Source organism: Saccopteryx leptura, chromosome X (assembly GCF_036850995.1).
Source record: "Saccopteryx leptura isolate mSacLep1 chromosome X, mSacLep1_pri_phased_curated, whole genome shotgun sequence".
In the NCBI taxonomy this organism is placed as follows: Eukaryota; Metazoa; Chordata; class Mammalia; order Chiroptera; family Emballonuridae; genus Saccopteryx; species Saccopteryx leptura.
In genome coordinates, this window is record NC_089516.1 from 36,345,663 (window position 1) to 36,489,841 (window position 144,179).

Sequence of the window (144,179 nt, forward strand, 5' to 3'; positions counted from 1 at the left end):
CAACACTGGATTGATCCCCAAGAAAGAAAATTAACAAAGCAACAGGAGAGTTAAAGAACACACTAGATCAACTGAATTTAATATATACCTTCAGAACCTTTCACCTTAAAGCAACAGAATATGCATTCTTTTCAAGTGCTCATGGTACATTCTCTAGGATATACCACATGCTAGGACACAAAACGAGTCTCAACAAATTTAGGAAGATTGAAATCATATCAAGCATCTTCTCGGATCACAATGGCATAAAAGTAGAAATCAACTACAATAGAAAACTTGAAAACACTCAAACACTTGGAAACTAAATAGCATGTTATAAATAACGAATGGGTTAACAATGAGATAAAAAAAGAAATAAAAATTTCCTCGAAACAAATGAAAACAAACATACAACAACTCAAAATTTATGAGATATAGTAAAAGCTGTCCTGAGAGGGAAGTTCATAGCAATACAAGCATACCTTAAGAAGCTGGAAAAAGCTCAACTAAACAATTTAACCCTGCACCTAAAAGAACTAAAAAAGAACAGTAAGTAAAACCCAGAGGAAGTAGAAGGAAGGAAATATACATAGTAAAGAACAGAGTTGAAATAAATGACATAGAGGCTAAAAAACAATACAGAAGATCAATGAAACCAAGAGCTGGTTCTTTGAAAAGGTAAAATTGATGAACTTTTAACTGGACTCACCAAGAATAAAAGAGAGAGGACTCTGCCGGGGTCCAGCCCTGGGGGGAATCCAGGGGTCCCACAGGAAGAGACTGCGTCGGCACGAATCGAGTGAGAGAGCCGAATTCTTTTCTTTCTCTTTATTCTCTAGTTAGCATTTACTGCCAGGCATCTCCGCCAAATGCTGGTCTAGCTTTCTTTTTATGCACACACACTAAGTTACAATCACATGATATTCAGAATACATTGATTAATTATTGTTTTTGTATCACTATTCTTACATTTTTTAGGTAACTATAAATCAAGTGGTAAGTCATTCAAAGTACAGTTATACAATAACTTGAACAGCAATAACAATGTTGGTACAAACTTCTAAAAGGTCAGTACTGAATAACAACTCTATCTTACCTATGATGCTATTGTCTAGTCAAATTTTATTTATTACTATATTCATACTCTAGTTAAGTTCTAACTCTATTTTTCTCAGAGTGTTCCACCACCTGCAGGTCAGGTATGCAAGAAGAAAGGAAAGTTTCTTTACTCTACTACATGAAAAGGCTCAGGGAGGTAAAGTGATGAATTAAGTGAAGGCTGAAAAGTACTCTGTGTATAGTTACTGTTTCCTACCTATTCATAAGTCACAATCTATTGTTTCTAACATGATTAATAAGAAGAAGTTCTCCTACCAACTTAACCCTTTATGAGGGATATCATAGCCAGCCTCTTATGTCTATGAGCCCAGTTCAAGGGGCTTACAGGCTTTTCTGTGGAACTCACACTCTCTGTCTTATTTCCAAAGATATTACTACGAATCTACAGGGAAAGGACGGTACTATTATCCCTGTGCCATAAATGATAGCACACACCCAGAAAAGGGGGGATATAAGGCCAGATTAATTCAAAAAGGTCAAAAGGGGGAAGTATCATTGTGCCTTTCCTTTGCGGTGACTTTGTCAACCCGCAGCTGTTAGTCTTCACTGCGGTGACTTTATTAACCAGCAGCCATTGGTCTTCTTCTGCTGTGACTTTGTCAGTCAGCAGTTGTGGATCTTCTTCTGCTGTGACCTTGTTAGCCAGCACTAGTGGATTGGCTCCCGACAGGACTCAAATAAATAAATTTAAAAATGAGAAAGGAGAAGCAAAAACTGACACAGCACAAATACAAAGGACTGTAAGAAAATACTATGAAGAACTGTATGCCATATAATTAGACAACCTAGGTGAAACAGAGAAATTCCTCAAAACATAATCTTTCAAAAATCAATCTCGAAGAAACAGAAAAGAAAAACAAATTGATTACAACAGATGAGATTGAAAGAGTTATCAGAAAACTCCCAACAATCAAAAGTCCTGGGTCAGATGGCTTCACAGGTGAATTTTACCAAATATTCAAAGAACTAACTCCTATCTTTCACAAGCTATTTCAAAAAATTCAAGAGGACAGAAGACTTCCAATCACCTTTTATGAGGCAAGCATAATACTGATTCCAAATCCAGTACAAAGAAAGATAACCATAGACCAATATCCCTGATAAACTTATTTGCTGAAATTCTCAATAAAATATTAACAAACTGGATACAGCAATACATGAACAAAATCATACATCGTGAACAGGTGGGATTTATTCTAGGGCAGGGGTCTCAAACTCGCGGCCCGCGGGCTGCATGCGGCCCGCCCACCAATTTTGTGCAGCCCGCAGACTAATCAAACTTCGTGGATTAGTCTGCGGGCCAGTCTGCGGGCCGCACAAAATTGGTGGGCGGGCCGCATGTGGCCCGCGGGCCCGAGTTTGAGACCCCTGTTCTAGGGAGACAAGGCTGGTACAATATCTGCAAACCAAGCACTGTGATTCAACACATAAAAAAAATAAAGGATAAAAATCACATGATAATATCAATAGATGCTGAAAAAGCATTTGATAAAATCCAGCACCCGTTTATGATCAAAACTCTTAGCAAAGTGGGGATACAGGGATCAGACCTCAACATGATAAAGGCCATCTATGACAAACCCAAAGCCAACATCATAATCAATGGGCAAAAGGTAAAAGAAATCCCCTTAGGATCAGGAACAAGGCAGGGATGCCCCCCTTTCACTATTCTCATTCAACATAGTTCTGGAAGTCCTGGCCACAGCAATCAGACAAAAAGAAGAGATAAAAGGCATCCAAATTGGAAAAGAAGAAGTAAAACTATCATTATTTGCTGATGTACAATACTGTACATAGAAAACCTTAAAATCTCAGTCAAAAACTACTGGACCTGATAAATGAATTCAGCAAGGTGGCAGGATATAAAATCAATATCCAGAAATTAGTGGCATTTTTATACACTAACAGTGAACTGTCTGAAAGAGAATTTAAGAAAACAATCCCCTTCACTATTGAAACAAACAAACAAAAAAAGTACCTAGAAGTAAATTTAACCAGAGAGGTTAAAGACTTATACTCGGAAAATTATAAAACATTGTTAATGGAAATCAAGGAAGATACAAACAAATGGAAGCATATACCATGTTCATGGGTAGAAAGAATTAACATCATTAAAATGTCTATATTACCCAAAGCAATCTATAAATTCAATGCAGTTCTTATTAAAATACCAATGACATACTTGAAATATATAGAACAAATATTCCAAAAATTTATATGGAACCAAAAATAGAACATGAATAGCCTCAGCAATCCTGAAAAAGAATAATAAAGTGGGGAATATCACAGTTCTTGATATCACATTATACTACAAGGCCATCATACTTAAAACATCTTGGTACTGGCACAAGAACAGGCATACAGATCAATGAATAGAACAGAGAACCCAGAAATAAACCCACACCTATATGGACAATTGATATTTGACAAAGGAGGTAAGAGCATACAATGGAGTAAAGACAGTCTTTTTAACAAATGGTGTTGGGAAAATTGGACAGGTACTTGCAAAAAAATGAAACTAGATCACCAACTTAACCATTTTCAAAAGTAAACTCAAAATGGATAAAAGACTTAAATGTGAGTCCTGAAACCATAAACATCTTGGAAGAAAATATAGGCTCTTCGATATCTGTCATAGCAATATTTTTGCTGACTTATCTCCATGGGCAACTGAAATAATAAACAGAATGAACAAATGGAACTATATAAAACTAAAAGACTTTTGCACAGCAAAAGACACCATTAACAAAATAAAAAGACAAGCCACACAATGGGAGAATATATTCGCTAATACGTCTGATAAGGGGTTAATAACCAAAATTTATAAAGAACTTTTAAAACTCAACACCAGGAAGGTAAAGAATCCAATCAAAAAATGGGAAAAATAACTGAATAGACACTTCTCCAAAGAGCACATATAGATGGCCAATAGACATACAAAAAAATGTTCAACATCACTAATCATTAGAGAAATCCAAATTAAAACATCAATGAGATTCCACCTCATACCATTCAGAATGACGCTCATTAACAAAACAACACATAATAAGTGCCGCAGAGGGTGTGGAGAAAAGGGAACCCTCTTGCAGGACTGGTGGGAATGCAGAGTGGTGCAGCCACTGTAGAAAACAGTATGGAGATTCCTCAGAAAATTAAAACTGGAACTGCCCTTTGACCTAGCAATCCCACTTTTAGAAATATATCCTATGACTACCAAATCACTGATTCAAAAGAAGAAATGTACCCCCATGTTTATTGCAGCATTGTTTACAAGATTCAAGATCTGGAAACAGCCCAAGTGTCCATCAGTGGACGAGTAGATTAAAAAGCTGTGGTACATATTCACAATGAAATACTACACGGACGTGAGGAAGAAGGAAATCTTGTCTTTCGCGACAACATGGATGGACCTGGAAACTATTATGCTAAGTGAAATAAGCCAGGCAGAGAAAGAAAAATACCATATGACCTCACTCATTTGAGGAATCCAATGAACAATGTGAACTGAGCAAGGGAACAGAGGCAGAGGTGGAATCAAAGGGACCAGAGGGAAAGCAGACAGAGGGAAAGTAGAAGAAAAGATGGGATCAGAGAAGGGAAAGAGATTAATGAAATTATATATACATAACACAGCATTATAGAGAACCGGACAGCAAATCCTGGAGTGAAGGGGGGAAGGCACTGGGGGGAGAGGGTATAGGGGGAGTTTTAAGGGGGTGGGGGTGAAATATTCAGTGGGACACTTGAATCTATATAAACACAATTTAAAATTATAAATTAAAAATAAACAATAAAAATTGAAAAATACAATGAAAAATATAATAATTTAAAAATAATGACAAGAAGAAAACCAGAGAAAACAACAAGTTAAAACAAAAACATCAAAAACAAAGAAACAGCCACAAAAGAATAAGTTATATAACAATTAAATAAAATGAAATTCAAAAGGGAAAAAGTAAAAAAAGGAAAAATGAATATAACAGAAAAATATCAGTTTTGAAAGTTTACTAGTTTCTTCCAGTAGGTGTCACTATTACAAGTTTTACCTCTGTGAAATTCATAGACTGACCTCTGCTGAGATGTTACTGTCACAGTGATGTAGGCACGGCCACAGTCTCTTTGGTCGTTGGTAAGTGCTGTGAGGGCTATATGGATTTAGGGGTTTTGCAATGGCAATCTCAGGGCTCTGGGAGTTTCTTACTTCATCTCAATGGACTATGTCAGTTGTTGGCAAACTGGCTCGCAAGCCCCATGCCATGCGGCTCTTCCACAAAATACCATGTGTGGATGCTACCTCGATAAGGAATGTACCTACCTATATAGTTTAAGTTTAAAAAATTTGGCTCTGAAAAGAAATTTCAATCGTACTGTTGATATTTGGCTCTGTTGACTAAGGAGTTTGCCGACCACTGGACTAGGTGACCAGACATGGAGCACCTCTGTTCTTCATGGGAGAGAGTGGCTCTGGAGAGTCAGTTGTGGGGTCTCTCTCTTCCAGTCTCTATACTCACGAGGTGAGGGATGTGGGATTTCTGAGGCTGGGGAAGGCGGACTTTGGTTTCTCTGTCTCTGCACTGAGTATGGGCTGTGGACAGGCCGGGGAAATGAACACAGGCCATGACCCCTTGTTCTGCCACTGCTTTGGTTTAGTATCACCCCTGATACTCCTCTATCTCTTTGCTCCTCCTGGCAGAAGGAGGCCCAGTAACTCTGGGCTTTCCTTTCCATATCCCCACAGAGAAAACCCAGACGGTCCAAGCTTCCCTCCTCTCCAGAGCACCAGCAGAGAGAAAAATAGCCCAGTCACGCCTGGCTTCTCTCCAGAGCCAACCATGAGTGTGTTTTATCTTTCGCGTCCCTTTTCTTCTTTATAAAATTAAATTTAACAGGGTGACATTGGTCAACAAGAGTACATAAATTTTGGGTAAACATCTCCACATCATTTGGACTGTGGATTATGTTGTATATCCATCATGCAAAATCAAATCATCCTCCATCACCTTATATTTATCCCTCTCCTCCCCCTTCCCCCTACCTCCCTCCCCCTGGAAACCACTGCACTCTTATCTATGTTCATGAGTCTCAATTTTGTATCCCATCTATGTGTGGAATAATACAGTTTTAAACTTTTTCTGGTTTACTTATTTCACTCAGTATAATGTTATCAAAGTCCATCCATGTTGTCATAAATGATACTGTCATTGTTTCTTATGCCTGAGTAGTATTCCATTGTATATATGTACCACATCTTCTTTATGCAATCTTCTATTAAAAGGCACTTTAGGGCCCTGGCTGGTTGGCTCAGCGGTAGAACGTCGGCCTGGCGTGCGGGGGACCCGGGTTCGATTCCCGGCCAGGGCACATAGGAGAAGCGCCCATTTGCTTCTCCACCCCCCTCCTTCCTCTCTGTCTCTCTCTTCCTCTCCCGCAGCCAAGGCTCCATTGGAGCAAAGATGGCCCAGGCGCTGGGGATGGCTCCTTGGCCTCTGCCCCAGGTGCTAGAGTGACTCTGGTCGTGGCAGAGCGACGCCCCAGAGGGGCGCATGCGGGAATCTGTCTGACTGTCTCTCCCTGTTCCAGCTTCAGAAAGATACAAAAAAATTAAAAGGCACTTTAGTTGTTTTTGTGTCTTAGCCACTGTGAATAATGATGCGATGAACATGGGGGTCGCCCCCCCTTTAGTCCATTTGGTGCGATCTTTTATGCAAGCCTGTGAGCCCAGCTGAGGTTCTTTGCTGCATTATAGTTGTTTAATTTGTTGAAATTTCAAGGGGAGAGATCAGGAGTATCTGTCATGCTGGCATTACTCTGATGTCCCAGCTCAATTGATAATTTTAAATGTAATTTAGATTTGTATATGATGTAAACATAGTTTTAAAATATTTTATTGTTTCACTACTAACACAAGAGTTCATTTAAATGATTTCATGAGCACTGTTAACCTGGCATTTGGACCAAACATCTCTAAGGCACCATTTCTCTAAATCACTCTGGAGAACATTCACTCTAAGAGATGCTGTCTGCAAAGTGCATTCACTGGGTACACTTTGGAAAGTACTGTGTATACAGTAGTCATTCGCAAAGAATCATAATTTACATTAGCACATGAAAAGCTCTGAAATCTTACAGGTAAGAAACATGTTTACTTAGCATTAAGTAAATTAATTAACCTAGCATTCCCCAAACTTACCTGAACACAGAAGACTCAAATAATAATGGTAGTTAATATCAGGGACTTGCTCAGTCCATTCACAGCAATATAGTCTTTTTGTAGCATGCTAGAAGAGGCAAGGAAGACTGAATGTTTGTGTAGCACAAAATTCATATGTTGAGATCCTAACACCAGTGTGATGGTATTTGGCTGTGGGGGGGCCTTTGGAAGGTGATTAGTTTATAAGGATGGAGCCCTCATGAAGGGTTAGTTATAACAGAGGTTCCACAGAGCTCCCTCACCCCTTCTACCATGTGAGAACACAGTGAGGAAGCAGTCACCTATGAACCAGGAACCAGGAATCAGGCTCTCACCAGGCACTGAATCTGTGGTACCTTGGCCTTCCAGCTGCCAAAACTACAACAAATAAATATCTTGTATGGGGTATTTTGTTATAACAGTTCAAATGGACTAATACAGGAACCTATCAGAATTTGTTTCTGGGCTCTGGCTGGTGGCTCAGTGGATAGCGTGTTGGCCCGGCATATATATGGATGTCCTGGGTTTGATTCCTACTCAGGGCACACAGAAGAAGCAACCATCTGCTTCTTCCCCCTCCCTCTCCTCATCCCTGCAACCAATGGCTCAGTTTGTTCAGGTGTGGCCCTGAGCGCTGAGGATAGCTTGATGGTTGGTCTGAGCACATCAACCTCAGGTGCTAAAAATAGCTCGGTACTCGAGCACTGGCCCCAGACTGAAATGCCGGGTGGATCTTGGTTGGGGCACATGTGGGAGTCTGTCTCACTATCTCCCCAGCTCTTAGTTAAAAAGCAAACAAAAAAAACAACTTGTTTCTGCTTTTGCTTAGAAAGTTATCTTTTTCTTTTTCTTTTTGGTGGGGGTCAGGGAGGAAAGCAAATGGACTGTTTGACAGTCACCCCCATCCCACCCCCATCCACTACATAAAGTCACTGACAACTGTCAAACGGTTTCCTTTGCCAGACTTGTATTAACACTAGATCTCCTGCAAACAATTTTGAGTATAAGAATATAGAGTAGATAAACCATCTAAGAATTCTAATTCTGTTGCTGCCTGCTTGACTTGCAATAAAGTTCTCTCATGATGAATTAGGAGTCATTAAATATTACAAGAATCATTTTTATGCCTTTCCTACCACTCATTGAATAAGTATGACATGCTTTCTGGCTAGGCACTGTGATGGGGATGCAAAAGCAGAAAGCAATGCTTACTTGCATTTGAGAAGATACTTTGCTCTAAATTGTTGGAAATACAACAGATAAGAGGTTGGGTTAGAGAAAACTTCGAATTTAGCACATAATCTATGAAAGGTGTCACAATTGTGATGCTGGAGGGCTAAGCGTTTTTATCTACCACTTTATTTAAATTTTTGGCCACTGGTGATTGAACTCAATCTTTCCCACCCCCTCTCCCCTCCCCAGAAGTTAGGAGTGGGTGTGGTGGTAGGGACTAAAAGTTCCAACCCTCTAATTATGTCATTGGTTCCCCTGGCAACCAACCCCCATTCATGGGTTTCCTCATTAAAAGTCACCTCATTAATGTAACAAAAGACACCTTTATCACTCATCACTTAGGAACTTCCAAAGCATTTTAGGAGCTTTGTGCCTGGCAGACAAAAACCAAATATATATTGCTTGTAAATGACAATATCACAAATACCAAACCAAAACTTTTTCACTTAACGGGTTTATTTTAGCAGCTCAGTTTTATTACATTCTACATATTTGTTTAATATATTTCTATCTTTTCTGCATAGATGGCGTATTTATTAACTTTTATAGTTGGCTTTTTCATTTGCTATTGCTGCTACCTGGCCTGAAGTCAGGAGGACAAATAAAACTTGCTTGGTAGAAACATAGTGCAGCATTTAACTTCTCCGCAGAACTTTGATGTGGACTTCAGTGTCAGCTTTTCTACCTCTTCTTGTTCAAATCCTGAACAGACGGCAGATCTTCCTTTGGGATAGCGAGCACAACACTTACGAAGTTCTTGGATGACAGCTTGACACTTAGACTCCATGTAGTTGTTGGCTGTAAAACAGACAGGCAGACCCTCGTCATGATCTCATAGGACTAAGGTACAGGGTATTTTAGAACTGTGCCTCCCACTGCTTTTTACTTGACTGCTTCTACAGACCTGGAACAGGATGTATCAAAGTCCACTGAATTCTGATTTACAGACCAGTCAACAGGTTAATAAGGAAGAAAAGTATGATTTATAAAGCGGTCAAAAGGTATTTTTCTATATCATTTTAGCTTGTAATAAGCTTATGTGCCTTTTTCTAGAGCAGTGTTTTTAACTTCCCTCCTATTATTGGGGGTCACTAACTCCTTTATAATTTGGTGAATTAGAAACATACACGCCTGACCAGGCGGTGGCACAGTGGATAGAGCATCAGACTGGGACGCCGAGGACCCAGGTTCGAGACCCCAAGGTCGCCAGCTTGAGCGCAGGCTCATCTGGTTTGAGCAAAGCTCACCAGCTTGAGCCGAAGGTCGCTGGCTTGAGCAAGGGGTCACTCAGTCTGCTGTAGCCCCCCACCCTGTCAAGGTACATATGAGAAAGCAATCAATGAACAACTAAGGTGCTGCAACAAAGAATTGATGCTTCTCATCTCTCTCTCTTCCTGTCTGTCTGTCCCTATCTGTCCCTCTCTCTGATTCTGTAACAAAAAAACAAAAAAAGCCCACATGTACATACATCCCTGCATGTTATTTTGCATATAGTTTAAGGTGGCCAGTAGACATTCCCTACCAAGTCTGTGCATCAGAGGTTTGAAAATTGCAACCCTTTCTTACAGTTGTGAGCTAATAATGGTTTTTACATTTTTAAAAGGTTGTAATCTGTGTGTGTGTATGTGTATGTGTGTGTGTGTGTGTGTCTTTCGTCACAAAAAACCACCTGTCCCCAAAGCCTAAAATATTTCCTATTTGGCCCTCTATAGAAAGCATTTGCAGGCCCCTGCTATACACAGATCCTAAGTCAAGGAGGACTTGACCTAAAGGTTCTAGGTCAGCTTCAATTGATCTGACTTTCTCTATACTAAAATGGGTGCATGGTAGTTAGCCTGTGACAGGAAAGATAATACTGGCTAGAGAGTATGGTGGTGTGGCTGAGTCCAGGCTTAGAGCCAGACCAATGGAATTCAAATCCTCACTGTACCCCTAACTAGTTGTGTGACCCTTGGCAAGTTATATAAATTGTGTTGATTTCCCCATCTGTAAAATGGGGGTCATACTTAACATCTACCTTATGAATGAAATGATTAAGTGACTTAATATGCTTAAGGCCCTTTGGGCTGTGCTTGTCATCCAGGAATGCTTAATGCTAACTCTCCGTCCTTTCACCCTGCCACACTGTAGCAAGGGCTATAACTAGCTTTAATTTGGTTCTTGTTCTCCCTTAACCATGGATTGCTAATTCAAATTATTTAAGAATTTATTTGGGAGAAGAAATTAATTGTGAAAAATATTTGTTCTTTTGTTGTTGTTGTTGTTTTTTTAATTTGGAGAAAGGGAAGGGAGAAATAAAAAGGCATTATTATACATTAACACTTTAGGCTAAAAGATTATAAATAAAATATTGCTTACGTCATAAAAGAAAAAGTTTAAGAATGGAAGTTGAAAGTCAAAGAAAATATATAAACAAGGATTTTCTTTAATGCTAAGTCTTTGGGGAACTCAACATTTTCCCTTCCTACTTTTCTACATTTTCATGGGTATCGACTTCTATTACTATATTTTAATAATGGGGAAATTATTTTTAAAATGTCAGTTTTCAAATTCATATACTCTTGAAGTGTTTTCTTTTTTTTTTTTAATAAGCATGATTTTAAAAAAAATTTATTTTATTTATTCATTTTAGAGAGGAGAGAGAGAGGGAGAGAGAGACAGAGAGACAGAGGGGAGGAGCTGGAAGCATCAACTCCCATATGTGCCTTAACCAGGCAAGCCCAGGGTTTCGAACCGGCGACCTCAGCATTTCCAGGTCGATACTTTATCCACTGCGCCACCACAGGTCAGGCCTACTCTTGAAGTGTTTTCCATTGGTTCTGCCAATAATCATTCATTGATTTAAAAAAAAATGAAATCCTCTGGCACTTGGTCAAACATTGTAATGCGGGTGGCCAAGGCCAGGCAGGTCTACATTGGGTTTGAGCAGACAGTAAAGAAACTGCAGAGCCAGAAAGCGTTGGGCCATTTCCGTTGAAGCAAGAGTCTTGCAACGGTGGAAAACTGCTTCTCAGGTAAACATATTGGCTGATTTAAAACCAAGTGGACAAATCACATCAAATATACACTGCTCAGAAAAATTAAGGGATATATTATCGCTTCATATTCATTTTGAAATATCCCCTAATTTTTGTGAGCAGGATACTTTAGTTAAAATTCACTTTTGACTTTAAGAGTTAGTTGCTGCCTTTGGCAGTCTGAATTCCAATAGTATGTTCAACATTCCCTTTCTAACCTGATTGCTTTTAAAAAGTGAGTTCTCAGCCACAGTTAAGTATAACTAACCTATGTTAAAACTAGTCTTTTTCACATGCATCCCCATGTTCATTGCAGCATTATTCACATTGACCAAGACATGGAAACAACTGAAGTGTCCTTTGATAGAGGATTGTATAAAGAAGATGTGGTACATATATACAATGGAACACTACTCAGCCATAAGAAATGATGACATAGTAGCATTTATGACAACATGGATGGACCTTGAGAACATTACACTGAGTGAAATAAGTAAGTCATATAAAGCTAAGAACTATGATTTCACACATAGGTGGGATATAAAACTAAGACTCATGAACACAGATAAAAGTAAAGTGGTGCCCTGGCCGGTTGGCTCAGTGGTAGAGCGTCGGCCTGGCGTGCAGGAGTCCCGGGTTTGATTCCAGGCCAGGGCACACAGGAGAGGCGCCCATCTGCTTCTCCACCCCTCCCCCTCTCCTTCCTCTCTAGTATCTCTCTTCCCCTCCCACAGCCAAGGCTCCATTGGAGCAAAGTTGGCCCAGGTGCTGAGGATGGCTCCATGGCCTCTGCCTCAGGCGCTAGAATGGCTCTGGTTGCAACAGAGCAACGCCCCAGATGGGCGGAGCGTTGCCCCCTGGTGGGCATGCTGGGTGGATCCCGGTCGGGTGCATGCAGAAGTCTATCTGACTGCCTCCCCATTTCCAACTTCAGAAAAATACACACACACACACACACACAAAAGTAAATGGTTCGGCCTAGCGTGCGGAGGACCTGGGTTCGATTCCCGGCCAGGGCACACAGGAGAAGCGCCCATTTGCTTCTCCACCCCTCCGCCGCGCTTTCCTCTCTGTCTCTCTCTTCCCCTCCTGCAGCCAAGGCTCCATTGGAGCAAAGATGGCCCGGGCGCTGGGGATGGCTCTGTGGCCTCTGCCTCAGGCGCTAGAGTGGCTCTGGTCGCAACATGGTGACGCCCAGGATGGGCAGAGCATCGCCCCCTGGTGGGCAGAGCGTCGCCCCTGGTGGGCGTGCTGGGTGGATCCCGGTCGGGCGCATGCGGGAGTCTGTCTGACTGTCTCTCCCTGTTTCCAGCTTCAGAAAAATGAAAAAGAAAAAAAAAAAAGTAAATGGTGACCAGGGGGAGAGAGAGTTGTGGCGGAGGGGGTTGAAGGGGAGGGGAGTACAGAGCGACAAATATGCAGAGATGGAGAGTGATACAATCAACAGTTTTAATGCTATAGAGATGTTCACCTGAAACCTATGTACTCTTATTGATTAATGTCACCCTGTTAAATTTAATTTTCTAAAAACAACAACAAAAAACTAGTCTTTTTTTAAAGGACTTTGCTCAGCTTAGTAATTCTCAACTCTGTACAGTAAAATCACCTAGTTAGCTTCTTAAGATATATTTCTGGCCCTGGCCGGTTGGCTCAGCGGTAGAGCGTCAGCCTAGTGTGCGGAGGACCCGGGTTCGATTCCCGGCCAGGGCACATAGGGGAGGCGCCCATTTGCTTCTCCACCCCTCCGCCGCACTTTCCTCTCTGTCTCTCTCTTCCCCTCCCGCAGCCAAGGCTCCACTGGAGCAAGGATGGCCCGGGCGCTGGGGATGGCTCTGTGGCCTCTGCCTCAGGCGCTAGAGTGGCTCTGGTCGCAATATGGCGACGCCCAGGATGGGCAGAGCATCGGCCCCCTGGGGGGCAGAGCACCGCCCCATGGTGGGCGTGCCGGGTGGATCCCGGTCGGGCGCATGCGGGAGTCTGTCTGACTGTCTCTCCCTGTTTCCAGCTTCAGAAAAATTAAAAAAAAAAAAAAAAAAAAAAAAAGAAAAAAAAAAAAAGATATATTTCTGCCCAAACCCCACCCACACAGTCTGATTTCTTTGTTCTAGGCAAGTTTTTAAAGCTCTCCATGTGATTCTATGTATCAATACTATACACCCAGGATTGCAAACCCCAAGCTTACATCACATCACCTTTGATTTTCTGCATCTTTGATTATACAGTGAGGAGGATCTTCAGGCTAAGTTAATTACAGAAATACTATGTTTTGAGAGGAGTTAATGTAGTTTGCTGATAAAAAGAACAATTGGTCTCTTGTAGTTAGTTTGAAGATAAAGTGGAAAAATATTTTCAAAAGCAATGAACATAGTACCTTGTAAACATTTCTGTATTTCACAGGCTTGTTTCTGGCATGGATCCTTCTGCAGCATATCCAGAAAACTAAAATAAGAGAAATGATTTATTTTGTCTTTTATTTACAAAGACTTTAAAGATTCTCTAGAATGAATTTTCTTAAGAGATAAGCAGTATGCCCTTCCAATTACTGGAAGACACACTGAAAAACACTCTTCCCATTCACAGGATGAATGAACTGTATTTTATAATATCCATATCACATGACTCAGAAGATATAAGCTTTACATGGAGATAAAAACCCTTGAATCAATCAACTCATTGTAACTACTATAAACCAATGTTGGGCCAGAGGAGCCGACGCCGCAGCCTGAAGGGCCTGCCCACTGCCCAACTCTACAATTCACAAAACCACCCCTGGTAAATGATCAAACTCCTTGAGTCCTTTTCCTTATTATTTATGTATAAACTAGGGATCATACTTACCTCAAAGCATTGATGGAAGAATTAAATGTGATAAAGTATACCAAATGCATAGAATAGTGCCTAGAAGGCAGTAAGGACACGCTACATAGTAACTATTGTTCCCAAGATTTTTAAAAAGTAAAACTAAGGTTTTCTATGTATATAAACTGTTGTAACTATTTTAACTCATAAATTCTTTATCAGGCAGTAAATACTTTCCTAGAAATCAGCAATATTTGGCCCTGAGAAAGGTGCTAGTTAAGCAGCTAAAATGCTTTCTTGTAGCTCTTACAGAAAAGACATTTAAAATATCTGTAACCAGAGGATAAACTTAAGTGCCCACAATTTTGATCAGCAACTTCTAAAAATTTGAAGACACAATTTCAGAAAGAAAAAAGGCCCAGGAACCTTTGTAGCTAATTTCATTAATGCAAATAACCTCCTTTTTTTCCCCCTCAGAGCCCCCTAAATTCTCAGTAGACCCAAGTTAGGTCAGTACTGGGATGGGAAACACTGGAGCAAAACCTAGGATATTTACAGGATGGGAGAAGGAAAGGCAGGTGAATTGCTGCAGGGCAAGTAAGCGACCAATATATGTTGATGCTGCTAGGAGCTGCTCTCTTCTCTCTAAATCAGTACCAAGTCCTTGGTGATCAGAGCATCTGTTCTGTAGCAGGTGCTGACTTTTGTGGGATTCATCAGATCCCAGTTCCAGCTGATGATGTCCATTAAAGGTTCTATGGCAACTTCCAAAGGAGTCAATTTCAAGTTACATATCCTGACTAAGTGCTTTTGTTGACTCGCTTTCTGCCTGTGTAACCCTCTCTCTGCAGTTCCACTTGCGGTGTCCTTCATGACCCTTCCTAAACTTCTGTGTTCTTGAGCAGTTTTTCAACCCACTCCCTCCCCCAGGCCCACAGGTGGGTGCACTGCAGTGGTGGATGAAGTGATTGCCATATACTGAATAGAACAGAGGAGCATATCTTCCTAGAATCCCAGCACCTAGGAAAAAAAAATTGATCATTAAAATCACCATAACTGAATAGTGAAAAAGAAGAGAGACAGTGGAGAAACAAAAATACATACCAGGTTAATCATCAGGCAAAAGCTTAAGCAACAGCTCCTGTACTCCCCTGACCTGTCAGAAAAAAGAAATGTTTATAGAGTATTCTGTTATGAGGATCTCAACACAATGGAAAAGGATTAAGCAACATGTGTACCATTAAATGATGCTGGATCTGCCACAAGCGAGAGTTGTTATCCATGTAGCGCTCCTCGGGGTAGAGTTGCCACATGAGAGGTAGCTGGGAGGTAAGAAGGTGACTTGGCCTAGCTGCGTCACCTAAGGGAACCTGAACTTGTTGGATTCGTGCCCTTAAGAAACTCGTCCCCTAATGAAAAGAAATGATCAAAAATAAAACCAAAGACTTAAGGATATTGAGACTAATTAGTAACCAAGTTGTTTGAAAGCAAAATCAATAAAGAAATAAGCAAAATGTAAACAATTACCTCTTCCACGACGGCCACCCACGTGCGCTGGTATTCGTCGCGGTAGATACCCTCTTGGTGAACCCAGAGGTGATCGGGTGGAGCCCCCACATCCTCTCCTGCCATTCTGGGCTTTGAGTTCCAATTCTAGCCCTGCTTTTCTCCACCTAAGCCTGCAGCACCCGCGCACAGGACACAGGTGTGACTTTTGGGGTCTGAATGAACTCAGCAGTGAACAAGGTGACCTGGTACTAGCAACCACCAACTAGAACCAAACCTTATAAATGTCTACTTGCATAGTTTAAATAGAACCAAGGACATCTGAAGCTCCCTGCAAGACACTGAAGTGACACTCAGGCAGAGCCTCGGGTTGACTACAAAGCACTGAAAAATTCACTTAGGTAAAGAGTTCTGTGGAAATGTAGGACTAGCTTTACAGGAAGCTGGACAGTGGTCTCAAGTCTGCATTCACAAAGCAGGGTCTGACAAAATGTAGTTAGCAGCAGAATATGCACAGAAGTGTGCCTAAGGGCACACTGATTTGGGCAGGGATGCAGTATAACATAGACACATGTGTGCCATATTCCCCATGTAAAAGCAGTTTTCACTTTAAAAAGATTGTGAAGGTTGAATCATGTATATGGCTTTCTAAATTGAAATTAAAAGTTTGTTTTAAAAGCAAACGACCTATTTATCAGTTTACTTAGAAAGGTTACTTACAGTAGGTGGGCATTTCCAGAAGTGGGTTTTCATATTATGGAAAATATTTAAGGTAGCTTCATAGAATTTTTGAGCTGCAAGAGACTTTGGGGATCATGGTGATTTGGAGCTGAGTGAGAGAAAATGAAAGTTATCCACCTAGGGCCTTGTTTCATCTTAATAATGCTTCAGGGTGTCACAGGAGCCCATTTTTCCAAACAGCTGTGGGTTTAAATTCTGATTTCCCAAGTCAGAAGGCCAGAAAAGTCCCTCTGCCCTTTGAGAGGTATAAAGGAAGCCCACCTCCTGGGAAAACTTTTTTCTTAAAGCAGACTGGGCTCTAAACCCAAAAGGATTCTTTGCCCAGCCCTGGATCTCATTTCAGGTTCTCACAATATTTGACCTGAATTTTACATTTTGTATGACATGGTTTTCACTATGTTTCTACCTTTGACAGAGCACAGATACAGCACTGGGGGATCTATCCCACAAAACAAAGGCTTCCTATTCCCATTAGGTGGCCATTACACAGGAAAGGAACTGCAGCACAACTTGGGAAGTTGTTAAACACTAAAGCGAGAGTGTAAAGACCGAAAGAGATGCCCGAACACAGTATGATGCAGCCCAGGACAAAGTTAGCCAGAAATGATTACTTGAGCTAAACCAAGCCCTTTTTGTTTTTCAAGGACAACAATCTTTGTCTGTTTTTTTTTTTTCCCTAAACAGTTAGACTACCTTACTTTAAAAGGAAGTAGAAAATACTTTTATAGATTTAAGAAATGATCTGATTTTAGTAAATAATTTCTGAACATCACAGTTATTTTGCCCATTGTATCCTGACTCTGAGCCCAATAAACCCCTGTCTTATAGGACTCTCTCATTTCAGATTTCCTGTCGTATATGGCTCCCTTATCTCAATTTCACCTAAAGTCAAACCCTTTCTCCTTAACCAAATTCTCATTTCTCTCAATAGCAACACCTCCCCCCAACCCCCTGCTTTTCCTACCTCTGAACCTGCAGAAGCTTGGACTTCATGTGCTTCAGTTGCTACTGCATCTTGTCTGTGACCAATTCCAGGATGCACCACTACTACATATTTGAGATAAACTTTCTCCCAAATACCAGTCTCATTGTAGCTCCATGGCCTTGATCTTGCTTGCCGCTTGCCTTCTCAGGCCTATTTTAGTACTATTATGGCAGAGTGCAGGTGCCTCCCTTCTCTATGAAAACTTCTTGCCTCCCTGGATACTGTAGCATTTATATCTTAACTGAAGCTCATATTTTGGCCTCTAAATATAAGTGGCCTTGAATATTTGTCTATTTCACAAGTCTTGTCTCTCCCCAAATACAGGATTATGAACTCTTCAATAGCAAGAATGACACAGTACTTGGCACCACGTCTCAAATATTAGTCAAATAATATTCCTCTGAGTGGGTGGATATTTATGGTGAGTAGAAGGGAAACACAAAGGACTTATACTTGGGTATAGCTTGATTCTCTTGGTATGAGTATTATATAGCGCTATATATATTTTTCCAAAGTCATTTTTCTTTCCATTTAGCAGATACAATTGTTCTGCTTCTCCTACCCAGGGCTTTGGAAAGGAGTGATTACAAACAAAAACCCAGTAAATGCTAGTGTCAAAATAAAATATATTAAAGTCTGGATTTCAAGTACAAAAGAAATAAGTGTGGCTTTTTTTTTTTAAGAAGAAACCAAGTGTTATGGGTTTTAGGACCATCTCAACTTCAATAATAGGTCCTCGCAACAACCAACATTATTGACATTTAATTTTCTTTTTGAATAAGGAGCAAAATTTTACTGGTTGCACTGACATTAAAAAGAAATCGTTCTAGTGGAATAGAGGGCAAATTGGAGATGATGGTCTAAATGACTATGAATTACTATAAAGAGGCCTATGGATTATTACAAAAGAAAAGCATGATGTGTTGCTGTGACGCAAAGGCCAATACGCTGAGCATCAGCAGGACGAGACCGGGAACAAATCCCAGCACACGACCCTGGAGTGTATGCTACCACTCAGGGCTAAGCATGAAGGCCCAGTACAAGGCAACTGCAGTGATCAAGGGACTGAGTAGCTGTCATATGAACATGAACCAACATCCTCAGTAGAGAAACACAATGGCTGAGTGAAAGGGATTAAGATCAAAGCCCACAAAGCCCACAGGTTGTATGAGTGGGACGCTATATCTCTAAATGTGATTCTTGGAGCACTTGCCCCTTTTTCCTTGGTCAAATAAGTTTGGGAATCTTGTAGTCATAAAGCACATTCACGTAGTAAAAGGTCTGGCAAGTTATGTAGTAAAGAACCTTTATTTCATTTAACATTTCCCAAATTTATTTGACAGAGAACATTTCTCTGCACAGGACACTTACTCACAAAATTCAGGACCCCTTAAACTAGGATGAATCTTTAAAACCTCAAGGTAGACTTAGGTACAAGGTGTAATACAATACATAGAACATAAAGTTGTTCCATTCAACTCAAGGAATAGTACCAGCTGCAAATTCAAATGGATTTTCAAGAGTGTTTATATAGCTTTATCATCCATGAAGGCACTAAAAGAGATTTTCCCCATGGGAGTCACCTTGATGCCATAATCAGAGACCACACTGGCCTAGATAGACTATTTCTGAGTAAGGCATTTTGTAAATAATGTTTTAAATGGGTGATATACAATATAGAAGGCTTCCTTAGGTATTAATCTAAGTAAAACCATTATTTTTCCTTTACAGAATAAATTATTTTTTTCTTTTTAAAAAAGAAAACTTGCTTTAATTTCTAGGTGTTTTAACGGTTTTTTAAAACATTAACCAGTTGAACATACTTACTTCATTTGATGTCAATAAATAATCTCTTCCAATTATAATGGAGGAGCTTACCAAGAATGTAGGCTCTGGAGTCAGCCTGGCCTGTGTATAAGTCCTCATTTTGCCACTTACTTTGTGACCTCAGACAAGTTAACCTTGCTACACCTCAGTTTTCTGAGGTGTAACATGAGAATTAAAGAACATATTGATCATAATAGTCAGCACTTATTTAGCATTTCCTATGTGTTTTATACATATTGACACTTTTAATCTTCATAATCATCTCGTTAGATGGAAACTATTATTTCCCTCACTTAAAGATGAGGGATGTATGGCACAGAGAAGTTAGGTAACTTGCTTGAGGTCACACTGCTAAGAAGTTTCAGAGCCTGATTCTAATTGGGGCAATTTACATATACATGGTACATAAATGCTTAGTAGATCGTCTAGCACAGGGGTCCCCAAACTTTTTACACAGGGGGCCAGCTCACTGTCCCTCAGACTATTGGAGGGCCGGACTATAAAAAAAACTAAGAACAAATCCCTATGCACACTGCACATATCTTATTTTAAAGTAAAAAAAAAAAAAAAAGGAGCCTGACCAGGAGGTGGCGCAGTGGATAGAGCATTGGACTGGGATGCGGAAGGACCCAGGTTCGAGACCCCGAGGTCGCCAGCTTGAGTGCAGACTCATCTGGTTTGAGCAAAGCTCACCAGCTTGGACCCAAGGTCGCTGGCTCAAGCAAGGGGTTACTCGGTCTGCTGAAGGCCCATGGTCAAGGCACATATGAGAAAGCAATCAATGAACAACTAAGGTGTTGCAACGTGCAATGGAAAAACTAATGATTGATGCTTCTCATCTCTCTCCATTCCTGTCTGTCTGTCCCTGTCTATCCCTCTCTCTGACTCACTCTCTGTCTCTGTAAAAAATAAATAAATAAAAATTAAAAAAAAATTTAAAAAAAAGGGAACAAATACAATATTTAAAATAAAGAACAAGTAAATTTAAATCAACAAACTGACCAGTATTTCAATGGGAACTATGCTCCTCTCACTGACCACCAATGAAAGAGGTGCCCCTTCCAGAAGTGCCGCGGGGGCCAGATAAATGGCCTCAGGGGGCCGCATGCGGCCCGCGGGCCATAGTTTGGGGACCCCTGGTCTAGCACATAATATGCTTGCCATACATGTTAATAGTTTTTCTACTCCAATTAAACATTTTTGGGCTGCAAAATGCAGCCGTGAGCATTATAAAAGTTAGAGAGTGTCGTTCTAGAATATAAGATTAACATCAACAACAAAGGTGTTTTTCTTCCTGAAGGTGCCTCAAGACAATTTATAAACTCAAGTTATCCCATCACTTAACTTAGTAACAGCCATCCCTGCCCATCAGGGCTGAGCATGCTTGCCATGAACAGTAATTAAAAATAACATATGGTGCAAAACCAAACTTAAGAGAAAATTTAGATGGGTCCAATGTAATTGCACACTTGAGATTTTTCCCAAGCTTCACCATTATCAAAATTAATCACGGAAAGATGTGCCATGTGATCCTTAAGCATTAGGTAAAAAGTGGAGTTTGCTGGCATTCGTATTACAGATAGTTTTACTGGATGAGGGCCCTGTCTGTGGGGAGACTTGGGTTGGAACTGACTTGGGAGAAAAGAGCAAAGCATCAACACCTCTTCAGGTAGCACCTTGGGAATGTTCCCTTTCCAGTACTGCCATGTCTGCTTGGCTTCAAAACTACACAGGGAGTAGAAAACGAGATCAAACAAACATAAACACTGACGGGCTGTGGTGGCGGCACGGCATGTATTTTTCTCTGATTTAGAATTGTTCCCCAAATCCACGAGTAATTCCTAACCTTGGGAGTTGAAAGATCTGTATGGACTTTCAACCCATGACACGTTTGGCACACGTCAAATGAAAATTACTTTTTACCAACAATTTCACCGTGTCTGATAGCATCAAGACAGGGAGAGCTGAGGAAACTTGCATAGTGGGTAACTACTATGATACATCCGACCTTGAATAAAAACTGAAGTCCCCCATTCCTTGAAACACATACTTAAAAGCCTTTGTAGAAAGTAGCAGCAGCCAAGCTTGAGAGTGATACTTTTTTTCAGATCCAGTGTAGCACTGTTTCTGCAAGAGGTTACTCACATGAATATAATGTTTCTTGGGCTAATTAATCCGCCTCAAGATCAGCAAGGCAAAACTTCCAGGTCCCCCACCGCGGGCCAGTCAAGCCAGGATCAGGACGTGAGCCCAAGGCGAGCCGAGGGGCATCCGGGGCCGAGGTCACCCGAACCGAAGTTATGAGGCAAAGGCCGGGAACCGGAAGTGGTCCAGGGAAAGTGATATAAAACTCAGGGGTCGGAACTGGGAAACAAAACCTTAACTATCTTAGGACCGAGTTTCGAAAGAGCGTCCCACTGGCTTAAGAAGCTGACGCACGCAGCGATGCTGCCTCGGGGCTGTCCCCAGAGCGTGTAGGCCGCGTACGGCTCTCTTAAGCGGGAGGGCAAAATGGGCGCCGGCGCTCTGGAGACGCCTGTCCTGCCGCCCCGGCGCCGCTTACAGACCACGTCCGCCTGCGGCCGGAGGGCACCGCCTCCCAGCCACCCCCGTCGCCCCCACAGCCCGATCTGAAGACCCGTCCAAGTCCAGCCACCGCCCTCCGCCCTGAAGGCCACACCTGCCCTAACCCGCGCGGGCGTTTCCCAGATGCCGCTGGGCTGCCCCGCCCCTACCCCATGCTCCGCCCCCACGCTCCCGCCCCGCGCCCGCCTGGGCCGCGCTCCTCACGCCCCGCCCCCGCGGAACCCGCTCGCTGGAGCTTGGAGTTGGTCGGGCCTGAGTGGGCCCGAGGCGTTTGTGATCAGTCCGGACCAAGATGGCGGTGCAGGTGGTGCAGGCGGTGCAGGCAGCTCATCTCGAGTCGGATGCTTTCCTTGTTTGTCTCAACCACGCTCTGAGCACAGAGAAGGAGGAGGTGATGGGACTCTGTATAGGGGAGGTGAGTAGGTCAGTGAGTTAGCCTGGCTAGAGCCCTGTTAAGCAGCCCCAGTGTGTTCTTGGGGTCGGTGTGAGCAGCACCCAAGTCTGTGGAGACCACAAGCACCTCTGACTTAGATCCTTGGACACATCCTTTGGATGGTCCTGTCGCGGGGTTCCTCTGGTTGCTTGACGCTTGTTTAGCGTCACCGCCCAGCGTTCCGCATAAGCCTGGGCTTGGGGGAGGGCTTTTTTCTCTAGTAATCTCTGGCTTCTTTAAGTGGACAGTTATGACCCCTTTGATCAAAACCGCAAGTCAGGCCAGAAAGATATTATAGCATAATAGGATATCAGCATATTAAAAGCTATTGACCACTCTTAGGGCCCCTTAACTCGCCTCCAGTCTTCCCTTTGACGCATTTTAATTGCATCAGAGAACCTAAGGAAGGAGAGGGTTTCAAAGACGCGTAAATTTACAATTTACGCAGCCTTCGGTGCTGCCGAAGGGCGAAAGAGGGTGGGGAAATAGAGTTTAGTTGTTTACAATCCAAAGTAAAAATTCTCCAGTTTTTCATGCCCGTGTTCAGGACCATATGGCCTAATTTTCGTATAATCTGCATCCATGTGCATCAAATAAGCATAATGTGATCAATAATGTTTTTTCCTCTTTCTCACTCTAGTTGACTGATGACACAAGGTAAGACAATATTTGTTTACTCATATCTTTTGGTCTATATGTTATTATTAACTCAGAATTATGACAAGTGCTGCAGTATTGTGTACAGATTGTATTTTAAGTTACCACCATCATTCCTGAGCTTCATCAACGATACATTTTGAGTAACGTCCCAATCCTAAAGGTTGGTTTCCACTTTACTTCCTGGTAGGAGGATTTTTCCGTTGAGATGTGTGTGACCTTATGCGAAAAGTGTGCTTGAGAGAAAAAAAGATTGTGAGTAAACCTCTGAAAGGTTTTACAGATAGAATTTTGTTGACTGATAGATATGGTGCTATTATCTTTCCATTTTCTTGTTTGGTATATTTTATATTTTCTCTCCCCTAAAATGACAGTGAGCTACTGGTAATTTTCTTTATGGCAGATAATGTGCATATTAACAGACATTTCCCATATTGACCCCTTCCTTCATCTAAATTGGTTCTTCCATCCTCATGGCTTTCTGCTTTCCAGTAGTGCGCCCTATGATGATCTTAGAAATCCCCAGAAGCTTGGATGCTTGAGGTGGTAAAGTTTTGGGTTATATCAGTTTAAACACTGAAGCACAGCAGAATGTGTATTCTCAAGCTCACCTCTTTAATATTGAGGTTTGTGGTTTAACTTTGCCCATGAAAACTTTATGGACTCAGCCACGTATGCATGTGTCCCAGACTGCTTCTAACAGATATATGAGCACAGTTTTAGCTTCAGTTTACTTTACCTCCTCTTCTTTGGTCTCTGCTTTTATTTGCATCTTCTCTTAATTTATCCCCAATAGGAGTGACTCCAAATTTACATATACCGGAGCTGAAATGCGCACAGTTGCTGAAAAGGTACGTCTGCTAGAATTTTGATGATGGAAACCTGCATCTGGGGAGGGGTTTCTGTGCTGTGGTTGATGAACTCCTTCAGGAATTAATTCCTTTTGTACAGGGCCACATTGGTGGTTGGGTGGGGCGTTCTCCCTAGTAAAATCTATTCACTAGGAATGGGACTTAATTTAATTATTTTATTCTTTGTAGCAAATTATTACTACTTGATCAAGATAAGTAATCACTGTCAGCTTTCCTTCTTGATGACATCTGCCTGCTTTCTGGCTGGTTCATGTTCTTGTTCCCTTTATAACTCGAGTCCCGGTATCTACTTGGACAACGCTTCTTTCCTTACAGGCAAACTGTTCAAAACTTGTAATTCTTAATCTACCTTGGCTTTCTGTTTTTCACTTTGTTCTATGGCCTGGTACAGTGCTTCTCAACCTAATTGTTGTATAGGAACAGTCAATTTTTTTCCCATTATAGTGCAGACCAATAATTTGTAAAAGATGATAAAAATGAATTATGTTATCTCCTGCCAAGCAGATGGAGGTGATAAAAGCTGTAGAGCAAATACTCCATCTCCTTATTACCCTTATATACAAACTTCATCATGTTAACCACTTTGTCTCCTTTCTTCTCATATGAAGAAGTTTACTTCCTACCCAGAGCTGTGGCTTCTTCAAAACCTTGCTTATAAAATATCCTGTTTCTCTTCTGAGTCTTCAACCTTTTCCTGTCATCTTGCTCTTTTCCCTTAGGACAGTGGTCTGCAAACCATGGCTCGCAAGCCACATACGGCTCTTTGGCCCTGTGAGTGTGGCTTTTCCACAAAATACCATGTGCAGGCGCTACCTCAATAAGGAATGTACCTACCTATATAGTTTAAGTTTAAATAATTTGGCTCTCAAAAGAAATTTCAATCGTTGTACTGTTGAATATTTGGTTCTGTTGACTAATGAGTTTGCCAACCACTGCCTTAGGATATAAATGTGCTTAAATTACTCTCATGTTCAGAAAGGAAAGAAAAATAACTTTTCAATCCTCTTGGAGTCACTACTCTTACATTCTTCCTTTAATTGTCAGACCTTGTTTATCTTTTCCATTCAAACCCACCAAATTCTGGTTTCCAATTCTACCTCTCCAGCCACCTTCTCATTGCTACATCAGTGGATTATTTCTTGGTGCTTATCTTAATCTTTCCGTTCAGAATTCAAAACTCTCATGAGGTTTTCTGCTTTGTTTTTGCCATGTCTCCCTATCGCCCCCCCTTCCCTCATCCTTTTGGACTCTTCCTCCCCACCTATACATTAAATATTCTCAAAGTTTCTGCTTTTTGGCCTCCTTCTCTTCCCAGAATGTCTTCTCAGGCAACAATACCCCCCTATGGTTTTAGCTGCAACAGACATTCAGATTAGAGAGATTTGTCTTCAGATCTTTTCTCTGATACTTACTGTGTGACTTTGGGTATGTTGCTTAACATTTGCCAGCTTCACATTCTTGATCTGTAAAACAGAGATAGTGACAGTCACCAACCTCATAGAGTTGTTGGGAGAGTTGGATTTGGGTAATATATGTAAAACATTCATCTGTAAAATAGGTATAACAATAGTAGCAACCTACTGGGCTATTGGAAGAGTTTATACATGAAAAGCACGCTTACAAGTGCCTGACATATGGCAAGTAGCCAATAAATATTGACCATTTTGAATGTTTTTGTTAATATCCAATAGATGCTAGTTAGTATAAATTATTACAAGCTCTAGAACAGGGGTCTCAAACTCGCAGCCCGCGGGCCGCATGCGGCCCGCCGAACAATTTTGTGCGGCCCGCAGACTAATCCACGAAGTTCAAAATATTTTGGATAAAATTAAGTAAGCCTAGGGGCCTACTTGTATTTTTCATTTCTCTAGCATCCTAGCTAGATATTAGCTTAGTTAACAGCAGTTGTGATGCGAACTACAGTTTCTGGTCGTTTTGTGACACTGAGTAAACTGCATGTACGATTGTGCTTGTTGTACTGATTTTTTTTTGTTTTCAACTGCAGTGAGAAAAGTGTTGCGTAACAGTTGCCTTTTGTAGACCTAGTGCGGCCCGCCGAAAGGCTGTGATCTTGCTCTGCGGCCCACATGCTGAGTTGAGTTTGAGACCCCTGCTCTAGAAGGTCATACTCAACTGCCTAATGGATATCCATGTTTAGCTAGATGCAGGCATCTTAAAATAACATATTCAAAACTAAACCTTTCCTCCTCCTCAACCCTCCAACATTCCTCTGTCACATTAGTACCCAAGCCTGGCTGCACCTTGGAATCATCCAGTAATCTTTACAAAATCCTGATGCTAATTCAGTTGGTCTGGGGTAGACCTGGGCAGCAGAAGTTTGGAAATCTACCCAGGTGATTCTAATGTGCAGCCAAAATTGGGAACTGACACGCCGCCATTCAGAACCATTAATGTAAATTGCTTTCGTATTTGTTTCCAATGCTTCATTCCAACAACTGCTACCTTATTTTAAGTCCTCACTACTTTTCTCCATTACTGTCCTAGCCTCTCTACTGGTCTCCTTGCCTTGAATCTCTCTCGCCTGTAGTCCTTTCTTACTGCTTAGGATGTGATCTTTTGAGAAAAATAAGTCTGATATACCTGTGCTTAAAATCCAGTGGGTTTCCCATTACCTTAGGATGAAGTCTCATTAAGCATTCAGGGCCCATTATGATCTCATTTCTGTTTATCTTTTTACATTTCTTTACATCAGCGGTTCTCAACCTGTGGGTCGTGACCCCAGCGAGGTCACCTAAAGCCATCGGAAAATACATAATGCATATCAGGTATTTACATTCCAAATCATAAAACTGTAGCAAAATTACAGTTATGAAGTAGCCACCAAAATTATTTTTTGGTTTGGGGTCACCACAACATGAGGAACTGTATTGCTGGGTCACGGCATTAGAAAGGTTGAGAACCATTGCTTTACATGGACCCAAGTTCTAACTATGTAAATTATGTCAGTTTCCAGATATGCTATGCTGTTTCGCATCTGCTCGGTATTATTATGCATGGACTGTTTCTCTCTTCTCTGCTTGGTTAGCAACTAATCTCTGGCAGTTCAGCCCAGGTTCTACTTGCCGCCTGTAAGTAACCTTCCTGACCTGTAGGCTAGGTTAGATAGCCTCCTCTGTGGTATGCTAGTTACTTCAGCATATCTATTACAGTGCTAAAATTTTGTCAAGGAGTTGTTTACTTGTCTTCTTGGGTATGACTACTGTATTCTGTTAGCATTATGTACTTAGGCCATCATGTAATACCTCCCATATAGTATATATTTAGTAGATGCATGTTGTATGAATGAATGTACATACCCTACAATAGAAAATTAGTGTTACCTGCCCATTATCCATGGAAAGCCATGCCAGGAGGTACAGATTTTGAGGAAAGGGCCAGATGTTAAATATTTTTAGTTTTGTGAGTCAGGCAGGCTCTGTTGCAGTTACTCAACTTTGCCATTATACCATAAAAGCAGCTGCAATACTTGAATGAATGTGGCCAGATTTGGCCCAAAGGAAGCCAGACAGATGATAGTTTTCAGACCCTTGATCTGTACCAACACACAGGACAAAAGGAACTGGGTTTTAGTACCTTAATTCCAGACTAAAAAGGTATAGTGTCCAATCTAACCAAGCTGGACTATCTTATGTGACTATGACCATAAATCTTCCTCAGGCCCTTCAGTTACCTGTAGCTTTCAGGGACATCTGTCAGTCCTTTGTGGCCTCTATTTGTGCTTGTTTTATTTAGTTTTTCACTTATTCCTGGGCTGATCTCGCCATCCTATCTTGAATTTTTTTTTGCTTACTCCTTTTAGGCACTGAAACCTCTCTGACCAGAGAGAGAGAGAATATTCACTGTTGGCATCAACTCCTACTAATATACATTTCCAATCTTAATGACATAATTTATTTTCCAAGAATTTATTCCCTTATCTTGAATTCTATGTCAATTTGTTCCATCCAAATCGATATTAAATTTCATGAATTTAGTGCCCTTATCTTTTTAGTTAGTGTTGACATGGCATATCTTTATCCTTTTTTTAATTTTTAGCCTGTCTGTGTACTAATATTTAAAATGTCTCTTATTAGCAAAATATAGTTTTTTTTTTCTTTTCCAAGTGAGAGGAGGGGAGATAGAGAGACAGACTCCCACTTGTGCCCTGACCATGATAGACCTGGCGACCCACATCTGGGGCCATGCTTGCAACTGAGGTGTTTTTAGCGCCTGAAGCAGAGGCTCCATGGAACCATCCTCAGCACCCCAGGCCAGTGCACTTGAATTGATCAAGCCATGGCTACAGGAGGAGAAGAGAGAAAAAGAGAGAACGGGGTGGGCTGGAGAAGCAAATGGTCGCTTCTCCTGTGTACCCTGACTAGGAATCAAACTTGGGACTTCCATATTCCAGGCTGATGCTCTATCACAGAGCCAACTGGCCAGGTCCAACATACAGTTTTTTAATCCAGTCTGATTATTCTTCCCCCCCCCCTCCTTTATTTCGCTCCCCTAGGGGCCCTTTGTCCTTAAAAGAGTTCATTTCTAAAAGTGCTGTTATTGTTACTTTAGTTATTCTTTTATCCTGTTTCAGACTCAAATCTGGCCTGACTAGGAAGACATGGCACTCTCTTAGTATGGAGCATACTTTTAGCCATTGTGGCAAATTCATTGTTAAATTTAGCCATTGATCAATGTATGGAAACTGATCTGGGTTGCCTGGATCCTCAGTTATGATGTTCCAAACTTCCCTTACTAGCCGGGGTTAAAAGTTCTGGCTGATGACCATCCAACCCTGAAGGTGGGCCATTCTGATTCACAGCGAGTGCGAAACTTTTTCTTGGATCATTTAATACCCTATCCATGGTTGTCTCCATAAGCTTCTTGAAAGTACTTTAGGAAACTACCTAAGGGGGTCTTTTGTGTACTGGGCCCTCCTCCCATATTTAATAGCTAGGGCCACCGATTTACAAAATTGAAACTATCTGTGAGAATGCAGGAATTAGCACATTAATAAAAGCAAAAAGATAAGACAGATAATAACTAGCACCCAGAATAAAGGATGTTTGACTATAGAGGTATTAATTATTACACAAGACAAGGGGAAGAAGCCAACAGAAGAGAATAATTTCTTCAGGGGAGAAATCTAACAGAGTGCCCTAAAGCCAGAGGTCTTGGATCCAAGAAAAGATATGTAGTGGCTCTGAGGGGAAAGGGAGACACAAACCATGAAATGTCACAAGAAATTTCTCAAACGAACAAAGAATCTACAGTACAGACAATTCACCATTTAAGATTGCCCTCTAGTTTTAAGCCAGAAATTCCCAATTTTTGATATAAGAACTTAAGCCAGGCCTTAAAATCAGACACATTTAAACATTAAACAAAGACTTCACACACACAAATCATAAATTAAAAAAATTAAACGGCCCGACCAGGTGGTGGTGCAGTGGAAAGAGCATCGGACTGGTATGTGGAGGACCCAGGTTAGAGACATCAAGGTTGCCAGCTTGAGCACGGGCTCATCTGGTTTGAGCAAAAGCTCACCAGCTTGGACCCAAGGTCGCTGGCTCGAGCAAGGGGTTACTCAGTCTGCTGAAGGCCCGTGGTCAAGACACATATGAGAAAGCAATCAATGAACAACTAAGGTGTCATAACGAAAAACTGATGATTGATGCTTCTCATCTCTCTCCATTCCTGTCTGTCTGTCCTTCTCTCTGACTCTCTATCTGTCTCTGTAAAAAAAAAATTTAAATAACTTACTCCAATTAAAATTATACCAGAGATTTTTCCTGGCAAACAAAGAGACAGAACAAATCATTGAAACATTAAGCACACAGCTCAATCGACAAGGGAAGGGTTCCTCCTAGTGGCCTCTCAAGTGCTTGCAGGCTGCATCCCTGGAAGGATGGGCTTAGGCTCCAGCACCAGAGATTTCCACTTACACACAATTCACTCAGGGGTTTTTAGACAGAAACATTAAAAACAAAGACTGAGATTTAGACAAACACGAAGGTGTCCCTGGAAGTCCGGAGACAGGACTGATCAGCTCAGTATTAACTCAGTCCCTACTCAAGTCTCTTCCTGAGAGCACCCCCAAATGTGGTACCACCAAATGTCCCCACTCAGGTCTTTCTCTGAGAGTACAACCAGATGTCTCCAGAAGTTCAGGGTTAACTTAGTCCCCCTAATGGTCTTCCTAGTGCACGAACAAATGTGCAAACACAAACAGATGCCTCTTCCAGAGTACAACCAGATGCGTCCCAGATAACCCTAAGACAGGGCCCAAAACTCTTCACCAATGTCTCGATCTTGGAGAGCCCATTGCATGAGTAAGATTGCGTCCAATCCCTGTACAGCAGATCCAGACAGACAGACTAGTCCCGAACAGTGAGGCAGAAGATTGGTTTTACCTACACACCTCCAGAGTCCCGAATAGGAAAAAAGAATATCTGCCTTACCTACATATCTCTGGAGTCACAAACAGCAAAGCAAAATATTTGCCTTACCTACACATCTCCAGAGTCACAAACAGCAAAGCAAGAATTCAGAATAGACGAAAAGCTAGAATTTAGTAAAGAAAAAGAGTTACTTTACCTACTGCTTTACCTACATACTAGTCCCAAACAGAAAAGCTAGCTAGACTTCAGTAAAGCAAAAGAGTTGCGTTACCTACCTCCTTGATTTCTCTGCCGAATTGTCCAAATTGTAGAATTTGGGAACCGGGAGGCATCTGCCGAAGAACTGTCCGAACCCTACAGAAAAACAGGGAGCCCTGAAAACGTCTCAGGTGGTGCCTCTTTAGATTCCATCAGGTTTGGGCAGTCCCCAGAGAAACCAGCCAATTCAAGGTGTCTCTACCCGGTGAAGAGGAACACCAGATCCTGGACAAGCCCCCAAATGTAAAGTACCGTACCCCCAAATGTTGTAAAGTACCATACCTCACTTCCACGGGTTTATGTAGAGACACCAAGTCCAGATGAATTTTGAAGGGTTTTATTAAAAGGATATTTATTAATATGCTGGCCACATATGACAGGCACGGAGCATATCTGACCCAAATCATGCAGCCTGATTATCTTTTTAATTGGAGTATTTCATCCAATTATATTTATTGTAATTTTTGGCATATCTGGGTTATTGTTGCTATCTGCCGTCTTTTTGCTTTCTATTTGACCTACTTTGTTTAATGTTTTTGTCTTCTGTTCTTGCCTTCTTTTGGATTCCTCAGCTATGTTTTATTACTCCATTTTGACCCTCTATTAATTAGTTATAACACATTTTTATTTTCTTTTTAATGCTTATCCTACATATAATAATATGTATTCTTGACTTGGTAGTCTAATACAAATGGCTATTTTTACCATTTCCCTGATCATACTACCACCTAAGAATACTTTAATTACATTTACACCCTCCTAACTTTTGGGTTATTGTTGTCATGCATTTTAATTCTGTGGATATTTTATACCCCATATGACATTGTTATTACTGTTTTGTACAATTAGTATTCATTTGTATTTATATACATATTTTACCTTTTACAGTGTTCTTCATTTCTTTCTTCATATGTGAGATTTTCCTTCTGCCTGAATAACTCTCTTTACTATTTCTGTGCTGATTACAAATTATATCAATTTTTAAGATTTTTTAATGTCTTTTATTGATTTTAGAGAGAGGGAGAGAGACAGGAACATCTGTTCCTTTATGTGCTCTGATTGGGGATTGAGCTGGCAACCTCTGTGCTTTGAGATGGTGCTCTAGCCAACTCAGCTATTTGTTGTTGTTTTTTTTTTTTTGTATTTTTCTGAAGCTGGAAACGGGGAGAGACAGTCAGACAGACTCCCACATGCGCCCGACCGGGATCCACCCGGTATGCCCACCAGGGGGCGACGCTCTGCCCCTCCGGGGGGCGGGTCGCTCTGTTGTGACCAGAGCCACTCTAGCACCTGGGGCAGAGGCCAAGGAGCCATCCCCAGCGCCCGGGCCATCTTTGCTCCAATGGAGCTTCGCTGTGGGAGGGGAAGAGAGAGACAGAGAGGAAGGAGAGGGGGAGGGGTGGAGAAGCAGATGGGCGCTTCTCCTGTGTGCCCTGGCCGGGAATCGAACCCGGGACTTCTACACGCCAGGCCGACGCTCTACCACTGAGCCAACTGGCCAGGGCCCAACTCAGCTATTTGGCCAGAGCTTGAATTCTATCAGTTTTTTTTTTGCATCTGAAAATGTCTTTATTTTGCCTTAATTTCCAAAAGTTGTATCTTTAAATATAGAATTATCAGTTGGCAGATCTTTTCTATTTGCACTCTAACTTATAATAACCCCATTCCCTTTAGGCTTTGATTGTTTCTGCTGAAAAGTCAGCTCTTTTTTAAAAAATTAAATTTATTAAGGTGACATTGATTAATATAATTATATAGGTTTCGAGTGCAAGTCTATGATACATCATTTATATATTGCATGTGTGCCCACCACCCACAGTCAAGTCTCTTTTCATCGTCATAGTTTTGACCCCCTTTAACTTTCTATACCCATGTTCCCCTCTAGTAACCACCGTACTATTGACTATGTCTGAGTTTTTGTTTGTTTCTGTTGTTTGTTTGTTGCTTTCAGTTTTATGTCCTACATATGAGTGAAATCATATGGTTCTTGACTTTTTCTGACTTTCTTCACTTAACATGATATTCTCAAGGTCCATCCATGTTGTTGCAAATGGCAGTGTTTCATCTTTTCTTTTTCTTTTTTTGTTTACAGAGACAGAGTCAGAGAGAGGGATAGACAGGGACAGACAGACAGGAATGGAGAGATGAGAATCATCAATCATTAGTTTTTCATTGCACATTGCGACATCTTAGTTGTTCATTGATTGCTTTCTCATATGTGCCTTGACTGCAGGTCTTAAGCAGACCGAGTAACCCCTTGCTCGAGCCAGCGACCTTGGGTCCAAGCTGGTGAGCTTTGCTCAAACCAGATGAGCCCACGCTCAAGCTGGTGACCTTGGGGTCTCGAACCTGGGTCCTCGGCATCCCAGTCTGATGCTCTATCCACTGCGCCACCACCTGGTCAGGCCTATTTTGTGTTTTCTTATGGCTGAGTAGTATTCCATTGTATATATGTGTCACACCTTTTTATCCAATAATCTATTGAGGGATACATCAGTTGTTTTCATGTCTTGACCATCATGAGTAGTAATGTTGTAATTAACATAGGGGTATGTATATCTTTGCAAATAAATATTTTCAAGTTTTTTGAGTACATACCCAGAAGAGGGATTGCTGGGTCCTGTGGTGGCTCTATTCTTAGTTTGTTGAGGAACCTCTGTATTGTTTTTCATAGTAGCTGTACCCATTTCCATTCTTTCCATTCCCACCAGCAGTGACTGAGGGTTCCTTTTTCTCCACAACCTGTTCAGACCTTCTTATCACTTGTCTTGTTGATAATAGCCTTTCTAACAGCTATGAGGTGGTACAGTGAAGAAAAGAAAGTGTCTTCCATAAATGGTGCTTGGAGTATTGGAAAGCCACATGCAGAAGAATGAAATTAGACTACAGTTTGTTCCCATGCACAAAAATTAACCAAAATAAATCGAAGACCTAAATATAAGGCCTGAAATAATAAATTACATAGACAAAACATAGGTACTAAACTTACGGGCCTTGTTCCTAGAGAGGATTTTATGAATTTGACCCCAAAGGCAAGGAAAGTAAAAGGAAAAATAAATGAATGGGGCTGTATCAAACTCAAAAGCTTCTGCACAGCAAAAGAAACCACCAACACAACAAAAAGGCAGCCAACTGAATGGGAAAAGATATTTGCAAATCACAGCTCCAACAAGGGGTTAATATCCAGAATACAAAGAAGTTATACAAAGTAACACACACACACACACACACACACACACACACACACACACACAAAACAATCCAATTAAAAATTTGGCAGAGAACCAAGAAGACATACACATGACACACAGTTATATGAAAAGGTGCTCAACTTCACCAGCTATTAGGGAAATATAAATCAAAACTATAATGAAAAGTAAGCTCTTTATCTTGCTGCTCCTTGGTCAAGTGTCTTTTTGTCTCTGCTTTTGATTTTCTATATTATGTACTCTGTGCCTGCCTGACACTGGACAGTCACGGGGGTAAAAACATAACTAAAATGCATTCACTATCCATAGAATGTTACATTCTAGTAAAGGAGGAAATCATGTCAACAAATAGAACACAACATAATATAAGCTCTAGCAAAGATGTGTATTTGTATTATTTCAAACATCATATGGTAGGAATGATTGATTCTTTATAGGATGAGCATTTAAAGGCTCATTAAAAGGAATTTATAGGCTATGAAAGAAAGAGTTCATCAGGTAGAAAAAAGCATGAAAGGGGTCCACATTTCTGGCTCAGCTACATTTGTATAATGGCTGCTGTACTGCACTGTGTATGTAGCTTACTCCAAAAGTATCCTCTTAGATTTTTTTTTTGTATTTTTCTGAAGCTGGAAACGGGGAGAGACAGTCAGACAGACTCCTGCATGTGCCCGACCGGGATCCGCCCGACCGGGATCCACCCGGCACGCCCACCAGGGGCTACGCTCTGCTCACCAGGGGGCGATGCTCTGCCCCTCCGGGGCGTCGCTCTGTTGCGACCAGAGCCACTCTAGTGCCTGGGGCAGAGGCCAAGGAGCCATCCCCAGCGCCCGGGCCATCTTTGCTCCAATGGAGTCTTGGCTGCGGGAGGGAAAGAGAGAGAGAGGAAGGAGAGGGGGAGGGATGGAGAAGCAGATGGGCGCTTCTCCTGTGTGCCCTGGCCGGGAATCGAACCCGAGACCTCTGCACGCCAGGTCGACGCTGTACCACTGAGCCAACCGGCCAGGGCCTCCTCTTAGATTTTACCCATGTCCCTGCAACCTCTGTCAGTGCTACACCCATCTTTTCCCCTGAACTTTTTTAGCATTTATTTGTCTTGATTTTGACTCCTCTGTCTTGTTCCCTGGCTCCTTTTGTTGTATCCTATTCCAAAATTTGGGTAACCTTCGTGATTTAGGCCTGGCCCTCTGTGCCCTCTCTCCACACTGTTTGTTCCTTATTTTATTTACATCCTCTCATCCCAGCTGAGCACATCTGAAAACAAGCTTATCTTCCTTCCTGATCCTTGCTAAACTTAGATCTGCCTCCCATGTTTCACCATTTCAACCTTTAAACTTTAGAGTCATCCTTGACAATTTCCTGACCTCTATCACCAATGATGCATAAGCTACCAAATCTTGTGGATTTTTCCTTCTTTTTTTTTTTCAGGGACAGTGAGAGAGTCAGAGAGAGGGATAGACAGGAACGGAGAGAGATGAGAAGCATCAATCATCAGTTTTTCGATGCGAGACCTTAGTTGTTCATTGATTGCTTTCTCATATGTGCCTTGACTGTGGGCCTTCAGCAGACCAAGTAACCCCTTGCTCGAGCCAGCGACCTTGGGTCCGAGCTGGTGAGCTTTGCTCAAACCAGATGAGCCACGCTTAAGCAGGTGACCTCAGGGTCTCGAACCTGGGTCCTCCGCATCCCAGTCGGACGCTCTATCCACTGCGCCACCGCCTGGTAAGGTGGATTTTTCCTTCTTAATGAATCTCGAATCTGTTTCTTCCATCTCTGCCATCCAGTTATTCCAGTACTTTATCATAGCCTCCTGTCCAGGCTATCTGAAATAATTTCCTTCCATCCAGTTCATCCTGCAGATCATGGCTTGGCATTTGAGGTCCTGCACATTTTTACTTTCATATCTTTCTTCCTTAGCCTTACTGTCTGCCATTCTATCTTAAGTTTTCTGTCACATCCATTTGGCATCTAAACACACACACACACACACACACACACACACACAGCAGTTAGGAAATACATACAGCTGTCTGCCTTTCCTTTTTTTTTTTTTTTGTATTTTTTTTTTTTTGTATTTTTCTGAAGCTGGAAACAGGGAGAGACAGTCAGACAGACTCCCGCATACGCCCGACCAGGATCCACCCGGCACGCCCACCAGGGGCAACGCTCTGCCCACCAGGAGGCGATGCTCTGCCCCTCCAGAGCATCACTCTGCTGCGACCAGAGTCACTCTAGCGCCTGGGGCAGAGGCCAAGGAGCCATCCCCAGCGCCCGGGCCATCTTTGCTCCAATGGAGCCTTGGCTGCGGGAGGGGAAGAGAGAGACAGAGAGGAAGGAGGGGGGGTGGAGAAGCAAATGGGCGCTTCTCCTATGTGCCCTGGCCAGGAATCGAACCCGGGTCCCCCACACACCAGGCCGATGCTCTACCGCTGAGCCAACTGGCCAGGGCCTTGTCTGCCTTTTCTATGAAGATTTTTTTTTCTAATCTAAGTGACTCCTCTGAGCTTCTGTAGCATTAGTTTACTACATTATTTTAGTGTAGTTTCATGTATGCTATTTGCTGCTCAACCAGATTGTTCACATTTTGAACACTTGACTTTTCAGTCCTCTGATTTGTATTCTTTTGTATGACAGTGTCTTGTACATAGCTGTGAATCAAATGACCATCAGTAGTCATTCAAAAAGTCCTTCCTTGATCTAAATATTAGCTTTAATATTTTTGTCTTGAAATGTGTATATTGAGTTTGAATGTCTTTTTTTTTTTTTTTTTTTCATTTTTCTGAAGCTGGAAACAGGGAGAGATAGTCAGACAGACTCCCGCATGCGCCCGACCGGGATCCACCCGGCACGCCCACCATGGGGCGACGCTCTGCCCACCAGGGGGCGATGCTCTGCCCATCCTGGGCGTCGCCATATTGCGACCAGAGCCACTCTAGCGCCTGAGGCAGAGGCCACAGAGCCATCCCCAGCGCCCGGGCCATCTTTGCTCCAATGGAGCCTTGGCTGCGGGAGGGGAAGAGAGAGACAGAGAGGAAAGCGCGGCGGAGGGGTGGAGAAGCAAATGGGCGCTTCTCCTGTGTGCCCTGGCCGGGAATCGAACCCGGGTCCTCCGCACGCTAGGCCGACGCTCTACCACTGAGCCAACCGGCCAGGGCCGAGTTTGAATGTCTTTTAATTGAAACATTCCACTATTCATGAGAAAAATGTTCGTTTTCTAAAATGGTATCTTTAACCTGATAACATAACACAGTGCAATTTTATAATTGCAGGGGGAGATATTGGAGAGAAACCGAAGTAAACATTTCTGTTAATTTTCCTTTAGATGGACACCGTCCGAATTGTTCACATTCATTCTGTCATCATCTTGCGGCGTTCTGATAAGAGGAAGGATCGAGTGGAAATTTCTCCAGAGCAGCTATCTGCGGCCTCGACAGAGGCAGAGATATCCTTATTGGTTGATAAGAAGCTTTTCCGTGCTCTGGGGTTTCTAGGCCAGGCTCCTCTCTTTGCTACCTTAGCCTGCTTTAGGAGATTTCACAGGTTTTCTTCCTGGCCTCTTTTCCCAGTTTTCATATTTACCCTTTAGATCCAACTGCTTGGTTAATATCAGAATTTTTGTCTACTTCTCCTTTTGAGTGGCTTTTATCGGAAGAATTAAAAATTCTAACATTCTTGCTCTTAAATGCGAAAAGATGCCAAGGTCAAGTCCCGTAACAACGAACTCTGTGGAGAGTCCCTTCCTCCCCCTCCCCCCTTCAGTCCCCTCTGCCCCCTTCCCTAATTTTCCTAGTATCATTTAATTCCTAAGCTTCTTACTATCTTGGTCTCTATTGTTTGGAAAGATTCTTTTCGAGGCTGCCTCTCAAAGAAAATGCAAGAACTGAATGCAATATCCCATGTACAACCAAAGAGTGACCAAATGGGACATTTGCTTCCTATGATCTGGACTTCATAGCTCAGCTATATAGCAACTTAAATTTGCATCAATAGTTTTAGTAAGTTATCCATCCTTTGGATTATGGTAAATCTTGTAGTCAATTCAAAAGTAACATTTAAAAATATATGCATAGTGTAAATTTAAAAAGGAACAAAAGAGTACACAAAATAAGTAGTTTCCTCCAACCTCGGTACCGCAGTTTCCCCACGGTCCCTCCCTGGACATAAGTGGGGTTATCAGGTTTTCATGTATTCTCATAGATGAATTCTATGAATACAGAAACATGAATAGTTTCTTTTTTTAGAATTATTTAACATACACTGCATGTCACAGATGTGTGCATGTGTCTGTAGGACCAATTCCTAGAGTGAAATTGCGGGCCACATGTCCTTGTAGCTCCACTGTTGTCTCAGTGTGCCTGTTAGCAGTGTGCGTGAGTGCCGGTTTCCCCACAAGTGTACAAACGTGTGCAATCAGACTTCTGTGGGGGGTTTTGTGTTACTAGGCCCTGGTAGATCAAAGTTTTTGATTGTTGCCAACCTGTAATTATATCTCTTTTTTGCAGTTGTAAGTAGCATTCTTTAACTTTGAGTAAATTTGATCAACTTTTAATTTTTTAGAGTCCTTTGTATTTTTTCCTAAATTATCAGGTTATTTCCTTTGTCCATTTTTCTACTTATTTTGAAATCTTTTTCTTAATTTATAGGTACTCTATATGTTAAGGAAATAGCCCTTTGTGATAAGGATAATGGTTTTTCTCAGCTTATTCATTGTATATGTGTTTTTGTCCAAACTGTTTTTGCAGTTTTATATAATCAGATGTAGCAATCTGTTTTTATGATGTGTACCTTTTTTTAAAAATTCTTTATTTTAAAATAATTATAAATTCATTGGAAGTTGCAGAGATAGTATAGAAAGGTCCTGTGCCCTTCACCCAAGTTTCCTCTGAAGGTGGCATTTTACATAATGTACAGTACACTATGGGAAACGGGAGGTCGACAATGATCAATGTGTTTCATTCTGTGCCATTCTGTCACATGTATAGATATGTGTAACCACTATAGCAGTCAAGATGTAGAACTGTTTTATCACCAGAAAGATCTGCCTCATGCTTCTCCTGTAGTCACACATACCCCAACCCCTGGAAGCCACTATGTCAGGGGTCGGGAACCTATGGCTCATGAGCCAGATGTGGCTCTTTTGATGGCTGCATCTGGCTCACAGACAAATCTTTAATAAAAAAAATAATGTTAAAAATATAAAACATTCTCATGTATTATAATCCATTCATTTCCTACCGCTCATGTTCATGGTTGTGGGTGGCTGGAGCCAATCACAGCTGTCCTCCGGGACACCACCAAATTTTTATTGGATAATGCGTAATGTACATGGGTCGTTGTATGGCCCTCACGGAATTACATTTGAAAATATGTGGCATTCATGGCTCTCAGCCAAAAAGTTTCCCGACCCCTGCACTATGTTGTCATTTCAAGAATGTTTGATAAATGGAATCATGTGGTATGTGACCTTTTCACATTGGCTTTTTTCCCTTTGCCTTTCCTACACCTACCGTTAGTCCTACCATTGGCACCAATTATCTGTTCTCCACCTCCTTAGTAAGGATTGCATTTTCTTATTTCTCTGAATGCCTGGTAATTTTTGGTTATAGGCCACACATGATTTTTCCTTGGGTGCTGAATATCTTTGTACTTATTCATAGACATAATTATTATTATTATTATTATTTTTACAGGGACAGAGAGTCAGAGAGAGGGATAGACAGGGACAGACAGGAACGGAGAGATGAGAAGCATCAATCATCAGTTTTTTGTTGCACATTGCGACACCTTAGTTTGTTCATTGATTGCTTTCTCATATGTGCCTCGACCGTGGGCCTTCAGCAGACCAAGTAATCCCTTGCTCGAGCCAGTGACCTTGAGTGCAAGCTGGTGAGCTTTTCCTCAAACTAGATGAGCCCACGCTCAGGTTGGCAACCTCGGGGTCTTGAACCTGGGTCGTCTGCATCCCAGTCTGACGCCCTATCCACTATGCCACCACCTGGTCAGGCATAGACATAATTCTTGAAATTTGTTGTGCAGGCTGTTAGGTTACCCAGAATAGTTAGATCCTAGAGTCTGGCTCTGAAGATCTGCTGCGTGGGCCCTTTCAATATAGGAGTCATTTTTTCCCCACACTACTGAGGCAAAACCCTTCTGAGTGCTTTACCCAATGCCTCCCGACTTGTGAGGTTTATCATTCTGGCCAGTGGGGACAGCTACTAGTTCTTGTTCTTCTTGAGTGCTGAGAATCATAAGCTTTTAACCTTTTGGGTGCTTCTTCCCCCGGCTTCACTTAGTTTCCTCACATGCTTGTGCTGGTCAGTGTTCTGTAGAATACCCTCTGTGGATATGCATGGTATTTTCCTTCTGCTGCTCTCTCATCTCCCGTCCTCGACTTTGCCAACTCTAGCTACTGGACAGTCCCATCTCTCTCCTAAACCCAGGGCACAGCTGAGTGCCGCTTCAATTCCCCTTCCTGCCCTGTGGCCTAGAAGTTCTCTCAAGGACTCACCTTGTTTTCTTCCCATTTACTGGCCTTCCTTTTTCACTTAAACCAGTTTGTTTGCTTGTCTCAGGCAGGAGGATAAGTTCAGTCCTTGTTTTTCTGTTTTAGCCAGAAGTAGAAAGTCCATTAATTAGTGTGCAAAGAAACAAATGAAAATAAACTTTGCTAAAATAAAATTCCCAGAAAATAATTGTATAAAATATGTTTATTATTGTGATTATATATTATAACTTCAAATTAAAACTAATCTAGTCCCAAAATGGGAAAAGGATGGCTGGGCACATTGTTCTATGTTAATATACTGATATGGCAATGAATGTCTGTTAAGCACTTACTCAATGCAAGGCATGATACTGAACACCTTGCTTGGATTACCTCGTTTACCCTTCGCTGCTGTATGAGCTGGACTTCCCCCCAGTCTGCAGCTGAAGAAATGTGTTTAGAGCAGTTAAGTAATTTCTCTTGGCATTTGAAAATAAAAATTTACCTAAAAAGTATTATTTCTCATACCTAATTGTATAGAAGGGGTTATTGTGCCTGACCAGGTGGTAGTGCAGTGGACAGAATGTCAGCCTGGGACACAGAGGACTCAAATTTGAAACCCCAACGTTGCCGGCTTTAGTACTGGGTCACTGGCTTGAGCATGGGATCATAGAGATGAACTGATGGTCACTGGCTTGAGCCAAAAGGTTTCTGGCTTAAGCAAGAGGTCACTGTCTTGGCTTGAGCCCCCCTTCCCACCTGTCAAGGGCACATATGAGAGCAATCAATGAACAACTAAGGTGCTGCAACTACAAGTTGATGCTTCTCATCTCTCTCCCTTCCTCTCTCTCTCTTAAAAAAAGAAAAAAAAAAGAAAGGATTGTTGTGTTTTAATATAATTTGCAAGGAAGTGAGCAGCATTTTATACTTTAGCAGCAGCATCCTTAGTAACCAGTAACAGACGGGACTTCTTATCTCTGAGTTGAATTCTTATCTAAGTTAGTCTCAGAATTATGGGAAAATTTTATTTCTAGAACAAAGGAGGAAAATGTTCATTTGGGGGCTATTTCTAGACAGATTGGGAGGACTTAACTGCGTTCATTTGTTCTCTGAGACCACCATAGTTGCTACTGTAGACATTGGCAGCCTGCCAATGAAATCAAATAAAATTTTAAAACCTTGTGTTTCTCTTTCAAAAATGAGAGTAGGATGGAGCTAGAGAGAGGATAGAAGAGTACTCATATTAATGATGTGACTTCTAAAGATTTAGGAAAGTTTTTCAGATAACACAGTGATAAGTATGTGAGTGAGTAATCAAACATTAACTAAATTGGATTAAGAGGGTGTAACTATATATAACAATAGAAATCAAATAGATTCCATTTGAAAAAAGAAACATCTTTGGTTTTAAATGTGAAGTCTGAGAAATTCTGGGCATCAACTTTGTTTCATTCTTTTATTGATACTGAGTTATAAACAGTTTAAAACCTCAGGATACTTTCTGAACCCTTATTAGTATCACAGATTTTGTTCCCACAAGAATACCTTGACAGACACACAGGCTGGCTGAACTAACAGGTCGTCCCATGAGAGTTGTGGGCTGGTATCATTCCCATCCTCATATCACTGTTTGGCCTTCACATGTTGGTAAGTATTATGGGGTTGCAATGTTTATTGTTTTTAGAAATGAATATAATTTGCCTTTCCCATTACACAGGCTATGGTTGTTTTAAACCAAAATTTAACTATCCTTAAACAGAAGTCCTTATTTTTATTGTGCTGTGTTTTAAAAATAATGATGTATGTCATATTGGTTGTTTTTAATAGAGATAAGAATTTCAGCACTTCATTTTGACTATTTAGGAAATAAAGATTAACCAGAGCCTAAAAATTGGCTGATATATATATAAAAAAAAAAACCCTGAAAATTGAAAATTGATGGTTGTTGAATACCACTATCCAGTAATCTCCCATAGATGTGAAAGGTAAACTTTACAAAACTGGTATTTATGGTCTCTATTTAACACATACTCTATCCTATCTGTTGGAGCTCTCTACCGACCTACTTACCCCACTAATCAGTATAATGTTACAAAATTATTTTCTCTCTTTTTATATTTGCCCCTTTTCCTGAATCGTGGTCAGTTTTGTTTCTACCTGACTCTCCTGAAGTAGGATAACTTTAGTTGGGCAAAGTGAAATAACATTCTTGAGCATTTAATTGTGTGCTATTGGCTTATGAATGTTTTCTTCTCTAATCCTAATGGTAACCTGTGAGTTAGAAATCTTACCCCTATTGCACTGAGGATTAAATAGAAACTCACAGGGTTAACTAAGTGGCAGAGCTAAGGTTTGATCCCAGGTCTGTCTCCCGAGTTTCTGCTTTTTCTGTTGTGACATTATGTTTCTAGTCATAGGGGCTTGAGTTCATTACAAACTCTGTCTTCATCTATGCTGTGGTATGAATGCCAGAAAATCCACAGCAGTGCAATCTCAGACTTTAGCAATAGATGAGTGGTTCCGTATCTACTGTAGTAGTTCTCGGTATGGATAGGGATACTTCTCCAAATCACCTGGGAGCTGTTGTAAAATGTACTGCCCTCAATTCTTCTTTTCCAACCTGGATGTACTATAACAACCTCTGGGAGTGGGTCCTAGGTGGTGTGTGAAGCTCCTCAAGAAATTCCAGTGCATAGCCCTAGTTAAATACTAATTTATAACAATAGACATAATAGACTTGCTCTGTTTCTCACTGACAGCAACTTATACTTGACCCGCTGGAACATGATAGTGGCTGCCTAAGATATCCTATAGCAGGGGTCAGGAACCTATGGCTTGCAAGCCAGATGTGGCTTTTTTGATGGCTGCATCTGGCTCGCAGACAAATATTTAATAAAAAAATAATAACGTTAAAAATATAAAACATTCTCATGTATTACAATCCATTCATTTCCTACTGCTCATGTTCATGGTTGCGGGTGGCTGGAGCCAATCACAGCTGTCTTCCGGGACACCAAATTTTTATTGGATAATGCGTAAGGTACACGGGTTGCTATGAGGTCAGGAAGTAAACTTCCTTCCTTTTAATAAAGTAGTCAGCTAGCTAATTGCAGAAACCCTTTTGACGAGGAAGATGGCTAAAAGAAAAAAAGATGAGGAGTATCATACTTTTCAGTAGGAATGGACAGAGGAATTCGCCTTTGTGGAGAGAGAGGTTCTGCAGTGTGTCTAATACGCAATGATAAAATTGCATCGATGAAACAAATATAAAGCGGCACTTTGACACATGCCATACTACATTTGCATTGAAATATCTAGCAGGGGACAGCAGGAAGAAAGCATGTCAAGAGCAGAGTGTAGAGTGCAAGCTAGTCAGCAGCAACTCCGTGTTTGGATACCACAAGTTGACTGGAATTCAACTAGCTTTGTTGGTGCTTTAGCAATTGTGAGAAGTGGAAAGCTATTCACAGATGGGGAGTATGCCAAAACATTCATGCCTGATGTTGCCTCTGAACTTTTTGACGACTTTTGTATAAAGACAGGATAATCAAATGAATAAAAGACATGCTTCTGTCGGCAAGAACTGTTCACAATCATACTATCATGATGGCAAATCAAATTGAGGCAACACAAGTGCAGGACATAAATGCAGCACCATTCTTTTCTCTCGCTTTGGATAAGTCAACAGACATAAGCCATTTATCACAGTTCAGCGTGATTGCAAGGTATGCTGTCAGTGACACACTATGTGAGGAAAGTTTTGCTGTTTTGCCTATGAAAGAGACAACAAGAGGGGAGGATTTATTCAAGTCTTTCACTGAGTTCGCTAAAGAAAAAAATCTACCAATGGATAAACTTATTTCGGTGTGTACTGATGGTGCTTCGTGCGTGGTGGGGAAAAAACAGGATTTGTAGCACTTCTTCGTGAACATGAAAAGAGACCCATCCTAAGTTTTCACAGCATCCTACATTAGGAGGCGCTTTGTGCTCAGATGTGTGGTGAGCAGCTTGGTGAGGTGATGTCGCCGGTCATTCGGGTGGTCAACTTTATTGTTGCCTGAGCTTTAAATGATCGCCAGTTTAAAACACCGCTGGATAAAGTTGGCAATAATTATCCTGGTCTGCTTCTGCATAGCAATGTGCATTGGTTGTCAAGATAGAAGGTGCTCAGCTGTTTTGTGGCTTGTCTGAGCGAAATCGGGACTTTTCTTGAAATGGAAAACATCGAATATCCTGAGTTAGCTAACACTGAGTGGCTCCTGAAGTTCTACTATCTCATGGACATGACTGAACATCTGAACCAGCTCAATGTGAAAATGCAAGGCGTTGGAAAAACAATCTTATCCCTTCAACAAGCAGTGTTTGCTTTTGAAAACAAGCTGGAACTCTTCATCACCGACAATGAAACAGGTCATTTACTGCACTTTGAAAAACTGGGAGAGTTTAAAGATGCATGCACAGCAAGTGACCCTACTCAACATCTTGATCTCCAGCAGCTAGCGAGCTTCACCTCTAATCTCCTGCAGTCATTCAAAGCATGCTTTGGAGAATTTTGTGAGTGCACTCGTCTTTTTAAGTTCATCACCCATCCACACGAGTGTGCAGTGGACTGCGCCGACTGGAGTTACATCTCTAGTGTCTCCGTCAGAGATCTTGAGCTACAAGCTGCTGACCTGAAGGCCTCAGACATGTGGGTGAATAAGTTCAAGTCACTGAATGAAGATTTGGAAAGACTTGCGCGACAGTAAGCAGAGTTGGAGAGCAAACACAAGTGGGGAGAAATGAAAAAACTTCAACCCGTGGACCAGCTGATTGTCAAAACTTGGAACATGCTTCCCGTCACATACCACACACTGCAGCGTGTGAGTATTGCTGTACTGACAATGTTTGGTTATACGTATGCATGTGAGCAGTCTTTCTCACATCTAAAGAACGTTAAGACCAACCTACGATCACATTTAATGGATGGAAGTCTCAACGCCTGCATGAAGCTTAACCTCACCACGTATCAACCAGACTACAAAGCTATCAGCAAAACCATGCAGCACCAGAAGTTGCATTAATGATAAGAAGAACTTTTATTCATCATTGGTTAGCAACAGCATAACAACATTATTAAAAATAATTCAGAGATTTATTGTACTTTAAAAGTGTTGGTCTTACATAAAATGCACACATTTACTTATATTTAGTGTTAAACATACTGTATGGCTCTCACAGAATTACATTTTAAAATATGTGGCGTTCGGCCCTAGCCGGTTGGCTCAGCAGTAGAGCGTCGGCCTGGTGTGCGGGGGACCCGGGTTCGATTCCCGGCCAGGGCACATAGGAGAAGCGACCATTTGCTTCTCCACCCCCCCCTTCCTCTCTGTCTCTCTCTTCCCCTCCCGCAGCCGAGGCTCCATTGGAGCAAAGATGGCCCGAGTGCTGGGGATGGCTCCTTGGCCTCTGCCCCAGGCACTAGAGTGGCTCTGGTCGCGGCAGAGCAACGCCCTGGAGGGGCAGAGCATCGCCCCCTGGTGGGCAGAGCGTCGCCCCCTGGTGCCCTGGTGGGCGTGCCGGGTGGATCCCGGTCGGGCGCATGCGGGAGTCTGTCTGACTGTCTCTCCCCGTTTCCAGCTTCAGAAAAATACAAAAAAAATAATAATAATAAGTGGCGTTCATGGCTCTGTCAGCCTAAAAGGTTCCTGACCCCTGTCCTATAGTAACAAAAAATGTATTATCAAAATAGTCTTTTCAGTGAAAAGGAAAAAGTTTGAAATTAGAACTTGCAATAAAAAGACCAGAGGTGTTTTTAACTTATTTTGACATAATTTGAGAGTTAAAGTTGTTGAAATAGTACAAAAAAATTCCTGAATTCTCTTTCCCTAGATTTGCCAAAATGTTAACATTTTGCAACATTTGCTGTGTCATTCTTTTTTTCTACTATATACATGTGTGTGTATGTATGTATGTATGTATGTCTGAGTACAATGTTTTCTCTGAAGTATCAATATTTCAAAGTGAATTGTAGACACTATTCTCCTATACTCCTAAATATTCTTTGGTGTGAACTTCCTAAACAGAGATACTCTTTTATATAACTATAGTGCCTTTATCAAAATTGAGAAATTAACATCGATATACTATTTAAATTTCTGACCTTATTTAAATTACAAACATTATTCAAATTCTTCATCAGCTTACTAGTGTCCCAATAAAGGTTGTTTTTATAGCAGTAAATGTATACCTGTAAAACCTTACTATCATTGAATAAATTCATTGATTGTACATTACTTTTACTCAGTCATAGCAGCTGTTGTTTTTCTGCCACCATCAGCACTAAAATCAGATTGGTCTCAAATTTCTTCTAAGATGGTGCCATCAGCCAGAAGGAAATAAGTATCAATCACTAATGAATGTGCAGTATATATTTCTGAATAATTATTGTCACTGTGGGAATGATATAAAATGGGAAAGATATAAAATTCTGTGGTAAGAAAAGAATCTTTCTTCCTGAGGGCTTAGGGGAAAAATATTTTCAGTCTCTGCAGCTGAATAATTCAGAGAATGATTGACTTTTCCTCTTAGGGACAGATGATCCAAACCATTAAACAGGAAACTGGGGAAGCATTTGCAATGCAGAAATAAGAACAGTTATGAAAGCAAGGATTCTGCAGAATGTAAATGAAAAAAAAAATCAACTCTAAATTTTGAAATGATTCAGGGGCCAAATAAAAATATTTCAACACAATAGCCTTGGAGACTGAAATACTGAAATCTTTTAGTACATGTGCTGCAGAAGTGAGCACTGAGATCCTACCTGGAACATTGAGATCCTACCTGGAAACGATTCTTAACTGGGTGAAGAGAAGGAACAAAGAACAGAAGCTGTAATAAAGCCTATGCTCAAAGACATTTCTTTTTTTTAGATTTTTTTCATTTATTCATTTTAGAGAGGGAGGAGAGAGAGAGAGAGAGAGAGAGAGAAGAGGGTAGGAGAAGAAAGCATCAACTCCTATATGTGCCTTGACCCCAGGCAAGCCCAAGGTTTTGAACCGGCGCCCTCAGCATTCTAGGTCCATGTTTTATCCACTGTGCCAGCACAGGCCAGGCCAAAGACACTTCTAAGAGGTTTTGTTTTTTAAACTGCTAGTAGAAAGTTCAGAGTTATACTATGAGGGTTGGGAACACCAGTTTTGGATTCTGTTAGAAAATAAGACTGTTAGAATTTCATTTGAGCCACTTATTACGTAGTTGAAAAGAACTTTTAACCTCTCTGTGCCAGACTTTCCTCTATGACAGAAATGGAGAACATAATATCAGTCTCAGAGTTGTTAGGAGCAGTATATGAAATCATATATATGACATTTTGTTCCATGCTTATTGCAATACTAAAGATAGATACCAAAATATTTACTTATAAAACTCTTGACCACACACAAACACACACAGTATGATTAAGTACCTGAAGTTGAAGGGCAGACAGCTTTTGAAGGATTAACAAGAATATGTCAGGTCTCTCGGCTAAGATTTCAAAATATTTCTGGTAATAAAACTATAAGTAAAACTAAAGAAGAAAATTAATCTCCCAACTACGATGGTGTTCACAATGGGTAGACTGTTGTGAATTTCCAGAGCCCACAAGACTTTGCAGATAGAAAGATATAACTCATTGTTAATGTTCAGGGTTTCATGAAGAGGAGCCGCAAAGGAATGAGGCAGCAATGATACTGCAACTGGAAGACCCCAATCTCTCCAGGATTGAGGTGCCTTAGAGAAATCAGTTATTCAATATATTAAGCAGAAATATGACATCATGCGTGAGAAACTAACAAACAAAATACAGTGTACAATTTTATTATTTAGTATTGCAAAACTGATTAGATTGCTCTTGCCCTTTCTCAGTTTTATATCCCATCTATGTGTGAAATCATACAGTTCTTAGCTTTTTCTTTTTTATGTATTTCACTCAGTATGATGTTCTCAAGGTCTGTCCATGTTGTTGTAAATATCACTATATCACCATTTTTTATGGCTGAGTAGTATTCCTTCTTTATCCAGTCCTCTATCAAAGGATACTTTGATTGTTTCCATGTCTTGGCCACTGTAAATAATGCTGCGATGAACATAGAGGTGCATTTCTTTACGTACCAATGTTTTTGAATTTTGGGGATAGATACTCAGTATAGGGATTGTTGGGTCATATGGTAGTTCTATTCTTAATTTTTTGAGGAACCACCATACTTTCCTCCATAACGGTTGTACTAATTTGCATTCCCACCAACAGTGAATGAAGGTTCCTTTTTCTCCACAGCCTCTCCAACAGTTGTTATTACCTGTCTTGTTGATAATAGCCAATCTAACAGGTGTGACATGGTATCTCCCTGTACTTTTTTTTTTTTTTTTTTTGTATTTTTCTGAAGCTGGAAACGGAGAGAGACAGTCAGACAGACTCCTGCATGCACCCGACCGGGTTCCACCCAGCACGCCCACCAGGGGCGACGCTCTGCCCACCAGGGGGCGATGCTCTGCCCCTCCGGGGCATCGCTCTGCCGCGACCAGAGCCACTCTAGCGCCTGGGGCAGAGGCCAAGGAGCCATCCCCAGCGCCTGGGCCATCTTTGCTCCCATGGAGCCTTGGCTGCTGGACGGGAAGACAGAGACAGAGCGGAAGGAGGGGGGGTGGAGAAGTAAATGGGCGCTTCTCCTATGTGCCCTGGCTGGGAATCGAACCCGGGTCCCCCGCACGCCAGGCCGACGCTCTACCGCTGAGCCAACCGGCCAGGGCCTCTCCCTGTACTTTTGATTTGCATTTCTCGAATAGCTAGTGAAGATGATCATCTTATCATATACCTGTTGACCATTTGTATGTCCTCTTGGGAGAAGAGTCTGTTCAGGTCCTCTCCCCATTTTTTAATTGGATTGTTTGCTTGTATTAAGCTGAGCTTTGTGAGTTCTTTATGTATTTTAGATATTAACGACTTACCAGTACTGTTGTTTGCAAATATCATTTCCCATTTAGTTGGCTGCTTATTTGTTTTGCTAGCAGTTTCTATTACTGTGCAGAAGCCTTTTTGTGTGATATAGTCCTATTCATTTATTTTTGCCTTTACTGTACTTCCCTTGACTTTGAGGTCAAATTCATAAATTGTTCTGTACAGCCAAGATCCATGAGTTTAGTACCTATTTTTTCTTCTACATAACTTATTGTTTCAGGTCTTATATTTAGATCTTTGGTCAATTTTGAATTAATTTTTGTGCAGCGGGACAGACTGTAGTCAAGTTTCATTCTTTTGCATGTGGCTTTTTTATTTTCCCAGCACCATTTATTGAAGAGACTTTCTTTTCTTTACTGTATATTTTTGACTCCTTTGTTAAAGATGATTTGTCCATATATATGTGGTTTTATTTCTGGGCTGTTGATTCAGTTTCATTGGTCTGTTTGCCTGTTTTTCTGCCAGTACCATGCTGTTTTAATTATTGTGGCTCTATAGTATAATTTGAAGTCAGGTAGTGTGACACCTCCGGCTTCATTCTTTTCCCTCAGGATTGCTTTGGTTATTTGGGGTTTTTTATGGTTTCATATAAATCTGGTAATTTTTTGTTCTATTTCTTTAAAAATGACATTGGAATTTTGATGGGTATTGCATTGAATTTGTATATTGCTTTGGATAATATGGCCATTTTAACTATGTTGATTCTTCCAATCTATGAACATGGAATATTTATCCATTTCATTATGTCTTTTTCAATTTCTTTCAATAATGTTTTGTAGTTTTCAGTATATACAATAGGTCCTTCACATCCTTTGTTAAGTTTATTTCTAGGTATTTTATTTTTATGTTGTTGCAATTGCAAAAGTAATTGTTTTTTGAGTTTATTATTCTAAGTTTCATCATTGGCATATAGAAAAAGCAATAGACTTTTGTATATTGATTCTGTATCCTGCAACTTTACTGTATTGGTTTGTTGTTTCTAATGTTTTTTTTTGGTTGAGTCTTTGTGTTTTCTGTATACAGGATCATGCCATCTGCAAAATGTGATAACTTTACTTCTTCTTTCCCAATATGGATGACTTTTATTTCTTTCTCTTGCCTGATTGCTCTGGCTAAAACTTCTAGAACTATGTTGAATAAGAGTAGAGAAAGTAGGCAACCTTATCTTGTACTTCATTTTAGAGGAAAATCCTTTATCTTTTCATCATTTATTATGATATTAGCTGATGGTTTGTTATATATGGCCTCTTTTATGTTGAGGTACATTTCTTCCATTCCAATTTTCAGTGTTTTAAACATAAAGGGAAGTTGTATCTTATCAAATGCCTTTTCTGCATCTGTTGATAAGATTGTATGATTTTGTTCTTTGTTTTGTTGATATGGTGTTTATGTTAATTGATTTCCATATATTGAACCATCCTTATGCTCCTGGAATGTATCCCACTTGAATGTGATGTATTATTTTTTAAGTGTGTTGTTATGTTGATTTGCTAGCATTTTGCTTAGGACTTTTACATCTATATTCATTAGATATATTGGTCTGTAGTTTTCTCTTTTTGTGTTGTTCTTGCCAGGTTTTGGTTTGAAGGTTATGGTGGCCTCATAAAATTTGTTAGGGAGTATTGCTTCTTCTTCTGTTTTTTGGAAGACTTTGAGAAGGTAGGTACCAAATCTTCTTTGAATCTTTGGTAAATTCATTAGTGTAGTCATCTGGTCCTGGACTTTTGTTTTTTGGGAGGGTTTGATAGTTGTTTTTATTTCCTCCCTGCTTATAGTTTTCTTTAGATTTTCCACTTGAAGAACTTCATGATTTGGTCTAGGAAGATTGTACAGTTCTAGAAATTTATCCATTTTCTCAGGTTGTTGAATTTGGTGGCTTATAATCTTTTGTAATATTCTACTATGATCCTTTGTATATATATATGATGTCTGTGGTAATTTCTTGTCTTTCATTTTGGATTTTGTTTATATGAGTCCTTTTTATTCCTTGTTGAGTATAGCCAAGGGTTTGTAATGTTATTAATCTTTTCAAAGAACCAGCTCTTTGTTCTATTATTTTTTTCTATACTTTTTTGTATTCTATTTACTTTTAGTTCTTCTCTTAAGTTTTACGATTTTCTTTCTTCTGCTAATTTTAGGTTTCCTTTATTCTTTTTTCTTTTGTTCTTTCAGATGTGATGTTAGATTGTTTACTTGGGCTCTGTGTTGTTTACTGATACAAGCCTGTAATGATATAAACTTCCCTCTTATTACTGCTTTCACTGCAACCCAGAAATTTTCATAAGTTGTATTGTCTTTTTCCTTTGTTTGTATATATCTTTTGATCTCTGCTTTTATTTCTTCTTTGACCCAGTCATATTTTAGTATTATGTTGTTTAATTTCCACATTTTTATGGGCTTCTTTACTTCCTTTTTACAGTTGAATTCTAATTTCAAAGCCTCCTTATCAGAAAATATGCTTGGTATAATTTCTATCTTCCTGAATTTGTTGATGTTAGTTTTGTGGCCCAACATATGGTCTATTTCTAAGAATGTTCCATGCACCCTGGAGAAAAATATATAATCTGACGTTTTGGAATGAAATGTCCTGTAAGTCTATTTATTATGTCCATTTTGTCCAGAATGTTGTTTAAGGCTGATATTTCTTTTTGATTTTCTGTTTGGATGATCCATCAAAGCCATCAGTGGTATGTTGAAATCTTCAAGTATAATTGTGTTTTTGTCTGCTTCTATATTTAGATCAGTTAGTAGATATCTTATATAGTTTAGTTCTCCCTGGTTCAGTTCACAGCAAAAGAAAATAACAACAAAACAGACAGACAGTTAAATGGGAGACGATATTTGCAAACAACAGCTGAAATAAGGGGTTGATATCCAAAATATATAAAGAACTCACAGAGCTCAGCAACAAACAAACAAACAACCCAATAAAAAAATGGACAGACACTTCTCCCAAGAAGAAATACAAATGGCCAACAGTTATATGAAAAGATGCTCATCTTTACTAGCTCTTAAAGAAATACAAATCAAAACAATGAGATACCACCTGACACCTGTTAGATTAGCTATTATCAACAAGACAGGTAATAACAAGTGTTGGAGAGGCAGTGGAGATAAAGGAACCTTCATTCACTGTTGGTGGGAATGCAAATCAGCACAACAATTATGGGAGAAAGTGTGATGGTTCCTCAAAAATTAAGAATATAACTACCACATGACCCAGCAATCCCTCTACTAGGTATCTACCCCCAAAATTCAAAAACATTGGTATGTAAAGACACATGCACCCCCATGTTCATCAAAGCATTATTCACAGTGGCCAAGACATGGAAACAACTAAAGTGTCCCTTGATAGAGGATTGGATAAAGAAGAAGTGGTACATATATACAATGGAATACTACTCAGCCATAAGAAATGATGACATAATTATATTTATGACAACCTGGACGAACCTTGAGAACATTATACTGAGTGAAATAAATAAATCAGAAAAAGCTAAGGACTGTATGATTCCACACATAGGTAGGATACAAAATTGATACTCATGTACATAGATAAGAGTCCAGTGCTTACTAGTGGGAAGAGGTTGTGAGGAGAGGGAATGGGGTTAGGAGAAAGGTGTAAAGAGGAAAGAATATAAGTTGACTGAGGATGATTGACTTTGGGTGATGAATATACAACATAATCAACTGTCCAAATGATATGGAGATGTTTGCCCAAAATCTGTGTACTCTTGTTGAACAATGTCACTCTGTTAAATTTAATTTTGTAAATAAAAAAAAAAGAAGTGCTATGTCTTCTTGGTACAGTGTCCCTTTTATCATTATGAAATGTCCATCTTTGTTTGTGGTTACTTTTGTTGTCTTGAAGTCAGCATTGTCAGATATGAGCAGGGGTCGGGAACCTTTTTGGCTGAGAGAGCCATGAACGCCACATATTTTAAAATGTAATTCCATGAGAGCCATACAATGACCCATGTACATTATGCATTATCCAATAAAAATTTGGTGTTGTCCCAGAGGACAGCTGTGATTGGCTCCAGCCACCCGCAACCATGAACATGACCGGTAGGAAATGAATGGATTGTAATACATGAGAAAATTTTATATTTTTAACGTTATTTTTTTTTATTAAAGATTTGTCTGCAAGCCAGATGCAGCCATCAAAAGAGCCACATCTGGCTCGCAAGCCATAGGTTCCCAACTCCTGGATATGAGTATGTGTATGGCTACACCTTCTTTTTGTTTGTTTTGTTAGTATTTCCTTGGAGAATTGTTTTCCAACCTTTCACTTTGAGTCTACTTTTGTCCTTGCAGCTTAGACTTGTTTTTTGAAGGAAGCATATGGTTGGGTTTTGCTTTTTGATCCAGTCTGCTACTCTTTACATCTTTATTGATGAGTTCAGTCCTTTTACATTTAGGGTAACTATTGACATTTGAGAATTTTATATAGCCATTTTATGTTTTGTTTTCTAGTAGCTCTGTGTTTTGTTTGGTTCTTCTCTTTTTTGTTTTATTCAGTTGTTTTTGTTTGGTGGTATTTCATAGTATTTTCCCTGTTCTTTTTTTCTTTTTTTTTTCTTTTTAGCTGTGTGCTTCAGTAGTGGGTTTTTAGTGGGTAGTTACCATTAGGTTAAGAAATAAATGTTTGGCCTGACCTGTGGTGGCGCAGTGGATAAAGTGTCGACCTGGAATGCTGAGGTTGCAGTTCAAAACCCTGGGCTTGCCTGGTCAAGGCACATATGGGAGTTGATGCTTCCTGCTCCTCCCCCCTTCTCTCTCTCTCTCTCTCTCTCTCTCTCTCTCTCTTTCTCTTCTCTAAAATGAATAAATAAAAATAATTTTAAAAAAAGAAATAAATGTTTGTATGTACAAGAGTCCTTTGTTTTATGAGTGATTCTGCACTCCATCCTCCTTTGCTACTGCAGATCCTTATCTTCTCCTCTTTTATGTTATTGTTGTCACAGCTTATCCTTGTTTTTATTGTGTCCTTGCTGGAGCTTTTACTTATAGTTTTGATTTGTTTTTTCCTTTGTGTCTGCTCAAATAACCCCCTTGAGTATTTTCTGCAGTGGAGGTTTTCTGTTGATAAATCCCTCAGCTTCTGTATGTCTGCAAAACTTTTTATTTCTCTTTAATATTTGAAGGATAACTTAGATGGATATAGTTTTCTTGGCTGGTAATTCCTCTATTTCAATACTTTGAATGTTTGGGTCCACTTTCTTCTGGCTTGTAGAGTTTCTGCTGAGAGGTCCAATGATGACCTAATGGGCTTTCCTTTATATGCTATGTTTTTCTTTTCTCTAGGCGCCTTGAGGATTCTTTCTTTCTCGTTGACTTGACAATTTTATTATGATGTGCTTTGGAGGAAGTCTCTTTGGGTTGAAGTAACTGGCATTCTGTTTGCTTCTTGGATTTTAGGGTCTAACTTTTCCATAGGCTTGGGAAATTCTCACCAATTATTTGTTTGAATAGGCTCTCCATTTCCTTCTCCTTCTCTTTTTCTTCTGATGTGCATATTATTCTTATGTTACTTTTTCTGATGAAGTCAGACAATTCTTATAGAGCTCTCTCAGTTTTTTTTATATTTGTAAGTGTTTCTCTTCTTCTCTTTGTAGCACCCCTAATTGACTGTCTTCGGTGTCAGTGATTCTCTCCTGTATCTGTTTGTTATGTTAGCAAAACTTGCTACCTCATTTTTCAATATATGTATTGAGTTCTTCATCTCTCTTTTTAGTTTGTTTGTTTTTTTGACACAGAGTTGGAGAGAGGGATAGATAGGGACATATAGACAGGAAGGGAGAGTTGAGAAGCATCAGTTCTTTGTTGTGGCACCTTAGGTGTTCTTTCTCATATGTGCCTTGACTAGGGGGCTACAGCAGAATGAGTGACCCCTTTCTCAAGCCAGGAACCTTTAGCTCAACCCAGCAACCTTGGGCTTCAAGCCAGTGACCTTTGGGTTCAAGCTAGTGAACATGGGGTCACGTCTGTGATCCCACACTCAATCCAGCGACCCTGCGCTCAAGCTGTAGAGCCTATGCTCAAGCTTGATGAGTCCATGCTGAAGCCCGTGACCTCAGCTTTTTGAACCTGGGTCCTGCACATCCTGGTCCGATGCTCTATCTATTGCACTACCACCTGGCCAGGCTTTTTATTTTCAATCTCCTTGATGAGATATTCATTTTTTTCATTAATTTGTTTTCTGAGATCATTCAGTTACCTATTGGTGTTTTCCTGCATCTCACTGTGTCTTTTCATAACTTCAATTTTGAATTCTGTATAATTGATCTCCAAGGTCTCCATGTGGTTGAGATTTATTTCTGGAGATATTTCATTTTCTTTCTGAACGACATCTCTCTCTTGTATAGCCATGGTATTTGATTTTTTTGTCCTTGATGGAATTGGAATGTGGTATTATTAAGAACTCTAACAGAAGACAACTGAATGAATGAAACTTAAAAATTAAAAGAAAACACGAGAAATATAAAAAATTTAAAAATAATGACAAGATAAAAGAAAAACCATGGAAAACAAAGAGTAAAAATCAAAAAGAAAAAATATAAAATGAACAGAATACACACAATAAATAAGAATTAAAATAAAGAATTTCAAATGAAATTCAAAAGAGTAAAAAAATGAAAAAAGAAAAAAACAGGGGAAAAAATTTTCAGTTTAAAAAGTTAGTTTTTTTCTGGTAGGTGTCACTGTTTTTCAAGTTTTAGCTCTGTGAAATTCCTGCGCTGTCCACTGAGATGTTGCTGTTGCAGTGATGTAGGCAGGGCTGCAATCCTATTGGTGGGTGGGGTATGTTGAGAGGTTTTTATGGCTTTATTGCTTTATGGCTTTAGCAATGGTTATCTCAGGCCTCTGGGTGCTTCTCCCCTCGTCTCAGCAGACCAAGGGACCAGACATGGAGCACCTCCGTTCTGCATGGGACGGAGTGGCTTTGGAGCCTTAGCTGTCGGTTCTATCACTGCCAGTCTCCATACCTGTAAGGTGATGGTGGCAGGATCTGGGGGGTATGAGGAGCTACACTTTGGTTTTCTCTGTCTTTGCACCAAGTGCAGGCTGCTGCTCGACTGTGAGAACCCTGGCCATGACTCCTGTTATGCTACTGCTTTGGTTTAGTATCTCTGCCTTTGCCCCTCATTCACACCACTCCTACCAGCAGAAGGAGGCCTAGTCACTTCAGGCTTCCCTCTCCATATCCCCACAGAGAGAAAAAAGGTAGTCACTCTGGGCTTCTCTCTGAAGCCGATCGTGAGTGTTTTTTATCTTCCACCCCCCTTTTCAACCCTTCCCACCTTTAGTCGATTGGGTTGCAGATCTTCGAGGCATACCTGCAACCCAGCTTGGTTCCTTCCCTTCATTATAGCTGTTCAATTTGTTAAAATTTCAAAGGGAGACATCTTGAGTATCCCTCATGCTGCCATTACTATAATAAATTTAAACAGAATATACACTTATAAAAGGCTCAGGATTAAGAAATAAACACAATAGTATATCTTTAAAGACAAGCTCAAACCTAAGGACTTGGACAAAAAATAACAGGCTAGGCTAAAATATATGGAGAAAATAAGTTATGTCATTGGCAAAAGGGTGAAAGAAGAAAGGTCATTCTGTAATAAAAGGCAGAGTAAATAATGAAACTAACGATGTCAAATTATAGTCTCCATCATAGCAATAAAATATACAAAAGACAAAGTTTTCCATGTAAGGAATAGGAAGGAAAATATTCATTTCTTCAATAATAGAAAGTGAGTGTTTTGGCTTTGAGTTAGGGTTTTCAAAGGCAAGGGTGATATAGGTCAAGCACACACACTTAAGAATTTAAATCTTAATTTTTAAAGAAAATCTTGCAGGAAAATGGTAAGAATAGCATAAAGAACCAGATTCAACAACTGTTAACCTTTTACCAAATTTGCTTCATCATTTTTCTCTGTAGCCCCCCCAATACACACGCTATTTGAAAGTAATTTATTTCTCAGAAACAAAGATGTTCATGTCCATAACCACAGGGCAGTTATTAAAATCAGGATATGTGATACTAATATCCTTTTATATAACCTACCAAATTTATTCAAATGTTACCATTTATCTCAAATTTGTTCTTTATAACAGTTTTTCCTTTCCAGTCCAGGATGCAGTCTCAGATCATGCGTGACATTTAGTATCCTGCCAGTTTATTCTCCATCTGGACTTTTTTCTTATTCTCAAAGCTCTGAACTCCCCACTTCCTCTTTCCCTTTCAGCACTCTTCCTACTTTGACAGAGGAAACAGGAATAATTACAAAAGTATTTTCTTCATTTCTCTTTACTCACCTACTTATTGCTGTGCCCATATTCTTCTTTTCCCTCTTGCTATAGTAGAGAATGTATCCTTTCTCTTAGCTAACACCCATCCATCCACTCCTGCATTCAGTTTTTGCCTCCCATTTTCTCAAGAACCTTAAACTCTTCATTGTGCTTCTCTCTCCTAAGTCTATATGCCTTTCTGCTGTACTGGATTCTACCCATCATTTGTTTATTCCTTCAACAGATCAGCTTGAGTGTCTACTATGTGTCTGGACCTCTTCAAGGTGCTAGGGAAAAAGCAGTGAAGGAGAGAAATAAGGTCTCTACCTTCATGCAACTTTTTTTTTTTGTATTTTTCTGAAGCTGGAAATGGGGAGAGACAGTCAGACAGACTCCCGCATGTGCCCAACCGGGATCCACCCGGCACGCCCACCAGGGGCGACGCTCTGCCCACCATGGGGCGATGCTCTGCCTCTCCGGGGCGTCTCTCTGCCACGACTAGAGCCACTCCAGTGCCTGGGGCAGAGGCCAAGGAGCCATCCCCAGCGCCCGGGCCATCCTTGCTCCAATGGAGCCTTGGCTGCGGGAGGGGAAGAGAGAGACAGAGAGGAAGGAGGGGGTGGAGGTAGAGAAGCAAATGGGCGCTTCTCCTATGTGCCCTGGCCGGGAATCGAACCCGGGTCCCCCACACGCCAGGCCAATGCTCTACCGCTGAGCCAACCGGCCAGGGCCTCATGCAGCTTTCAAACATGCTCATACCTCACATGTTGAAGAAAACATAACAATAAATGTTTCCCAGTTCCACTTCCCCTTCAGGATAATATTGTCTTTCCCTTCACCTTCATAGCCAAACTCTAGACTTTCTCACCATCCACCCACACTTCTCACCCCACTCTAGCCTGGGTTCTAGCCCATCACTCTTTTTGAAGTGGATCTTGCTAAAAATGATCTGTGGCATCCATATTGAAAATCTAATGAACATTTTAAGTTTCCATCTTATGTAGCATTTGACATTACAACTATCTACTTCTTGAAACACTTTCCAAGTAATTATAAAGAATGTGTGACTCTTATGAAAAGAAACTAAGCTGAGGCTCAGAGTTGAAGTATGTTGTCCAAAAGCAGACAGCTAAGTAAGTGGCAGAATCAGTATCTGAACTGAGGTTTTTGTGAATTAGTGGACTAGGCATTTTATAGCATCTTGCTTTGATCTAAGATAGAAGTGATGGTGGCTTTGTTGGATCATGGTAGTGGTTGAAGAGGAAATGCTACTTATGAAAACAGGAAATAGAGGAAGCATTGGCTAGGTGATAGGGAAAGTGTTGAGTTATATCATGTGCACACAACTAACTTATTTAAATTTACCTATATGTGGTTTGCAAAAGAAAAAGGGAAGTGATTCAAACAGTGCAGACTATTTTGTTAATTCATGAGACTTGGTACTATTTTAAAGTTACTCTTATATTCATTCTGTTGTCATTGTAAGTGCATATTAAAAGGAAAAATGTGCCTGTAGCTATCTATGTTCCTAATTTTAAGACCTTCTCAGTTCTTTCATACGGAATGAGGTAATTGGTACTGCTGTAAGCCCTGATACAGTGAGTTAGTTTATTACCCAAGTTGGTGGGTCAAATCAGCCTCCCATGACAAATAAAGGTTGCAACTTTAATTAAGCAGTTTTCTACAACCAGTCATTTTAACAAATTACTTTTTTTCCAAACAGGCATTTTGTTCTAAAGGTTAACAAGTCGATACTCATTAGAATCATTATAAATAATTTTTTGATATTAAGGGTATAATACATTTGTAATGGCTTTCTTAGCAAACAGATTATATGGAAACTCTTAGGATAAGGTATAGAATAAGTGAGGACTAAACTAAAATTGTGCTGTAATATAATGGCTACCTCAGGGCTTGCATTTTTAAAGCACTTATGTATATTGCCTCCCATTCTTTTAAAATTCTTTATTATTAACTGTGGCCTGTGGTTTCTGTTTTAGGAAAAATTTTAAGCCATAGTAAATGAAAAAAATAATTGTGTTTGTACTATTCTACTTTCACACCAGGAAATGGGAGGTGTGATTCTGTTGTCTCTTTAGACTCTTTAATTGATCTGCACTTCTCATAAATGTGAATATTTCCTCTCAGAATGTGCCTCTAGTGTTTACAAACAAGTGTTTTTATACAATGTGACCCCTAAGTGTACGTAGACTACTTTACATGGTATTCAACTGAGGAAATAATAATGTGTTCTAATGCTGAGAGACTGCACAGCACATTTGCAGAACATTTTCTTGGATGGCACTAATTTAGACTAAACTACATCTTATATATTTGTTGGAATCCATGGGAGTCTGAAAGACCAGAGTAACAGGCTTTATTGAAAGGAAGAAAGGAACCCTGCTGGGCACTTCTCCCGGGGAGAAGAGCACTGGTTACAGACTAGGGGCGAGTTATATAGTGTTTGGGAGAGCCTGAGGGGATACTGAGTCAAAAGTCCTGGTATGTCCAGAATGCTCCTCCTTGGGGGGCTTCGAGCATGTGGGTGTTGAATCAAAAGTCCTGGTATGTCCGGAGCCCCTCCTCGGTACAGCTTGTCAGCTTTTTGGAATTCCTCTGTCTCAGGGCGATAATCCAGTAAGGGTGAGGTCTGACAGATAAGTGGAACATCAAGAGGGCAGTTTGGAACACACATATCTATCAATATTTTGCATTTAGAAGGTCATTTAGAAGTAATTAAGTTATCTCAAGAAAATAATGTAAAGTAGGGTAAGGGGCATAGGAAGTGCCTATGGAATGGAGGTGAAGTTTGCATTTTAAATAATATGATTAGGTCTCACAGGAAGGTGACAGTTGAGCAAATAGGAAAGAAGTGAGGGAATTGGCCATGCAAATACCTGGGGGAAGAGTATTTCGGGCAGGGCAGATAGGAATAGCAAGTGCAAAGGCCCCGAGGAGAAATGCACCTGGGGTGTATGAAGAAAAGCAAGGAGCTTTTCTTTAAACATTTTTCTAATGACAACAAGTTTGGTTTCATATGTGCAATTTTAACATTAAAAGTACATAATATTTTTTATTTATTTAAAAACCTATCTCAACCCTTCTCTCTTGTGCAGAGAGAAGGAGAAGGGGAATAGGTGAATAAGGCTGGTGAGGTACAAACCTTTGATTCTAGGAAACTCGGGTAAGTCAGTGGCTTTGGGAGCCCTGAATGGAAAGGGAAGTGTTTTCCCACTGTGTGTATTTCTTGCACGCCAGGTGCAAGCTAGGATTAAAGCTAATGGCCCACCAGTTCTCAGCTTCGCTGTTTCATTACCATCTGTCTGAGTCAAATGCAAACCTGCATGGGCCAGGCGGCTGTGATGGTGGCCGTGGCTACTGGCTTTACAGTAATAAAAAATGTACTCAAGTCCTTTTTGGTTGAACACCTGGATGGATGGAGTCGCTGCTACTTGAGATGGGGAAACATTGAGAGGTATTAGATTTTGTGGGGGAAATCGAGTGTTTGGTTTTGGACATGTTGCGTTTCAAGTGCCTGTTAAGCAGCTGATACTCACATAGATTGGCTTTGTCCATGAGCTATCTGTGATCAGTGTGACAAGGAGCTTAATACCGAACACAAATCACTGTGTCATTTTTTATCCCTCAAGACTTTATCATTCTTTTTATTCTGTTCTTATTGTCTTTAGCTTTGCAAAACCTTTTTATTTTGATATAGTTCCATTTGTTTATCCTGTCTTTTTTATTTCACTTGCCCGTGGAGATAAATTCGGCAAATATATTGCTGCGAGAGTTGTCGGAGAGCTTACTGCCTATGTTTTCTTCCAAGATGCTTATGGTTTCACAGCTTACATTTAAGTCTTTTATCCATTTTGAGTTTATTTTTGTGAATGGTGTAAGTTGGTGGTCTAGTTTCATTTTTTTGCAGGTAGATGTCCAATTTTCCCAACACCATTTATTAAAGAGGCTGTCTTTACTCCATTGTAGGCTCTTATCTCCTTTGTCAAGTATCAGTTGTCCATAAAGCTGTGTGTTTATTTCTGGGTTCTCTGTTCTGTTCCATTGATCTAAATGCCTGTTCTTATGCCAGTACCAGGCTGTTTTGAGTACAGTGGCCTTGTAGTATAACTTGATATTGGGAAGTGTGATACCTCCCGCTTTATTCTTTCTTTTCAAGATTGCTGAGGCTATTCGTGTTCTCTTTTGGTTCCATATAAATTTTTGGAATATGTGTTCTATATCTTTGAAGTATGTCATTGGTATTTTAATTGGTATTGCATTGAATTTATAAATTGCTTTGTGTAATATAGACTTTTTTTTTTTTGTATTTTTCTGAAGTTGGAAATGGGAAGGCAGTCAGACAGACTCCCGCATGCGCCTGACCAGGATCCACCCGGCACGCCCATCAGGGGGCGATGCTCTGCCCATCTGGGGCGTCGCTCAGTTGCAACCAGAGCCATTCTAGCGCCTGAGGCAGAGGCCACAGAGCCATCCTCAGCGCCTGGGCCAACTTTGCTCTAATGGAGCCTTGGCTGCAGGAGGGGAAGAGAGAGACAGAGAGGAAGGAGAGGGGGAGAGGTGTAGAAGCAGATGGGCACTTCTCCTGTGTGCCCTGGCTGGGAATTAAACCCGGGACTCCTGCATGCCAGGCCAACGCTCTACCACTGAGCAAACCAGCCAGAGCCAATATAGACATTTTAATGATGTTTATTCTTCCTAACCATGAGCACAGTATATGCTTCCACTTGTTTGTATCTTCCTTGATTTCTTTTATCAATGTTTTATAATTTTCCAAGTACAAGTCTTTAATCTCCTTGGTAAAATTTTACTCCTAGGTACTTTATTTTTTTGGTTGCAGTAGTGAAGGGGATTGTTTCCTTAATTTCTCTTTCAGACAGTTCAATGTTGGCGTACAAAAATGCCTCTGATTTCTGAGTATTAATTTTATATCCTGCCACCTTGCTGAATTCATTTATCAGGTCCAGTAGTTTTTTGAGTGAGGCTTTAGGGTTTTCTATATACAGTATCATATCATCTGCAAATAATTATAGTTTTACTTCTTCTTTTCCAATTTGGATGCCTTTTATTTCTTCTTGTCTGATTGCTATGGCTAGGACTTCCAGGACTATGTTGAATAAGAATGGTGAAAGGGGGCACCTCTGCCTTGTTCCTGTTCTTAAGGGGATTGCTTTTAAATTCTGCGCATTGAGTATTATGTTTGCTGTGGGTTTGTCATAGATGGCCTTTATCATGTTGAGGTATGTTCCCTGTATTCCCACTTTGCTGAGAGTTTTGATTATGAATGGGTGCTGGATTTCATCAAATACTTTTTCTGCATCTATTGAAACTACACAATGGGAGAACATATTCGACAATACGTCTGATAAGGGGTTAATAACCAAAATTTATAAAGAACTTGTAAATCTCAACACCAGGAAGACAAAGAATACAATAAAAAAAATGGGCAAAAGAAATGAATAGACACTTCTCCAAAGAGGACATACAGATGGCCAATAGGCATATGAAAAAATGCTCAACATCACTAATCATTAGAGAAATGCAGATTGAAACAACAATGAGATATCACTTCACACCAGTCAGAATGGCGCTCATCAACAAAACAACACAGAATAAGTGCTGGCGAGGATGTGGAGAAAAGAGAACCCTCCTGCACTGCTGGTGGGAATGCAGACTGGTGCAGCCACTGTGGAAAACAGTATGGAGATTCCTCAAAAAATTAAAAATCAAACTGCCTTTTGACCTAGCTATCTGACTTTTAGAAATATACCCTAAGAACACCATAGCGCTGTTCCAAAAGGAGAAATGCACCCCCCATGTTTATGGCAGCATTGTTCACAATAGCGAAGATCTTGAAACAGCCCAATGTCCGTCAGTGGACGAGTGGATTAAAAAGTTTTGGTACATATATACTATGGAATACTACTCAGCCATAAGAAATGATGACATCGGATCATTTACAACAACATGGATGGACCTTGATAACATTATACGGAGTGAAATAAGTAAATCAGAAAAAACTAAGAACTACAGTGTGTCTGTAAAGTTATGGTGCACTTTTGACCAGTCACAGGAAAGCAACAAAAGACGATAGAAATGTGAAATCTGCACCAAATAAAAGGAAAACCCTCCCAGTTTCTGTAGGATGATACGGCCGCATGTGTACATGCGCAGATGATGACGTAACACCGTGTATACAGCGGAGCAGCCCAGGGTCATGCCAGTCGAGATGTGGACGGTACAGAGGAAAGTTCAGTGTGTTCTGTGGCTCGCTAAATTCGAATCCGTAACCAAAGTGCAACGTGAATATTGGTGCGTTTATAACGAAGCGCCACCACATAAGAATAACATTACTCGGTGGGATAAGCAATTGAAGGAAACTGGCAGTTTGGTGGAGAAACCCCGTTCTGGTAGGCCATCAGTCAGTGACGAGTCTAGAGGCTATACGGGATAGCTACCTAAGGAGCCCTAAAAAAGCTGTGCATGAGCCCACATCGAACTGCACTGAATAGGTATGAAACCAGGAGAGTTTTCCTTTTATTTGGTGCAGATTTCACATTTCTATTGTCTTTTGTTGCTTTCCTGTGACCGGTCAAAAGTGCACCATGACTTTACAGACACACTGTATATGATTCCATACATAGATGGGACATAAAAATGAGACTCAGAGACATGGACAAGAATGTGATGGTAACGGGGTGTGGGAGAGAGGTGGAGCACAAAGAAAACCAGATAGAAGGTGATGGAAGGCCCTGGCCGGTTGGCTCAGTGGTAGAGCGTTGGCCTGGCATGCAGGGGTCCCAGGTTCGATTCCCGGCCAGGGCACACAGGAGAAGCGCCCATCTGCTTTTCCACCCCTCCCCCTCTCCTTCCTCTGTGTCTCTCTCTTCCCCTCCCGCAGCAGAGGCTCCATTGGAGCAAGGATGGCCCGGGCGCTGGGGATGGCTCCTTGGCCTCTGCCCCAGGCACTAGAGTGGCTCTGGTCGCGGCAGAGCGATGCCCTGGAGGGGCAGAGCATCGCCTCCTGGTGGGCGTGCCAGGTGGATCCCAGTCGGGCGCATGCGGGAGTCTGTCTGACTGTCTCTCCCCGTTTCCAGCTTTAGAAAGATTAAAAAAAAAAAAAAAAGAAAGTGATGGAAGACAATTTCACTTTGGGTGAGGGGTATGCAACATAATCAGATGTCAAAATAATCTGGAGATGTTTTCTCTGAACATATGTTCCCTGATTTATCAATGTCACCCTATTAAAATTAATTAAAAACAAAGACTTTATCAGTGAAAGAAGTAATGCATTAATTTGCATTCCAGCTCAAGCTCTTCTCTCCTTGTGAACAGGTCACAGATAGTTCATGAACCTGCTACTCTGAGTGGAACTAAATTCAGACAATCAAGTCAAAGTGTCAGACAATCGGATATACAATTCTGGAGTTTGGGGTAGAGTTTATTGGGTATGACTTGGGAGTGGCTAGTGTAGAGGTGAGGTATGAAGCCATGGAACGAGATGCAATCCTCCAGGGAATGAGTGTAGCTAGAGAAGCGAAAAGGACTGAAGACCTAGCCCTTGGTATGCCAGTATTTCAGGAAGGAAAGGTGGAAGGATCTAGCTAAAGAGACCAGAAGAGATCAGCCAGGAAGTTAAGAGGACAAATGGGAAGAGTGGGAGTGTGAGGTCAAGTGAAGACAGTTTCAAGGAGGGAGCAATCAGGTCAATTTCGGACTAAGAATAGATCATCGGTGATCTTGCCAAAAGCAGTTTGGGTGGGATGGTATGGACACTAAATCCTTTTCTGACTCAGATAACAATTGTTCAGCAATGGTTGTGGATGCAATGGAATGGAAAGAATGCTTATGAAGTCCTTTGATGTGCTAGGCATTGTGCTAAAAAATATTGCAATTTTTAAAATATTCAAAAAACTCTGTGATGGTAGGGATGATGTTTATCTTTATTTAACTGATGAGGAAATAGTTTCAGAGGTATTAAAAAGTTTACCAAGGTCATATAGCAGTATGGAGACTGTTTGTACTATATGATTTATTTTCAGCAACAGTTTCAGCCAGTATTTCCTTCATATTCATTGCTGGGTACTGTTTGGTCTCACTTTAATTAGGAAGACATTGGAGAGAGAAGTCGCAATTCAGATCGAAAAGTGTAAGTGCAAAGGATGTTTAAGAATATACTGCCAAACAAAATGTGCTCAAGCCACTGTAGCAAACCATGCACTGCAGTGCTTGTTATAATACCAGATCTTTTGTATCCTTCATATAAACCGTGGTCTGAAGACTTCAGATTTTTAAATGTTGCCTCTGTTCAGTCTTTGGTAATCTTTTAACTAATCCTTTCAAATGATGTTATTTGGTACCTGTTTATGATTTCCTTTTAAAAAAATTGCATAAGCATATAGTGAGATTTTATTTCTACTCCTTGGAATGTTGAATTTAATTCTATTGCAATCACTTCTTTATTTTTATTTACAGATGTTCGCACACAAGCCATGTACCAGATGATGGATCAAGGCTTTGTAGGACTTATTTTTTCCTGTTTCATAGAAGATAAAAACACAAAGGTATTGTGTGTGTGCATGCATACATATGTATGTATGTGTGTGTATGTTTATATACACACACATGCACACAGAATAAAGAAAAATATTTTTACAATTTTAATAGGGTGGCTAGGGAAGGTTTTCCGTGAGAAAGTTCATTGAATCAGGACCTGAAGAAAGTGAGGGAGCAAGTCTTGTGGATATCTTGGGGGAAGAGCATTCCAGGCGAGGAAATAGCCAGTACAAAGACCCTGAAGTGAGTGTGTCATGTTCAGGGGGCATCAAGGCAGTCCGTGTGACTGAGCAGAGTGAGGAACACCATGACCATATATTCCGGTTTGTCTCTGCCATTCCCAGTTTTACCCCATTATCCCTGTCTCCTATTCAGTTAATTTACTGCTTGGAAGTGTCCTGGTTTGGACAATAACTCGTTTGGTCATCCTACAGTGAGGTCTGAAAGATAACTGGGCCAGATTCTGTAAGGCCTTGACTTTGTGCGTTGAGGAACCATTAGAGCAGCTATTTTCAACCTTTTTCCATCTCATGGTATGCATAAACTAGTTACTGTGGCACACTAGAAATACATTTTTGCTGATCTGACAAAAAAATAGGAATAATTTTGATTCATTCACACCAGATGGCTATTGTTTTGTTGGCTGTTGTCATTTCTTCATTTGACAATCTAAGAGGAAAGAGGTTAGTGCCTCTGACTAGATAGTCAGATATTATTGCATGTTTTAATGGCTGCTGTACAGGGTAATTTTATGTTTTGATGGGATCCTTCTGGTTACTGTGTTGAGAATAGACTGCACAGGGGTTGGGGGTGGGACATGAGGAGGGAAAGGGTTTGGAATCCATGGCATCCACGAAATCAGTTATGAAAATATTGCAGTAATCTAGCAAGAGATGATGGAGGTTTGGCCACAGTCGTAGGAGTGGAGGTAATGAGAAGTGGCCAGATTTTGCATATATTTTGATGGCTAATAATGGTAACTAGTGCTACGACTTATCACTTATTGTATGACACATACCTGTTAGGTGTTTTACATATATATGATCTAACCCTGTCAACAAGCTTATAAAGGTTATTATTGTCCGTATTTTATGTATGAGCAAACAAGCTCAGAGATGTTAAACAGCTCTACCAATGGCTAGTCTTGCCATTCTCTATTTAGAGTGCTTCTGTTGGAATTCTATGTTCATGTCAAGAGATTTTGTTATTGTGTCAGTTCAAACATGAAGAAAATTACTGTACTCTTTAACATTGTAGGTATGAATTTTGCCAAAAATATCAAGTATATCCTATTGCTTAGAATATTAGCTATATTCTCAGAATCTATGTTAACAATGAATATTCTTCATAAAATCACTTTTCCACAAACATTGAAGTTCAGTATTTTGAACTTGATTACTTCATTTGAAATACTTTTGGTTTTATAATCATAAATTTATTTGTTGTCATTATAAGTAGTTATTGAATAAGTGTGTCAGCTTCCAACAAAGTAGTTTGATTACTCTGCTTTCTGTTTCTTGGTTCCCATGTTTGTGAACAGTTCTCTGCTGTCACAATGAGCCGATGTTTGATTGTGGCCATTTCATGTTGAGTTAGTTATATGATACTTCTTATAGAAACTGATTTATGGCATATTCTATCTTTGTAATTTTTATTAATCTTCCACTTTCATAGTGGCCTTTGAGTTTTAGGTTAGAGACTACTAAATTGCTATACTTTTAAAAAATTTTTAATTATTGATTTGAGAGAGAGATAGAGAGAGACAGACATTGATTTGCTGTTCCACTTATTTATATATTCACTGGTTGATTCTTAATATGTGCCCTTACCAGAGATTGAACCCACAACGCTGGTGTGTTGGGATGATGCCAGCTTGCTAGCGCCTAAATTGCTATATCTTTTTTGAAAATTGATCCTTCTCTGTGTGATCTACCTTTTTTTCTTCCTTCCTTCCTTTCTCCCTCTCTCCCTCCCTCCCTTTATCTATCTATCTATCTATCATATTTATTTATTTATTTTCTTTTTAGACTGGCCGGGTACTCTACACTTGCTTTCAATCCATTCAGGCCCAAAAGAGCTCGGAGTAAGTATGACAGATATATATGTATGTATCTGTAGTCCAGAAACTGGATTATTTTGTTTCATTTCATTTTTCTCACTGGTAAGACACTAAGAATTCTATAGTCTACTTATATATACTTGTTCTACGTATACTCACTAACATCTCTGGGAGGAGTTAGAATCTCTTTAGCATTTCAGATATTGGAGACCTAGAAAACTAGGATATATAAGCAGTCTTTTAATTGCAATTATATCACCACAGTCCTTGTCCTGCATTTCTTTTCTTTCAATTATTCTAATCTAAACTGAGTTGCACTGCTACTTTTTCTGGTGAATTGTGAAACAAAGACTGAGTGTGCAGAGTACTATAGATTCATATAGACTTGTCTTTGCTGTGCCATAAACTTGATTTTAGAATTATGTTATCTCATTCAAATGTTTGCATAGGTTAGTTTCCTCATTTAAATGCAATTTAACCTAAGTTAGAAAATGCTAATTTAATATCTACTATATGCCAGGCATCCTGGTAGGCACAGAGGATGCAAAGATGAAAGCCAAGTTCATTATCTAATTGGGAAATAGAAGCAAAGACTGTCTTAAATTTTTTCTTGTAATAATTGTTAATTTACTATTATAGCATTGTAGCATTAATTGGGAAGAAATAGAAGCAAAGACTGTCTTAATTTTTTTTCTTGTAATAATTGTTAATTTACTATTGTAGCATTATTTGAAATAGTAAATTGGAAAAAAAACAGATATCTGTAAGCAGAGACTGATTAAATATATTAATAGTATGATACATCCAAATAACATGGATTAATATGTAGCCATTAAAAATATATGAGGAAGCTCAGTAGTAATTCAGAAATATCTCCAAGATACATTTCTTTTTTTTTTTTTTTTTTTTTTTTTTTTTTTTGTATTTTTCCAAAGCTGGAAACGAGGAGAGACAGTCAGACAGACTCCTGCATGCGCCCGACCTGGATCCACCCGGCACGCCCACCAGGGGGCGACGCTCTGCCCCTCCGGGCATCGCTCTGCTGCGACCAGAGCCACTCCAGCGCCTGGGGCAGAGGCCAAGGAGCCATCCCCAGCGCCCGGGCCATCTTTACTCCAATGGAGCCTCGGCTGCAGGAGGGGAAGAGAGAGACAGAGAGGAAGGAGAGGGGGAGGGGTGGAGAAGCAGATGGGCGCTTCTCCTGTGTGCCTTGGCCGGGAATTGAACCCGGGACTTCTGCATGCCAGGCCGACGCTCTACCACTGAGCCAACCGGCCAGGGCCAAGATACATTTCTTAAATAAAAAAGATGAGTTACAAGGATATTATATATAGCATGCTACCATTCATGTAAGAATATGAAAGGGAAATATATATAGGAACATACCAGCATACTTGCTTATAAATACACAGACTGTATAGAAGGAAACATATCAGTGACTGCAGCAGAAAAGTGGGAATGAGGAAGTAGGGAGTGTGGAGACTTCATTATATCCTTTATATAGCTTTGGAGCGTCGAATCATACAAAAGTGTTGCTTCGTCAAGAAACTTTAATTTCTAAAATTTTCATCAAGGTAATAGATGCATATGCATAAAAGTACCAAATGATATGAAAGAACTTACAATAAACAGTTTCAGTCCTCAGAAAGAACCACTTATTTCTTCGAATTTTGTGTTTAGGAGTACTCTGCATACTCATTCTTTGTTTTACAATTTTTAATTGATGCTTACTTTGATATCTCTAAATAATATACCTTTGATCATCTTTCTTGATTTACTAATTTTAGATATTATCTATTCTTCTTATGTTATCTTGCTCTTACAAATGAAGCTTTAGTTAACTTACACTGTCCCATCTTTCTTTTCTCCAGGGTACTCTTATTACTACTTTTTTTTTTCTTATTACTACTTTTCATTGTTTTGTTGATTACTTTCATAATATTTAAAGTTTGCCCTTGTATTTTTTCTATCAACAACAGATAGTTGACAATATCTTTTGACTCCCTACTGTTACTTGTAGTTTTACCATAAACTTTTATATTTTCACAGTTACAAGTATTTTTGTTATGTGTTGTAACAGTAATTGCATTTTCTGTGCTTTGTCTACTAGTTGATTCTAAGAGTAGAAAATAAAGTGTTTATATTATGATTACGTAACTTCCATATATAACCAAGCAGTATAAAGTGGTATACTACAATTCTACTTCATTTCTTGTATAGCTCTTTGCTTTTTCATAAGGTTTTGGAATGGCCTTTCTCCCTTTATTTTTCTGCCTTTATCTCCTTTCTGAGCTCCAAATTATTAGGAGTAACATAAAGTTCTTTGGATTCCTTGCTTTTCCTAGGATTGCTCCCTGAAACCCGCCATCTACCTACCCTAATCTGGTTTTAGCTAATATCCTGGGACTTTGCTTCATTCTAGTCCTGGGTTAGATCCGTTGTTATCTGGGAATCATGTGACCTTTCTTGGTTCATTCTATCATTTTGCTGTTAAAGACCATCTAGTAACTTCATAAGAAAGATGTGCATTCACATTAAACCTTCTAAGTCCATGCTTTTCTGAAAAAATGTTGTTATTCTTTATTAATAACCTTAATGAATAAAGAATTTTAAATTGGTATTTTCACCCTCAAAACTTTAAAGGCGCCCTGGCCGGTTGACTCAGTGGTAGAGCGTCAGCCTGGCGTGCAGGAGTCCCAGGTTTGATTCCCAGCCAGGGCACACAGGAGAAGCGCCCATCTGCTTCTCCACCCCTCCCCCTCTCCTTCCTCTCTGTCTCTCTCTTCCCCTCCCACAGCCAAGGCTCCATTGGAGCAAAGTTGGCCCAGGCCGCTGAGGATGGATGGCTCCATGGCCTCTGCCTCAGGTGCTAGAATGGCTCTGGTCGCAACAGAGCAACGCCCCAGATGGGCAGAGCACCGCCCCCTGGTGGGCATGCCGGGTGGATCCAGGTTGGGCACATGCGGGAGTCTGTCTGACTGCCTCCCTGCTTCCAACTTCAGAAAAATAAAAAAAACAAAAAAAACAAAAAAACAAACTTTAAAGGCATTGATAATTTCATTGTTTTTAAACATCCAGTGTTACTAAAGAAGTCTTTGACCAGTTTAATTCTTGTTCTTTTGTAGGCTTCCTTTGTTTGAAAGCTTTTAGGAACTTCTCTATTCTTGAGTTTGTGAAATTTTCTATGATATAACTAGAGTGTGGTTATTCTATAATTCAAGTTGCTGGATTCTTTCAGTCAGACAGCACTTGTCCTTCAGCTCTGAGAAATTTTCTGCTATTGTTATTTATTTATTTATTTATGTATCCCGAGATAAAATAATCCATAACCTAATCAGTACCTGGGAAGCCAAAATTTTATTTATAATTCAGTCCAGTCCCATAATTTAAAGTTTCATTAAGCTTAAATCAGTCCTTGGGGAGTAATTTCTTACCCTTTCAGTTACTTCCCTGTCTCCCCGTGTTTGACTCTAAGATGGCATCTGAAGTGTTGGGGAGATGATATAAACAAACTTCTGCTATAGGAAAAGAAGGTTTCCTGGTCTAGTACTGGTTTTTGGAGTCAGGGCAGAAGTTCTTATTCATGGGCAGTGCTCCCCTTCACTAAGCCAATAAACTTCTCCTCTCTCATGCACTTGAAGCCCCAACATAAAAAGGTAACAGCTTTCTTTCCTATGATTCTCTCCCTTCTCCCCATAGGTTAGTAGGACAGATGTGTCATATCCTTTCTCTATTCTTTGTTAATTCCTCCCCATTTTCCCTTTTCTCTTTCTAGTGCTATTAGTCAGATATTAAAGATCCTAGATTGACCAGATTGACCCTTTTCACTAATTTTCTTTTTTCTATCTAAAAGATTTTTTTATTGATTGATTTTTTTACAGAGGTGGGGGTGGGTGGGAAGCATTAACTTGAAGTTGTTGCTTGTATGTGTCTTGCAAGCCTGGGGTTTCAAACCGGCAACTTCAGCATGCCAGATCAACACTTTATCTACTGCGCCACCAAGGGAAGGCTCACTCCTATTTTCTGTCTCTCTTGTCTGTCTCTTGCTTTTTGTTTTGTTTTGTTCTATTTTCTCAAGTATGTTCTTGATTTTATCTTCTAACCTATTAATTGAAGTTTTTATTCTAGCAATTTTATATTTTTAAGTTCCCAGAGATTTTCTCCTTGTTTATTGGTTATTCCCATTTCACAGTATCCTATACTAGATTTACTGATATGATGTTGATATGTTAAATTTTCTTGTTTTTTTCACTTATTTGTTTCATCAGTGGTCATGTTTTTAGGTTTATTTTCTTTTTATCTTCATCCTTTTTAAGAACAGGGCAACAAAAAGATGAGTGATAACTCATTTTTGTGATCTTGGCTTCAGTGAAAGCTTCATTTTAGGGTGATTGGGTTGAGAGCCTGCCATTTTTCTAAGGAATCACTAAATGTAAGATTTCAGGTATCTGGCTATGAGTTACTAATCTTAAAAATTGTTTCTTCCCGGACAGTTTATTCTATTTGTTAAGAGAACTCTTGCTGCTGCTGTTTCTGCTAATGATGATAATAATTTTTGACTTAAGAATGGAAGCCAGGTTACTAAACATTCTGTGCACACAGAGGCTTAATCATGAAAGAGTATGAAAGAGTAGTAACTGCTATTCCAAGTTTTTGGCAGGAAGACCAAAAAGGGTAGTCTCCAGGAAATCACATAAAGGGAGGAATGTGATAAAGCAACTTCATAAAATTGTTTATCAATTTCTAGGCTCACTTTTGAGCCATGTATGTATAGATCTGATCCTAATTAGCATAACTGAGAACTAAATAATTGGCAGACCACCACATAGGTCCCATACTGACCACTGGGTAGTACACATGCAGGAAAGATCTGAAGAGCACTAAAAAAGCTCTGAAATTTGAGTGGACATTGGAAACACAGCCCACTGTGGAAATTTCAACCCGAACTTAGCTAGACAGATTGTTTACTAAAACAAAAATTATCCATGGAATACAAATAAGACCCAGTATCTCTTAACATAATAATCAAATAACCAGGGTGCAATTCAGAATTATTTTGCATATAAAGAACCACAAGAGTTTCAATTTGCATGGGAAAAGATAATCAACAGATAACCAACACTGAGATGACAGTGATGGAGGAATTATCTGATAAAGACTTTAAAGCAACTACCGTATTTCCCCATGTATAAGACGCTCCTATGTATAAGACACTCCTTAATATGGGAGCCCGAATTTGAAAAAAAAAATGCATTACATAAAGTTACTGAACTCAAGTTTTATTCATCATAAAATTCACACAACTCCTTATCACTGTCAAAACTCATCCATTAGCTTGTCCTCATTTGGGTCTGATGACGAATCACTGTCTTCAACAATGAGCACAAAAACAAACATGAAAAAGCAGGAAATCTAAGTAAAAAATATACAACCACTGTATAAGACGCACCCAGTTTTTAGATCCCCAAATTTTTTGAAAAAATGTGCGTCTTATACATGGGGAAATACAGTATTATAAAAATATTCAAAAAAACTAATCACAAATACTCTTGCAACAAATGTTTAATTAAAAGTCTGAGCAAAGAAATGCAAAGCATAATGAACCAAGTGCAAACTTTAGAACTGAGCAATACAATCACTGAAATACAAGACTCACTGAATAGATTTGATAACTAAAAGGAGACGACAGAAGAGTCAGTAAACTTTGATGATAGATCAGTAGAAATTTCCCACTATGAATGAGAAAGAGGAAAATATTGAGTAAAAAAGTGAATAGAGTGACATAAAAATGGCACAGTAGGAAATTTCAAAAGTCTTCTACAAAGCAGCGAATCATCTGTAAACACTGTCGGAATCAACTTTATTGGAACTCTAGAAACTAATCAGAACTTTTTTTTTGAAACTAATCAGATCTTTATAGCCACTAGGTAAGTGCTTAATCAAGAAAAAAAAAACACATCAGTATTTCAGCATCTGAGGAAGTCTCAATCAAGTCACTATATGGCCACTAAGCTAACAGGACAGAGACCTCAGAGGCCACACATAGCAAAGAATATGGACTATAAAAAATTAGTTCAGGAAAGTCATTAAACACACAAACAAAATTAGATAAAATGAGCAGCAGCAACAAACTCTGGGGAGAGAGTAGAATCTGATTTCCAGAGGAACCACATTACAATGTTCCAAATATTCTGCTTTCAACAACAAAAAAATAGACATTCAAAGAAAAAAATTACGGGCTTTAAACAGGAAATAGAAATTCATAAAAAGATTCCCATCGGAGGCCTAGACATTGGACTTATTAGACAAAGGCTTTCAATCAACTATTTAAAATATCTCAAAAAGCTAAAGGAAACATTGTACAAAGAACTAAAGAAAACCACGAGAATGGTAGAGAATATTTGGTAGGGGCTATCAATAAAGAGAGAAATTATAAAAATCAACCAAATAGGAATTCTGGAAGTGAGAAGTATAATTGAAATGAAAAACTCACTAGAGAGATTCAAGAGTAGATCTGAGAAGACAAAAGAAAGAATCATTATACTTTCAGGTAGGTCAGTTGAGATTACCCAGTCTGAGCAGAAAGAAAAAAGAAAAACAACAACAATGAATAGAGACCTGTGGGACACTTGTAAACAATATCAATATGCTCATAATTTGAGTCCTAGTAGAAGATGAGAAAGAAAGGGCAGAAAATATATGTGAAGAAATAATGGTCAAGAACTCCCCAAATTTGATGAAAAGCATTAACCTACACATCCAAGAATCTCAAAGAACTCTAAGCAGGATAAAGTCAATGAGATCCATATTGAGATATACAGTCAAAATGTCAGAAGCCAAAGACAAAGAGAATCTTGAGAGCAATGAGAGAGAAGTAAATTATTACATACCAGGGATTCTCAATAAGATTGAGAGGCAATTTCTCTTCAGAAACTGGGAAGGCAGAAAGGCAATGTAATGACCTATTCTAAATGCTGATTAAAAAAAAAATAAAACCAGCCTGACCAGGCGGTGGCACAGTGGATAGAGCATCGGACTGGGATCCAGAAGACCCAGGTTCGAGACCCCGAGGTCGCCAGCTTGAGTGCAGGCTCATCTGGTTTGAGCAAAAGCTCACCAGCTTGAACCCATGGTCGCTGGCAAGGGGTTACTCGGTCTGCTGAAAGGCCCACGGTCAAGGCACATATGAGAAAGCAATCAATGAACAACTAAAGTGTCGCAACAAAAAACTAATGATTGATGCTTCTCATCTCTCTGTTCCTGTCTGTCTGTCCCTAACTATCCCTCTCTCTGACTCTCTCTCTGTCTCTGAAATAAATAAACAAAAAATAATAATAAAATAAAACCAGGCAAGAATTCTTTTTCTGGCAAAATACCCTTTTAAGAATGAAAGAGAAATTGAATATATTTCCCAGGTTAAAAAATCTGAGAGCATTTTGTCACTAGTAGATCTGCCCAACAAGAAATGCTAAAGATAGTCCTTCAGGCTGAAATTAAAAGGCACTAGACAGTAACTTGAATCCACACAAAGGAATAAAGAATACTGGCAAAATAATTACATAGTTAAATATGAAAATCAGTATTAATGTATTTCCAATTTTGTAATTCTTCTTTTTTCTACTCTGTGATTTAAAAGACAACTACATAAAGCAATCAGTCTAAGTTGATAAGATACATTGGATAAAGATGTAATTTGTAATAATATAAAAGGATGAGAATGGAGCTATATAGAAGCAATGTGTATATGACTGGAACTAAGTTGGTATTGATTTGCACTAGACTGTTATAAATTAAAATGTTAATTGTAATTTCCAGGGTCACCATTAAGAAAATAAATATATAGTAAAAAAAATTTGAGAAGGGAATCAAAATGGTACAGTAGAAAAATGTCTTTCTAATGGAGGAATTGAGGAACAAAAGAAGTTATGATATACAGAAAACAGCAAAATGGCAGAAGTCTTTTTCAAAAATCAGTAATTATGTTATATGTAAGTATAAGTGAATTCTCCAATTGAAAGGCAGAGATTGGCAAAATGGATAAAAGAAAAAAAACTTGATACAAAAGACTAGATACTAAGGTAAAAGTAGGTTGAAAGTCAAAGATTGGAAAAAGATATTCTATGCAAATAATAAAGAGTGAAGTGACTCTACTGTTATCAGACAAGATAGACTTTAAGACAAAAATTGTTATGAGATAAAGGATATAATGATAAAAGTGTCAATCAGATAAGAAGATACAATAATTATAAACATATGCACCTAACAAAAGAGCCTCAAAATATATCATGCACAATTTGACAGAATTGAAGGGAGAAGTAGATGGTTCAACATTAGTAGTGGGAGACTTCAACACACCACATTTAGTAAAGGAGAGAACAGCTACAAAATAAATAAAAGGAAATACAAGAATTAAACAATAGTATAAGCCAATTACACGTAATACTCCACTCAACACCTGAATACACATTCTTTTCAAGTTCACATGGAACAAACTCCATGCTAGTTTGCAAAGCAAGCCCCATAAATGTCAAAAGATTGAAATCATAGAGAACATCTTTTATAAAAACATGGAATAACATCTGAAATCATTTACAGTGGAAATATGGAAAATTCACAAATATGTGGAAATTAAGGACCACACTTAACCAATAGAAGAAAGAAGAAATCACCAAATTCATTTTTTGAGGCTCAGAGTACCTGATACCAAAGACAGACAAATTTATCACAAAAGAAGACAAGAAAATTACAAAATAGTATTTCTTATGAATACAGTTGCCAAAATCCTCAACAAAACACCAGTAAACTGAATCTAACAGCATATTAGGATTATTACCACGACCACGTGGGATTTATCCCATGCATACAAATGAGATTCAACATAAAAAAATTTAATTGATGTAATATCCAACACTAATAGAATGAGGGAAAATAATCATCTCAGTCAATGCACAAAAAGCATTTGACAAGTTCCAACACTCTTTCATGATAAAAGTCAGAAAACTAGGAATCTAGGGAACATTCTTCAACATTTATGGGTATTTATGAAAACCCACAGCTAACATTTTACTTAATAGTGAAAGCCTGAAAGCTGTCTCCTTAACCCTTTGAGTAGCATGAACGTTCATGTACGTCCTCATGCCTCCTAACCATCCAGAGTACAAGCATACATGTGTAAGGCAGCATTAAAAAAAGGCAAATGTATGTTCTATCAATTGGTTATCAAACATGATTTTAAGTTAATAAAACTGGAACTGGAACTAATTTCATTTTTTGTCTTGTGAGAGAGACAGAGTCAGAGAGAGGGACAGATAGGGACAGACAGGAAGGGAGATGAGAAACATCAATTCTTCATTGCGGTTCCTTAGTTGTTCATTGATTGCTTTCTCATATGTGCCTTGACTGGGGGGGCTACAGCAGACCAAGTGACCCCTTGCTCAAGCCAGCGACCTTGGGCAAAAGCTGATGAGCCTTGCTCAAACCAGATGAGCTCGCACTCAAGCTGGTGACCTCAGGGTCTCGAACCTGGGTCCTCCACATCCCAGTCCGATGCTGTATCCACTGCACCACCACCTGGTCAGGCAATTTCATTTTTTGAGAAAAAAACCCCACTCACTCCTGGGGGTCAGCGAGCATGAAAACAACTCACTACTTACTCAAAGGGTTAAGATCAGGAGCAAGATAAGGATGCCCACTTTCACCACTTCTACACAACATTGTAATGGCAGTTCTAGCCAAACAAGTAAGGCATAAAAAGAAATAAAAGGCCTCACTGGATTTCTTTCCATTTTCTCTATTTTTGTGTCTGTATAAGTTAAGTTTTCCTATGTAGATTTTGAACATTTCTTATTTAGATTTATTTCTATTTTCTTTTTTTTTAATCCAAAATCACTTTATTTTTAAAAATTCTACAGAAATGGGAGAGGAAAGCAAGCTCAATGTCAAACCATTTATATGACCCAGTGCAGTGACTGAATCAATTGACTGTTTACAGTGGTCATATCTTTATGACATAATTTCTCTAAAACCTATCTCATGTACATTTGAAACTAAATCACATAAATGAGTGTCACAGAAAAGTAAACTAGCTTGTTAGAGCTAGCAGAATTCTCACCTTTGTCATCTTGAATTTCTGTGACTTTCGGAGCAATGAAAATAGTTTAAGGGACCTAAAGATTCCTTTGAGGTTCCACATCTAGCAATTTTAATTGCATGCAAAAACTCTACTATGCAGTTATACCCCTTCATTTTATGTTGCTGATGTCACTACATACCGTATTCCTATTAACATAGGTTTGTAGTTTTAAAATGTTTTTGTCATTAAAATTCGACACAAGAATTAAAAGTAAAATTGTGAATTAAAATTGCATTCATATTGTCTTGCAGGTATGAGAGAATTGAAATCCCCATCCATATTGTACCTCATGTAACCATTGGGAAAGTGTGCCTTGAATCAGCAGTTGAACTGCCCAAGATCCTGTGCCAAGAGGAGCAGGATGCATATAGGAGGATCCACAGGTACCCTTCACTCCTCTTCTTCACTTCTAGGGCCCGGGCCCGACTGTCCTCTTCTGTGCTTTCATCTGAGTAGCTCCCCTCTTGGACCCCCTTTTCCTTTTTCCTCTTTGTGAGAATGCTTTCGAGCAGTCTCTAGTCGTGTTTCTCACATTGTATGATAGCAATCTCGTTAACATTTGGTTATCTCCTCGTGCACTTTGGATCCTCCAAGGGAAAACACACTTTCTTTGGTTGTAAAATATATCATAAACTACAATGTGTTAGTAGCCCCGACGCCAAGCACTGTGTCTTACCCAATAAATGTGTACTGTGTGAAAGCTTCAGTGAGAGAGAGTAATTTCAAAATTATCTCTTTGAATTATATCCAAGTTCTGAATAAAGTCACATCTCAAAAATCACTATAAAATTAACAATAACAGAAATTTAAATTACACATATTCATCTAATCCATCTGACAGGTCTGGTATAATATGTGTAATTTAAATTTCTGTTATTGTTAATTTTTTAATGATTTTTGACTGCTGCTTTGTTACTAACGTAAACTATTTTCTCCCTCTAGTCTTACACATCTGGACTCAGTAACCAAGATCCATAATGGCTCAGGTAAGATTTTTTTTTTCTTGACTATAGGCAGTGATCTCCAAAATACTCAACTGACAGAAGCAAATTTAGTTTAAATGATTGAAGTAATGGGTACGAGTTATCCTCAAGTTTTCTTTCCCAAAAGCTTTGCCATTCATTAATCCTATTCTCAGCTTTTTCTATTGCATGCCTTGGGCCCTTGAATAATATAAATGCTACCCAGAGTAAGACTAGAGGAAAGACAGGAATAAGTTTTACGATAGATCTCCTCAGTGGTGTGCTGGTACATGTTTAATAACCAGTTCTCAGGGAGGGCGGAGGGCTCTGATTTAGTGTGCTTGCCAGTTTCCATGGTATAATACCCCTCCATGGCTGATTTCAAACAACTAATATGGCCTCTGTCAAACCATAAACTTCCTGAAATTTCAATGATTGGCTCTCATGAGCTAGTCTAAGTTGATTCTAGCACACCACTATCATACTGTGGTGGGAGTTGAAAGAGATGGCTAGACAGACAGACAGATGATTGGGAGGGCATGAGGGAGGAAATTGTAATCATGCCAATAAATATAAAAGGACTTCCTATACAAGGCCAAGGAATAGCAAGCTCAACACAATATATGAAATGACATTTCCCCAACATACACAGCTCCCCACCACACTTCCTCTCTAACGCTGACTCCCAGGCCATTCTTTGCAGTCTTCCCCAGTGGCTGACAAAGTTACCAGTGAAGAAGAAGGGGAGGCTTTCAAGTGTTACAGGTAATTACTTTGAGAGGAAATAAAAAGAGAGATGGTTTAGTGTATATGTCCCATCCTTTATATCTGGAGGTAAAACATGACAAAGAGTTAAAAGTTGGTAATATATAAAATGTAGCCATACTCTAAAGCAGTGGTCCCCAACCCCCCGGCCGTGGACCGGTACTGGTCTGTAGAGAAAGAATAAATAACTTACATTATTTCCATTTTATTTATATTTAAGTCTGAACGATGTTTTATTTTTAAAAAATGACCAGATTCCCTCTGTTACATCTGTCTAAGACTCACTCTTGATGCTTGTCTCAGTCACGTGATACATTTATTCGTCCCACCCTAAAGGCTGGTTCGTGAAAATATTTTCTGACATTAAACCGGTCCGTGGCCCAAAAAAGGTTGGGAACCACTGCTCTAAAGTGACAGAAATTTAAGTCAGAGGTAGACAAATCAGTAGAACTAAAGAGTTCTATATATACACACATATATATATATATTTAAGCAAGATATTGCTTCAAATCAATTTTAAAAGGATAAATTACTCACTATATAGTATTGAGAGAGTTCATTTGTTTGCTAGTTTATTCATTCAAGAAATAGGAATAAACTAGGCACTATTCTAGGCACTGGGGTACAGTGCTGAACAAAAGAGACAATTTTAACCTTCATGGACTTATATTCTGTTTCCATTAGGGGGAATATTAGATCCCTACCTAACATCCTACACAAAAATAAATTCCAGCTATATTTAAACTTTTACTACTAAATTGGTAAAACCACTTTGGGAAAGAGGTTAGCAATTACAATTACCAAATGCCCCACCAATTGCTGTCATAGGCATATACCCCAGAGAGTTGCAAACGTGTTCAAACAAAAACATGTATAGGAATGTTCACAGCAGCAGCATTATTCGCAATAGCCAAAGAGTGGCAACGCCCAAATGTCTGTCAGTGGGTGAATGGACAAAGTGAAATCCGTCCATACAGCGGAGCACTTCTCAGTGACAAAAAGTGCCAACTACTGATAACACGAGCAGCGTGGATGAATCACAAGGTCAGTATGCCAAGTGAAAGAAGCACCACAGAAAATGCTACATATTCTGTAGTTCCATTTATATAAACTTCAAGAATAAGCAAAACTAGCCTGACCTGTGGTGGCGCAGTGGATAAAGCGTCAACCTGGAAACACTGAGGTTGCCGGTTCAAAACCCTGGCTTGCCTGGTCAAGGCACATATGGGAGTTGATGCTTCCTGCTCATCCCCCTTCTCTCTCTCTCTCTCTCTTTCTCTCTCTCTCTCTCTCTATCTCCCCCCCTCCTCTTTAAAATGAATAAAAAAAATTAAAAAGAATAAGCAAAACTAAACTAACCTATGGTGTCAGCAAGCACATTAGTAGCTGCTGGGGCCATAAGTGAAGGGGCATTAACCACAAAGGGAACTTCAGAAGGCCTCCGGGCTGATGGAAATGGCCTATGCCTTGACTAGGGGTGGTTATTAGGTATGTGCATTTGTCAAAACTCATTGAACTGTACACTTAAAATGAGGTTATTTTATTGTCTGTAAATTATACCTTTGTAAAACTCATTTAAAAAGGAAAAAAATATAGGAGGAAAATATAAAAGGATATTTTTTAAACTTTAGATAGGTAATAGCCTAACTATAATCTGAAACTCTGAACTCAAAAAAATAAAAAAAAAGACTGACTAAAAATTCAGAGGAGAGAGGGGTGAGGGAACTGGATGAAAGGTGAAAGGATTAACCAAAAAACTAGATACACATAACACATATACACAGACAACAGTGTGGTGATAGCCAGAAGGAAAGGGGTGGGGGTCGGGGGAGGGGGGGCAGGGGCTAGAAACCGGAAAGGAAAAAGGTTTTGTTTGGGGTGACAGGCATACGATGCAGTGTACAGATCAGATAGTTTTGTTGAGTTGTACACTTGAAACCTGTATGGGTTTGTGAACCGATGTTACCCCAATATATTCGATGTAAAAGAAGACTTTTCTAGACCCCTATAGAAAAATGAAATTGTTCCTAATAATCTATAATAGAAGTATGGATTAAGATAAAATTATCAGTCTTTCCCCTTTTCTTTTGGCAAACATTAAACAGATAATTTAATGAGGATGTGGGAAAGTGAATGCTCCTATCTATAGTACTTGTCCCTGGAAGTATACTTTTGTACAATCTGGAATATAAAGCATAATCAATTTTTTTTTAATAAATAAATTTTTATTTTAATGGGGTGACATCAATAAATCAGGGTACATACATTCAAAGAAAGGTTATCTTGTCATTTAGTTCTGTTGCATACCCATCACCCGAAGAGAGATTGTCCTCTGCCACCCTCCATCCAGTTCTCTCTGTACCCCTCCCCCTCCCCCTCTCCCTCTCCCTCCTTCCCTTCCCCCATCCCCTGTAACCACCACACTCCTGTCCAAAAGCATAATCAATTTTAAATATACATGGACTTGAATATAGCAATTCCACTTCCAGAAATTTGTCCATCAAAATTTCTAGGACAAGTGTATAAAAATAAGTTTAAAAGGGGTGTTAATTTCAGTGTTTATAATAGCAGAAGAAAACAGAAGCCATTGAAATGTCCATCATTAGAGGATTTATTAAATTGGTACATCCATTCTGATGAATATTTTATAGTCCCAAGAAGGAAAGCTAGATCTTTATTGACACAGAAAGATATCTATAGCATATTGTTATGTGGGGGAAAAGTAACATCCAAAATCATATTTTTCATTCTAAAGCAGGGGGTCTCAAACTCGCAGCCCGCGGGCCACATGCGGCCCGCCGAACAATTTTGTGCAGCCCGCAGACTAATCCACGAAGTTCAAAATATTTTGGATAAAATTAAGTAAGCCTAGGGGCCTACTTGTATTTTTCATTTCTCTAGCATCTTGCTCTGCGGCCCACATGCTGAGTTGAGTTTGAGACCCCTGTTCTAAAGTATACATACACACACACCATATACACTCATGCATATATATATATATATATACACACACACACACACACACACACACACACACACACATTTATCTCGGGACATATAAGTCATATACTATGCAACAGAAAATATTTCCATTAGGTGGAGTTTGTTTTAAAAAGTGCCATTGAATCCTGGTGTATCTATGAAGATAACATTCATAGTAAGGTGTGAAAGATGATAACTCTTACTCTTCATCTCTAGGTTTTCCTTATTTCCAAGTGAGCTGCATTAGTGTATTTATTTCTTCAGTGTACATATTTGAGAAGCAATTTTCCTGCTGGACTTGTGGAAAACTAAGTTGCAGAAGGCAGAGTTCTAGCTCTCCAGGAAGTTCTGGTCATTTACACTGCAGGAAGGGCTGAGGGCTAGGGAAAGGAACTTTTCTGTAGCTCTTAGTCTTTTTGCCTAAGGGAGTAAAGAGCTGGTCAGTTTCTGCTCTCTGCTTAGCTAGGCCTCCCTCTGGCCTATGGATCCAGGGATGTTCAGGAATGCCTCAGGATAAATAACTTTGTTCTGTCTTTCCTCTGGCTGGCCATACAAAATTGTCTGCCAGTCCTATTTATTGTACTTTTTCTACTGCCTCCTTCAAACCCTTCTGTGCTCCAGTTGGAGGGGTGCTGGTGGTGGAGCGTTTTCTCATCTGTATTTTTCCTATTGAAGTGTTTACCAAGAACCTGTGCAGTCAGATGTCAGCAGTCAGCGGGCCTCTCCTACAGTGGTTGGAGGACAGACTGGAGCAAAACCAACAGCATTTGCAGGAGCTTCAACAAGAAAAGGAAGAGCTTATGAAAGAACTTTCCTCTCTAGAATAAAGTGGAAGACGAAATGGGGTAAAAAATCTGTTTTCTTCAATGGTCTGAAAACTCACACACCTCAGGTGTAGGTAGACAGTGGAGTATCTCTTTTTATATCCCAATGGATGAGTTTTATGCATGGAATAAACCAAGACACCTTCCTAAAAGTTTCATTGGGCTTAATGAGCCCTCTACCTATACCTGGACTGCAAAGAGCATTGCAAGATAATTTAAGACAAATATGAAAGTTTATTTTTAAGGCTATGGAAGGTGCATTGGCAATGATAACCTGTTATAAAATGTCTGGGGAGTATGTTTTAAATATCTATTTTCCCATTGTTTAACTTGGAAATATTTATTTTTATTTTTAGATACACTCCCTAGAATAAACTGAAGGAAGATTATTTAATGTTTCATTTTTGTAGCTATGATATTTATGTTGGACAAGAAAATAAGCTCACAAGGAGTATATCTTCCTTCTTGATCTCTGAAACATGTATTCTGAGATACCTATCAAAGTTAAATCTATGTGGGTGCCTAGACCAGTGGTCGGCAAACTCATTAGTCAACAGAGCCAAATATCAACAGCACAACGATTGAAATTTGAAAGCCAAATTTTTTAAACTTAAACTATATAGGTAGGTACATTGTTATTAACTTAATTAAGGTACTCCTAAGCTGGCCTTTGCTAAACACTCAAGGGGCCAAAGAGCCACATGTGGCACGCAAGCCACAATTTGCCGACCACTGGTCTAGACCAAATAGATGAGTTCTAGCATATTTGACTCTGGAGTAAAATTGTATCAAGCAGATCCTGTTTACCTAGGAATTTGTATTATATATATATTTTTTTTCCAGAAATATTTAGGATTCAAGATATAACAAAATAATACTTTAAAAAAGGTCTGTTGTATTATTCTTACCATGTGTAACCACAAATGGTAAGTGTGTCTCCAGAACAGAGTCAAGCCCACTGCATACTGGAAATTAAAATGGGAATTGGGGAAGTAGAGTCCAGAATCACCAGAATCACTTCGAGGTCAAACTTCATCTCTGGGAGTGAAACTCAGAAGTTTTCATGAAATCCCCAGCTGATTCTGAGGCACACTAAAGTTTGAAAACCACTATGCTAGGGCTTATGCAGTATAAATGCTGTATTTTCCCTCATTTCTCACAGCTATAGTTCTTCTCTATTTTTTTTCCCTGTAGGTAAATGAAAACATCCAGGTATAAAATTAATTAAACTAAATTGATTTTGAAGAAAAAGTTGGAGGACTCACATTACCTGACTTCCAGACGTATCTATACTATACAGGAGGAATAACCAAGATGGTATGGTATATGCCCAAGTGATTTTTAACAAAGGTACAAAAGCAATTCAGCGGAAGAAGGAGATTCTTTTCAACAAATGATGCTGGAGTAATTGGACACCCAGAGGCAAAAAATGAACTTTGGCATAAAATGCCCACCTTGTACAAAAATTAACTCACAGTGAATCATAAACTTAGATGTAAGATGTAAAACTAAAAATTTTAGAAATAAAATCATAGAAAAATCTTCAGGATGTTGGGATAGGCAGCAAGTTCTCAGCCTTCATCCCCAAGCACATTCCTAAAAGGAAAAGTTGATATATTGGACTTCATCAAACTGAAAAACTTTTGCTCTGCAAAAAATTTAAAAGGGAAATTGAGAGAGTTATTTTCCAACCATATATCTGATCAATCTAAAATATATAACAGTAAAGAAACAATCCAATTAGAAAATGAGCAAAAGGCATGAATAGACATTTTTCATTAAAGAGGGTCTATAGATAGCAAGTAAGCACATGAAAAGATGTTGAACTTCATTAGTCATCAGAGGATGCAAATTAAAATCACAATGACTTATTACTTACATATTCATCAAAATGGCTAAAGAAAAAAAAATATTGAAAATACCAGATGCTTTTGAGCATACAAACTAGATCTCTCGTGCGTGGCTGATAGGGATGTAAAATGAACTTTTAATGAAATTAAACATGCATGTATCCTGTGACCCAGCAGTTGAACTGCTGGACCTTTATCACAGAGAAACGAAAACCTACGTTGGCAAGAAAATTTAAACACGAATGTTTTTAGCATCTTTATTTGTAATAGCTCAAAACTGAAAGCAACCCATACGTCCTGCAATTGAGTAGTTAAACCAACCGTCTATACTATGAAATGATACTCTGTAATGAAAAGGAATAGACTGTTGATACACACACACACAATTTTTACGGACCTCAAGGGTATCATAATAAATGGGAAAAAAAGTCTCAAATGGTCATATTTTGTATGATTAATTTATATAACTCTCTTGAAATGACAACATTATAGAAATGAAGAACAGATTAATGGTTGCCAGAAATAGGTACTGAGGGGTATAGGTAATGTGTGACTATTGAGAGATAACACAAGGAATTCCTTTGTGCTGATGCAACAGTGCTATTATCTTGATTATGGTGTTAACTGAATTTATATCTGTGCTAAAACTACATAAACCTATATATACCCACAAATGAATGCATGTAAAAATCTGAATAAGTTCTACAATCTATTAAGGAGTATTGTACTATTGTATCATGTGAAACAGAATAAGGTCTGCAGTCTAGTAGATCTGTTGTACCATTTTTAATATGTTGGTTTTGAAATAGTACTATACTTATGTAAGATCTTATTACTGGGAAAAACTGGGTGAGGGGTACATGGGACTCACTGTACTGTTTGCAACTTCCTGTAAGTCTACAATTATTGCAAAATAAAAAATTGTAAGTATTAAATAAGGTTCTAGGAGTTGTGGTACTTATTTTATGAAAAAGTGATAAAGGAAAATCTAAGTGGAAAAAAATGATTTAAATACTTTTGCAGACCAAACTTAAGCGCATATCCCTTTCCTTTTCTGGGTTTCATGTTCCTTTTTAAAAATAAAGTTAGAGTAGATGACTACCAGGATTCCTTTTAGCTAAGTGTTCAGTCTTTAAGTGTTAAGCATCACAAGGAAGAGTGATGTGAGCAAGATGTATCATTACTTCCCACCTGCACCAATCTGTCTTACATAATATATTGCATTCAGCTCAAAACCCTGTATTTCCTTCTGGTCAGCATATTCTGTTTTCAATAACAGCCAAAACTCTGACAGAAACAATATACACTTTTTAAAATTCCTTTGTTTTCTCATCTCCTATTCATTCAACTCATTGTATTCTGACCTTTAACACATCACTCCATTCAGACCACTCCTGCCAGAGTCACCAATGAGCTCCACATAATGAAAGTCAATAGATACCTATCCTTTCATATTGAATCTTTCACGATTGACACAATTGGATACTGCTCTTTGAAATCATTTCTCTTGGCTTCTGCCTATTCTACTCTTCTGGTGTTTCTCTTTGGCTATTCTCAAATTCATTCATAGGCTTCTCTATCTTTGCTTACTTATATGCAGTTGACAGACAAATCTGTGTCTCCATCTAGACCAGGAGTCGGGAACTTTTTTGGCTGAGAGAGTTATAAATGCCACATGTTTTAAAATGTAATTCTGTGAGAGCCATAAAACGACCTGTGAATGTTATGCATTATCCAATAAAAATTTGGTGTCCCAGAGGACAACTGTGATTGGCTCCAGCCACCCACAACCATGAACATGAGTGGTAGGAAATGAATGGATTGTAATACATGAGAATGTTTTATATTTTTAACATTTTTTTAATTAAAAATTTGTCTGCAAGCCAGATGCAGCCATCAAAAGAGCCACATCTGGCTCATGAGCCATAGGTTCCCGACCCCTGATCTAGACCTTTATCTGAACTCTAGACCTACATTTCCATCTGCCTACTATATATTTCCACTCACCTGTCTTAATGACACATCAGCCAGCAATCGGTTATGATAAAAAATTAGTGAATTGAGAAAATAAGTGAATATATTGATGAAAGGGAGAGCTAGGTTTCTCAGTGTCAGAGAAATGATTTACAAACATGAAAAGGGGGAAAGGTAAAATCAACCTCATGGTATTGGACTGAAATTGGAAGTATTAATATGAACTTTTTTCCAAAGGAAAAATAATCATGGACTCAATCCAAGATGGCAGCAGGGTAGGTGGAAGTAACATTCACCTCCTTCCAAGACCAAACCAGAATTACAACTAAAATATAGAACAATCAACCTGAATAAACAACTGAAGACTAGATGAACAGAAACTTACAACTAAATCGAACAACTAAAGATTTACAGAAGAAACTGCATCAAGACTGGTAGGAAGGGAGGAGATGCAAAAAGGGGCTGGCACTGCGTCCACATGCAGCATCTGAGAATCCAGAATAATATCCAAAGATACACCCTGAAGAGTATGGGATCTTAACTCCATGCTGGACTCCCCAGCCCATAGCACCAGGGCCAGGAAAAGGAGCCTACATAACATCTGGCTATAAAAATCAGAAGGGATTCCATCCACCAGGAAGAGATGGGAGTCTGCTAGCAACCCAGGTGCCCTTTTAAATGGCCAGCAGACAACCTTGTTCATAGTAACATACCCTAGGCTCCAATAGAGGGAGGGAAGCTTGGGAGTGGGCTAGAGTCCTATGAGGAGAGACTGGGTTGTGTGGCTTTAGGAAGAGAACTGAAGGGATGTCAGACAGTCACTGTACTGAGTTCCTCACCCACACTATGCAGATGCCATCTTTCTTGGGTCACACACTCTCATCCATATGTCATCAGCCTGGGGTAATGCACTATCCCCACACTCCCAACTCCTTGCCCTGCTAAGGATCTAGCTGCCTAAGCCTGTGGTGTAGAGGTCCAGGTGGACTCAAGGTGTCAGAAACTAAGCGGTGTGACTCTGGGGCAGGGGCCATCCCCCTCCATGTGAGGCTGACCTGCACTGCCCCTTCCATGGAAATTCCACTAGCCCCCCCCATTCCTGGGGCACCTAACCTATTGAGCTTAGGCTCTCAAAGAGGTCTGGGCAGGATCCAAGAGAGAGTTGTGTGGCTCTCAGGAAAGGGCCATTTTCCCCCGCATACCTGACTGGTGCCACTGTCCTTCTGCATAGCTTTCCCTTCACATGGCTCAATCTTGGCCTGTTAGGGACTGGTGAACTCTGTTGGCCTCACCCTGCTGATTCCCTGAGACTCCGCCCCACCAAAAAGGTCCGTAGGCACCTAGTGGTTGGCAAATGGCCTTCATGTATGTACCCTGGGACTTTTGCTGAGTAACCTCAGAACCAGCACTGGCACCAAATTTGAATGTTTCAATCTGGTGAACACCACTTGCCCCTCCCTGGTGACTCATGAGAACCTACATCATGCAACTTACATACCACCAGAGGCCCTTTCATTGACTGAACCTAACAGGCAGATGGCAGACAGATACAAGTGGAAGTGATTCTTTGGGTGCCTTGGGCATTTTGCTGACTTGTCTCTGGGCTCAGTGCTGGTGGAAGCCAGCCAGGATGCTCAACTTCACCCTTCCTATGCACACCCAGGCTCAGCTGAAGCAGCCACAAACTGTATAGCTTTGTGTTTACAAACAGGTAGCCTAGGGCCAGTTACAGGCAGTGTCTGACATTGACCTGCACTAGAATCCCCCACAAGAAGCCTCAGAACCAAGACACCAGATGGTGGGCTTCAAAAAACATCAGAGGACCCAATTAACTCCAAAAGTGGCACATCCAAAAAGAAATCTCAGCAGGCACCAGACTTTGCTGGGACAAATTCTGCTTCAATGTAGTTAGCATCTGCAGAGCAGGTTATACACTGTGTTTGGGGTCAATCCTCAGATGGGCCAACAGCAATCAAAACTCAACTAAAACAGAAGGAATCACATAACTCACACAAGGGACATTCCTGAAACACCTTGCTTGGGTGATCAGGAAGACTGAAATATTGAGTCCTGCAGGACACCAACCACATAAAACCATCATAAACAACTGGATGACATAGTCATTTATGACATATCTAACTAATACACAAACAAAAAAAAGGTAGCCAAATATGGGGAGACAGAGAAACAGACTCCAAATAAAAGAACAGGAGAACTGCCTAGGGAGAGAACTAAATGAAATGTAGGAATGCAATCTACCAGATACAGAGTTCAAAAACAATGGTTATAAGAATGCTTAAGGAACTTAGGGGAAGAATAAATGAACTCAGTGAGAACTTAAATGAAGAAATCATAGGCATGGAAAAGGACATAGAAACCATAAAAAAAAGAGCCAGTCAGAAATGAAGACAATGATATCTGAAAGGAAGAATACCGTAGAAGGAATCAACAGCAGGTTTGATGAAGCAGAGGATTAGATCAGTGATTTGGAACAGAATGTAGCAGAAGACACCTTTCACAGCAGGAAAAGTAAAAAGAATTTTTAAAAATGAGGATAGTTTGGATATTTCAAACAACGTGAAGAGTCATCACAACATCCACATCACAGAGGAAAGAGCAAGGGAGAGCGGGGGATAGAGAACCTATTTGAGGAAATAATGACTGGTAACTTCCCTAATCCTGTGAAGGAAAAAGACACACAAGTCCAGGAAGACAGAGAGTCCCAAACAAGATGACCACAAAGAGGTCCACACCAAGACACACCATAGTTAAAATGGCAAAGAGTAAAAAGGCAAAGAGAAAATCATAAAAGCAGGAAGAGGAAGTTATTTACCTACAGGGGGGCTCCCTTAAGACTGTCAGCTGATTTCTCCAAAGAAACATTTCAGGCCAGAAGGGATTGGCATGAAAGATTTAAAGTAATTAAAAGCAAGGACCTACAACCAAGACTATCATTTAAAATTGAAGGAAACAAAGAGCTTCCCAGACAAAAAAATGCTCAAGGGGTTTATTATCACCAAACCAGCATTACAAGAAATGTTAAACTAGCTTTTTAAAAGAAGAAATAAAAAAGAGGAAGATTATTATAAAGAAAAAATGGCAGTAAATATGTACTTATCAATACTCACTTTAAATATAAGTGGCTTAAATGTTCCAATCAAAATAGTATAGCTGAAATACAGTGTGTCCGTAAAGTCATGGTGCACTTTTGACCGGTCACAGGAAAGCAACAAAAGACTATAGAAATGTGAAATCTGCACCAAATAAAAGGAAAACCCTCCCAGTTTCTGTAGGATGATGTGGCAGCGTGTGCACATGCGCAGATGATGACGTAACACTCTGTATACAGCAGAGCAGCCCAAGGCCATGCCAGTCGAGATGTGGATGGTACAGAGGAAAGTTCAGTGTGTTCTGTGGCTCGCTAAATTCGAATCTGTGACCAAAGTGCAATGTGAATATCGGCGCGTTTATAACGAAGCGCCACCACATAGGAATAACATTACTCGGTGGGATAAGCAGTTGAAGGAAACCAGCAATTTGGTGGAGAAACCCCGTTCTGGTAGGCCATCAGTCAGTGACGAGTCTGTAGAGGCTATACGGGATAGCTACCTAAGGAGCCAAAAAAATCTGTGTGTGAGCCCACATCGAACTGCACTGAATAGGTATGAAACTGGGAGAGTTTTCCTTTTATTTGGTGCAGATTTCACATTTCTGTCGTCTTTTATTGCTTTCCTGTGACTGGTCAAAAGTGCACCATGACTTTACAGACACACTGTAGATAAAAAAACAAGACTCATACATAATCTGTCTACAAGAGACCCATCTCAGAAGGAAAGACACACACAAACAAAAAGTAAATGGATGAAAGATATTGAATGCAAATGGAAGTAAAGTAAAATCTGGAGTAGCAATACTTAGACAAAATAGAGTTTAAAACAAATGGTGTAATAAGAGACAAAGAAAGACACTACATAATCATAAAGTGAGCAAACAGGATATAACCTTTATAAACATTTACACACCCAATATGGGAGCTCCTACATATGTAAATCAAATCTTGATGGACATAAAGGAAAAAATCAACAGCAATACAGTAATAGTAGGGGATTTTAACACACTATTGACATCAGTGGGTAGATTTCCAGATAGACAATCAACAAGGAAACAGTGGCCTTAAATAGCACATTAGATCAGCTGAATTTAATTGATAACTTCAGAGCATTTCATCCCAAAGCAGCAGAATATACATTCTTTTCAAATACACATGGCACGAGGCTCCATTGGAGCAAAGATGGCCTGGGCACTGGGGATGGCTCCTTTGCCTCTGCCCCAGGCACTGGAGTGGCTCTGGTCACGACAGAGTGACGCCCCGGAGGGGCAGAGCGTCGCCCCTGGTGGGCGTGCTGGGTGGATCCCAGTTGGGCGCATGCGGGAGTCTGACTGTCTCTCCCCGTTTCCAGCTTCAGAAAAATACAAAAAAAAAAAAATACACATGGCACATTTTCTAGGATAGACCACATGCTAAGACACAAAAATAAGTCTCAATAAATAAATAAGTAAGTCTCAGTAAATTTAAGAAGATTGAAATCATATCAAGCCCCTTCTCAAAGCACAAAGTTCTGAAACTAGAAATCAATTACTAAGAGTAATGGTGGTATGAGATATACTCCTAATCTCTCCTCTTGAAATTTCAATAAATTGAACAACTATAATGCAGCAATGGAATCTCAGCTGGGCTCACAGGCATTCCTGAAAGATTCACACACTGAATGGACTAAGGGTAGGATGGAGTGAAAAGGGGGATGGAAGATAAAACACATTCATGATGGGCTTTAGAGAGGAGAGGAGACAAACTTGGAGTGACCGGGTCTTCTTTTTTCTCTTCTGGACTACAGGGAGGAGGGAAGCTCAGGATGTTTGGATTTTGTCTCAGGGATACAGACAGGGAAACTCGGAGTGACTGGGTCTCCTTCTGCCAGGAGGAGTAGTGAGATAGAGGGTCAGAGGGGAAAAAAAAACAGAACAGCCAGAGTGCAGGGTCATGGCCACAGTTCAGTGGTATGCCGCAGCCTGCACTTGACAGAAACAGTAAGAAAATTAAAGTGCAGCACCCAGCCTCCCAGATTCTGCCTCCCTCACCTTGCGGTATGAAGAGTGGCAGAGATAAATGCCACAGCTAACTCTCCAGTGCCACTCTCTCCCCTGAAAAACAGAAGTGCTCCATGTCTGGTCCCTGGGTCTGTTGAGATGTGGGGAGGAGTGCCAAAGGCCTGAGATCACCATTGTTAAAGCTGAAAAGCTGGAGCCATAAAGCTCTCACAACATGCTCTACCCACCAACCTGCTACCTACATCACTGTGAAAGCAACATCTCACTGGAGAACACCAGGAACTCCACAGAGTTAAAACTTGTAATACAGCGACACCTACTGGAAGAAACTTCTCAGAACAGAAATTTGTTTTTCCTTCCCCCTTTTCTCTTATTTTCTTTTCTCTTATTATTTGTTTTTTCTTTCTCCCTTTAAATTTCATTTTCTTTATTTTTTTATATTTTTATATTCTTATTTTTGTTTTTTATTTTTTGAGTTTGTTTTTTATCCTTTTTCTGTGGTATTTCTTTATGTAATAATTTTTTAAAAATTAAAATTTTAATTGTATTATTTTAATTTTACTTTTTTATTTTTAGTAGGGTTTTTTTTTTGTTATGGTTCTTAACAATATCACTCTCAAATATTATGGACAAGGCCCACCGGGGGTGAGGATGATGGAGACGCAGAGACCCGACTCCAGGGACCAGGTTCAGTGACGCAGATCCGCTTTATTCAGGAAGTAAGCAAGCTTATAAAGATGGGTTCAGCCAATGGGATGTTACAGCATGTCCCTCACAGCCAATGGCCAAAAAGGTCAGGGAGCTGCCTGGTTGGAGCTGAGTCATTTCCATATAGTGGGCGAGCTCCCTTCCTGGGTGTTCCCAGGAGGGTTTTGGGAGCTGGAGTATTCTCACAGCATTGTGCCAGCCACAGCTGCTAGGTAAATGCTCTGCGCTCTATCTACAAAATGTCATCAAGGAACAAGCAATTGAATACCATGGCTATGCAAGATAGAGATGTAGTTCAGAGAGAAAATAAATGTCTCCAGAAAACAATCTCAATCACATGGAAACCCTGGAGTTAAATGATAAAGAATTCAAAGTTCAAATTCTGAAAATATTCAACAAGAGGCAAGAAGACACCAATAGTCAACTTAATGATTTTAGAAAACAAATCAATGAACAAAACAAATACCTCACCAAGGAGATTGAAACTTTAAAAACAGAGATAAAGAACTCAATACATGAGTTGAAGACTGAAGTAGCAAGTTTAGCTAATAGAACAAGCCAGATAGAGGAAAGAATCAGTAACCTCAAAAACAGGAAAATATAGGTGCTACAAAGAGAAGAGAGAGACTCATGAGTTAAAAAAAAAAATCTGAGAGAGCTCTAAAGCAATGGTTTTACTCCATCAGAAAGAACAATATAAGAATAATGGTTATATAAGCAGAAGAAGAAGAGAGGGAGAAGGGAATGGAGAGCCATTCATACATTTATGTATGTTCAACATACATAAATAGATCAACATAATACACCATTTCAACAAAACAAAGAAAAACAAATAATTGATGAGAATATCCCAAGCCTATGGAAAGAATTTGAGCCTCGGATCCAAGAAGCAAATAGAATGCCAAATTACCTCAACCCAAACAGACCTACTCTAAGGCACATCGTAATAAAATTATCAAATATTAATGACAGCCTGATCAGGCAGTGGCAAAATGGGTAGAGCATTGAACTGGGATGCAGAGGACCCAGGTTCAAAACCCTGAGGTCACTGCCTTTAGTGCAGGCTCATCCGACTTGAGCATGGGCTTACCAGGTTGAGTGCAGGATTGCTGGCTTGAGTGTGGGATCATAGACATAACCCCATGGTTGCTGGCTTGAGCCCAAAGGTCACTGACTTGTAACCCCCTAATTTGCTGGCTTGAGCCCAAGGCTGCTGTCTTGAGCAAGGGGCCACTCACTCTGCTGTAGCACCATGGTCAAGGCACATATAAGAAAGCAATCAGGGGCCCTGGCCGGTTGGCTCAGTGGTAGAGCGTCGGCCTGGCGTGCAGAAGTCCCGGGTTCGATTCCCGGCCAGGGCACACAGGAGAAGCGCCCATCTGCTTCTCCACCCCTCCCCCTCTCCTTCCTCTCTGTCTCTCTCTTCCCCTCCTGCAGCCAAGGCTCCATTGGAGCAAAGATGGCTCTGGCGCTGGGGATGGCTCCTTGGCCTCTGCCCCAGGCGCTAGAGTGGCCCTGGTTGCAACAGAGTGACGCCCCGGAGGGGCAGAGCATCGCCCCCTGGTGGGCAGAGCATTGCCCCCTGGTGGGCGTGCCGGGTGGATCCCAGTCGGGCGCATGCGGAGTCTAACTGTCTCTTCCCGTTTCTAGCTTCAGAAAAATACAGAAAAAAATCTAAAATGAAAGAGGAGAAATGACCACAGACATCATAGATATACAAATGAACATAATAGAATATTATGAAAGACTATCTGCCACCAAATTCAACAAACCAGAGGAAAGGGATACATTCTTAGAACTATACTGAGTCACAAAGTAGATAACATAAATAGACATATAAGCAGGGAGGAAATACAAACAACTATCAAAAACTTCCCCAAAAACAAAAGTAAAAAACAGGATGTTGGCCCTGGCTGGTTGGCTCAGCGGTAGAGCGTTAGCCTGGCGTGCGGGGGACCCGGGTTCGATTTCTGGCCAGGGCACATAGGAGAAGCGCCCATTTGCTTCTCCACCACCCCCTCCTTCCTCTCTGTCTCTCTCTTCCCCTCCCGCAGCCGAGGCTCCATTGGAGCAAAGATGGCCCGGGCGCTGGGGATGGCTCCTTGGCCTCTGCCCCAGGCGCTAGAGTGGCTCTGGTCGCGGCAGAGCGACATCCCGGAGGGGCAGAGTATCGCCCCCTGGTGGGCAGAGCGTCGCCCCCTGGTGGGCGTGCCGGGTGGATCCCGGTCGGGCGCATGCGGGACTCTGTCTGACTGTCTCTCCCCGTTTCCAGCTTCAGAAAAATACAAAAAAAACCCAAACAAAAACAAAAAAACAGGATGTCTACACTAGTGAATTCTATCAAACATTCAAAGAAGTATTGGTATCTATCCTTCTCACATTCTTCTAAAAATTAGAAGAAGAAATAATAGTCCCCAAAACATTTTATAAGGCCAACATAATCCTCATACCAAAAGCTGGCAAGGACAACACAAAAAAGAAACCTATAGACCAATATCTCTAACGAATACAGATGCAAAAATCCTAAACAAAATACTGACAAATGGAATCAACACATTAAAAAATATTATCTTATGATCAAGTAAGATTCATTCCAGGAACAAAAAGGTGGTTCACCATACATAAACAGATCAACATAATACACCATATCAACAAAACAAAGAAAAAATCATGTAATCTTATCAATAAATGCAGAGAAGGCATTCAATAAGGTACAACATCCTTTTTTGTTTGAAATACTCAGTAAAATCCAAATAGAAGGAAAGTACTTCAACATATTAAAGGCCATATATGACAAACCACCAACTAATATCATGCTAAATGATGAAAAGATGAGGGTTTTTCCTATAAAATTGGGACAAAGACAAAGCTTCTCACTCTCTCTACTCTTATCCAACATCATTCTGAAAGTGTTAACCAGAGTGATCAGGCAAGAGAAAGAAATAAAAGGCATCCATATAGGGAAAGAAGAAGTAAAAGTATCACTTTTTGCAGATGACATGATCCTGTATATAGAAACCCCAAAAAACTCTACCAAAAAAAAATATTAGAAACAATAAGCTAATACAGCAAAGTCGCAGGATACAAAATCAATATACAAAAGTATAGTGTTTTTCTATATGCCAAAGATGAAACTTCGGATAATGAACTAAAAAAAAAAATTCCATTTACAATTGCAACAAAAAAATAAAATAAAAATAAAATACCTAGGAATAAAGTTAACAAAGTATGTGAAGGACCTATATATTGAAAACTGCAAAATATTTTTGAAAGAAATTGAAAAAGACACAACAAAAGGGAAAAAATATTCCATGTTCATGTATTGGTAGAATCAACATAGTTAAAATGGCCATATTACCCTAAGAAATATACAAATTTAATGTAATCCTCACCAAAACTCCAATGTCATTTTTTAAAGGAAGAGAACAAAAACATAACTAGGTTTGTATGAAACCATGAGAAACCTCGAATAATCAAAGCAATCCTGAGGGGAAAAAATGAAGCTGAGGTATCATACTACCTGACTTCAAATTATACTATAGAGCCTCAATAGCATGGTATTGGAAAAAACAAACCAGAAATACAGACTAATAGAACAGAATCAAGAGCCCTGAAATAAAACCACATGTATATGGAAAAATCATTTTCGACAAAGGAGCCAAAAACACACAATGGAGAAAAGAAAGCCTCTTCAAAAAATGGTGCTAGGAAAATTAGAAAGCCACTTGCAAGAGAACGAAACTTGACTATAGTTTGTGCCCCAGTACAAGGGTTAATTCAAAATGGATGAAAGACCTAAATATAAGGTCTGAAACAATAAATTACATAGAAGAAAACATAGATACTAAGCACATGGAACTTGGCCATAGAGAATAATTTATGAATTTGAACCCAAGGCAAGGGATGTAAAAGCAAAAATAAATAAATTGAACTATATCAAACTAAAAAGCTTCTGCACAGCAATTGAAACTGACAACAAAACAAATAGGTAGCCAACTAAATGGGAGATGATATTTACAAACAATAGCTCTGATAAGGGGTTAATATACAAAATATATAAAGAACTCAACAAACACGTAAACAACTCAATTAAAAAATGAGGAAATAACCTGGACAAACACTTTTCCCAAGAGTCCTTACAAATAGTCAACGGATATATCAAAAGATGCTCATCTTCATTAGCTATTTAAGAAATGCAAATCAAAAGTACAATGAGATATCACTTTACACCTGTTAGATTGGCTATTATCAACAAGACAGGTAAATAGAAAGTGTTTGAGAGACCGTGGAGAAAAGGGAACCCTCATTCACTGCTGGTGGTAATGGAAATTAGTACAACCATTATGGAAGAAAGCATGGTGGTTCCTCAAAAAATTAAAAATAGAATTACCATGTGACCAGCAATCCCTCTACTGGGTATCTACCCCCAAAATGCAAAAACATTTGTACCTAAAAATACATACACCCCCATGTTCATTGCAGCATTATTCACAGTGGCTAAGACATGGAAACGACCAAAGTGTCCCTTGATAGAGTATTGGATAAAGAAGTTGTGGTACATATATACAATGAAATACTACTCTGCCATAAAAAATGATGTCATAGTGACCTTTACAACAACATGGATGTACCTTGAGAACATTATACTGAGTGAAATAAGTTAATCAGAATAAGCAAAAAATTGTGTGATTTGATACAAGTGGTGGGATATAAGACTGAGACTCATGGACATAGATAAAAGGCAAGTGGTTACCAGGGGAAGAGGGATGTGGGACAGGGGAAGGGGGAGGGGATGAGGTAAAGGATGTAAAGAGGGACAAATATAAATTGATGGAAAATATTTTGACTTTGGGTGATGGGTATAACACATAATCAACTTTTCAAATGCTATAGAAATGTTTACCTGAATCCTAAGTACTCTCATTTATCAGTGTCACCATGTTAAAGCTGATTTTCTAAGTAAACTTGATATAAAAAGGAAATCAATTACTAGAAAAAAGCTGAAACACACACCAACACATGGAGGCTAAATGACAAGTTACTAAATAATAAATGAGTTAATAATGATAATCAAGGTAAAATCAAAAGATATGTTGAGACAAATGAAAATGAAAACATAACACCTTAAAATCTATCAGATACAGTGAAAGAATCCTATGAGGGAAATTTCTTGCATTTCAGGCCTACCTCAATAAACAAGAAGAATCTCAAGTAAACAATCTAAAGTTACACTTAAGAGTACTAGAAAAAGAACAACAAAGCCCAATGTGAGTTAAAGAAGAAGTAGTAAACATCAGAGCAGAAATAAAGTAGTGTCTAAAAAATACAAAAGATCAATGAAAATAAGAAACAAGGTTGATAAATCTTTAACTGGACTCATCAAGAACAAAGAAGAGAGTTGCCTGACTGGTAGTGGCACAGTGGATAGAACGACCTGGCACAGTCGACCTGGAATGCTGAGATCCCCAGTTTGAAACCCTGAGGTTGCCAACTTGAGTGTGGGATCATTGCCATGATCCCAAGGTCATTGGCTTGAGCCCATAGGTCACTGGGTTGAGTAAAAGGTCACAGGCTCAGCTTTAGCCCCCTGGTCAAGGTATGTATGAGGAACAATAAATGAACAACTAAAGTGAAGCAACTATGAGTTGATGGCTTCACGGGTAATTTTTACCAAACATTCAAAGAAGAACAATCATCTAAACCAGGGGTCCCCAAACTTTTTACACAGGGGGCCAGTTCACTGCCCCTTAGACCGTCGGAGGGCCAGACTATAAAACAAACTATGAACAAATCCCTGTGCACATTGCACATATCTTATTTTAAAGTAAAAAATAATAAAACAAAACGGGAACAAATACAATATTTAAAATAAACAACAAGTAAATTTAAATCAACAAACTGACTAGTATTTCTTTTTTTTTTTTCTTTTTTTTTTCTGAAGCTGGAAACGGGGAGAGACAGTCAGACAGACTCCCGCATGCGCCCAACCGGGATCCACCCGGCATGCCCACCAGGGGGTGACGCTCTGCCCACCAGGGGGTGATGCTCTGCCCCTCCGGGGCGTCGCTCTGCTGTGACCAGAGCCACTGTAGCGCCTGGGGCAGAGGCCAAGGAGCCATCCCCAGCACCCAGGCCATCTTTGCTCCAATGGAGCCTTGGCTACGGGAGGGGAAGAGAGAGACAGAGAGGAAGGAGTGGGGGTGGAGAAGCAAGTGGGCAAGAGAGAGACAGAGAGGAAGGACAGGGGGCTGGAGAAGTAATTGGGCGCTTCTCCTATGTGCCCTGGCCGGGAATCGAACCCGGGTCCCCCGCACGCCAGGCCAATGCTCTACCACTGAGCCAACCAGCCAGGGCTTGACTAGTATTTCAATGGGAACTATGCTCCTCTCACTGACCACCAATGAAAGAGGTGCCCCTTCCGGAAGTGCGGTGGGGGCCAGATAAATGGACTCAGGGGGCCGCATGTGGCCCGCGGGCCGTAGTTTGGGGACCCCTGATCTAAACTTGTCAAACTATTCCAAAAAATTCAAGAGAAGGGAAGACTCCCAAGCTCAATTCACGAGGCTAGAATTATCCTAATTGCAAAACCTGATAAAGACAGTACAAAGGAGGAAAATGATAGGCCAACATCCTTGATGAATATAGATGCAAAAATCCTCAACAAAATATGAGCAAACTGAATCTTTCAATACATTAAAAAGATCATACGACATGATTAAGTGCAATTCATTCCTGGGATGCAAGGTTGATACCATATCCTTAAATCAATTAACATGATACACCACATAAACAAAATGAAGAATAAAAATCCTATGATCAGATCACATCAATAGCTTCAGAAAAGGCATTTACCAAAATCCAGAACCCATTATGATTAAAATGCTCTTCAAAGTGGGAATAGAGGGAAGATATCTCAAGATAATAAAGGCCGTATATGACAAACCCACAGCTAATATCATACTCCATGGGGAAAACGAAAAGCATTTCCCTGAAGACCAGGAACAAGACAGAGATGTCCACGTTTACCACTCTTATTCAACACAGTACTTTGTAAGGACCAAGAGAAGATCAGAAAATAAGCAGGGCACTAATGGAACAGGGAACTTAAGGGTTACAGGTAGGTCCTGCTCCTGTTCTGTTAGGAGTAACATGCCCAAGGTCGTTCAAGAAGCAGAGACAGATAGGGACTCTGGGAAGCTGAGAGAGAAGAAAAAAAAAAAAAAAAAAGAAAAAGAGACAAACATTTGCATTCTATTGGTTAAAAGACCCTTATCAGAAGTTTAGGTTTGGAATTCGCCAATGAGCTAGACCCCAACCCCTGTTGCTATGCTATGTGCAGCCCCCTTAGCAAATAGGTTACCGCCACATCTGCTTCTGTATTAGACTTCCTTGCTTAGCTTATAAAAATATTTAGCTGTGAGCGCTAGGTGCGATTCCCATCTGTAGCTCCTTGTGAGCACGGTGTCTCTGGACGCCTTGGGAATTTGCCCCTGCGCAGGTAAAACTGGCCAATAAAGTTACATCTATACTCCTGAAAGTCTCCGACGTTTGTTCTTGTACCCAGTGGATGCTACATACTTGAAGTCCTAGCCACAGAATTCAGAGAGGAAGAAGAAATAAAAGGCATCCAAATTGGAAAAGAAGAAGTAAAACTCTCATTATTTGCAGATGACATGATACTGTATATAGAGAACCTTAAAGATTCCACCAAAAATCCTACCAGAACTGATAAATAAATTCAGAAAAGTAGGATACAAAATAAATATCTAGAAATCAGTTGCAATTTTATACACCAATAATGAACCATTGAAAAGGAAAACTAAGAGAACAACCCCAATTAAAATTGTTTGAAAAAGAGTAAAATACCTAAGAATACATTTAAACAAGGATGTAAAAAACTTGTACCCAAAATATTATAAGATACTGAAGAAAGAAACAGAAGAAGATACAAATAAATGGAAGCATATACAGTGTTCATGTATAGAAAGAATTAACATCATTAAAATGTCCATACTACCCGAAGCAATCTGTAAATTCAACATAGTTTCTATCAAAATACCAGTGATATATTTCACAGAGCTAGAACAAAAATTAAAAATTTTATATGGAACCACAAAAGACGCCAAATAGCCACAACTGTGTGAAAGAAGACAATTGGAGGAATTATGCTACCTGATATCAAACTATACTATAAGACCATAGAAATCAACACAGCATGGCACCAGCATAAAAACAGACATATAAATCAATGGAACAAACAGAGAGCCCAAAAATAAACACATGCATATATGGTCAATTAATATTTGACAAAGGATGGAAAAACATGCAATGGGGAAAGGCAGTCTATTCAATAAATGGTATTGGGAAAATTAAACAGATACATGTGAAGAAATGAAACTAGACTACCTTCTTATTCCATATACAAGAATACAATAAACTTAAAATTGATTAACAACTTAAATATAAGACTCAAAACCATAACATTCTTAAAAGAAAACATAGGCAATAAAATAACTGACATTTCTCTTAACAATATTCTTTATGATAGATCTCCTTGGGCAATAGATACAAAAGAAAAAATAAACAAATGGGACTGCATCAAACTGAAAAGTTTTTGCACAGCAAAGGAAACCATCAACAAAGTGAAAAGACAAACTACTGAATGGGAGAACATATTCACCAATATTACATCTGATAAGGGTTAACATCCAAATTTATGAAGAACTCATACAATTCAACACCAAAAACCAAGCAATCCAATTAAAATATGGGTAAAAGGTCCTGAATATACACTTCTGCAAAGAGGACCTACAGTTGGTCAATAGATATGAAAAAGTGATCAATGTCACTATTCATCAGAGAAAGGCAAATTAAAACTGCAATGAGATATCACCTCACACTTGTTGGAATGGCTATCATTAATCAATAAATCAATAAGTGACAAGTGTTGGTGAAGATGTGAAGAAAATGGAACCTTCCTGCACTGTTAGCGGGAATGCATATTGGTGCAGCCACAGTGTAAAACATTATGGAGTTTCCTCAAAAATTTAAAAAGAGAACTGCCTTATTATGCAACAATTCCACCACTCCTGGTTATATATCCGAAGAAACCTAAAACACTAATTTGAGAGAATATATGCACCCCTATGTTCATTCCAGCATCATATATAATTGCCAAGTTATGGCAGCAATCCAAGTGCACATGAATAAATAAGTGGATAAAAATGTGGTGGTACATACATACAATAAAATATTACTTGGCCCTATATAGAATAAAATCTTACCATTTGTGACAATGTGGATAGACCTACAGGATATTATGCTTAGTGAAATAAGCCAGAGAAAGACAAATGACATATGATTTCACTTATATGTGGAATTTAAAGAACAAAATAATTGAAGAAAAAAAATTGAAACAGACTCATAAGCAGAGGGTGGACTGGTGGTTGCCAGAGGGGATGGGGTAGTGGAATGAGAGAAAGAGGCAAAGGAATTAAGAAGTACAAAGTGGTAGTTACAGATAGGCATGGGGATTTCAAGTACAGCATATGAAATATGGTCAATAATATTGCGATAACTATACATGGTGGCAATTGCGTACTGGAAATATCAAGGGGAAAACTATGTAAAGTGTATGACTGTGTAACCACTAAAATGTGGTCGCCTGAAACCAATACAAAATTATATTGGAAGTAACTGTAATTGAAAAATAAAATAATAAAATGGATCATATATTTTTTTCCAGAACACATATATTTGATGGTTAAACCAGGGTAGGTGTAACTTTGAAGGTAAACTGAACACTTCAATACTTATAGATAAAAAATTTAGCCTTCCAACAAATGTACAACATAAAGAATTGAAAGGTCATCCTTATATTTAGAATTTGCAATTTTGCATGTATGCTGGCAAAGTATATAAAACTAAAATATTTTCAAGAAAATTTCACTCAACATTTACCTTGACAGAGCATATTTTATGCCATAAATTAACTCAAAAACTTTTAATATATTGAAATCATAAGAAATATGTTCTTTGGCAACAAAAGCAGTACTTAGCTCTTAATTCCTATATTATTAAGAGAAGAATCTTAAGTAAGTTAGGTAACCTACTTTAAGAAACCTAAAAATAGCCTGGCCAGGCAGTGACGCAGTGGGTAGAGCATAGGCGGCCTGGGATGCTGAGGACCGAGGTTTGAAACCCTGAGGTTGCCGGTTTGGTACTGGCTCATCTGGCTTCAGCACATGCTCACCAGCTTGAGTGGAGGGTCACCAACTTGAGCATGGGATCATAGACATGACCCCCTGGTTGCTGGCTCGAGCCTAGAGGTCACTGGCTTGAAGTCCAAGGTCGCTGGCTTGGTTGGAGACCCCCCCCCCCCCATCAAGGCACATATGAGAAAGCAATCAATGAACAACTAAGGTACCACAAGGAAGAATTGATTCTTTTTATCTCTTTCCCTTCCTGTGTGTCTGTCTCTCTCGCTCACTCACTCGCTTAAACAAACAAAAACAAACCTGAAAATAAAGAGTAAAATAAAGTGAAAGCAAGTAGAAGTCAGGGAATAATAAAGGGTGGAAATCAATGGAATATTAAACAGACTATAGAGAAAAATCAATGAAATCTAAAGGTGATTCTTTGAGAAGATCAATAAATTGATAATTCTCTAACCAGACCTTTTAAGATATAAAAGAGAAACGATCTATACATTACCAATATCAGGAATGACAGAAGTAACATCACTACAGATTCCATGGCCGTTAAAAAGATAATAAAGGAATACTTTTTTTTTTCTGAAGCGAGAAGCAGGGAGGCAGAGAGACAGACTCCCGCATGCGCCTAACCAGGATCCACCCAGCATGCCCACCAGGGGGCGATGCTCTGCCCATCTGAGGCTTCGCTTTCTCTCAACCAGAGCCACTCTAGCGCCTGAGGTGGAGGCCATGAGGCCGTCCTCAATGCTTGAGCCAACTTTGCTCCAGTGGAGCCTTGGCTGCAGGAGGGGAAGAGAGAGATAGAGAGGAGGTGAGGGGGAAGGGTGGAGAAGCAGATGGGCGCTTCTCCTGTGTGCCCTGGCCGGGAATCAAACCTAGAATTTCCACACGCCTGGCCAACGCTCTAACACTGACAGAACCCGCCAGGGACAAAAGATAATAAAGGAATACTATTAAACAACTGTATGAACTTCTGTATCTGGTGCTTAATGAAGGGTAGTAGGATATCATCTCAGACACGATACAGCCCATAAAGGGTGATCAAAGCCTCCCTAATAATGGCACTGTAAAGATTCTCAAATCACCATCATAAGATCGCTTAACTTCCCAAGATCTGAATATATGCAGATCTTTCATCTGGAGCCCCTAAAATATCCCCCTTCCTCATACTATTCATTCAGTGATTGTTTATTTTGTTTTGAGTGTCTACTACACAAAGTGTGTACCTTTACCTCTCAGGAAATGCCCCGCCCTAAGCCTAATACTGACTTTGGAACTTGTTTTCAGACACACAGCCACCTTTCTCAGCTTTCTTATAGAACCCTAGCACTTCACAACTTAAAATCTCACCTCAGGCCCTGGCCGGTTGGCTCAGCGGTAGAGCGTCGGCCTGGCGTGCAGAAGTCCCGGGTTCGATTTCCGGCCAGGGCACACAGGAGAAGCGCCCATCTGCTTCTCCACCCCTCCCCCTCTCCTTCCTCTCTGTCTCTCTCTTCCCCTCCCGCAGCCAAGGCTCCATTGGAGCAAAGATGGCCCTGGCGCTGGGGATGGCTCTGTGGCCTCTGCCTCAGGCGCTCGAGTGGCTCTGGTCGCAACATGGCGACGCCCAGGATGGGCAGAGCATCGCCCCCTGGTGGGCAGAGCGTCGCCCCTGGTGGGCGTGCAGGGTGGATCCCGGTCGGGCGCATGCGGGCGTCTGTCTGACTGTCTCTCCCTGTTTCCAGCTTCAGAAAAAAAAAAATCTCACCTCATAATGTTGCATTTCTGTATCAGGCTCCTCGAAAAGGTCATCTGCTGATAGCTACCTACAGAACAAAGCCTTTCTTTCGTCACCTCCGGCGCCTTCTCGGTCTCTAGGGGGCGCTGGTCTGTTGCGTAGTCCTCTGATACCAAGGCGGAAGAGTCAGACTCCGCAGCCATCCATCTCCGTGGTTGGCGGTCTGCGGACGCCCACATGGGGTTATCGGCGTCCAAGGCTGCCCTCAGGGCGACCACGGATGAGCTCATGGAACCAGAGCCAAAACACCTAGCTGGTGAGTAGGAGGAGGTCTGGAGCAAGTGGCTCACAGGGCTAGTGTACTCTAGGGGCCTCTAATGGCAGCACCCTACTCGCCTTCCCCAACCTTCCTCTCTCTGCTCCTGGCTGCTGTAGGACCTGAGAGATTGGATCCTCACTTCTAGTTATCTTTGATTGAACTTGGAGGAGACTTACTGGACTTTTTAACTCCAAATTGTTATTTAAATAACTTAGGACCCAAAAGGTGTTAGAATTACAACCCAGGCTTCTGAGAATGATCTCAAGTACAAAGCCAACCTAAGCCCCTTATAAAGCATGATATTCGGTGAATCTTCTGAAATGAAGGAAAAGAAGTTAAAGTCTATTAAACAAATCTTCCCAACGGTATTTTTTTTTCCCTGAAGTTGGAAGCGGGGAAGCAGCGAGACAGACTCCTGCATGCGCAACCGAGATCCACCCGGCAAACCCACCAGGGGGCGATGCTCTGCCCATCCGGGGCATTAATCCGTTGCCGCCAGAGCCATTATAGCGCCTGAGGCGCAGGCCATGGAGCCGTCCTCAGCATCCTCAGCATCGGGGCCAGCTTTGCTCCAATGGAGCCTTGGCCGTGGGAGAGGAAGAGAGAGAGAGAGAGAAAGAGAGAGAGAAAGGAGAGGGGGAAGGGTGGAGAAGCAGAGGGGCACTTCTCCCGTGTGCCCTGGCCGGGAATGGAACCGCAGACATCCACATGCCGGGCAGGCGCTCTACCACTGACCTAACCGGCGAGGGCCCCCATCGGTATTCTTTTTTTTTTTTTTTTTGTATTTTTCTGAAGCTGGAAACGGGGAGAGACAGTCAGACAGACTCCCGCATGCGCCCGACCGGGATCCACCCGACACGCCCACCAGGGGGCAATGCTCTGCCCACCAGGGGGCGATGCTCTGCCCCTCCGGGGCGTCGCTCTGTTGCGACCAGAGTCACTCTAGCGCCTGGGGCAGAGGCCAAGGAGCCATCCCCAGCGCCCAAGCCATCTTTGCTCCAATAGAGCCTTGGCTGCGGGAGGGGAAGAGAGAGACAGAGAGGAAGGAGAGGGGGAGGGGTGGAGAAGCAAATGGGCGCTTCTCCTGTGTGCCCTGGCCGGGATTCGATCCTGGGACTTCTGCACACCAGGCCGACGCTCTACCACTGAACCAACCGGCCAGGGCCTCCATTGGTATTCTTAACCTCAGGTCCATGAATAGGCTTTATAGTGTCCATGGCAACATTTTTTTGTGTTCCTGTGTATGTTTTCAGGGGAAAAAGTTTTGATTCTTAAAGTTAGCTTTTGCTCAAAGACAGAATAGACTCTCAAGATCTCCTACTCCCTATTGTTTGAGTTTATTGTGAGCAAGGTCTTTATAAATAAAATGTCCTGTTGACAAGATGCGTATAGATCCTACTGCTGTTGAAACATTCATAGCCTACTCGTTTTTCTGATCACCTCTTATTTTGGTATTCTGCTTTAAAACTCCATGGACATAGCCCTGGCCGGTTGGCTCAGTGGTAGAGCGTCGGCCTGGCATGCAGGAGTCCCAGGTTCGATTCCCGGCCAAGGCACACAGGAGAAGTGCCCATCTGCTTCTCCACCCCTCCCCCTCTCCTTCCTCTCTGTCTCTCTCTTCCCTTCCCACAACCAAGGCTTCATTGCAGCAAAGTTGGCCTGGGCGCTGAGGATGGCTCTTTGGCCTCTGCCTCAGGCACTAGAATGGCTCTAGCTGCAACAGAGCAAAGCCCAGATGGGCAGAGCATCGCCCCCTGGTGGGCATGCCAGGGACAGTGCAATCCCCAGATGGGCAGAGCATCGCCCCCTGGTGGGCATGCCGGGTGGATCCCGGTCGGGCACATGCGGGAGTCTGTCTGACTGCCTCCCTGTTTCCAGCTTCAGAAAAATAAAAAAATAAAAATAAAAATAAAACTCCATGGACATATTATATATTTGCCTTTTTAAATTTTATCTTCTAATCATCGTGACAGTAATGCATGTATTAGAGCAACTAACAGTTCACTAAGTTAAGCAACTTAATTTCATACATATAGTTTGCTGAGTGTTATTCTGGGCAGGTTCCATGCTAGATTCTGGCACAATATACATTATCTAGCCCTGGATGGTGTAATGTCATATGTGCCAGAATTGGTTTTTCAAGACCTAAAGGAGGAACAATAGTCATCTATGTCAGTGTTTTTCAAACACGGGTCCATGGACCAGTGCCAGTTGGCCAGAAATTGTCTGCCTGTCTGCAAAAGATGTTGTATAAAAATTATAGAATCTATAATTATTGGGTTTATAATGATTGTTCTGTAGTCTTCATAAACATCAGGGTGGTTAACTCTTTCACTGACCAGCACAAAATTTCTTGCAGACCAGTCCAGGGACTAGTGGCTCAAAAACACTGATCTATGTGAAAGATGCATGCAACCAAAGGGGGACTATTGAGTCAGCACCATGATTTTCTGTTTTCTTCAAACACTTGTTGAATAAATGAATCTGGGTATGCAGTTAGGCTCAGCCTATTGCTCCAATCCACTGGCATATTTGTTAAGCACTGTCCTCAATACCTATCCTAGTGCTATGCATATGACGATACTGATTAATGAATAAGTTCTAGGGATGAAGTTTTACAATGATAATTTATAGTTTTGAAAGCAAAAAAGATTTTGAACTGATAAACCTCATGGAATTGCTGCATATTCTTGAATGGCAAATGAAACAATGAAAGGTAGATTTTGAGGAGCTGTATGAAATAAATGATGATTATAATCCTGAGGCAGGGAATTGGAAAGCTTTTGCAATAAACCAAATACAAATCTATGGGGAAGTGGACTCAAGAAAAAAATAGTAAGGGGTTAAAGAATGCAAACTAAATGGTCAGATACAGAGTGATACTACAAAGAAAACTCCTGACTGAACTTTAATGGGATAACATTTTCTTGAGAGAGGCAGCATGACATAATGATTAATATCTTGGTGTCCAGGGTCAAACAAATCTGATTTCAAATACAAGCCCTGCCACTTAACTGTATGCCCTTGGGTATGTTAATTGCCTTCTTGAATCCTATTCACTTAACAAGTATTTACTATAATTTGTTAGGTACCAACTACTGTGTTGAGTCTTGAGGAGACAATAGTGACCAAAATGGACACAGTCCTTATCCTCATCAAGTATACAGAACAATAGGGTAGAGAGACATTAAATATCATGTAGCATATGTTATTACAAATTGTAATACTTGTAATGAAGAAAATGTTTTGTATTATTCCTGTTGTCATTTATCTGAGATTTGATTGCATCTGTATTTAAATTAAAGTTACCAGTTTTGGTTTTGAAAATTATTTTTCAATCTGCATTTTAATGTTTGTCACTATTTCTAATTTAGATCTAATACATTACATAAATGAAACAAATATGAGTGTTAAACATCTGGCTGACATTCTTTCTAAGAAAACTGGGAGCAACAGCTGGGTAGTGGTGTTCAAAGCCCTGGTCACTGTGCATCACCTTATGGTGCATGGAAATGAGGTGAGCATGGTATATATAAATATGGTAGTCATTTCCAACTGCAAGATGTTCTTGATTTAGCAAAGGCTTACCACCTTTTACCTTCAATTGTAACAAGTAAGGGAAGTGAATAGCAGTGAGTATTAAAAAACTGATTTTTTTTTCATTTTTGCATAGGAATATATCTTTGTAATCAGTATTTGAGGTATATCAGTGGTCCCCAACCCCCGGACCATGGACCGGTACTGGTCCGTGAGCCATTTGGTACTGGTCCGCAGAGAAAGAATAAATAACTACATTATTTCCGTTTTATTTATATTTAAGTCTGAATGATGTTTTATTTTTTAAAAAAATGACCAGATTCCCTCTGTTACATCCGTCTAAGACTCACTCTTGACGCTTGTCTCGGTCACGTGATACATTTATCCGTCCCACCCTAAAGACCGATCCGTGAAAATATTTTCTGACATTAAACCGGTCCGTGGCCCAAAAAAGGTTGGGGACCACTGAGGTATACCATTTTAGCCACTGGATACTAAAGTGGACAATAGTTTGGCTGTTTATCTCAATTCTTTAGCTGATTTAGACCAAAAAGAGAAAGCCCTTAAAAATTTATTGCTACATTACTGCTTTACTTTACCAAGAGAAACTGGATACCTGAATGCATTACATCATCACTTGTCCACCTCACCTCACACTCTGTATTTTATAGAACAACTGAAATGTTCTATAACATTAAATTACACTGGTACTTTGAGACACGAACAGACCAACATAAGAATTTTTTAAGATACGAGCTGCAACTCGGTCCCTATTTTTGTTCGAGATCTGAGCGAAATTCTGAGATAGGAGTCGTGATTCGGGAAGCTGCTGCTTGTTGGTGCTTTGGCGCACGGGTCCAGTATCGGCAGTTTGATATACGAGTTGACTGACTTACGAGCTCAGTTACAGAACGAATTAAATTCGTATCTCAAGGTACCACTGTACTTATTATTTTCTACTTCAAATTGACATTTTATCTCAGTAAGCCTTGCATTTAAAAAATTAGGATTTTGTAGATGATTATAAAACATCAGTAATTACATGGTATCATATTAGTAAAAATAGAGCATTTATATAAATGGAACACAGTGGAGAACTCAGAAGTAAAATTATACTTATATGGGAACTTTGTGGCACAAAAGACATTGGAGAAAGTATGGAATTTAAAATAAAGCCTTTTGGTACAAGCAACATCCCTATGGAAAAAATAAGGGGTATCTTGGGGGGTGAATACACAATATGGAGTACAGAGATGTATTGTAGAATTGGGCACCTGAAACTTGTATAATTATGTTAACTAGTGTTACCCTAATAATATCAATTAAGAAAACAGAATGAGATCTTTATCTTACCCTATATAAAAAAATAAATTCCACATGATTGAAATATCAGTAAATGCAAAAACCTAAATTTTAAAATTGAAGAAAATGTAGGCAAATATGCTTATGACATTTTAGTAGGGAAGATATTATAAAGTTGGAATAAGAGTTTGCAAATTACAAATAATCATATTCAGAATACATTATCAATAAGAAAAGGACAGTACAATGGAATAATAAACAAAAGAAATGAACAGAGAATTTATAGAAAAGAAAACCAGAATGGCTGAGAACATGCACAGATAAGAAAAAATTTAAATGTACAGCAACATCAAGAATAGTGAAGACCTTGAGGAAGTGGTAATTGACGTATCGTTGGATGACATGCAATTATTAGTTGCTGCAGGTTATTGCTGTCAAAGGAGAGCATTGAAACATGTTTAGTAAAACTGAAAATGCCCTGTCCAGTGACCCAAAAAATCCACTATTCATAGCATATTTATAATATTTAGAAAGTAGAAATCACCTAAATTTCCATCAGTAGAGAACAGATAACTGAAATGAGATGTGTTTATACAATGAAATACTACATTGTATTAAATGGGATGTATACCAACAAGGTAGATCTCAGAAAACCATGCTAATTAGAGGAAGCAAATTGTAAAATGATAAGAGTAAAATATCATTTATATAAATTTTTAAAATACACTTAATATTTTTCCATGGAACAAATATATATGAAGCCATAAAGAAAATAGACTAAAAATAGCACATTAAAATTATGAAACAGGTACCTTCCAGATAGAATAAACTAGAAGTTAGGGGTGGGGCTAAGAGCATTTTTAACTTTATCTGTAATACTTTAATCCTCCTATTTTTTTTTTAAGAAAAAGAATTGACCTAAAGCAGATATATCAAAAAGTTAGATGTCATTTCTTGGTAGTGAGGTGGGGTACACAGATGTATAAAACTTTATTTTTCTATAAATTAAATTATTAAATAATTTACTATTAATTAAAATAATTCTGTAATTAATTAAATGTTATAAAAATAAGAAAAGGGAATGACTAGATAGAAAACCTTGGGGGGAAAGAATATGTACAAACATGAGTTTTAATGTTTAACCCTTTTTTAATTTGGGAAGTGTATAAACACAGGACAACACTGCAGGTCCTCATGTTGTGTAGCCCAAGATACAATGGTGCTCATCTTAATCAATGCTTGTGAAGTATACAGAAGTTGTAAGATAGAATTATGTTAGGCCTGACCAGGCGGTGGCGCAGTGGATAGAGCATCGGATTGGGATGTGGAGGACCCAGGTTCGAGACCCCAAGGTCACCAGCTTGAGCGCAGGCTCATCTGGTTTGAGCAAAAGTTCACCAGCTTGGACCCAAGGTCGCTGGCTTGAGCAAGGGGTTACTCGGTCTGCTGTAGACCCGCGGTCAAGGTACATATGAGAGAGCAATCAATGAACAACTAAGGTGTTGCAACGAAAAACTGATGATTGATGCTTCTCATCTTCTCCGTTCCTGTCTGTCTGTCCCTATCTATCCCTCTCTCTGACTCACTCTCTGTCTCTGTAAAAAAAAAAAAAAAAAAAAAAAAAAAGAATTATGTTAGTAATTCATTGCCTGACCTTTGGTAGCGTAGTGGATAAAGCGTAGATCTGGAACACTGAAGTCACTGGTTCGAAACCTTGGTCTTGCCTGTTCAAGGCACATGTGGGAGTTGATGCTTCCTGCTCCTCCTCTCTTTTGTCTTTTCTCTCTCTCTCTCTCTCTCTCTCTCTCTCTCTCTCTCTTTCTCTCTCCTCTCTAAAATTAATAAATAAATAAAGAATTTATTCACAATGATAAAATCATTAAAGAACTCTATTTGTGGACAGAAACTAATTTTTTGATTTGGCACATTTATTTGACAGCGTTTTATCCGACATCTTGCATCTAGAAGCTCTTTATTTACTTTACACAACTTCCTGGACAACAGTGTCACAGAAGGTAAGATGATTTTTTTTTCTTTTTTCTTTTGCATTCCTCTGAAGCTGGAAACGGGGAGAGACAGCCAGACAGACTCCCGCATGCGCCCGACCGGGATCCACCCGGCACGCCCACCAGGGGCGACGCTCCGCCCACCAGGGGGCGACGCTCTGCTCCTCCAGGGGCGTTGCTCTGTTTCGACCAGAGCCACTCTAGCGCCTGAGGCAGAGGCCAAGGAGCCATCCCCAGCGCCCGGGCCATCCCTGCTCCAATGGAGCCTTGGCTGCGGGAGGGGAAGAGAGAGACAGAGAGGAAGGAGGGGGAGGTGGAGAAGCAAATGGGCGCCCCTCCCACGTGCCCTGGCCGGAATTGAACCCGGGTCCCCCGCACGCCAGGCCGACGCTCCACTGCTGAAACAACCGGCCAGGGTCGGTAAGATGATTTTTGATGGAAATATTTCTATGCGGCAAGTAGCAGAGGCGGATTAAGGTCAGTTGAAGCCATCGCTGCAGAAGAAAATATTGAGCCTCTTAAACTTGGTGTCATTAGAAAAATGTGTAAAGTTGGGGTTTTGCGGGCCCCTTCAGAAGTCAGGGCCCAGGGCATGCATCCGGTGCTCCTGCCGTTAAATCTGCCTCTGGCAAGGAGGGAAAAGTTCTGAAAACTGGGTTTGGTTTTAAAAAAAAATGGTTCCAAATTATAAAGAGTGTGATGTGTTGTACATTTTTTGATGGTAGATAATATCTTTTTTAAAAAATTTATTCACTTTTGAGAGAGGAGAGAGAGAGAGAGAGAGAAAGAAAGAGAGAGAGAGAGAAGGGGGGAGGAGCAGGAAGCATAAACTCTGATAGGTGCTTTGACCAGGCAAGCCCAGGGTTTTGAACTGGCAACCTTGGTGTTTCAGATCAATGCTTTATCCACTGGGCCACCACAGGTCAGGCTGGTAGATAATTTCTAAATTTATTGATAATACATTTGAATGCTTATTAAGAATAATAGAATATGCTATGTGCTAATGATAGAGGAACTTGAACTCTCCAGCTGTTTATTCATTAAGGCCTTCCTTGTTCAGCTTATCAAAAAGCGTGACACGATCTTATGTCCCTTCTCTGCCTGAGTTTTTTTCTTTCCACTTCTCATCGACTAACCATCTCTGTGTTTTTCTTTTCTTTTGCTCATTTATCAGTCCTCCATCGGAATGTAAGGTCCATGAGGGCAGGGATTTTTGTCTGTTTTGTTCACTGCTGAAATTCCAGCATCTTGAACAGTGCCTGGCTCAGTAGGCACTCAACAATTGTTGAATGAATAAATTAAATAAGTGAATCAAGGTATGTTCGGAAATTGAGTAGTGAGGAGTTTAGTTTCCATTATGGCCTTTTTTTCCTCCATTTTGTCTAGAGAGCAAGGCCATTTGCTGCATGGACAGAGGGTGGAAGAAGAATACAATGAGATAGGAAGTTTTAGGAAAATGTTATGAATTTATAATTTTTTTGTGGAAATGTGAAAGAAATTGATTAAGTTTAATTATATCCTCTGTTCAGGAATGTCACCATCAAAACCACATCATCAGGTGATATCAAGGCTTTGAAGAAGTAAAAAATAATCTTTAACAGAAAGTTTGAGGAATGTTGGGCTAGATCAGGGGTCGGGAACCTATGGCTCATGAGCCAGACATTGCTCTTTTGATGGCTGCATCTGGCTCACAGACAAATCTTTAATAAAAAAAATAATAACGTTAAAAATATAAAACATTCTCATGTATTACAATCCATTCATTTCCTACCGCTCATGTTCATGGTTGTGGGTGGCTGGAGCCAATCACAGCTGTCCTCCGGGACAACACCAAATTTTTATTGCATAATGCTTAATGTACACAGGTCGTTGTATGGCTCTCACAGAATTACATTTTAAAATACGTGGCGTTCTTGGCTCTCTCAGCCAAAAAGTTTCCCAACTCCTGGGCTAGATGATTAATAAAAGGCCATTCTAGTTTTGGCTTTCAAAAATATGGATGAATTTGGAATGATAAGTCTTTGCACTTACTGAAATGTATTACAAATGGTAAATATTGGTTATATTAGAAATAATTAAAATATTTCATTTTTAGGCTGTACTATGTCAATCTTCATCAGACGATATAGCAAGTACCTGAATGAAAAGTCACTCGCATATAGATACATTGCATCTGACATCACCAAAGCCAAGAGAGGGTCAGTAACATTAGTTTGTAAGCAAGAAATACTGAAATATATATGTGCTGTGATATGTAGTTTATCAAAACACAGTTGTATGAGGATGCTGATGTCATAATGCTTCTCAAAGTCTTAATTTTTTATGGTAATGAATTTCTCTGATCTTTTATAGGATACGTGGTGTGATGAGAACTATGAATACTAGAGAGCTGCTAGATACACTTCTAGTTATTCAAACTCAGTTTGACGCTCTTCTTAATTTTAATGTAAGAGCTTTATAGAACCTTTTTTAAAAGTATTGGTAAATGGCATTGTTTAACTATAGGTGGGGGAAGAAATTTTTTTGAACTCTTTTGGTTATTGATTACTCTTTTACTTATTTTCCAGGCAAATCCTGGCGAACTAACCAATGGTATAATACATGCTGCTTTCATGCTGCTTTTTAAGGATTCACTTCACCTCTTTGCAGCCTATAATGAGGGAATGCTTAATCTGCTAAGTAAGCTAAAGTATAAACATTGCATACTAAAAAAACTAGTAAAAATAATTTATTTGTAAAAATCTTTTATGTCTATATTTAGACTCATTTTTGTTTTAGATTCAAAGTAGAAGATACTTGCAGTTAAATAATGAGACATTATATTGCTTTTTTGGTTAAAATTTGCTTAATTAGCCACAGAAATTTTCAGTTTTTATATAAATGCTAACTGATATTTTTGGGAAATTTATCAGGGAATCACCATGGGTTACCATACTTAATCATTGCTCATTAAGGCACACTCCACCAATGTAAAAAATACAATTATGTCTTTACTAAGAAAATATAAACTATAACATAAGTAATTGTTATTGATTTTCTATAAGCATATATTTCTTAAGCTTTTTAGAAATTGTCTGTCATTGTTTTGACCTAGAGAATGATTCATTTCATAAGAATGGTTCTCCAGACTTCATTGATGAGAATTTGATATTTTTCTTATACTGAAAAAGTACCTAGTACATTTGTAGAGTTATAAAAGAGTAGGAAATCAGCTCCTTACCTCAGAGAGCTTCTGAGTTTTCAAAAAGATTACAGACTACAAGTTGTAGAAATTGAAACTAAACTATGCAAACAATCTCTGTATGCTATTAAATTCTAGGTATATTTCCAGCACCAGTGTTTGACATACAGTACTTACCCATAAAAATCTATGAAATATATAAATTGAGCAGTGTTGTTGCTTTTTATTTTTTTGTTGTTGCTGCTTTTTAAAACAGAAAATAACTGTATTAAAACTATAATTATTTTAAATACATTAAATTCATTTCCAGAATTAACTTAAAATAGAATAATCAGAATGGAATGAAACTTGAAAATTGCTATTATTGGCTCCTTCATGGTTATTTTTTTGTTTGTTTTTAGACAGGTTTTTTGATATGAGGAAGAACCAGTGCAAGGAAATTTTGGATATTTACATCGAGTTTCTTGGAAGAACAAAAAAACTGGCACAGTTCCTAAAAGTTGCAGAGGTATACAACTCCAAGACTTTTATGTTTTCTGTATTTGTTTAGTATCCAGTATAACTATCCCCCCACCACTATCACCACTAAAAAGACACACGAAATTGGTAGTAGTTTTAACTATTTTGTAAATAGTAAAACTAAAATTAAGTACCTCAATTGTACTATTCAATGCACTTGTACACAAAAGCAGTCTTACAAGTATCTCTGCAGCCATGAGAATAACTGATCACAAGCTTACTCCTCTCAGCAGAAACAACTCCAACACTGGGCCAGAATATAGATGATGTAAATCTTTTCAGGCAGAACAGGGTGGTGATAAATGAGAAAAGGAAACCCATGAAGTGAGTCCCACATCTGCCCTGATACTCATAGGAACCCAAGACAAATACAAAGAGAAGCCCACCTGGGCAAGCAATAGTAGAATCTCTGAAAACCAAAAAGAAAAAAAAAGACATTTTACCCATAGGAGAACAATATGAATAATACTGACTCTGACTACTTGAAAAATTAGAACACATTTGTACAACATCCAGACAGCAAAGACTTAATATCTTACAATTTTATCCTTGGGACAAGTATAAGTTTGTGCTTAAGTGTACAAGGCATACTTTAGTCTGCTGTTTCTCTTGATCTAGATAAATACCAGCCTAGCAAGGCATTCATGCTCTTTGGATATTCTCGCTTTTGTGGCTACATTAATCTCACAGTTACTTTTCTTTGTTGTCATGCTCTGCTCTAATGTGTACTCCCCACCACCTTTATGTGAATTCAGAAAATTGGAATTGACCAGAAGAGCATTCCATATGTTACTCAGGTCAGTGTATTTCTCCTATGTATTTAAATGATTTTTCTATCTTTATGTTTGTGTGATTATTTTATTAATTGTAATCTGAGACCTCATCCTTTGCCATATACCTATATGTATATTTTCATTTCTCCATGAAGTAACGTATACATACATACAATACATACCAGTGATTTTCAACACGTTTCATCTCATGTAACACATAAACTAATTACTATAATTCGCAACACACCAAAAAAATTTTTTTTGCCACTCTGGTATAATTTTGGTTTATTCACACCAGAAGCTATTGTGTTGGCTGTTGTATTTTTTTTTCATTTGACAATCTAAGGTAAAAGAGGTCAGTGCCTTTGATTAAATAGTCAAGTATTACATGTTTTAAAAATTCTTATAGCACACCAGTTGAAAATCACTGGTATATACACATAATCTTATGTCTTCTCAAAAGGTGTGTGAGCTGGCTGTTGGTCTTAGAAAGAGGCTGTTCCCAGCTGAGTGCTAAATGGTGACTCATAGTATAACAATTAGACCATGCTTTTTAAGTGGAAATAGCATAGTATGTATAACAATAAACTTAGGTTTGAGGATGCCTTGTTTACGTTTCATGTGTGTAATCTCAAACAACTCATTTTCATTCTCTGTGTCTCATTTCTGCAATTGCAAAATGGGTGTAATACCACCTGTTCCTTAGAAGCTGGTCAGCAGGAATTCCTCATGGTAGTGAGTGAGGTAGAGGTGGCAATACAGCACGTGTGGATAAAACGAGGGTTCTGGCTACCTGCTCATGAAGCTTGCTTGTGCCTCCTGGACCTGTCTGTGCTCCATCCCAACTCTCCCATAAGGCTGGACCAGCCAGAACCTGCTACAGAGACCTTTACTGCTCTGGCCCCTAAACAGTGTGGCAGGATTTTAGATTACCTGGGCTGTAGACCAAAGCAGTCTTCCCTGGTGTGGAAACTTCTTGTCTCCAGAACCCAAAGAGGCTTACCAGGTGTTGTGTTTCCTTTTAAGTGGTGGAAGATGCACGATGTAATACTTCATATTCTATTTTGGATGCGATTTCCTGATATATCCCTGGTCACTGAAACCTTAAAAATTTTAGTGGTGTAGAAGGCTCCTGAATCTTTTTTACTCTACCCTCTGGAGCACATGTAGCTTTTCAGGCTCTTTACTGTTCTGACTTTGTCTTGCTCATCTGATTATATTAGCATGATGTCATGGGTACTAGTGGATCATTATGATTTTTTGAGGGGTAACTATATGGTCTAAGACTTCTTCTGACCATATTATGACAGAGGATTGAGAAGAGTTAACACAGCGTGGGTCAAAACTATAAATATATACTGTTGTCCATTTCATAAGCCTACTTAAATCTTTCTCATCCACACTTTTTGAGAGAGAGAGAGAAGGGGAGAAAGCGGCAACAACTTGTTGTTCCACTTAGTTGTGCCATTGATTGCTTTTCATATATGCCATGACCAGGACTTGAAGAGACCTTAGGGTTGAACCAACACCCTTGGGATCAAGCTGGCAACCCCAGAATCAAACCTGTGATTCTGGGATCGAACCAGTGACCCTGGGATCAAATTGATGACCTCGGCACTCTGGGAGAATACTTTATCCACTGCACCACTATCCAGGAACTCATCTACATTTTTTATACCAACCTAAAGCAGAACATTTACCAAACTGATAGGTACTTACCATGCACTTGCGACTATGTTAACTCATCTCTACCAAAGAATCTGTAGTGGCTGGCACCATGGCTGCAGTTGAGTTACTACTTAATTGATTATGCTGTGGTTTGTCATTCTCTAGGGCCCAAGTACTTTGGGGGCCATATTGGCAAATTACATGGAGATATGATGGGGATATTATCCCTGCACCTTTTTTTTTAAGTTTTTTTTTTTGTACTTTTCTGAAGCTGGAAACGGGGAGAGACAGTCAGACAGACTCCCGCATGCGCCCGACCGGGATCCACCCGGCACACCCACCAGGGGCGACGCTCTGCCCGCCAGGGGGCGATGCTCTGCCCCTCCGGGGCATCGCTCCGCCGTGACCAGAGCCACTCCAGCACCTGGGGCAGAGGCCAAGGAGCCATCCCCAGCGCCCGGGCCATCCCTGCGCCAATGGAGCCCTGGCTGCAGGAGGGGAAGAGAGAGACAGAGAGGAAGGAGGGGGTGGAGGTGGGGAAGCAAATGGGCGCTTCTCCTGTGTGCCCTGGCCGGGAATCGAACCCGGGTCCCCCACACGCCAGGCCGACGCTCTACCACTGAGCCAACCGGCCAGGGCCCCTGCACCTTTTTTTATCTTTAAGATTGGCACTAAGTTCTGCCATCATCCTAGGAGGTGATCTTTTTTTTTTTATTTACTATTATGCCTGGAGGGCAGATGGAGGCTATTTCAGAGGCATGTCCCTAGCTGGGCTATGCTGTGACTTAACTGTAGTTAAAGTCCTAGAGGCGAGGAGGGGGATGGGAACAGATCCTGATGATGCATGTAACTTGTGGGGTATCATCTCCAACAAGGAAGGAGGAAGAGGACACTTCTTTAGGCTCAGAGGTCTCTAGGGAATCTGGAGACTCAGATTTTTGTGGCTGTCCCTGCAGCTTTTCCCATCCCACAATTCAGTGCCTTTACTCTTTTTCCAACCAGGTTCCTGGACCTAGTGTGGCAGACCTGCAATAGTGGGAACTGGAGGAATGTTGACTATTCAGACAGTACCTGGCTCAGGTGGTAGTCATGTATATGGGAGGAAGCCTTTGAACAGAGAGAGAGAGTAAAGATGTAGGGAGAGAGAGAGGTACTAGATTGATGTCCTCTAGGGAATGACAGGATATTGGATCCAGAATACAGTAGAAACAGTGGATTCAAATAAGAAGATAGAGGAGGCAAGGAAGAGAAGATGATTGCAGATGCAAATAAATGTTAGGTTTAGTTGCAGAGGAGGGAGTTTATGTCTGATGTCTTCTCATAAACATACATACTTCTCAGGTACATACAACGCAAACATTCCTCAAGTACAGATGACAGATTTGTGCGTAGACATTGAGCACCATAGAGTGGTCCACAATGAGAACCACTAGCAGGTGAAATAGTGCATGGCTTCCTGAATGAGAAGTCAGATAACCAGACATATAGACAATGAGAATATCTGGGTTAGTAGAGGATAAGATGGGATTTCATTGCCCTAAGGTACTGTAACCAGTGAATTTCAATCAACATTCATTCAAATGCACATTCTTGACCCCTACCAGGAGGAAGCTGCTGTAATGAATGAAACACAGTTCCCAGCCCTTGAGTTCCTGAAAAACAAAGAATGAAGACTACATTTGGGATATCTCCCAAAATGTAGTTCTCTCATTTTTCTCCACATTGAGCTCAGTTCCTTAGGCAGGTGGAAAGGGGTTCCTTGCTGAGAACCACAGCTCAGCCATTGTAGGGACACAAGTGAGCATTAACTGACCTGGCCTCAGCCTCCTTCAGTGGTCAGTGCCTGTAGCTGGAGCTCTAGGGGAGCATTTGACTGGAGGAGCCCCAGGATGGAGGTTCATGTTGCTCATTGGGCCACCCTCTCTCCTCCTTACCCTAGCTCTGGTCTGATTAAAAAATAAAATAGATGGCTTTGGGAAAGGCTGCAGAAAACAGATGAGGGTCTTTGTTGGTAAACTTTCATGCAGACCCTGATTCCTTCATTCATAAATCAACTCTTTTTACTGGAAGAGCTTTCTTATAAGTACTCTCGCCTCTGGCCCTCAGCCAGAGCAGAAAGCCATTTGTCATGGCCTTGGGTTGGCAGAGCTGCTCCTGCTATGTGCTTTGTTAGGTGCTCTGGAAACCCTGGAATGGAGTGAAATGCAGGGCTCTGTGGAAGGGGAGGGAGCCTGGAGAGGTGAGAATTAAGTCAGCCTCACCTTTGCCCTACTCATTTGGTCTTTTTGAGTGCCACGGACCAGCGACCAGCGCAGCTAGTAATTCTGGGTCCTGAGGGAGAACGGTGAGGAATTAAGAATATAGACTAACTGAGAAAAGAGGATGGGATCCAGAGGCCTCTTCAATGCTGATGGCAATATCCGAAAGAGATATAGACCCCAGTTTGCTTTATTATATAGCTATATGCAAATAAGGAAGTCTTTGATACAAAGTCACACATCTGAGGCAAAAACAAGAACTCTCTTAAGGCAGAAACAGGAATCCCCCCACCATGCATAAGTGAAATCAACCAACATCTGAACAAAGGGTGAGAGAAAGGGCATGTAAATTGCTTCCAGCAACTTAAGCAAGCAAGTGAAGCGGGGGTATGAGATGAGTGCATATACTCAGCTTCATAGCCAATATGGAGGTGTGTAGGGGGAGAACTTAGCCTTTTGCTAAGCCTAGAACTTACAAAGGTTTTTTGCCACTTGCAGTCTACCACATTTGAGAGAGGTCTACTCAAAACAATGTATAGATTCAAGGAGCATTCTCAGCCAATTTGCTACTAGATCCTTGAAAGGGTTTGTTAAGGTCTTCCTCTGTGACTGTATATTGCTGGCCAGTTTCTCCTTGTGTTTCCAGCAGTCTATGTGAATGGATACTAACTGTTAAGTGCAGGTTGCCCATTTTAAGGCTCACTGAACCCCTTCTGTTTTCCTTTTTTTTTTTTTTTTTTTTTTTTTTTGTATTTTTCTGAAGCTGGAAATGGGGAAAGACAGTCAGACAGACTCTCGCATGCGCCCGACCGGGATCCACCCGGCACGCCCACCAGGGGCGAAGCTCTGCCCACCTCTGTTGCGACCAGAGCCACTCTAGCGCCTGGGGCAGAGGCCAAGGAGCCATCCCCAGCGCCTGGGCCATCTTTGCTCCAATGGAGGCTTGGCTGCAGGAGGGGAAGAGAGAGACAGAGAGGAAGGAGGGGAGGGGGGTGGAGAAGCAAATGGGCGCTTCTCCTATGTGCCCTGGCCGGGAATCGAACCCAGGTCCCCCGCACACCAGGCCGACGCTCTACCGCTGAGCCAACCGGCCAGGGCCCCCTTCTGTTTTCTTAAGAAGCAATCTCTCTGGTTTCCTCAGCTAATCTCTTTTGCCTTGTTTTCAACATCGACATCATCTGGGGCTTACAGAACCTCTTTCTGTGAGCAGCTGCCTCTCCACCCCTCTCCTTTTGACCATTCCATGCAGTTCTTGTTTGGGTGTGACTCCTGGAAGCTCATGTAGCAGGGTGTGCTCTGTCTGCAATCTGATATATTTTTATTTTGCACTAGAATAATTCAAGCATACACATTTCATCAAACTCTAGGGACACAAATTCGGAGACCTACTTGGGTTTCACTATAATGTGTACCTGGATGCATTTTCCCACCTTCACCACAGCGTTTCACGGTTTGGGAGGGTGGAGGGTAACTGTGTGCCTCACGAAAGTGGCCTTATGGCTTCATAGGTACCCTTTCATTGTAAAACACCTTGGTGCATTTTAGTTTTCAGTAATTCTAAGCAGTGTTCTGCTAATTACATCTGTTGGCCTTGGATGGCAGCATTTCTGCAAATGTATAGCTATCATATGTCTAATGTATAGCAGACATATCAGTGAGTTGTCTGAAAGTATATCAGATGAGAAAGAATGTTTTCAACTAGTATTGTTCAAATATTGAAATCTTTTATTTATTTTTGTTAGTTATTTTGTTATATATTTATTGAATGACTGATTGAATGAACCAGAAATACTCTGTCCATTGGCCAAACATGTGTGCTTGCCCTGGTAACACTGGCAGTCAGTCCCCTGATCATTTTGGGGGAGCCCTCTACTCCCTCTTGCCTATTTTAAATGTTTGAACCTTTGAAGTTCACCCTAGGCCTTAGACTTTATGGTTTCCCCACCAGAAAGGTGCCTGTGGGCTTCAATCAGGGACAAATTTTTTAATTCTCTTGTGTTCAGGGTGCCCACATTGTTAAGATGCATCCCTGAAAAGGTCTTCTCCTGGTCTCCACCTTTTAGCCCAACAGGAGAATCCCTCTGAGTGGATTTTTGTTTAGCTGTCTTATTCTGGAAGCTCCTCTACACCAAGTGGTATCCAGGCTCCTTCGACTGTTTTCAGGCGCATGTGTTTACTTCCATTCTTAATACTTTTTCTGCCATTATAATCATTAATAGCACTCCCCTTTTTCTCTTAGAATTATCTCTTAGCCTTGTCCACAGCTCTGTAAACAATTCCTTCAGTAAACCCTCACCCAACTGACATTTCATTGCCCATCTATGTCAATCTTTGCCACAAAACCATCATCCTAAACTTAAACTTCCATCCTCTGTCACTTTCCAGACTGCCTCTATATATTTTTCCCCTTCTGTTTATTTTACATAATGCAACCATGATGCTAATCTGACAGCTTATGAAACACAGATCTGATCATTTCACCCTTCACTTAAAAACCCTTGAGTGGCCACCCAGTATTCATAAGATAAAGTCCAAACTCCCCAACACTGCCTTTAATTTAAGATCCTGCATTGTCTAATCCAGGGGTAGTCAACCTTTTTATACCTACCGCCCTCTTTTGTATCTGTTAGTAGTAAAATTTTCTAACTGCCCACTGGTTCCACAGTAATAGTGATTTATAAAGTAGGGAAGTAACTTTACTTTATGAAATTTATAAAGCAGAGTGACAGCAAGTTAAAGCAAATAATAATAATTACTTACCAAGTACTTTATGTCGGATTTTTGCTAAGTTTGGCAGAATAAAACAACCTACTATAGTTAAATCTATCTTTTTTTTTTTCTGAAGCTGGAAACGGGGGCGAGACAGTCAGACAGACTCCCTCATGCACCCGACCGGGATCCACCCAGCACGCCCACCTGGGGCGATGCTCTGCCCACCAGGGGGCGATGCTCTGCCCCTCGGGGCGTTGCTCTGTCGTGACCAGAGCCACTCCAGTGCCTGGGCAGAGGCCAAGGAGCCATCCCCAGCGCCTGGGCCATCTTTACTCCAATGGAGCCTTGGCTGCGGGAGGGGAAGAGAGAAACAGAGAGGAAGGAGGGGGAGGGGGTGGAGAAGCAAATGGGCGCTTCTCCTATGTGCCCTGGCCGGGAATCGAACCCAGGTCCCCCGCACACCAGGCCGACGCTCTACCACTGAGCCAACCGGCCAGGGCCAAATCTATCTATTTATTTATACTTTGGTTGCTCCACTACGGCCCACCATGAAAGCTGGAATGCCCATTAGTGGGCAGTAGGGACCAGGTTGACTACCACTGGTGTAATCCCTTCCTACTCTCCAGCTTCATCTCACTCACTTTCCCCTTTGCTCTCTCTGCTCTAGCAACGCAGTTCATCATTATTCTTGGTCTGTGCCATATGCACTTCCTAGGGCCTTTGTTCATGTTGTTCTCCTGCTTGCAGCACTAATTACTCTCCTGCTATCCTCCTTATCTGTTATATGTCCTTCATATATCACCTAACTGCTACTTTCTTCAGGAGGACTTGCTTCCCTAACTTTTATGACTTGGTTTTATTCCCCTACTTAAACAATGAGTATCATATACTTCTCTTTCATAGTACTTTCTACAACTTTGATTTTACATTTATTCATGTGATTATTTGCTATCTCTCTACTCTCAGCCCTGTAGACTGGAGCTTCTAAGGTCATGAAGTTTATTTTTTCATGTAGCTGTATCCCTTGTGCCTTGGGTACTGTTTATCTATAATATTTTTCCTAATGAGTGAGTGATTGGCTCAGGAGAGAGATGATAAGATAAAAAGAACTCTGATCGATAATGGACCTTAGGTATGAAGCCCACTTTTTCTGTTTTTAATGGGAAGAATAAAAATATGCATCCATATTCAGTCAACAAATATTAGGTACTTACTTTGTGTCAAACACTTAGGATTCATTGGTGAACAAAACAAAACCCTGTCTTTGTGGAGGTTTATATTCTGTTGCCAGGAGACAGACAGTAAACATACAAAGAAAGAAACCTATAATTTCAGTAAATATAAATGTTATGAAGAAAAATAAAATACAGTAAGAGTTAAGAAATTGTTGGTAGGTATTGTTTTAGTCAGAGAGATCACTGTTTAGGAGGTGATGTTGTAAAGTACTGTACCTTACTTCTGTGGGTTTACTTAGAGACACCAAGTTCAAATGAATTTTTGAGGAGTTTTATTGATTAAGCCAGCTGCATATGACTAACACAGGGTATAGTTGACCCAAATCGTGCAGTCTAGAATATAACTCTGAGGCTGGTCATATACTCTTGACCACATACAGGTTGGGGGGAGCATGACACAATCATTAACAAGCTTATAACATTTGTCTAGAGCAGTGGTAGTCAACCTGGTCCCTATTGCCCACTAGTGGGCATTCCAGATTTCATGGTGGGTAGTAGCAGAGCAACCAAAGTATAAATAAAAAGATAGATTTAACTATAGTAAGTTATTTTATAAAGATTTATTGTGCCAAACTTAGCGAAAATCCGACATAAAGTACTTGGTAAGTAATTATTATTATATGCTTTAACTTGCTGTAACTCTGCTTTATAAATTTCATAAAGTAAAGTTACTTCCCTACTTTATAAATCACCATTACTGTGGAACCGGTAGGCGGTTAGAAAATTTTACTACTAACAGAGATACAAAAGTGGGCAGTAGGTATAAAAAGGTTGACTACCCCTGGTCTAGAGCATCTATAAAAGACATTAAAACTTTCAAGATAACATAATGGTGATGTCGTTTTACATATCAAAGACATTCACAAATCTTTTAGTGTCTATCTCCCCTCCTTTGCCTAGAGGTATATGTTACTCTCAGGATTCCAGGAAGGGGGGGAGAGTTAAAATCAGTGTAGGGTATGTAAATTTTGTCTCATATGGAAAGGAAGTTCTTTTTTTTTTTTTTTTCCTGAAGCTGGAAACGGGGAGGCAGTCAGACTCCCGCATGCGCCCGACCGGGATCCACCCGGCACACCCACCAGGGGGCGATGCTCTGCCCATCCGGGGCGTCGCTCTTTCGTGACCAGAGCCACTCTAGTGCCTGGGGCAGAGGCCAAGGAGCCATCCCAGCACCTGGGCCATCTTTTGCTCCAATGGAGCCTCAACTGCGGGAGGGGAAGAGAGAGACCTAGAGGAAGGAGAGGGGGAGGGGTGGAAAAGCAGATGGGCGCCTCTCTTGTGTGCCCTGGCCAGGAATCGAACCTGGGACTTTCGCACGCCAGGCCGATGCTCTACCACTGAGCCAACTGGCCAGGGCCAGAAGTTTTTCATATAACCTTTATCCTTTCAGAGAACTATAGTTACACTAAATGACCCAGTTGTCCTTGTAAATCAGGAAATTCCTATATCCTTCTCCCTCCATTTTCTAAAGAAAAGACAGGGCAAGAAGCCTGACTTTTTCTCCTAAAATACTAATACTAATTTTTGCAATTCTTTGGTACCTTACCACAGTGACATTTCAGCAGAGACTAGAGACCATGATTGATTTTGCTGATATGAGTAAGATCTTCTCTTTTTTCCCCTTTTTTCTCTAGCTCTTAGTTTCTTTATTTTCCCTTCTTCCTCTCCTCTTTAATGTTTTACTTAGATTTATTTTATGATCTGGTGACTCATGATGAAATCAGAAATAATAACTGACTTCATGCACAATGTCTTCTCCAAAAGGGATAGCTATTTTAGCAGTTCTTTGATCATTTTACCCCCTTCTTTTCCAAGTTGCAAGGAGGGGAGATAGATAGATGATAGATAGATAGATAGGTAGATAGATAGATAGATAGATAGATAGATAGATAGATAGATAGATAGATGATAGATAGATAGATGATAGATAGATAGATAGGTAGATAGATAGACTCTTGCATGTGCCCCTACTTGGATCCACCCAGAAATTTCGCCTTGTCTGAGGCCTGTGCCCTACCCATCTGGGCTCATGCTTGCAGCCAATCTATTTTTAGCACCTGAGGTGGAGGCTTCACAGAGCCATCCTCAGCACCCAGGCCAATGAGCTCAAACCAATCCAGCCATAGCTGGGGGAAGGGAAGATAGAAAAAGAGAAGGGAGAGGGGAAGGGGTGGAGAAGCAGATGGTTACTTCTGCTGTGTGCCCTGACTTGGAATGGAACCTGGGACATCCACATGCTGGGCTAATGCTCTATCACTGAGCAAACCAGGCAAGGCCTCTTGGATCATTTTAAGAATCTTTTTTTTTTTTTTGCTGTTATTTTAAAACAATTGCATAAAAGCAGTTTGAAAGTCTGATTTGGTACCAAGATGTCACTTTTAATAATGAATTTACTAGTAGCAATTATTTAGCTTTAATGAATTTGCTATACAAATGTCTTTATTTTTATTCAAAACTTTTTTATGATGGCCTGACCAGTGATAGCACAATAAATAGAGCATCTACCTGGGATGTTGAGGTCCCAGGTTTGAAACTTTGAGCATGGGGTTGCCAGCTTGAGTTTGTGACCATAGACATGACCCCATGGTTGCTGCCTTGAACCCAAAGGTGGCTGGCTAGAAGCCCAAGGTCACTGGCTTGAGAACATGGTTGCTGGCTTCAACAAGCTAAAGACAACAGAAAACAAATAAAAAACTTTTTTGTATGTTATAGGAGAGCATGAATTTACTAAAACTATAAGAAAATAACACTTTCATAATAACTTTTTAGGCACCCTACAGTTTACTTGAAGCACTAAAACAGCATTTAGATTCTTTAGAAAAGAAAATTGATGTTTTACCTCCTTACAGGTAAGTTAATAAATGTCTGAGTACAAGTTACTTTTTTTTCCCTCTAATTTTCCTCATTTTAACAACATGAGAATGCTTAAATGAATTATGGGCTTTGAATAATATGAAGGAATACTATGTAGTGATTTTAAATGATAACATAGAATAGAGTTTTTCAGCATTTTGTAGGATTCCATACTCTTCGCAAGGGTGATTGCTTCTCAAAGGAACATCTTTTGTTACACTGAATTAGTCTCAAAGTCAGAGGTTGGGACTGGAATAACTTTCTCTTTTGAAGAATTTTATTTCCTTTCTTAGGGGCTCCCCTAGTGAGAATAACTATTGTAGATGATTACTTAATGGCAGAAAAAACTGTTTATTCACAAAATAGTATGCATAATAATATATGTGTGTATACATGTACACACACATGTACTCCTCTATATATGCATATACATGCAAATTGAATAATATAAATTTTAAGGTATATCACTTGGAAATGTTCCAATTAGTTATTTCTGAGTGGAAAATTATGGTTGATTTCATTTTATTGTCCAATTTTCTGTAAAAGTCATATATTATTCATTTACTCTACTTTAGGTTATGTTGATCATAATTGACTTATATATTATCACCTTCAATTAGAGAACAAGTCTGTAGACTATTTCTAATTTTATTTTCATTCCAGATAAATGTTTAGGTAGTATATAGTTGGATGAATGGAATAATTTATAGATAGATAGATAGATAGATGCATGAATTAAAGAAATGAAGATTCAGTTGGGTAATACATATATGATTCTCAAGTGTGCGTCATCTTTCTTGTGATCTCTTAAGTCTCCAGCATTCATTGATTGCCTCCATCTCAAATAGTTCATTTGTGAAATTTTCATCAATCCAACCTCAGGTTTTAGGTAATATTATGTTATACGAATATGTCATATGATATGAATATATGAATATCAGTAATAATTGAGGACAGGATTAAATCTAATTATTCTACTGTGTAATTACCTACTATGTCTATTGCCTCTTCCTGAAGCAATCTTTTACCTAGTAATTTAACTTGTAGGAATTTATGTAATATATATATATTCACAGTTGTGAAATGATGCACGAACAAAGATATCCACTGCAACATTATAATAGCAAAGTGACTATCAATAAGGGGCTTGTTTTTATGTGCTGAAATGGAATGATATCCAAGATGTATTGTTAAATGGAAAATGAGAAAGATGTGAAGCCAAGTGTAGTATGCTACCATCTTTGTTTAAAAAAGCAAAGAATATATATGTTTATATAATTTCTGTGTACAAGAAATGAATTAAATATCCTTCCTTCAAGAAGAACTTGGTGGCTCATGGAAAGAGATAGGTAGGAGAGTCTTCACTGTATACCATTTTGTAATTTTTGAACTTTGTACATGCAAATAATTACTAATTAAAAGATAAATTTTGCAAAGAAACACATACATACATCTAGTGCATGCCTTGTAATGCTTAATATGATTTTAATTTCCTAAGGTTAGTTTGCTTGATACTTTAGTAGAGTATGCTAGATACAGCTCATACCAGCTTACAAGAGCCCAATGCTAAATTTTCAGGAATTTTGCAAGATGCTTGATGTCACACTAATAACTTGAAATTGGCCATGATGGAAGTATTTACACCACAGAAATGGACAAACACTACAAAACGAAGTCTTTTGTTTTTTCTGATAAGCTGATTGTTATATATGTACTGGCACATGACTGCTCATAATCAGCCATATTCTGTTTTTTAAGGGGTGATTGTGTTTCAGTGATGTTACTTTATCCTCTAGATATAAATTCATGTAATAATGAGATATGTTATCATAAGGTTTATATATATATATGTATTTGAATTAAAGTTCTTAATTTAATTCAAAGACTTAAATTGTATTTATTTTAAATGCTGTTCTTTTTTTTTGTGCATATATTCTCTATGGATACACCAGCAATTTTAATGGGTGAGTTTAACCAAGACGATGAACTAAGTGCATTTTAGTAAAACCGTATGTATAACAAAAACTGTACATTTTCTTCATTTCCAAAAGAAGGACAACTTTCTGAGTCCCTGTGGTTTGGGAATTATCAGTGCTTACAACAGATATTGTAAGATGATTAAACATAGCGGTTGACAATCTGTGGATTCAGTCTGTTGTGCATGTGAATCTCAAGTAGAGTATAGGGGGTGTAGGGGAACTACTACCATGGTATAATAAAGGCACATGGTTCTGATCACCAAGAGACACAAACTGACTACTGGTGATCTCCACACATGCTACCCTGAGCACTTGGCCCAGGTTGTTTAACCCTCACTGCTTGAACCAATTCTGTTGAAAATTCTGTGGCCAGCTGAAATAAGTTTTTCTCTTACCTCACTATGATTCATAAATATTGGACATAGAACTAGAGTGCTTGAGTTCAAATTTCACCCTACCATTTATGAACTTTGTGACTTTGGGCAGATCACTTAACTTCTCTGTACCTCAGCTTTCTTCATCTCAGAAGGTGGCTATCAGGATAAATGAGACAATACATGTAGAATGCTTAGAACAGGGCCTGCCCCATGTGTTACTTAGAAGTGCATTTTAAAATTACATGCATAAAGGGTCTCCTAATTATCTATTTTGTTATTAAATTCTAGCTTACTTGCAGTATGTCAGAGAATATTTTCTGCATAATTTCAGTCCTTTGAAATTTGTTAATACATGGCCCAACATATAATCATTCTTTTTGGTAGAAGTTTCATTAGCTCTTGAAAACTGTATCCTGCCATTGCTGGGTACAGTGTCAGGTCGAGTTGTTAATTGTGTTGCTCAAATCCTCTATGTCTTAATTGATTATTTTGTCTTCCTGTTTTTACAATTATTAAAAACAGTGTGTTAATATTTCCCCTATTTCCTTTTCAATTACTTTAAGAACTTTAAGTAGTTAGGTAATACAAATCATGTTTTTGTACCCACCATATCGCTAAAATGGCTCTTATCAAAGTCACCGATGATCTCCATGTTGTAAAATCCAGTGGTAATTTCTCAATCTTCATCTTACTGAGATGCCTCAATAGCCTTGGACATATTTAATCACTCACTCTTTTTGATAAACTTTCTTCAGTTTGCCTCTTGGTTTTCTTCTTACCAAACTCTTGGCTCCTTTTTTTTTCTTATGTGAGAGAGACAGAGAGAAACAGAGAGAGGGAAAGATAGGGACAGACAGACAGCAAGAGAGAGAGATGAGAAGCATCAATCCTTTGTTGCAGCACCTTAGTTGTTCATTGATTGCTTTCTCGTATGTGCCTTGAGCGGGGGGGGGGGGGGATACAGCAGAGCAAGTGACCCCTTGCTCAAGCTCGCGACCTTGGGCTCAAGCTGGTGAGCCTTGCTCAAACCAGATGAGCCCGCACTCAAACTGGTGACATGAGGGTTTCGAACCTCGGTCTTCTGAGTCCCAGTCTGACGCTTATCCACTGTGCCACCAGCTAGTCAGGCTTGGCTCCTTTTTTTTTTTTTTTAACACTTTTTCACTGCTTTATCTTTATTTTTTTTATCTAAATTTACTCATTTCATAGATAACCTCATCCAGGCTCATTGCCTAAATATCATTTACATGATGAAAATTCCAAAATTAGTATCCAGTGACATTTGGGCTCAAGCCAGTGACCATGGATGGTCATGTTTATGATCCTACACTCAAGCCAGCGACCCCAGCTCAAGCTGGTGAGCCTGCACTCAAGCTAGAGACCTCGGGCTTTCAAACCTGGGTCTTCTGCATCCCAGTCCAATGCTCTATCCACTGTGCCACTGCCTGCTCAGGCTTGATTTCAGGCTTTTTGTACAACTTTTTTTTCTAATTCATTTTAGTTTCTTATTTCTGTCCTACATGTTTGGCATTGTTTTTAAATTTAAATTTTTTTTAGCATAGTTAATGTTGTTTGTAGTCACCAATTTTTATTTTTATAGCTTTGATGCATTTCATAAATTTTATGTAATGTAATGTAGGTAATGGAAACTGTGAAGTCATTCAGTCTACGAATCTCCCCACCAATTCGCTCAACTCATGTTTTTGTTAGTGTCTATTTGAAAACTGTAAAAAGTACAGGAAGTAGAGAGGATAACAAACATCTGTGCTTCGACATCCTGAATTACTAAATGTTAACTTATCATAACTTTCCAGGTCATTTGAAAATGAAATTTTACAAATGAAATCAAATTCTCCTTGGCAGAGTCCTAGTTCCCGTCACTATCCACCTCTCCAGACAATGACTATAATGAATTTTACATACTTTTACTATGGAAAAATATGTAGCACAATTCTACATGATTTTACAAAGTTGATTATAATCAGTATCATTCTGTACTTATGTTTTTGAGATCTAGTTTAATATATATTAATTATAATAGCTCAGTGGCATTCTACCTATGAATATAATACATTTAGTAGTATAGTTTATCCCTTTATTGGAAAATTTCTCAAAACAGTCTGTACAGTTTCTAATGAATTCCTCATGTGGAAGAAGCACCTGTCATATTCTCAGGAAAGTTGGGGGAACAGCTCTAACCTCAACAACAGACAACTGAGTCACTGTCACCCCTGAGTCTTTAAGCCCCCTGCTTTCTTGCCAAAACTGCTTACTTCTCAGAAGGGCCCAATAGCTATAGGATGGGCAAGAAAAATTCCCAAGGGTGAGGCAGATGCTTTCTCCAGGTTGATGCCACATGAAAGGGAGTGCTCCACCCAAGAAAGATGTCTACTGCAGTATTGGAGAATGATTCAGTGCAGGGATTCTGGTGGCTGTCCCCACCATGTCCTTCCTTAAGGCTGTCATTTTTGAACTCTCCTCACACGACTCTAGTCCCCTCAGCCCTTTCTTTTCTGGAGCCTAAGGTGAGTGATTATAAATGAGATATTCTGCGTTGGCCCTTTAAAAGATTGTCTGCATCTCTGAGAAGTCTTGTCTCTTTCTGCCAGACAGAAACCTTGCTTATTTTCACCCCCAGATGCTATTTGGGAACCTCTTCTAAGCTATGATGCTCTATGCTGAGGTGCCTGGCCTGGATCTTAGGACCTACAGCTCTCAGGGATAACCTCCAATGCAGCTTTGATATTTCTTGGGATCCTCAGCCACTGCTTGATCCTGGGCACAGAGGTAGACCTTTTCGTGTCCCTTTGCTTCCTACCAGCCTCAATATGGCTTCTTCTGTGAATCCTTGGTTATAGACTACTCTTCATTTAGTCCTAAGTTGGTTTTTCAGGATGATTATTCTTATATTTAGTTATAATTGCACTTTGGTCCTGTGAGGAAGCGAATGGAACATCTGTTCACCTACTCTGTTGCCATCTTCTCCTTCTGTTTCATTTTTATACACCAATAATGATCTCTCAGAAAGAGAAACTAAAAAACCATAACATTCACAATTATTTCAAAAAGAATTAGATACCTAGGAATAAATTTAATCAACAAGGTAAAAGATCTGTAATTGGAAAAGTATAAGACACTGAAGAAAGAAAGTAAAGAAGATACAAATAAGTAGAAGCATATACCATATGTATGAATATGAAGAATTAACATCATTAAAATATCCATATTACCCAAAGCAATCTATAGATTCAATGCAGTTTCTATCAAGATACCAATTATGTACTTCACGGAACTAGAACACATATTCCAAAAATTTATATGAAACCACTGAAGACCCCAAATATCCACAGAAGTCTTGAGAAAGAAGAACAAAATTGGAGGAATCATGCTACCTAATGTCAAACTTTACTACACAACCATATTAACCAAAAAAACATGGCACTGGCATAAAAATAGACACAGAGATCAATGGGACAGAATAAAGAACCCAGAAATCAACTTACGCTTATTGGCCAATTAACACTTGACAAAGAAAGCAAGAACTTACAATGGGGTAAAGACAATTTAGTCAATAAATGGTGTTCTGAAAATTGATCAGATACATGGAAAAAAAGAAAAAGAAACTAGAGCACCTTCTTACACCATAGGCAAGAATAAACTCAAAATAGATTAAAGACTTAATTTTTTTTTTTTTTTTTTTTTTTTACAGAGACAGAGAGTCAGAGAGAGGGATAGGTAAGACAAACAGACTGGAATGGAGAGGGATGAGAAGCATCAATCATTGGTTTTTTGTTGCAATACCTTAGTTGTTCATCAATTGCTTTCTCATATGTGGCTTGACTGTGGGGCTTCAGCAGACCAAGTTACCCCTTGCTCAAGCCAGCAACCTTGGGTCCAAGCTGGTGAGCTTTGCTCAAACCAGATGAGCCTGAGCTCAAGCTGGTGACCTCGGGGTCTTGAACCTGGGTCCTCCACATCCCAGCCCGACGCTCTATCTACTGTGCCACCACATGGTCAGGCTAAAGACTTAAATATTAAAAAATCCTAGAAGAAAACATTGGTAGGAAAATTTTGGATATTTCTCATATTTTTTATGATATATCTTCTCAGACAAGAAAACCAAAATAAAGAGTAAACAATTGGTAGTATTTCAAACTAAAATATTTTTGCACAGTAAAGTAAACCATCAACAAAATAAAAAGACAACCCGATGAATGGGAGAACATATTTACCAACACATCTGATAAGGGTTTAATATACAAAACCTACAGAATTTATAACACTCACCTCCCCCCAAAACAAACAATTCCATTTAAAAATGGGCAAAGTATGTGAATAGATACTTTCTTTTCTTTTTTTTTTTTTTTTTGTATTTTTCTGAAGTTGGAAATGGGGAGGCAGTCAGACAGACTCCCGCATGTGCCTGACCAGGATCCACCTGGCATGCCCACCAGGGGGCGATGCTCTGCCCATCTGGGGTGTTGCTCTGCTGCAACCAGGGCCATTCTAGCGCCTGAGGCAGAGGCCATGGAGCCATCCTCAGTGCCTGGGCCAACTTTGCTCCAATGGAGCCTTGGCTGCGGGAGGAGAAGAGAGAGACAGAGAGGAAGGAAAGGGGGAGGGGTGGAGAAGCAGATGGGCGCTTCTCCTGTGTGCCCTGGCCGGGAATTGAACCCGGGACTTCTGCACACCAGGTTGACGCTCTACCACTGAGCAAACTGGCCAGGGCCGTGAATAGATACTTTTCTAAACAGTACATACAGGTGGCCAATTAACAATGTGAAAAGATGCTCAATGTCACTAATCATCAGAGAATTGCAAATTAAAGGCACAATGAGATATCATCTCATATCTGTTACCGAAAAAGCTGGGCTTTGAGTTGCCCTTTGCTGTAGAGCCAATCTCAGAGATGAAGACCAAAGAATATGAGTGTCTTTAATTAAATTGCTGGCAACCTGAGAAAGCAGGGGGCTATGCTGCATCTAAAGCAGGGGTCCCCAAACTTTTTACACAGGGGGCCAGTTCACTGTCCCTCAGACCGTTGGAGGGCCGGACTATAAAAAAACCTATGAACAAATTTCTACGCACACTGCACATATCTTATTTTAAAGTAAAAAAACAAAACAGGAACAAATCCAATATTTAAAATAAAGAACAAGTAAATTTAAATCAACAAACTGACCAGTATTTCAATGAGAACTATGCTCCTCTCACTGACCACCAATGAAAAAGGTGCCCCTTCTGGAAGTGCGGCGGGGCCAGATAAATGGCCTCAGGGGGCCGCATGTGGCCCACGGGCCGTAGTTTGGGGACCTCTGATCTAAAGCCTTCCTTAATACTTTCACGGTTCTGACTCTTTTTATAAGGTTCAGGGGATGTTAGTAATGGTACAAAGGGCAAAGCCCATGCAGTTAGTTATGTAGACTAGGGGGTAGCAAGGTGCTCAGTTCGTGAGATAATGGACCATCTGTCTTCGCATTCATCCTGGACAGAGAGGTTCTCAATCTTTAAGCTCTTCCTGTACTTTCCAGTGCTGGACTTCATCCAGATTCTTGCTTCCAAGGATACTTCCCAGGCCCTTTAGCAAAGATAAACTTCTTGCCACCTTTCATAGGGGAAGGCCAGGAAGCCATTAAGAGAAAATAACTAGCAAATTAACTATTTTGTCTTTTACATAATTTCCTATTTATTACATCTAAAGTCCTGACCTGTGGTGGCACAGTGGATAAAGCATCGACCTGGAATGCTGAGGTTGCCAGTTCGAAACCCTGCACTTGCTTGGTTAATGCACATATGGGAGTTGATGTTTCCTGCTCCCCCCCCCCCCAGTTTTCTCTCTCTCTCTCTGTCTCTTTCTCTCTTCTCTAAAATGAATAAATAAAAAAAGTAAAAAACAACTAAAAACTACTGTGAATGAAGCCAAATTTCTAACTCTTGAGTTTTCCTATCACTGGCAGAATGACTATCATCAATCAACCAACCAACAAGTGTTGGCAAGGTTGTGGAGGAAAGGGAACCCTCATTCACTTTTGGTGGGAATGAAGATTGGTACAGCCACTGTGGAAAGCAGTCTAGAGTTCCCCCCAAAATTAAAAATAAAACTGCCTTTTGACCCAGTGATCCCACTTCTTGGAATTCATCCTAAGGATCCCAAAACACTAATTTAAAAAGAGTATATGCACCCCTATGTTCATTGCATCATTATTTACGATATCTAGTATCTGAAAACAACCCAATTGTCCATCAGTAGATGAGTGGATAAAAAAGCAGTGGCACATTTATGCAATGGAATACTACACAGTCATAAAAAAGAAAATCTTACCTTTTTCCACAGCATGAATGAACCTGGAGATCATTATGCTAAGTGAAATAAACCAGTCAGAGAAAAACAGGTACCATGTGATTTCACTTATTTGTCAAATCTAATGAACAAAATGAGCTAATAAGCAAAACAGAGACACATGCATAGAGAGCAGGCTGACAGGTGTCATGTGGGGGCACTGGGTGGGGAAGGTGGAGAGATTGAGCAAAAAAGGACAAAAATCTAAAAAAAACTCATGGACACAAAGAACAGTGTGGTGATTACGGAAGAGGGAGGTACAGGAAGATATAATGGGGATAACTGGTGATGGATGAAGACTTGACTTGCCAGAGGTATGGGTGGATGTGGGGTTAGCACACAGTATAGTGTGCAGAGGTGTGTCATGGAGTTGGATACCTGAGTCCTGTATAATTGTGTTGATCAGTGTCACCCCAATAAATTCAATTTAAAAAGCACACAACATCAAAACAATTCTAAAAAATGGCACAGAATAATGATTCTCAAAGTGCTTTGTGTGCCACATCAAGTACAAATTATTGACAACTGCACATTAGCTTAAAAAGGTTCGAAGAAGTACTGCTGGAAAAAAAAGACATTAGTGAATTGGGGGATGTCTGGGACAGCCAGATAATAAGAACTGCATGTGGAGATAACAGAAAAAAATTAATATAAATAATGAGAGGATTTTTTTGTGTGTGGCAGAGACAGAAAGAGTAAGAGAGAGGGACAGATAGGGACAGTCAGGAAGGGAGAGAGATGGGAAACATCAATTATTCGTTGCGGCTCCTTAGTTGTTCATTGATTGATTTCTCATATGTACCTTGACCAAGTGACCCCTTGCTCGAGCCAGCGACCTTGGGTCCAAGCTGGTGAGCTTTGCTCAAACCAGATAAGCCCACGTTCAAGCTGACGACCTCTGGGTCTCGAACCTGTGTCCTCCACATCCCAGTTCCACACTCTATCCACTACACCACTGCCTGCTCAGGCCAATGAAAGGATTTTTAAAAAAAGAAGCTGCAAAAATAATAAAGAAAATCATTAGTCATTGTGTATGGATAAAGGGTCTTGCTTGTGATGAATCATACCATTATTACTTGTGTGACTTTAATCTCATTAAATCAGAATCCCCACATATGGCATCATTTCACAAGTTAAAATTTTAATAAAAGATTTGTTTCCGCCTGACCAGGTGGTGGCGCAGTGGATAGAGCATCCAACTGGGATGCTGAGGACCCAGGTTCAAGACCCCGAGGTCGCCAGCTTGAGCGCAGGCTCATCTGGTTTGAGCAAAAGCTCACCAGCTTGGACCCAAGGTCGTTGGCTTGAGCAAGGGGTCACTCGGTCTACTGAAGGCCCACCGTCAAGGCACATGTGAGAAAGCAATCAATGAACAATTAAGATGTCACAATGCGCAACGAAAAACTAACGATTGATGCCTCTCATCTCTCCGTTCCTGTCTGTCTGTCCCTGTCTATCCCTCTCTCTGACTCTCTCTCTGCCTCTGTAAAAAAAAAAAAAAAAAAAAAAAGATTTGTTTTCTTCCTAGACACATACAAAATCAGGTGGAATTAGTCTTCAATGTTATTCAAATTTTTCAAGATTGTTTTAGGTATTCAGGTTCTCTTTGACTTCCATGAAAATATTACAATCAGCTGATCAATTTCTATGGGGAAAAGGTCTCTAGAAAGCTGATTGGTGCTTTGAATCTACAGTTAAATTTGGAGAAAATAGACATGGATGTCTTAACAATGTCAGCACTTCCAAATCATGAACAAAATTTTTCTCCATTGATTTGGAGTTTTTTATGGTTACTAGCATGTTTCATTATATAACTACTGATAAAGACTGACTAGAACTTTAAGGGAACACCATCCGTCAGAATGTTCTATGGGAAGAGCTAGGGCTTATGGAAGGAGTTCTCAAACTATGTAATTGTGAGAACCCTACAGGAAGAACTCTATGTTTATAATAAAGCTTTATGGTTCTAACTTCTATTCTCTGGACTCCCTTTTTCCTTCTATAAATACCCCTTGTCAACTGACAGTTCTTGGCACTAATTCAACACCAATAGGAATACCCAATTTTTGATGCAGTAAGAAACTTTATTCAGTGCAAATAGCTCGATTGTGATATAGCATGGATGGGGCCATGGGACAGCTTAATAATGTTACAGCTCAGTTCAGAAGCAGCATGGCTGTGAAACAGCAAAGCTGTGAGGCAGCCCTGGGGTGAGTTGGTTCTGGGGAAAGGTGGTCCTGGGGAAAGGTCAATTTCCTGCTCCACCTGCTCCTGTCTGGTCCAATCAGCTGTGATCTGGTCTGCTAAACTCTGTTCCTGTTCAGGTCTGCTCCACTCTTCTGCAAGACATCTTGTGTGTTTCAGCTCCAGCCAAAGGACACAATCTTCACTGGAAAGGAAAAGTACCGTCCCTGAACCAGAAGGGAACTGCCTTATGTAGATTGAAGTCCCTGCCCCTGGGCCCTGATTGGTCCATCCGCATGCAAATGAAGAATCCAAATTTTTGTAATTTGATTACTTCAAAAGATACTGTCCTCATTGGTCAGAATGGAGCCACTCTGGTTGGTCAGTAAAGATATTAATGGGATATAGCTGCACAGCTCTGATTAGACAGAGAAAGACTCAGTCATATTGCTTGAAATAGGATTACAGGAACTCATTTATATATATAAGGGCTGGCTCAGATGGCAGAAATACAGTGTAGGAGGCAGGTAGCTTGATGCAGGCTTCTCCTTGAGGTGCTGTTTGCATTAGAGGCTTTTGTGTAGAAATGGCTGCTTGGCTCTGTGTGTTTTGTTTTGTTTTTTTGTTTGTTTTTAATTTGAGCCCTGTTAGCCACCAGGAGCCCTTTTTAGTAATGTGGACGAAAAAGAGCTACATGCTGAACCTGATAAGCTCAGGGGAAGCCTGCACGGTTCCCTTGCAAACTCGGAGACCTAAGGTGACCACACAGGGTGATCTGAAATTAAAACTTTCTAACTAAAAGAAATTCATGGTGGGTAGTTGTTGGTCAAATAAGTTTGTAACTATGATATATATGTTTGCTCACTTATAGTTTGCATTGGGTGTGGAGGACAGACTAAGCAGGCAGGGTTGTTATAGGCTAAGGCTTAGTTTTAAGACTAAGCCTTTCCCACCCTTTTAATACTCAGATCTTTTCAAAACTAAGCTTTTCCCCGCATCCTTGACTGTTGCATGATCGGGGGTGGTTCACTCTCATGAGGAATCCCATTATGCCTCAGATAAGTGACTTTGTATCAGAGACTTCCTTGTTTGTATATTGGATTAAAGGTTTTGATTTCTACACTATAAAATGGGGCAAAGGAGCCCATGCTGCAGGAGAGCAGAGAAAGGTCACGTGGAGGAGAGGAGAGGCAGCCAAGATGGTGGAGTGCTGAAGGAGAAGCCAGTTAGTGCAGAGTTTGTGCAGAGAGAAGGAGATGGGAATCAGAGGTGAATAAGGCTGGTGAGGTAGAACTCTTGATTCTAGGAAACTCGGATAAGTCAGTGGCTTTGGGATCCCTGATTGGAAAGGGAAGTGCTTTCCCACTGTGTGTATTTCTTGCCTGCCGGGTGCAAGCTAGGATTAAAGCTAACAGCCCACCAGTTCTTGGCTCCATTGTTTCATTACCATCTGTCCAAATCAAATGCGAACCTGCATGGGCCAGGCGGCTGTGATGGTGGCCGTGACTACTGGCCTTACAGATGAGAAGCATCAATTCTTCATTGCATCTCCTTAGTTGTTCATTGACTGCTTTCTCATATGTGCCTTGACTGGGGGGGCTACAGCAGAGCGAGTGACCCCTTGCTCAAGCTAGTGACCTTGAGCTCAAGCTGGTGACCTTCGGCTTCAAGCTAGTGGCATTTGGGCTCAAGCCAGTGACCATGGGGTCATGTTTATGATCCTACACTCAAGCCAGCGGCCCCTTGCTCAAGCTGGTGAGCCTCCGCTCAAGCTGGATGAGCCTGCACTCAAGCCGGTGACCTCAGGGTTTCGAACCTGAGTCCTCCATGTCCAAGTTTGATGCTTTATCCACTGAGCCACCACCAGGTCAGGCTCAATCCATTGAGACTTTGCTTCCCAGCAATTGTTGACAGTTTGGCTCAAATAAACTCATAAAATTTTTTATGTTGACAATAGGTATCTTCTTTCTCAAGGTCCTCACTCTCCATCTTAGCATGCATGCCAGAGTATGTACATGGCTTGTCTTGTGATGTTCACATGCAACCCTTCCTTTCCCCAAATAAATCCTTTTTGATGACAAAACAACTAGTCGATAGTAATTTTGAGCTGACACTACTGCATGGCCAGGAGCCACCATTGTGGCCATTCACATACAGGTTCTTATTTGATTCGGACAGACAGTAATGAAACAATGGAGCCAAGGACTGATGGGCCATTACCTTTAATCCTAGCTTGTACCCAGACGGCAAGAAATACACACAGTGGGAAAACACTTCCCTTTCCATTCAGGGTTCCCAAAACAACTGAGTTATCCAAGTTTCCTAGAATCAAAGATTTGTACCTCACCAGCCTTATTCACCTCTGTTCCCCATCTCCTTCTCTCTGCACAAACTGGCTTCTCCTTCAGCACTCAGCCATTTTGGCTGCTTCTCCTTTCCTCCATGTGGCCTTTCTCTGTTCTCCTCCAGCATGGGCTCCTCTTCCCCATTTTTTTTTTTTTGTATTTTTCTGAAGCTGGAAACGGGGAGAGACAGTCAGACAAACTTCCTCATGCGCCCGACCAGGATCCACCCGGCACGCCCACCAGGGGGCGACGCTCTGCCCACCAGGGGGCGACGCTCTGCCCACCAGGGGCGATGCTCTGCCCACCAGGGGGCGATGCTCTGCCCCTCCGGGGCGTTGCTCTGCTGTGACCAGAGCCACTCCAGCGCCTGGGGCAGAGGCCAAGGAGCTATCCCCAGCGCCCGGGCCATCTTTGCTCCAATGGAGCCTTGGCTGCGGGAGGGGAAGAGAGAGACAGAGAGGAAGGAGGGGGGGTGGAGAAGCAAATGGGCGCTTCTCCTATGTGCCCTGGCCAGGAATCAAACCCGGGTCCCCGGCACACCAGGCCGACGCTCTACCGCTGAGCCAACCGGCCAGGGCCATCTTCCCCATTTTTTTTTTTTTTTTGTATTTTTCTGAAGCTAGAAACGGGGAGACAGTCAGACAGACTCCTGCATGCGCGCGACCGGGATCCACCCGGCATGCCCACCAGGGGGCGACGCTCTGCCCACCAGGGGGTGATGCTCTGCCCCTCCGGGGCATCGCTCTGCCGCAACCAGAGCCACTCCAGTGCCTGGAGCAGAGGCCAAGGAGCCATCCCCAGCGCCCGGGCCATCTTTGCTCCAGTGGAGCCTTGGCTGTGGGAAGGGAAGAGAGAGACAGAGAGGAAGGAGAGGGGGAGAGGTGGAGAAGCAGATGGGCGCTTCTCCTGTGTGCCCTGGCCGGGAATCGAACCCGGGACCTCTGCACGCCAGGCCGACGCTCTACCACTGAGCCAACCGGCCAGGGCTCTCTTCCCCATTTTGTAGTGTAGAAATCAAAACCTTTAATCCAATGTACAAACAAGGAAGTTTCTGATATGAAGTCACTTATCTGAGGCATAATGGGATTCCTCATGAGAGTGCACCACCCCTTATCATGCAACAATCAAGGGTATGGGGAAAAGCTTAGTTTTAAAACTAAGCCTTAGGCTATAATGACTTTGCCAGCTTACAGCCTGTCTCCCACACCCAAATCGAGCAAATATATATGTTATATTTAAAAACTTATTTGACCAACATTCCACCTCTTTGCTCACTCCACAATCTAAAGCACAGGTATTCCTGCACAAGGAAATTAGACACATAACACAAATTACAACAACATGACAAATCATACAGTTTCAACAATTACAAAGGTATATTTCACCAGTCTCTGAGCACTTTGCCAAAAGCACAAAATGTCCTTGGCCTTCTTTCTAGCCATGGGAAAAGCTTCCCGGGGCAGGGGAAGGACCTCCAGCAAAGCTGCCCCCACCCCCATCACAGTATTTCACATTGTCCAAAATCCGTAAGTTCATCCAACAAAGGAGCCAGTGCCCACTCCAGTCACAGTCCAGGAATCAGTCCACGCACGTGGGGCCTCAGCCATCCCCCTCATTCCTGCCATCCTGGCAGGTCTTACACTGTTCCAAAGAGGAGCACGTGGCAATGGCAGTCAGCATTTTCATCTCTGCTCTGGAGAGCATGATGGTGTACACTCCTATGTCCCAAAATCGCAGACCTACCAGGGGCATAGAAGGTACTCCTTGCTGCTGTGCTCTCACCTTCTGGAAAATGTGGATCACAACTCCAGCCCGGTTCTCCTCATCCTCCAAAGAGGAACTGAAAACACCAGCTCCCTCTGCTGGACTTGAGCCCTGGGCCTCCACTACCTTCTCCACTACCTTCTGCTCCACTGGCCTTGCAGTCCTGGCCCTGGCCTCAGCCCCGGCCTCCTGCCACTGCTGGCTCTCTACAACGTCCAGGGCAATCTCCAACTCACAAACCTGTGATTCCTTCTCCAGTGGCTGTTCCATTTCCAAGCAAATCTCAAGAACCTGGTTGGCCTCCTCCGGTGCTTGCTCCAGCTCCAGGGTCAGCATCTCTTTCTCCCACATTTGCTTCAGCTCCTTCCACTGCTCAGTTTGCAGGTCCTCTTCCACAGAGTTCTCTGTTTCCTCACTCATGGCTGTAAAACTCAGCTAGCCTATGGCCCCCAAAAGGACAGCCATTGGGAACCATAACAGCAGCCAGTCCTCTACTCCACTACTCAAAGGTGGTGGTGGCTCCATACCAATCTGTATCGAATCCTGCCACAGACTATGCCAAATGTATGCCCAGTAGCCACGGCCACCATCACAGCAGCCTGGCCCATGCAGGTTTGCATTTGATTTGGACAGACGGTAATGAAACAATGGAGCCAAGAACTGGCTCATCTTTGTCCTAGCTTGCACCCAGCAGGTAAGAAATACACACAGTGGGAAAACACTTCCCTTTTCATTCAGGGCTCCCAAAGCAACTGACTTATTCTAGTTTCCTAGAATCAAAGTTTTCTACCTCAACAGCCTTATTCACCTCTGTTCCCCATCTCCTTCTCTCTGCACAAACTCTGCACAAACTGGCTTCTCCTTCAGCACTCCACCATCTTGGCTGCTTCTCCTCTCCTCCACATGGCCTTTCCCTGCCCTCCCCTCTAAAGCTAATCTCAGGAACCGAGAGAGCAAGCTCCCGGTCTGCCCCATTTTATAGTGTAGAAATCAAAACCTTTAATTCAATATACAAACAAGGAAGTCTCTGATACAAAGTCACTTAGGGTGGGAAAGGCTTAGTCTTGAAACTAAGTCTTAGGGTATAACAACCCTGCCTGCTTACAGCCTGTGCCCCACACAATGCAAACTATAAGTGAGCAAACCTATATATCATATTTACAAACTTATTTGACCAACATTTATGTTTTTTCATTCTAACATAATGATACTAATTTCATATTCTAAGGTTTTGTTACTATATATATAGAAGCTTTCACTGTCCTCTACCACCCTATTCTAAATCCTCAAGCCTCCCCACTGTCTCCAGTCCTCAGCCCATCCCCTTCTCTAGTTCTGCCTTGCCCAATTTCTTCACTCTGCCAGCTTTATCCATTTTTTCAGCTCTTCAAC

The 144,179-nt window shown here is 40.3% G+C and overlaps 4 protein-coding genes across 7 annotated transcripts; 2 read left to right on the forward strand and 2 right to left on the reverse strand.

The window, feature by feature from the left end:
* Positions 1–8,974: 8,974 nt before the first annotated feature.
* Positions 8,975–21,678, reverse strand: CMC4 (C-X9-C motif containing 4). 3 transcript variants are annotated; one of them, XM_066356060.1, is made up of 3 exons: positions 21,542–21,678; positions 13,910–13,977; positions 8,975–9,319 (listed from the first exon to the last, which is right to left on the reverse strand). In XM_066356060.1, the coding sequence occupies exons 2-3, from the start codon at positions 13,965–13,967 to the stop codon at positions 9,111–9,113; spliced, it is 267 nt and encodes an 88-aa protein (XP_066212157.1). In that variant the 5' UTR covers positions 13,968–13,977; positions 21,542–21,678; the 3' UTR covers positions 8,975–9,110. The 3 variants fall into 3 exon arrangements, with proteins under 3 accessions (XP_066212157.1, XP_066212158.1, XP_066212156.1); XM_066356061.1 differs by lacking the exon at positions 21,542–21,678 and adding an exon at positions 14,894–15,328; XM_066356059.1 differs by lacking the exon at positions 21,542–21,678 and adding an exon at positions 14,377–14,869.
* On the reverse strand, positions 15,219–21,620 carry MTCP1 (mature T cell proliferation 1). Of its 2 annotated transcripts, XM_066356062.1 has the most exons (6): positions 21,542–21,620; positions 16,564–16,672; positions 15,865–16,016; positions 15,576–15,746; positions 15,442–15,493; positions 15,219–15,357 (listed from the first exon to the last, which is right to left on the reverse strand). In XM_066356062.1, exons 3-5 carry the CDS (start codon positions 15,967–15,969, stop codon positions 15,446–15,448), a joined length of 324 nt encoding a protein of 107 aa, XP_066212159.1. In that variant the 5' UTR covers positions 15,970–16,016; positions 16,564–16,672; positions 21,542–21,620; the 3' UTR covers positions 15,219–15,357; positions 15,442–15,445. The 2 variants fall into 2 exon arrangements, with proteins under 2 accessions (XP_066212159.1, XP_066212160.1); XM_066356063.1 differs by lacking the exon at positions 16,564–16,672 and having other exon boundaries at positions 21,542–21,609.
* Positions 21,679–22,186: 508 nt separating the features above from the next.
* On the forward strand, positions 22,187–86,652 carry BRCC3 (BRCA1/BRCA2-containing complex subunit 3). Its single transcript, XM_066356058.1, has 11 exons — positions 22,187–22,397; positions 23,056–23,072; positions 23,869–23,923; positions 37,132–37,251; positions 41,853–41,940; positions 66,059–66,147; positions 68,167–68,222; positions 78,582–78,713; positions 79,273–79,316; positions 83,715–83,884; positions 85,058–86,652. The coding sequence occupies exons 1-10, from the start codon at positions 22,275–22,277 to the stop codon at positions 83,864–83,866; spliced, it is 876 nt and encodes a 291-aa protein (XP_066212155.1). The 5' UTR covers positions 22,187–22,274; the 3' UTR covers positions 83,867–83,884; positions 85,058–86,652.
* Positions 86,653–105,672: 19,020 nt separating this feature from the next.
* Positions 105,673–117,589, forward strand: LOC136386302 (phosphatidylinositol-binding clathrin assembly protein-like). The gene is made up of 9 exons (XM_066357788.1): positions 105,673–105,751; positions 109,129–109,271; positions 112,533–112,608; positions 114,695–114,797; positions 114,952–115,045; positions 115,167–115,278; positions 116,182–116,288; positions 117,055–117,096; positions 117,536–117,589. The coding sequence occupies exons 1-9, from the start codon at positions 105,673–105,675 to the stop codon at positions 117,587–117,589; spliced, it is 810 nt and encodes a 269-aa protein (XP_066213885.1).
* The last annotated feature ends 26,590 nt before the right edge of the window (positions 117,590–144,179 follow it).

Coding starts and splice junctions, on each gene's coding strand:
- CMC4 (XM_066356059.1), bottom strand. CDS start 14,426: ATGCATTTGGTATACTTTATCACATTTAATTCTTCCATCAATGCTTTG. Junction 13,978..14,376: donor TCTTCCATCAATGCTTTGAG/GTAAGTATGATC, acceptor CTCTTATTTTAG/TTTTCTGGATATGCTGCAGA. Junction 9,320..13,909: donor AATACAGAAATGTTTACAAG/GTACTATGTTCA, acceptor TCTGTTTTACAG/CCAACAACTACATGGAGTCT.
- MTCP1 (XM_066356062.1), bottom strand. CDS start 15,969: ATGGCAGGAGAGGATGTGGGGGCTCCACCCGATCACCTCTGGGTTCAC. Junction 15,747..15,864: donor GGGTGGCCGTCGTGGAAGAG/GTAATTGTTTAC, acceptor TCTTTTCATTAG/GGGACGAGTTTCTTAAGGGC. Junction 15,494..15,575: donor AGATCCAGCATCATTTAATG/GTACACATGTTG, acceptor TTTTTCTGACAG/GTCAGGGGAGTACAGGAGCT.
- BRCC3 (XM_066356058.1), top strand. CDS start 22,275: ATGGCGGTGCAGGTGGTGCAGGCGGTGCAGGCAGCTCATCTCGAGTCG. Junction 41,941..66,058: donor TGTTTGGCCTTCACATGTTG/GTAAGTATTATG, acceptor TTTTATTTACAG/ATGTTCGCACACAAGCCATG. Junction 79,317..83,714: donor CAAGATCCATAATGGCTCAG/GTAAGATTTTTT, acceptor TTCCTATTGAAG/TGTTTACCAAGAACCTGTGC.
- LOC136386302 (XM_066357788.1), top strand. CDS start 105,673: ATGGGGTTATCGGCGTCCAAGGCTGCCCTCAGGGCGACCACGGATGAG. Junction 105,752..109,128: donor AGAGCCAAAACACCTAGCTG/GTGAGTAGGAGG, acceptor TTTCTAATTTAG/ATCTAATACATTACATAAAT. Junction 112,609..114,694: donor GGACAACAGTGTCACAGAAG/GTAAGATGATTT, acceptor TTTCATTTTTAG/GCTGTACTATGTCAATCTTC.